Source organism: Ascaphus truei, chromosome 1, assembly GCF_040206685.1.
Source record: "Ascaphus truei isolate aAscTru1 chromosome 1, aAscTru1.hap1, whole genome shotgun sequence".
Lineage (NCBI taxonomy): Eukaryota > Metazoa > Chordata > Amphibia > Anura > Ascaphidae > Ascaphus > Ascaphus truei.
Window position 1 is genome coordinate 251110377 of NC_134483.1, and position 144179 is coordinate 251254555.

General features: G+C 43.6%; 1 long non-coding RNA gene across 2 annotated transcripts; it reads right to left on the reverse strand.

Moving 5' to 3' along the window:
* Window positions 1–5099: 5099 nt before the first annotated feature.
* On the reverse strand, window positions 5100–109423 carry LOC142470655 (uncharacterized). Of its 2 annotated transcripts, none has more exons than XR_012789301.1 (4): window positions 109238–109423; window positions 104713–104790; window positions 79236–79287; window positions 5100–5170 (listed from the first exon to the last, which is right to left on the reverse strand). It is a non-coding gene; the product is annotated as an uncharacterized LOC142470655 (long non-coding RNA). The 2 variants fall into 2 exon arrangements; XR_012789302.1 differs by lacking the exon at window positions 5100–5170 and adding an exon at window positions 29108–29218.
* Window positions 109424–144179: the final 34756 nt, after the last annotated feature.

The following is a 144179-nucleotide window of genomic DNA, read 5'->3' on the forward strand; positions in this document are numbered from 1 at the left end:
AAGTGATTTGAAAAATATGATCACATGCCTTTCATTGGGAAGTATTCATACACCTATACAATTTATAGTATGATCACAACACAATATATAGTATGATCAAAACAAATCCATGTACATCTCCATGAAGATATATGAAGATATATTTAGACTCTGTCCCAATCATTTAAGTTATGTTAATAGCTAGAATCAGTTTCTTGGATCTTTTCAGTAAACTCAATTTAGAAATATCATAAGTTTTATTTCTTATTTAGTATCCACTTCTTGTCTTATAACAAAACCACTTATGCCTGATGTATAATATTGTTCATATTAATCTTTATTAGTCAGGTTAAGGTGTCTAAAATATGACATATACATGTACTATACTCCACATTTCATTGAAATGTTTTGAATAATAAACATATATGATGGCTATCTTCATCCAGTAGGGCATGCAATTTGCTGTTGCTCAATTAAGGCACAAGACACATTTGTTGCTTTTTTTAAATGTTTTTATTGTTTGATTTTATCATTTAATATATATATGTTTTTTGATATATATTATTTTTAATAATAAATTGTCTTGTTATATGTTTTTTCTTTAAAAGTGTTTTTTCTTTAAAAGTGATTTTTCACTAAAAGTGTATTATACATTCTTTGTTATTTAAAGTATTTATGGTTGATTTTGTATGCATTCATATAAACCATATTTTGCCTATATGTATTTCTCAATCCCAGTACAGCTTACTGCCTTATATCCCCAGCCTACTATTATCAGTCCTCACCTTATCACATCATTAATACCCTGATATATGGCGTGGAAATGATTTAATTATTTAATTACGATATGGGGAAGCCTCAGCACATGCGCGAGTCATGGAGGAGGGGGCGTCACCCTGCATTAGTCAGAGGCGCGTTTGTGCTTGTAGACCCGCCCGGAGGGGCGTGTGTCTCCTGTCCTACACGGCTGACAATAGCAGTGGGATCCCTGGCACTCTGGCGACGCGCGCATGCGCGGGGATTAGTCTGATCATAGAGTTTACCATAGAGTGTCTGGCGCCGCGCGCATGCGCGAGGACTATGATTTTCATTGGTTAAACATATATTATGACGTCACGATTTGGCGCGAAACCAGGCAGCCAGCTGTATTTAAATTGTTGCTTTTAAAACACACAGCACTTCTTGATAAAGTTCCTTTGAACGAAACGCGTTGAAGGTTTGCTGCTGTCCCACACCATGATTGTTAAATAAAGGACTTATTTTTCTGCAGGACCTGCTCCTTCATTACTGCTGTGCGCTGCACACTCTGGCTTTGGATACATATTCTACTACTACAGCTGCACGCTCTGGAAGGGAGACTGGGGAAGGAATAAGAATACTACAGTGAGTACCATACCTGGGGCTACCTAATGAGGAAAGGGTGGGCTGTCTTTTGGCAACCCACTCCAACCTTCAGGGTACCTTATGCCCTCTTAAAGGCACAGTACAAATCACTCAATAGTTGATTACCCAGCAATACTCCCTCCCTTTAAATACAGTCCCAGCACTTTTTGAGCACCATTTCAAACATACAGGGACACCTTGCTAAACCTGGAGGGTTGTCAGGAGGATCTACTGGCTCCTCTGCTCCTGCTGTGAAGACAAGCGCACGTTCTTCCGTTTATCTACGAATATCTGATGCGTCCTCTGCTGAGCCTGTGACCTACTCTGCAAAGTCAAGCTTACTGCTCACAGATTCTCTGGCATTTGGGTTGATGCATCCTGACATTCAACTGTTCCGAGAGAGAATTGAATTCCTCTGTCGGCTTTCTTATGGACTTTTTCAGTTTGTACCTGTGGAGTACTCTCTGCCCGCTGACAAACCACCAGAGGTGGATCACCTTGAGTCCACTTTTCATCAAGGCCTCCGGGAAGAGCCTGGAGGATCGTCCGGAGAACGCTCTTGAGAGGGGGGAGTAATGTCAGGATCGCCTAGACCTCCTGCCTAGCCATAGCTTCCTTGTCCACTGGGTGTGCTGCTGCCTTCTGTTGGCTCTGGGTTCCTCTGTCTGTCTGTCTTCTTGTTGTTCCTGTCTCTGCCCTTATAGCTGCTTCCTGTCTGTTGGTTTTGTCTTTGCTTGAAGTCAGATTCCTAATGTACATGCTTCTGATATACTGATCTGTTTTCTGTACCTGTACCATAGAAGTCTGTTCACGGTAAAAGCCCTTGCTGGTATCTGGCTTGTCCCTGTTTATTCCTGTTCTCAGTCCCTGCCCCCAGACCTTTCCTTGCTCCCCTGTCCTGTTCCAGTCTCCTCGTTGCTGACCTCTGCTTGTTACCTGACTTCGCTACCTGCCGCCTGCCTCGGACCTATGCTTGTTACCTGACGCCACTACCTGCCGCCAGCCTCGGACCGCTGCTTGTTTCCTGACTGCGCTACCTGCCGCCTGCCTCGGACCCTTGCTTGTGACCCCTACTACGCTTCTTGCTGTTCCGGCCACCTAGATCCTACCCACCACAGGAGTCTCCCGTGACAGTGTTTTTTTTCACAGGACATGCACAACTCCAGTCCTTGAGGGCCGCAAACAGGCACGGTTTTCAACGTTGCCCTGAAAACCTGCCCTGTTTTCTGCCCTCTAGGACTGAACTGGTGCAGATCTGACTGACAGTGTTGCGCACCATCCCACTGTACTGTACTGTATACAGTTCTGGGTTTCTTTAATAAAGGATATGTTACTTAAAATGTCACTTTAACTCCCTTTGCCCCATGCACACAAATGTTTTGTTTTGTTGATGGTTAGAATTGCTGTGCACTTTAAATGTTTCAACATTGTACAGTATTTGTAAATAAATGGTTTTGTACTGACTCCACCAATAAAAGACCATGTTGAATTGCCTCACATTGTTTCCATTTGCTCCTTTGCCAGTGTAACAAATGTAGAGGCTTGCTGCACTGTTTTTTTACTGCCTGGTCGCGCAATTGGCGTAGGAACTGCGGCAATTGGCGTGGGAACTTCTGTTCTAGGGAACCTAGAAATAAAATTCATTTTGCCCCTAGATGTTAGGAACCCCCTCACTTGACCCCAACAGGGTCCGAGCAGTAATGGCAGCGAGAAAGGGTCACGCCGGCGAGGAGGGTCCTACCATTGAGCGCAATGGCGGAGAAAGCTTTGAACCGGCTAAGTCAGAATGAGCAGAAACCTGGAACCCACAACTCCGGTTCTGTTCGACCTAGAGGGCTCAGATTCGGTGACCATGTAGTCCTAGTTGCGGCAGGATTGCATGGCAAATTGCGACCCTATCGTGGCAACAGAACGGAGTCAGGGCGATGTTATAGTTCAGGTTTCTGCCATTGACTTGCATGGCAGAAAAAAAGCCACTTTGGTAATGTGCTTTTAAACTGTCTTTTTGTATCTCCGGTTTCGGGGGTCGTGCAAGGCTGATATTTTGCCACTATGGCAAGGGTCCTCCGGCATGAGGACCAGGTACATTTCAACCCGCTCAGACTCACAGAACGGATTATGTTACATTATACTTATATACAGGATTTATATATTTTTATTTTAAAGATATTAAAGAATGTACTGTATTGCATTAAAAACATGTGACTGTAAACCATAGTGACTGACAAATATTTTCACACCCTGATGAAATACTGTATCAGTGTACTCTCAATTCTCACAGTGCTTTGCACATCAGATTTACATTTCAAATTCGACAGGGTTTTTTCCAAAGCATTACCGTTCAAACAACAGGCCTCTAAGGTTTGGGGGAGGGGGATGGTGTGATTAGATGCAGGCGTGCTGAGTGTATGTAGCTCGGCTATGGGCGGATTAAGAACACAATGGCAATATGCAGAAGATCAACAACCCAGTGGAGAGAGGGGGATGGTAGGCTAGGGTGACTCAGCCGATTGACGCTTGACTAAGGAGGGATTAAAAACTCTGGAGGTGTGTGTCTGAAATAGTTAACAGCAGTGTCATTTCAAAAGGCAGTTCATCATAATAATTTGATGAATAAACCCCCAAAGACAACCCCCAAATACAGTACATAGAAAGCAAGTCACTTTAACTCCCTTTGCCCCATGCACCAAAAATGTTTTGTGGCAGAAGAATTTAATAAAGGCTGCAGTATGTATTATTGTGTGTTGATGGTTAGAATTGCTGTGCACTTTAAATGTTTCAACATTGTACAGTATTTGTAAATAAATGGTTTTGTACTGACGCCACCAATAAAAGAACATGTTGAATTACCTCACATTGTTTCCATTTGCTCCTTTGCCAGTGTAACAAATGTAGAGGCTTGCTGCACTGTTTTTTTACTGCCTGGTCGTGCAATTGGTGTAGGAACTACAGCAATTGGCGTGGGAACTAGGTCAATTGGCGTGGGAACTTCTGTTCTAGGGTGCCTAGAAATAAAATTCATTTTGCCCCTAGATGTTAGGAACCCCCTCACTTGACCCCAACAGGGTCCGAGCAGTAATGGCGGCGAGAAAGGGTCATGCCGGCGAGGAGGGTCCTACCATTGAGCGCAATGGCGGAGAAAGCTTTGAACCGGCTAAGTAAGAATGAGCAGAAACCTGGAACCCAGAACTCCGGTTCTGTTTGACCTAGAGGGCTCAGATTCAGTGACCATGTAGTCCTAGTTGCGCAAGGATTGCATGGCAAATTGCGACCCTCTCGTGGCAACAGAACGGAGTCAGGGTGATGTTAAAATTCAGGTTTCTGCCATTGACTTGCAAGGCAGAAATAAAGCCACTTTGGTAATGTGCTTTTAAACAGTCTTTTGGTACCTCCGGTTCCGGCGGTCGTGCAAGGCTGATATTTTGCAACTATGGCAACGGTCCTCCCGCACGAGGACCAGGTAAATTTCAACCCGCTCAGACCCACAGAACGGGTTATTTTACATTATATTCGCGCAATTGGCATGGGAACTACTTAGGGCCGCGGTCAAGTTCACAGGCAATTGGCGTGGGAACTTCTGTTCTAGGGCACCTAGGAATAAAATTATTTTTGCTCATAGATGTTAGGCACTGTATACCACTGTACAGTATACTGTAGAAGACAAATAATGAAAAGATACTGAACATGTAGAATAGATGCATAGTTTTATTTATTCAGGGTTTATTACACAGTATACTGTACGGCCGGAAAACATCAGCATACAGTACAATATTATCCATCGAAATCCCCCCATTAGCCGTTTTCTTTTCTGAGAAAAAACAAAAAGAAAAGTTTTAATGTACAGTACAGTAATAGTCAGCCCCCTAAAGAAGTACCCAGCCAGCCCCACCAAAATAATACGGCAACAAGACAGTACTCACCATTGAATTTCCCATTCAGCTTGCCCTGGCGCCGTTCCACTGCCAGTCCAGCTTTCTTCATCATCCACGTCGATATTTGGCAGCGGGACTAGTCCACCTGTAGTCAGCAGGTGAGGCTGGAAATCGCTTAGGTACATGCAAGCTTCATCAAAACTGCACGCCAAATCCAGCTCAGCCGCAGGTTCAGGCTCAGGGTTGTCACTGACAGTGGGACCGTCATTCGAAGCCGGTGCTGGTGCTGGTGCTGGTGCTGGTGCATTGCTTGGCAGCGACTGTCGCTTCTTAGTTGGTTTTAACACGACCCTTTGCCTTTTGCCGCCTCCAGGATCATAGATACGGGAAAAATCCGATGACACACACCAATACCCTCCAACGAATTGGGGCTCCATACGGTGAAAACAGGGGTCACTACATAACCTTTTCCTTACTGCACGCTTCCACGTATGAGAAGTTGGCGAAAATTTGTAAAAGTCATAGTTTTCGATAAAATACTGATAAATTTGAGCAACTGTTGCCATCTTATCCTCTGTTGCATTAATCGCGGCCCATTTTTGGAAAGCAGGCTGCACTTGAACACTCATGGTGGGTCTCTGCAGAATAGTGTAACACAAACTGAAACTGGTCTTTGTCTTTCTTTAATATGAAAAGCCTAAATTGCTACATTTTTGCAACCTTTTCCTTCATTCTCAAGGCCAAGGCCAAGTTACAATAGCACACTGTGGTGCGGTATCTTTTTTAAACGAAACACCTGCAAGCCGACACATTACTGATTCGGCGCATTACAATTCATGAATTTCTGCTATCTGGCGGACACGCGAAGCATTGCAGCCTATTAAAATCCGAACCATTATCAATAAACACATCAACCGCGCGTCAGCCGGGCATGACCCTGGCTGGGAGCCCGGCATGCTCCGGGTGAACAGCGTGGCATTCCAGGAACATGCCAGGGACAAGCCGGTGATTACTTCGAATAAAAGCTGCCGGAGCAGTAATAGAATCAGAGCAGGATGTAATTTCTCTTCAGAAGGACTTGGAGAGACTGGAAACGTGGCAGAAAATGGCAGATGAGGTTTAATACAGATAAATGTAAGGTTATGCATTGGGATGCAAGAATTAAAAGGCGACTTACAAATTAAAAGGAGATATAATGGGGGAATCCTTGATGGAGAAGGATTTAGGAGTGCTTGTAGACAGCAGGCTTAGCAATAGTGCCCAAAGTCATGCAGTAGCTGCCAAGGCAAACAAGATCTTATCTTGCATCAAACGGGCAATGGATGGAAGGGAAGTAAACATAATTATGCCCCTTTACAAAGCATTAGTAAGACCACACTTTGAATATGGAGTACAATTTTGGGCACCAATCCTAAGAAAAGACATTATGGAACTAGAGAGAGTGCAGAGAAGAGCCACCAAATTAATAAAGGGGATGGACAATCTAACTTATGAGGAGAGGCTATCTAAATTAGATTTATTTACATTAGAAAAGAGGCGTCTAAGAGGGGATATGATAACTATATACAAATATATTCGTGGACAATACAAGGAGCTTTCAAAATAACTATTCATCCCACAGGCAGTACAAAGAACTCTGGGCCATCCCTTAAGGTTGGAGGAAAGGAGATTTCCCCAGCAACAAAGGAAAGGGTTCTTTACAGTAAGGGCAGTTAAAATGTGGAATTCATTACCCATGAGACAGTGATGGCAGATACAATAGATTTGTTCAAAAAAAGGTTGGACATCTTTTGATGGGAAAGGTATACAGAGATATACCAAATAAGTATACATGGGAAGGATGTTGATCCAGGGATTAATCTGATTGCCAATTCTTGGAGTCAGGAAGGAATTTATTTTTCCCCTTATGAGATCATTGGATGATATGACACTGGGTTTTTTATTTGCCTTCCTCTGGATCAATAAGTAAGTATAGATATAGGATAAAGTATCTGTTGTCTAAATTTAGCATAGGTTGAACTTGATGGACCTATGTCTTTTTTGAACCTTATCTACTATGTTACTATGTATCAGCCAGCCATGCCGATGTTCATCCTGATGTCCCCTGCTCACCTCCGCAGCACCCAGCCACGATGAAGTTCTTCCCGAAGTCCTCTGCTCGCCTCCTCCAGCACCAACCGAAGCCAAATTCGATATCCCAGACTTTTCACTGCCATCAACCAGCCACGCTGATGTTCGTCCAGAAGTCCCCTGCTCACCTCTGCCAGCACCCAACCATGCTGATGTTCATCCCGATGTGCCCTGCTCACCTCCACCATCACCCAGACACACCGATGTCCATCTGGATGACATCAGCACTACTTACACAAGATCCAGCTCTGTCGTTCGCATGCTGGATGTTTTTAGTGGTATCGAAATGACTTACCACTCCATAGAGCAATAGGGGCAGAATGGAGGCCAAGATGGATCATCTTTTGGAGCGCATGGAGAATATGGATAGTTACATGAGTGTTCGTCTGGATAAGATTGAGAGGAACATTGCGGGGCTCAATTCTTTGCTTGGAGTCCCTGCCCCTGTATGTCTGATGCAGGAGCAGGAAGGTGACCTGGTGGCACCTTATTCTCCCATGGAGGAACCGCATACCCCCCCCTTGTGCACCCTCTCAATCCCTCAATTTGAACTTCACGCTTATAGGATACACACATACTCTTCTGTTGGAGCGATGACAACCCCGGTAAGGCCACAACAGGAGGAAAGCATCCTCCCAGACCATTTACCCCCGTCCGATGCCAGAAGAACATCCTCTCAAGCACCCAGGATTGTACTGGTCCCAGACATGATGCTGAGGGACCTGCACCGAGCATCCATGAGAAATACAAGATCAGATGTGGTGGTCTACCTTAGAAACATTCTCAGTTCATCTTTAAAGACCACATCAGTTTTGAGCTGTTCAACGAGTGGACCAAAAATGTAAATTATGAAGGCAATAAACACAAGATTGGTCTTCCTGCAAATTTAAGGAGATCAATTATGGAGGAAGTGAAGCGCTATTTTAATTTTAACAGTCAACTTGTGAAAACTGTCAGAGACAGCATCAATGCCGTTTTGAGGCATACAAGGGCTCTTCCCTGGAAGTCCTCCAACCTGTTTGATGACTACTAGTTATACATTTTTTTTAAATATTGATGAACCGCCAATGTTTTTAATCTAATAAAAAGACAGTTGATTGTTAAAAATGATTTAATTGTTTAATGCTTAGTTTCTATTTTGCATGTCTGGAGCTGGGCAAAGAGAACGCGTAGGAAAAAACCCTCCTTGTCTGTGCTGATGTCATGGTATAATATTTTTTTTTCTATTTCTGTTTTGCATGTGCATGTCTGGAGCTGGGCAAAGAGAATGCGGAGGAAACCCCTCCTTGGTGCAGGAAACTCTCCTGGCAAAACTGCCTGGTAAGACACAGTGCTCCAATCCATGCATGCCAAGTCCTTTCCCCCCAAATCTAATGTAAACCTCTAGTCCTAATGTAAAGTACTGTACCCGAAGCCATGCATGTTTATCTCCTCCCCCCCAAAAGCAGAAGATACAGTTCTGAATAATTATGGTCTGTACTGGTGTCATGGTCCATTTAGCTCCTTTTAGCCTTTTAGCTGAGGATACAGAGAAACAATTTTCCCATAAGAATGTAACATTGTTGTGGCAATACTAACTTGAAAGTCTGACACTTCGTATACTGTAGCAGCACTAATACACACTGGTTGAACAAGTCCTGTATGAGTAGCCAATTACAATTAATCAGTGACTCTTGGTGTTCAGTAGATCACGCTTAAAACTTGAGAGAAGATGTAGGCATTTTTTAACCATAATGTATGGTGCGATAGACAATATTCAATATTATCATTCTTTACAGACCCAGATGTCCAAAAAGCACCAGCCATTGCGAAAAAGGAAAAGACAAGATTGTACATTTTGAAGAAGAGGCAATGTTGTATTGTTCTATTATTATTTTTCCCTTTATTATCCTGTCCAAATATAAATGTACATTCTTTAAATATACTGTACTTTTTGTGTGTTCATGTTTTTACTGTCTAGACACTTACAGTAGTACTATAACTAAAGTTCTAAAGGCATTTAAATATATAAAACATTTATAGATACTATATACTGTACAGAATACAGTATGTAAAAATACAGTATAAACCTGGAAAATTAAAGTGTTTGCTACTATTTAGATACACTAACAGCAGTAGTACTGTACTACTGTCTAACAGATACAGTATCTAGCAACTCCGTGAGGAAATGCACTGTATCTTACTGTACAGTAATTTAATACGGAACATCAGGACACACATGCGCAGAAATGTGATGACACGCATATAGTATGTGTTTCAACAAGTTTCCAATTTGCCATGCACGCATACGGATAAATGTGATGACACACATATGCGTTTCAACAAGGTTCCAATTTGAGAAACTCTCATTCGCGGAATACATATTTTACATTCAGAAGAAGAGGCGACGTTGTATTGTTCTATTATTATTTTTCCCTTTGTTAGCCTGTCCAAATAAAAATGTTCATTCTTTAAATATACTTTTTTGTGTGTTCATGTTTTTACTGTCTAGACACTTACAGTAGTACTATACCTAAAGTTCTAAAGGCATTTAAATATATAACAATGTTATTGATACTGTATACTGTACAGAATACTGTATGTACAAAATACAGTATAAAGCTAGAAATTAAAGTGTTTGCTACTATTTAGATACACTAACAGCACAGTCAAAGTACTGTACAGATGCATCCACCAGTATTAGATCACTTGCCTGGGTAAACACTAAGGTATCTCACAGTAAATGCCTCAATATGCCTCAACATTTCTGTGAGATTCCTAATGGCTGTGACGATGAAAGTGTCCCCAGGCCACCAATTTGTCACGATCGTGCTCGCCACAAACTGGGACCGGGCCACGGGGCTGAGGTGGGGATATGAAAACACCGACCTTAGGCCTCGAAGCCAGTTCAGAGTTGCGCAGTCCATAGTCAAACATAGCCAGGTCAGGATTGGAGAAAGCAGGGTTAAAGTCATCCAGGCAGGGGTCAAGGCAAGCGGCACAGGAGCGGTGGTCGAGGATACGAGCCGAGGTCGTCATTATCAGGCAATCTTGGGTGAAGCTACTTCAGTGTAGAAGGCATGAACCTTGAGTGGAAGAAGCTTGGAGGAAGCAGGAACCAGAAGCCACTGTGCTGGGAATCCAATGCTTCAGCACGGAAAGGCAGAAAAAGTTCATAGAAGCCGCTTCCGCGTGACAGGGTTTCTGGAAGGAGGGAACAGGAACAGAGACGAGTGAAGGCTACAGGAACCAGGGATGCAGACACGCCACAGGAAACACTGGGGCAACCAGCATAGCCGCTTCAGCACCGCGAAGGCAAAGACTCCCAGGAACAAGGAAAGCAGCACCGGGGCTACTATGCAAGAAGGCCTTGGGAAGCCAATCTGACCAAACAGTGAGTCTGTGACAAGCACAGTTACTTGCAACTGGTATTGCAAAGTCTATGTCCAGCAACTTCCTGAGGGCAGGGCAGTATCTAGACAGCACATGAGGCCAATCAGGCCAGAGCTGCACAGGAGGCAGCAAGAGGCAGGTGATTGCAGAAGCAGGGAAAATTTTGTCTAGAACCTGCAAATCTTCGGAAGGATGGGTTCCAGCCAAACCCAGGAGCAGATTCCTCACACAATTAAAGCATTATGCCCACCTGGGGGGGGGGGGGCTGAGTCATAAAAGGTGACTGTGGAGTGTCAGTTCTGCGAGCCACAGCTGACTGCAGTCCTAAAATGTATTTTAACATTTCTAAAATGTGCCCGTGGGGAAATGTGAGTGTCAGCTCTTCAACCCAATTGTGTTATATAACTGTTGGTATAATAAGATGTATGTGGTTTTACTGTTCCAGGAGTGCTAACCAGCGGGAATGTGCCAGGCGTGAGAGTCAGGGATGATTTTACAGTAAACTGTTGTCAGGGTGTGTTTGGGTAGAAAGGGTGGGGGCATGTTGCGTGTTACCCTGAAACATGAACTCAGCAATTCCCCCAGATTCCTGAGGACATGCAGAACACAGACCTCCGACTAAAATCCTCCCTGGAACGCAGGTTGCAGCTCACTGTCAAATCTCCCTGCTTTCGCACAAACCAGGGCAGTAAAACCAGGCAGGGAACTGGGTTACCTTCCAGGTCCCAGGATATGCCTGAACCCCAGGACCAAGTGAGGGGTTCCATAACTCTCTCACCAGGGATAAGGTGGAGAGAGTTGTAGGGTTTAAATTTTGAGTTAAAACATAGAGTGTCAGCTCCGCAGCCAACTGCTGGCTGCAGTCCTGTGAATGTGTATAAACTGTCTATATGCACCCTCCAGGACAAATCACCATATTAAGGGTTAATGAATACCTCCCAGCCTACATGGGGCATAAGGGTTAATTTATTGGTGGGTAAGGAAAATGTTTACGTCAGATAACAGGGTTCCCCTGAGTAATAGGGGGTAAATGTATTATAAAAATTGATTAATTAAAGCTAACCTCATTTATCTGTGTTAACATTATAGACAGAAGGGGAATCTCCTTCATTCCTGCCAGAAAGGAGGTGACACTAAGGGGTGTAATTGGGTGTAACTGGGCTTTGAAATGCCTAGCAGGACACCTCGGAGGAAGCACTGCATAATTTAGACTTGTCAGCCCCCATGCTGAGGTGGTTCCGCTGTGTCTGGGACTGACCTTCTAAGGTGTTAAGTGAGGAGGGGGAGAGGGGAACAGGTGTCTTGACAGATGTCTAGTTATGCGAGTGTCAAGTGGGGGAAGATGACATTTGTTGCAGAGGCTCAGTCACTGTTCTGAAGCCAGAGAGCCAGGAGTTATCCACCTGGCAAAAGTGTGTGAGTAATCAGGGAGGAATTTCCCACGCCACAGATTGGCTACACATGTTAACAGATGGGATAGGGAAAGTTTTTAAAAATGCCTGCAGCCCAGTCCTAGTCAGTTCATCTAAGATTCACCTAAGATCAACCAAGAAACGTCCAAGGTTTAGCATCAGCGGTCCCGGAGTGTGAGGGGTTAACTACAGCGTAATGAAGGTTTGCACCCCTCTTCCAGAATTCGTTTGAGCTAAGGATTCCCGAACTAATCCTGTAAGGACATTACGAAATATTTCCCTTCGGCGAAGATATAGGGGTGAAAATTTGCGCCCCTAGCCAAGGAATGCCGCACGACTCAAATCGTGCACCCACTTGCATGCATGCAGGGGTGCCCAGAGCCTTTGTTTAGTTCCGTGGACATTTGATTTCGTTTCTCCATTCCAGTAAGTGCTTTATTGACTAATTGTGTGTTTGTCTTAAAAGGAAATAAATTACAATTAATTTTGCTCATCTTGTGTGCTCAATCCAGAATCCCGGTATGAATGTGTTAGTAAAACCTGGTCTACCGTGACAATGGCCCATCTAATTAACACAGCAGGGGTCCCTGCAGTCCCATTCAGTTTGAATGGGACTGCAGGGACCCACCTGCTGTGTTAATTCGATAGGCCATTAGGAATCTCACAGAAATGTTGAGGCATGTTGAGGCATTTACTGTGAGATTGCCCCAGATTTTCCAAGGCAAGTGATCTAATAATGGTGGCTGCATATTTACTACTGTCTAGCTGATACAGTATCTAGTGACTCTGTGAGGAAATGCACTGTATCTTACTGTACAATAACTTAATTAGGAACATCAGGACACGCACGTGCAGAAATGTGATGACACGCATATGCATGCATTGATCTTGGCTGATTAAAGTTTTGTTATTCAATGTTATGTTATGTCAGCTGATTCCATTGCCCTACACAGGCGGCACACTTTATTTGAGTACGGCTCATTCCGCAAGCCGGGATATGTCCTGGCTTGCGAGCCGCACTCCCTCAGCGTGCCGCGCATCACGGATGCGCGGTCACGCGTCATCGGGTGCCTGTGCCGCCTGTACGCGTGCCCAGGGCTCCCCGAGGGAGCCCTGGTGTCGCGCGGATGTGAGGACGGCGGTGGGACGTTCCGGGGGACCCTGCGGACCCGGTGAGGAGAGGGGGAAGCCCACGATCGGCGGGCCTCTCCTCCGAGGCTTCGGCGCGCGCCCGGCACCCTCCGGCACGCGCCAGGTTACTGCTGCGGCCGAGAATGGGCAAATGCTCGAATAAACTCGGCCGCAGCAGTATGCGAGTGGAACCTCACTGATGCGACTCAGTTTTGGGACGCGCAATGATGACGTCACTATAGGCCGGTTTTGGCACGAAATTGTATGCCTGTATCTGTTTCCCCACACGTTGAGAAAGTCCTGTTGGACAAAATGCGTTGGTGCGTTTTCCTACTCCATTGCTCAGCTGATTCAATAAATTACACTGTTTTATTTCATTGCGAGTTGCCCGAATTCATTTTTTGCACTTTGGATGCGGATGGTTGTGCTCCTCCTTCTCCTACATGTTCTGAACTCCATTCCTAAGGACTGCACGTTGGAGAGTCTATCCTATCTGGAAATAACACAGTCAGGTAAAGGGCATTAGCCCTTCTGCTATTACCTTTCTAGTGCTGGATTGTTTCTTTGTCATACCCCATGGGTTGGTGATGTTTCCCTACGGACTGTTCTATGTGATAGCTGTGTGGGCACGACTAGGTCCCCACTTCTCCCTGGGGTGACAATCTCTGTAATTATACAGTTGTTCTGGACATTGGATTCACTCTAAATAGATTTATACACTTGTGAGCTTATTTTTGTGACGCACCAATTACCACATAACCTATGACCAGGTAAGCAAAAGGATACAACGCGTGAAATGTTTGATTAACGTCCACTGCATCTGTAAGTTTCTGCAACAGTCTGAGCAACAAAACACATGCAGAAGTGACAAGAATTAAAGGGCTACACACCCAAACAGGAAAACGTAACTGCACTGGAGAAAGCCACAACACCACAGTTTGACTGGGAGAACTGCGAGAGATGGTGACCCACACAAGGGACTGATGCTGTGAGTCTACCCCACCACTTGTGGAAAAAAAATTCCATGGGATTTTATAATGCCCGCCTAGCTGAAGTCAAATACAGGCTCTGAAAGAATGGGGAAGAAAATGTGTTCCTGGTGTAAAGAGCCCAGCCACATTGAGCAGTGTCCCTTCAGGCCTTATTTGGATGATGAGGATGATCCCTACATATCCCCAGAAAAAGGGCAACAGCCAGAGGAATATTTTTTTTCAACAAGCCAAGGAACTGCAGCTGCAAGCAATGCACTGTGGTCACAAGGAAGGTACATAAGTTTTACTTAGCATGTGCACACCCAGTATCACTGAGAGAATGTGTGCACAGTACTGTTTATGTTTCAAACATTCCAAAGTAAAGAAGAAGAAAAAGTCTACAGAGACCCCTGTGAGAGCTACAAACTCTGCAAGCAAAGTCTGCCCACCTGTAGGACTACCAGATTGGGTTCTAGCGAATATAGTAAATACAGCTGCAATAGCGCCTCCCGAGGTCAGGAAACCAAAACCAAAATGGAAGACAAGATGCAGCGTTCCTGTAATGAACCCTACCCCATGGAAGAGTGACCATTCCGGTCTTATGAGGATAAGGTGAATATATCTCTTATGGGGAACCTGAAACAAGATGCATCCACAACACACTCCTAGGATGGTGGAGGTGCCTAAACTCGGTAAGCACCGAACAAACAGGTCTCTACGACCCCGTAAATTCCTGCCAGCAAACGCAATTGCAAGCAAAGCATAGTGAATGCTTTAAAACTGATGAAGTTTCAAACCTAGAAGGAGACCACAGTATCCCTGATGGAACAACAGAGTCGTCCAAAAGGCAGAAAAAGAAAATGTTCAATTACCATGGAAGGATCAGACATGTCCGCACATCCCATGGGTTAAAGGGGGGCCGAGATGTCCTGCAGCCTAGAGGAAATGGATAATTCGTCCCATGGATGACCGAATATTCAGAGGACCCAAGGCAGAATTCAGGTACTGCAAAGAAGTGTCTGTCTAGTGCTGATAGTGATAAACCCTCAAACTATACCAGGGAAGCGGAGCCGGAACCAATGAGTGACGATCCCTTGACCAGCCCTGAAGATGCCCTGAAAAATACCAGGCAGGACTCTGATACCCTCTGTAAACAATTTAAACTGAGATAGAAGCTAATGCCAAGCTACAAAGTGATCTGTTATCTATCGCCTTTGACTGTGGAACAGTGATCAACACGGAGCGTCACTTACGTAGTGACTTAGAGGACTGGATGACAGAGCTGAAGACAGCAAAGACACTATTATTTCCACCATGGTCAAGAAACAGACCCGCTCGGACGAAGATATTGCTGACTTGCAGCAGAAACAGAAGGAGGTTAAAAAAAAGGCACTCTGTCTCAGTGTAGAGCTTGGACTATCTCAGATGACTGTCTATATTTATGTGTATTATCTATGGTTCAAGTAAAATTGACTCAAAGTCTCAAGTGGACATAAAATATATTTTGTTATGTGCTATCATGCCAGCATTGAGTTCATAACATACCTGGTGCCTCGTTACAGCTGTTTCCGCTTTCGAGCAATTATTGTGTATCACATTATGCTTAACATTTGACTATGCAACACATAGGGACCTGTTCAAATATACCTTCATTACTTTCTGCGCAATTAATAAAGAGACACAAGCAAGAAACAGGGAGTTAACTTATCATGATTTATTGCAATACATTATGTGTAGCTATCTGCTATCACGGCAAGGCAGTGAAATCTAGTATTATGGATAATTGTTCCCACAGTATATACTCAATCATAGGATTCTAAGCAACCTTCAATCCATTTACATTATGCCAACTGCAAACAGCTAAATACCCATTTTGAGCTCTATCATAATAAGGATCAGAGTCTTAATCAAGACACAGCTTAGACTGAGTCAACCAATAAGGATTCTCCTAGCAGCTCCCTCTGATTGTGAGGTAGGGTACTTAAGGAAGGAGAGGAACAGAATACATTACCACTCCTACCCTGATGAAGCGTAATTCTATACGCGAAACGGACCTTCGGTTTTAGATGACGGCATCACACTGAAGTCGGTGGTGGCGACCCGCTGTGTTAGGAGCTGCTGCAAACCGAGTGCCTGGATACATGCCCGGATAACTGGTTGTATAGCGCTGGTGTCTATACACCTTTTCCTTTTTACCTTATGCAATTACTCTATAATAAGGCTTGCAAGGCTACACAGGCTTATTACATGCTACATATTTATGACCCATTTACCTGTGTCCCTCTGAGATATCTGACGGGAAACATCAGTGGAGTAGAGCCTAGGGAATAGGCTATTTTCAGTGTTTAAGTGTTGTGTGTATACACCGGCCAAGCTGTTTTTATGCTGTTCTTTTCCCTACAATGTAGCCTAACACGCTATCTATGTCTATACATATTGTTGCAAAGGGCTCATTGTGAGCGGACATCTGGGCATAAGGCTTGTGTATTAGGGTCAAAATTGCATTATATGTAATATGTTACACTCTATCTGCATTTGGTTACTGTGTAAAAAGCTATACATACAGTACTGCTGACTGTGTGAACTAGGGAAACCAGTGTCTCTACAGTTTAGCCAGGAGGAGCTTACTTTGAGGAACCTGGTATAGGTTTTTGGATATATTCTACTTCCTATCTACGTTTAGGGACTAACTCTCCCTTTAGTACAAGGTACCCACTGTGGGCTTAGGAGGAGCCTTACACCTTCTTTAACACTGTGTCGCCACCACCTATTTTTAAACACACTTGTGTATATATACCCTACCCCGATTACATCCCTATTATGCTTTAATAAACTTTTTTTGTTTTGCGTCGTTTGGCATCTTTCAGGTCACATGCCTGGGATTAGATTTTGTCCTACCTATTGTTGCCCCCATAGAAAGCAATTGTGGGTTTCTTTTTTAGCCAGGACCTTTGCCCTGACCATATTTGTGTACTCTCGTATACCTCATTCCCTATTTACCATGGGAGTTTATGTTTCCTTAGATATTATTGGAGAACGATAGGCATTTTTTGTGTTTATATTGAGGTCCCATTTTTACTACAGATCACAATATGGTCCCCCCCCCCTCTGTCTCCCCTGCACTATACTGCAGGGTCATTTTTTCCATAAGTGTTTTAGTAGTTGAAGGACAGACGAAGGAAGAAACTGCAAGATTTAGTAACAGTGTTTATAATGGGAGATGGAGAGGAAGGAGTAAAATGTAACCCCTAGAATATGTGTTGGCGAGACCGGTGGAATATAGTACTATATTGAGTGTAGTAGTAAAGGGAATGATGAGGCCTTCCTTAGGAGGTTGTACATAGAGCTCCATCTTAGAAATGTTGAGTTAAATTTGGGGCGGCAAAAGGTCCTCCAGTCAGAGATTGCTGATAAGCAATCTGTGAATTGTGACTGGATTTCAGATGCAAGGTCTGGCAGATACAAATTTTGTGTGTCATAAAGATGATGGCAAAGGCCAAAGGAGTTAAAAATAAAGCCACCCAGAAAGATTATATAGAAAGAAAAGTAGGGGACTTAAAACAGATCCTTCAGGTACAGCAACATAGAGATCCATGGAGGAAATAATTTTTTTTGCGAAGGAGACACTCAAGGAGCAGTGAGAGTGTAGGAGGAAAATCAGGAGATTGCAGTTCAAGGGATGCCAAGCGAGTGAAGAATGCATACGGTTGGAAAAGAGGGTAGTAGACATTATCAAAAGCAGAAGACATTTTGGCATTTTCCAAGATAGTCTTCTGTTTTACGTAGATATTTATTTCTCAATACTAAGTATAAAGGGGATTATTTAACAAAGTAACCTGGCTGCAGAACTGGGACAAAAACTGCACTTAAAAGCAGTGGAATTTTTCCTTTCATAAATATGATTTCATGGAGTGGTTTTGCACCAGTTTTGATAAAGCGTCTACATCCTTCCTCTTATTAGATCAGATAACAAGAGAGTCACTAAATTGTAAACAAAACTATGCTGTCTCACACGAATAGCTTTGAAATTAACAGTTGTTTAGAAAACACCCCCTGTATAGTTAATCTTCATAGACTTACTATTTACTATCTTACATGAAGTGAGATGATGTTTTATCTAAAGCACATAGCCAATAATAAAAATTTGCCTTGGGCTTTATCTAGTCTGTTCTTATTCCCGTGAAGCAGCCCAGGGGTTATCTGTTTGCCAACATCTATTATAGAAATACAGCAAATATCTAACTCTTATTCAATGATTCAATAGCACATTGATTCATAATGACAGTTCACAATGTCCGCTTTTGCCTAATTGTGTTTATGTTGATATTAATTAATGAGAAATATTTCAGAGGGAAAGGAAATGTGAGACTGGAATTGATTGACTCTGTGCCCGATATACTGTAGCTTGGCTCTACATGAAATTATATTATACACAATATTTGTTGTGTACAATTTCTGTTCTGTTTAATATTTTTGTGAATTTTAACTTGGAAAAATATAATGACAATTGTACAATGAAAAATCATAACAGTGGAAATATTTATTTGTACTATTTAACTAATTAATATACTTGAACTAACTACAAAAAGAATATGGTAATAGGGTACAACAACAAAATCTAATATATTATTTAATACCTCATTGAAAATTAACTAATTGCTGTTACTATTCTTGAACTCAGAAGTAACTGAAAACAATTTACAGAATCTAGCTTCTGTGAACTGTTTTTAAATGGGATTTTTATTGCTTACATTTGCACCAAATTTAAGTACTTACCGTACTTAACTACAATTGTTTTATATTTTCTGCAGATTGTAAGAGGTTACACAGATCAAACTGAGATTTTTGTCGTAGAGAAAAAGCAATATACCCTGGAGCCTATTCACTAAACGTCGATAAAATGAGTGCATTGTCAATCGAATTTGCATTGTTTTATTGCGCTATCCTATTGGTTCTAGTAAACCATCTGATGCCAGGCATTATGGGTTCTGTGACATCATCAAAAAGGGACAAGAAGCTGAGCCTTTCTGATTGGCTGGCTTCACTCTCTTTTGATGACGTCACCTCAACAAAAAAAAAGTCACATGGTTATCCCAGCCAATCAGAGATCAGAGGTGTGGGAAGCCTTCCCTCCCAAATGTGACGTCACAGGCCTATACAAGCCTGTGTAGTCTTATTTGATGCCACGGAGCTGATAAAGCAACACCTCCATATTGTTTTAACAGAAGAAGAACAGATGAAGCCAAAGAGGAAGATAAAGAAAAAACACGAGTGGATTACAAGTACAGATGAAGATAAAGAAGACCCCAAAATGGATTACAAAATAAAGATGAAGAAAAGGAAAGAAAGAAAACGTAAAGATTTTTTTTACCTGTGGACCGTGTCTGATGAAGATCATTGTGTTGTGGACCTGGAGTTGCTGCTGCAGGTGTTGCTGTTGAAGTTGGATTTTGTGGGTAAAGACATCAAAAAGTAATAAAAAGATGGATTTTTTATAATATTGTGTTTTTTTAAGATTACTCATTGCATGGCATAGTGGCAGTTCATGCACACAGGGCATGGGTGTGCCACCTTGCCATTCAATTAGTGTTTTGGCCTTTAATTTTCTGAAATTGCAATGTGGTTTTTATTTTATGCATGTTTTTATTTTTTGCAGGTGCACCATTGCATGGCATAGTGGCAGCTCATGCCCACAGGGCACAGGTGTGCCACCATGCCAGTCAATTTTTTGGTGGCATTTTTAAAATTAAAATTGAATGTGTTTTTTATTAGTGGCTTGTTTTGAAGATAGGCAGGATGCATGTGTCCTGGCATAGTGGCAGCTCATGCCCACTGGGCATTCCTTTGGAATGGATTACAAATACAGAAGACAAGAAAGAAGAAAGAAGAAAAAGGTTACCTGAAGTTGAGGAGTATTGCATCTCAGAACGAGAGCTTCCAGATACATTGGAAATCAGAGGGTGAAGACATCTAAAAGGTAAGAAAAAACATTCACTGTATATAATTTTAAACTTATTTTTTTTTTTTTGCTGGCCCATTGACTGCCAATGTCTTTATCTATGCCCCTTTAGGGCTACAGGTAAATACAATGACAAGCAATGCATTTTTGGCAAATGCTTGTTCTTATTTCTTTTATATGTATTTTTGTTTATTGCTTTGTATCATTCTTGTGTTTTTTTTGTGAATGTTTTTTTTCCACAAATCTTTTTATTAGGTTCATTTTTAGCATACAGGCGTTCAGCTTATACTTTTTCTGATACAATCAGAATATGTCACCCATATTTTTATATACAATGTTTACATTATTTTTCAAACAAGTCATATCTATTTTAACTTTGTATTCTAACTTAAATTCCTTTTCATCATATACTGCTGCGGCAGCTTTTATTCTTAGAAATCACTGGCTTTTACCTGGCATGTTCCTGGAATGCCACGCTGTTCACCTGGAGCATGCCGGGCTCCTTTTGCCTTCCCAGCCAGGCGCATTGCCGGCTGACGCGCGGTTGATGTGTTTATTGATAATGGTTCGGATTTTAATAGGCTGCAATGCTTCGCGTGTCCGCCAGATGGCAGAAATTCATGAATTGTAATGCGCCGAATCAGTAATGTGTCGGCTTGCAGGTGTTTCGTTTAAAAAAGATACTGTACCACAGTGTGCCATTGTAACTTGGCCTTGGCCTTGAGACTGAAGGAAGAGTTGCCAAAATGTATCAATTTAGGCTTTTCATATTAAAGAAAGACAAAGACCAGTTTCAGTTTGTGTTACACTATTCTCCAGAGACCCACCCGCCATGAGTGTTCAAGTGCAGCCTGCTTTCCAAAAACCTGACAGAAGTTACGCGTATTTGATATGGGCCGCGATTAATGCAACAGAGGATAAGATGGCAACAGTTGCTCAAATTTATCAGTATTTTATCGAAAAATATGACTTTTACAAATTTTCGCCAACTCCTCATACGTGGAAGCGTGCAGTAAGGAAAAGGTTATGTAGTGACCCCTGTTTTCACCGTATTGAGCCCCAATTTGTTGGAGGGTATTGGTGTGTATCACCGGGTTTTTCCAGTATCTATGATCATGGAGGTGGCAAAAGGCAAAGGGTCGTGTTAAAACCAACTAAGAAGCGACAGTCGCTGCCAAGCAATGCGCCAGCACCAGCACCGGCTTCCAATGACGGTCCCACTGTCAGTGACAACCCTGAGGCTGAGCTGGATTTGGCGTGCCGTTTTGATGAAGCTTGCATGTACCTAAGCGATTTCCAGCCTCACCTGCTGACTACAGATGAACTAGTCCCGCTGCCAACTATCGACGTGGATGATGAAGAAAGCTGGACTGGCAGTGGACCGGTGCTGGCGCAAGCTGAATGGGAAATTCAATGGTGAGTACTGTCTTGTTGCCGTATTATTTTGGTGGGGCTGGCTGGGTACTTCTTTAGGGGGCTGACCATTACTGTATTGTACTGTACATTAAAACTTTTCTTTTTATTTTTTCTCAGAAAAGAAAACGGCTAATGGGGGGATTTCGATGGATAATATTGTACTGTATGCTGATGTTTTCCGGCCGTACAGTATACTGTGTAATAAACCCTGAATAAATTAAACTATGCATTTATTCTACATATTCAGTATCGTTTCATTATGTGTCTTCCACAGTATACTGTACAGTGGTATACAGTGCCAAACATCTATGGGGAAAAAGAATTTTATTCCTAGGTGCCCTAGAACAGAAGTTCCCACGCCAATTGCCCGTGAACTTCACCGCGGCCCTAAGTAATTCCCACGCCAATTGCGCGAATATAATGTAAAATAACCCGTTCTGTGGGTCTGAGCGGGTTGAAATTTACCTTGTCCCCATGCGGGAGGACCCTTGCCATAGTGGCAAAATATCAGCCTTGCACGACCCCCGGAACCGGAGGTACCAAAAGACAGTTTAAAAGCACATTACCAAAGTGGCTTTTTTTCTGCCATGCAAGTCAAAGGCAGAAACCTGAACTTTAACATCACCCTGACTCCGTTCTGTTGCCACGAGAGGGTCACAATTTGCCATGCAATCCTGTCGCAACTAGGACTACATGGTGACCGAATTTGAGCCCTCTAGCACAAACCGAACCGGAGTTCTGGGTTCCAGGTTTCTGCTCATTCTGACTTAGCCAGTTCAAAGCTTTCTCCGCTATTGCGCTCAATGGTAGGACCCTCCTCACCGGCGTGACCCTTTCTCGCCGCCATTACTGCTCGGACCCTGTTGGGGTCAAGTGAGGAGGTTCCTAACATCTAGGGGCAAAATGAATTTTATTTCTAGGTGCCCTAAAACAGAAGTTCCCACGCCAATTGTAGATCCTACGCCAATTGCGCGACCAGCCAGTTAAAAAACAGTGCAGCAAGCCTCTACAGTACATTTGTTACACTGGCAAAGGAGCAAATGGAAACAATGTGAGGCAATTCAACATGGTCTTTTATTGGTGGAGTCAGTACAAAAACATTTATTTACAATATTGAAACATTTAAAGTGCACAGCAATTCTAACCATCAACACACAATAATACATTCTGCAGCCTTTATTAAATTCTTCTGCCACAAAACATTTTTGGTGCATGGGGCAAAGGGAGTTAAAGTGACATTTTAAGTAACATCTCCTTTATTAAAGAAACCCAGTACTGTATACAGTACAGTACAGTGGGATGGTGCGCAACACTGTCAGTCAGACCTGCACCAGTTCAGTCCTAGAGGGCAGCAAACAGGGCAGGTTTTCAGGGCAACATTGAAAACCGTGCCTGTTTGCGGCCCTCAGGGACTGGAGTTGTGCATGTCCTGTGAAAAAAAACACACAACAACATCTCCTTTGTTTAAGTACAGCAGGTACTGTAGGGCAAAACATGGAGAGTACAATACAGTTCAGCACAACAGTATGGTCTCACTGACAGTCCTCCACATTGTCCATCCATGGCCGATTCCTTGCATGGCGCAAAACGCCATTAATGCAGTCTCTAACGCCTTTCATTACAGGATCTGTAACTGTATAAAAACGTCGCAATTCTTCCACAATGTTTTTCCTTAAATTGGCAGGAAGGGCCTTTATTACGCGATTCCCATCGTAGTTCACTTTGAACACCCACTCGCAGTACAACGTGTAGGGAACATGGTGCTTAAAAATGATCAAGGCATACTTGTGGGGTGCACCAGCACTCATCACCCTGTACTTCTCCCTAAACGCCGCTGTCAGATCGTGCAGGGTGATGTCGGGCACTGTTTCGATGCGAGCGGGTGTAGGTCTTTTGGGAGCGGTTGTGCTTGTGGCGACGGGCGATGGTAGGAGGTCTGGGAGGAAGCTTTCCTCCGGTCGTGGTCGCCGTGTTGTCTCCTGGCGTGGTCTTGACGGGGTTGTCATGTCCTTCTCAATGGCATACATGTACACTACATCTTGTGGTGGAGGGGGGGCGCTTGGTGATGGAAGGGGGTCGAAGGTCCCATTCATCACATCCATGTCACCCTCCTGCTCCGGCATCGGGGAAACAGGGGCATTAGCACCGAGCAAATAATGTATGCCCGCAATGTCAGCCTCTATCTTCTCCATCCGTTGATCCATCCGTTGCTCCATTTGTAGCATCCATAGCTCCACATTTAACATGGTCTCCAGAAGCAGATTTATATTTGCCAGCACAATAGAATTCCCGGGGAGATCCACACTTATCCCATTCAGCATCCGGTCCAACGAGCTGCTCCTTGTGCATGGCGTCTGGACATCTAGGGGGGATGGGTGCAACAGAGGATGAGATGGGGGTTCCATGGAGAGAAGCGGCATCGATGGAGAGTGGAGGAGGTGACCTGTGGATACCCGGTAGAGGAGAAGCGGTAGCGTCGAAGAGGGATGGAGAAGGTGACCTTTGGATTTCCGGACGAGAAGCAGAGTCGTCTAAGCGCAAAGAAGACAGTGACCCGTGGATTTCAGAGGCGGCAGCGTCATCAGATGGAACCGGAGAAGATGGGGGTGGAGAAGACGGGATGAAGATTTCCGGGACAGCTAAAGCAGAGTCATCGAAGCATATGGGAAGTGGTCTGCGGGTCCGATGGGTTGGCTGCCATTCGTTTTGCGTAGAGAGCATATTACCGTATATCTTCTTCACATAATGAGGCTTACGTCTAAGAAAACCCTTAACCTTTGGGGTCAGCAGAAGGTTTTCTTTATTGGCCTTAGCCTGTCGCTTTGCCCTTGGCGTGGAAACGGCAACCGCCTTTCGCTTTTTCAGCATGACAGGCACGGCAGAGGTGAGAGGGTTCTTGCGTCAATAGAACCGGGGATGCTCCATGGAAGCAGGTGGCACAATGCAGTACAGTATCTGGACAAGGGCAAGTTCAGATAAAGATCCTGGAGTGGTGGCCAATGCAAAGTGTGTGACCTTTTATGCATGGCGGCCAGGTACAGGTGTTGAAAGTGGGCGTGTGAGTCATTACCGTATAAATACACCATTAATTTTGTGGATTGACTGCACATAGAATACACATCGACTAAACATCGAATATACATTCTTGTGTTTGTATTTCTTTCCACTCGCAGCAATGCCTGTTAAAAAGATTTCAAAGGATCTCAGCATGCGAATTAAGGAGATGTACAGTACAGGAGCGAACACCGAATTGCTGCTATCCAACGCTGGTTAGCTACTTCTGACCTCGTTGTGCCAGCAACCACCGTGAGCTATCATGCACAAGGAAAAAACAGAGACCGGAAAAAGGCACCAAGGGTAAAAAACGCGTAAGTATATTTATAAAACTTAACAAAAAAAAAATATAGAAAACTGTACTGTACATCTACAGCACTGTTCTGTATTTACTGTAATACTGTTGTTATTTCTGTTGATTTATATTACAACATATTGTACAGTAGTTTGTCTATTTATATTTATAGTACAGCAGTATACATTTTTTGTATATTTCAATTAATCTTACAACGGTATATACTGAATAGGATGTACTGTATATTTATATTACAACAGTATATTTATTTTGTATATTTATATTTATAGTACAACAGTATATATATTTTGTCTATTTATATTTATAGTACAGCAGTATACATTTTTTGTATATTTCAATTATTCTTACAACGGTATATACTGAATAGGATGTACTGTATATTTATATTTATATTACAACAGTATATTTATTTTGTATATTTATATTTATAGTACAACAGTATATATATTTTGTCTATTTATATTTAATGTACTATATATTACAACATTACATTTACTGTATATACATTTTATATTGCTGCATATTAATAAAACAATATATTTTCTTTACATTGTAGGGAGACAACTCTTCTGGTGGACAAAATAAGTGAGGAGAATGATGAGAGGAGTGCATTAAGGGTCAAATACACTCTGCAGGAAAAGCACAATCTGACTGTATCCGAGAGCAGCATAAAGAAGATGAGACGCAGCATTGGATGGAAATATGGACGTGTGAGTTTAGTACTGGACAGTACAGGAGGTAAAAGTGTTGTTTCGCAAACTGTACTGCACTGTGCCGCAAATTTTTTTCATTTCTTGTCATTACAGAGCGTACCCCATGATAAGGGACGCAAAAAAAAATCAAAAGAGTGCTCTAGGCCCAGGAATGGATCGGCAGCGGGGAGACTTTCCAGGATTGCATCTTCACTGATGAGTCTACTGTGTCGCTGGAGAGATTTGCAAGATTTGCGTTCCACAAAAAAGGCCGCTTATCTTTGAAGCCACGGCCAAAACACCCTGTGAAGCTGCATGTGTGGGGTGCCATCTCTAGGCATGGACCGGGATGCATTGTCATCTTTGAAGGTAAAATGTATCAAATATAATGTCGCCTAATGCACTGTACTTGACTAGTGTTGCCTTACCGTACTGTATGCACTGTACTGTACTATTGTGCAGTTTTTTGAGCACTTTTCTGTTCTTGCTATAGGAATCATGAATAAAGCTTTCTTCCAAGACAACATTGTGCCCGAGATAGTGCAATACATCACACGCGACTTCCCCCATGGTCACTGCTTCTACCAGGACAACGATCCCAAGCACACTGCGTCAACGGCGCATATCCTTGAGCGCGGCATCAACTGGGTGAAGACGCCAGCGGAGTAAGTGCAGTAGACCGTGTCCCATTTTTGTTCCCCACTGTTTTTAGCTCTTAAACCAATTGTCCTTTCTTTCCAATGACAGGTCGCCAGACTTCAATCCGATCGAAATGGTCTGGCATCAGCTGAAGGACCATATCCGGAAAGTGGTGAAACCCTCCAAAAAGGACTAGTTGTTGAAAGGCATACTGAGTTTTTGGAACGATGTACTCACCGTGGAATGCTGCAATAAATATATAGACCATATTGCCACTGTGTTGCCCATTGTCATCGTGCGTAATGGGCAAGCATCAGGAAAGTAGTACTGTGCTGTAGTATTGTAAGTACAGTATGTTACAGGTAAGTATGGCAAAGAATTTTTCTTTCCAGATAGTAAGAGTACTAGTACTGTATACAGTAGTTTTTTCTTTACAGAGAGAGCAGCATCAGCCATCAGGTTACAGTACATATAATTTAACAGTAGTCAGAGTATACAGTACAGTAGTACGAGTACAGTATACAGTACACTAGTTTGACAGTACTACAGTAACTGCCTACTACAGTAACTGCCCCATTTTTTTCTTTCCAGACAAAGCTGCACCAGCCACCTACAGTAGTTCTGCCATAATACAGTACAGTAACTGCACAAATGTTTGGTTTTCTTGTCGTTCCAGGAAAAATGGTGGCCTAGGGGGATGGGGGCGTTGTGTCCAGTCAAATCTGCTTGTACAGTCAAATGTACAGTATATAAACAGCAGCAATGATGTACACAAAACCTCTCCTCTCTCAATGAACTACTGTACTGCAGACAGAATGAGGAAAAGATAAAGACTAAAGAAAAATTAATTTTACTATACAGTATATACAGTACAGTATATTATACAGTACATTACAGTACTGTACTGTATATACTGTAGTATTAAATAATATTCTTATAAATGTGCATTACTCATGTTTCCCCATGTTTTACAAAGGTTTTCCAAATGGTTATCGAATTTCAAGCTGCCAAAATAACTTAATAAAGACTGCATTACTGTATGTATTATTCCTGATTATTTTTATATTTGTATTTTTTGGTTCCTGATAAAATAAAATAAATATTTATTCACTTTCCTGCGAATCAGAATCATTGACAGCCACCCCTACAGTGCACCAATGAATTATTTTATTTATTTATTTATAAAATATTTTACCAGGATTTATATATTTTTATTTTAAAGATATTAAAGAATGTACTGTATTGTATTAAAAACATGTGACTGTAAACCATAGTGACTGACAAATATTTTCACACACTGATGAAATACTGTCTCAGTGTACCCTCAATTCTCACAGTGCTGTGCACATCAGATTTACATTTCAAATTCGAGAGGGGATTTTTCAAAGCATTACCGTTCAAACAACAGGCCTCTAAGGGTTGGGGGAGGGGGATGGTGTGATTTGAAGCAAGCATGCTGAGTGTTTGTAGCTCGGCTATGGGCGGATTAAGAACACAATGGCAATATGCAGCAGATCAACGACCCAGTGGAGAGAGGGGGATGGTACTGTAGGCTAGGGTGACTCAGCCGATTGATGCTTGGCTAGGGAGGGATTAAAAACTCTGGAGATGTGTGGCTGAAATAGTTAACAGCACTGTAATTTCAAAAGGCTTTCCAGATAGTTTATTTCCATCATAATAATTTGATGAATAGACCCCCAAAGACAACCCCCAAAAACAGCACATAAAAAGCAAGTCACTTTAACTCCCTTTGCCCCATGCACCAAAAATGTTTTGTGGCAGAAGAATTTAATAAAGGCTGTAGAATGTATTATTGTGTGTTGATGTTTTGAATTGCTGTGCACTTTAAATGTTTCAACATTGTACAGTACTGTACTGTATGTGTAAATAAAAGTTTTTGTACTGACTCCACCAATAAAAGAATAAGTTGAATTGCCTCAAATTGTTTCCATTTGCTCCTTTGACAGTGTAACAAATGTAGAGGCTTGCTGCACTGTTTTTTACTGGCTGGTCGCGCAATTGGCGGAGGAACTACGGCAATTGGCGTGGGAACTAGGTCAATTGGCGTGGGAACTTCTGTTTTAGGGCACCTAGAAATAAAATTTATTTGGCCCCTAGATGTTAGGAAACCCCTCACTTGACCCCAACAGGGTCCGGGCAGTAATGGCGACGAGAAAGGGTCACGCCGGCGAGGAGGGTCCTACCATTGAGCACAATGGCGGAGAAAGCTTTGAACCGGCTAAGTAAGAATGAGCAGAAACCTGGAACCCAGAACTCCGGTTTGGTTCGAGCTAGAGGGCTCAAATTCGGTCTCCATGTAGTCCTAGTTGCGGCAGGATTGCATGGCAAATTGCGACCCTCTCGTGGCAACAGAACGGAGTCAGGGTGATGTTAAAGTTCTGGTTTCTGCCATTGACTTGCATGGCAGAAAAAAAGCCACTTTGGTAATGTGCTTTTAAACTGTCTTTTGGTACGTCCGGTTCCGGGGGTCGTGCAAGGCTGATATTTTGCCACTATGGCAAGGGTCCTCCCGCATGAGGACCAGGTAAATTTCAACCTGCTCAGACCCACAGAACGGGTTATTTTACATTATATTCGCGCAATTGGCGTGGGAACTACTTAGGGCCTCGGTCAAGTTCACGGGCAATTGGCGTGGGAACTTCTGTCCTAGGGCACCTAGGAATAAAATTCCTTTTGCCCATAGATGTTAGGCACTGTATACCACTATACAGTATACTGTGGACGACACAAAATGAAACGATACTGAACATGTAGAATAAATGCATAGTTTTATTTATTTGGGTTTATTACACAGTATATTGTACGGCCGGAAAACATCAGCATACAGTACAATATTATCCATCGAAATCCCCCCATTAGCCGTTTTCTGTTCTGAGGAAAAACAAAAATAAAAGTTTTAATGTACAGTAATGGTCAGCCACCTAAAGAAGTACCCAGCCAGCCCCACCAAAATAATACGGCAACAAGACAGTACTCACTATAGAATTAAAATTCATTTTCCCCCAGATATTAGGAACCCCCTCACTTCACCCCAACAGGGTCCGAGCATGTACAGTACTGTACTTTAAAATAAATTAAATATGCAATTTTACTATTACTGCGCGCGCACGCACAGACTGTGTACTGTAGGTTGAACCGCGAAGGTACTACATTAGACTTCAGAGACAACAGCTCGCAAATGCCCCCATGCGTTTTTACACGGCATTGCAGTATTGCAGCCAGCGGGAATAAAATTCTTAAATCACAGCCGCGAAAATAACGCTATACACCCCGGGAGAAAACGACACAAAACCGCACATCACCGGGATCTTCTGAAATTCGCGGAGCTAGCCAAGTAAGAATAAAGTTGGTCGCCAGTGTAGGCGATCAGTTTTGACTTTTCCAGTTACTTTCACAACATGTCACCCATAGTTTATACTCAATGTTTACAATCTTTTCCAAACACAAGTCCTATCTATTATAACTTTTAACTCTAACACAACTTATCGTGTTGGTGTTTTCACTCTTTTTCTTCTTTCCATCCCCTGTCTAGTCCGTTTATACTATATCGTCCTTTGTCTTCATGTCTCTGTCCTGAACCAGTCCCACCTCTGATGGAAGTCCCCATTGTTATGTTCCTGTCTATGCATGTCTCCAGTCTGTCTATTGTCATTAGTTTGTATAGTGTGTCTTGTAGTTGTTCCATTGAGGGCTGTTGTGTTTGTATCCAGTTTGTCATTATGGTCTTTCTTGCGGCCAGTAATATAACTACAGTGGGTCTGGTCATTGATCTGCTAATTTGTTTGCCCTCTGTCCAATTCTCTATGTTCGCGAATATCATAGATATTGGGTTCTTCACCCGTGAGATCTTTAGTTTTGTTTTTATGTATTCTAGTACTTGGCCCCAGTATCTGGATATATGTATGCATGTCCAGAGGCAATGTTTAAGATCTGCTTTAGGTGTCTTGCATTTGGGGCAGAACGTGGTATCCTCTGTCCTTGTCTCTATCTGTCTTACGAATGCTATATAGGCCCTGTGTGTTATTTTGTATTGCATTTCCCTCCATGTCTCTGATGGTATAATCTTATGTACCCTTCGGATGCCTTGTATTAATTGATCCATGCTTTGTATTTCTGGAAAGTCTTTTTGCCATGCCCTCAGTGTGTTGGCATGTGTGATCCCCATGTCCTGATCCCTTATAATATTGTATAGTTCTGACAGTTTGCTTTTTTCCTGCTTTTTTGAGTTAAAGTATTCATCTATTCTGTTATTTTTTAGTACTGTTGTTTTGTGATTTGTCAGTTTTTTGCAATAGCTGATTAGTTGTGTGTATGAAAAGACGTGCATTAAATTTTGGGGAATGTCCCATTTTTGTGCAAGCTCTTGGAATATCATGTATTCCTGTTTGTCTGTGTTGATCACGTGTTCTAGACACTTGATGCCTTTTATTTCCCATATTCGAAATGAGGGTTGGGTATATCCTTGTATAAATTTGGTGTTGTCTTGGATTGGTATATATCTTGAGATTGTGTAGGAGAGTTTAAACTTTTTCCTAACCGTTTTCCACGTTGTTATGGTGTCTTTGATTAGAATATTCTTTCTTTGGGTTACTGGGATGTCCCATTTTGTTTGTATTAGTTATTTCAGGGAGGTTTCTGGTGAGAATAATTTTTCTAGTTCTAGGGAGGAGTAATGGTTAGTGTCTCTTATCCAATCCCCTACATGTCTCATTATGCTTGCTAAATTATAGTTCCTGATATTCGGTAGATTGATGCCTCCCATTTTTTTCAGTAATTGTAATTTTTTTAAAGCTATTCTGCTTCTCTTATTTCCCTACAAGAATTTTGTCATTGCTTTGTATATATCATTTATACAGAATCTACATGCTTTAGGAGCATGGCAAGAGTCTGCATGTGATATAGAAGTCTGGCGAAAGATATCATTTTGATCGCACTTGCCCTCCCAAAGAGTGATAGGGGCAATGTCATCCAGTTTTTCAGTTCTTGCACTATTTTTTTTATTATTGGTTTGAAGTTGTAATCATAAAGTCTGGAAATTTCTGCCTCCAGCATTATCCCCAGGTATCTAATGTTTTTTTTTGTTACTTTTATTGGAAAGTTATATGGTGCCTTTATGTCTGGGGGTTCTTTAATGTACATCTGTCTTAGATATATTTATTTTAAAGCCGGCACATGACCTGAATGTCTATTTGTTGTAGTACCTTTTTGAGTGATTCATCGGGGTTAGTCATAAACATTAGTATATCGTCTGCAAACATTGATAATTTCAGTTCTGATTTATTTATCCTGATTCCCTTGAATTCCTCCATTTGCCTCAGGTATATTGCTAGAGGTTCTATTGCTAGATTGAAAAGCAGGGGCAACAACGGACATCCTTGTCTTGTCCCTCTATATAATTGGAATGGATCTGATAAATGTCCTGCTGCTTTTATTCTAGCCTTTGGGGTGTTGTACATTGCCTTAATCATGTTGCTAAAATTTCCCCTTAATCCAAATTTATCTAGCACGAAGAACACATGGTTCCACATTATATTGTCAAACGCCTTTTCAGCATCAATGGTCACTAGGGCTGTGTTTCCTATTTTGTGCAATCGGACCCATTCTATTGCCGCTAGGACCTTTCTGATATTTTTGACTACGGATCTTCCCTTGACAAATCCCGATTGATCAGGAAGTATCAAGGACGGGAGAATATTTGCTAACCTATCTGCCATGATTTTGGTAAATATCTTGGCATCCTGGTTAATCAGAGAGATTGGCCTGTATGATTCTGGTCGCAAGGGATCTTTTCCCTGTTGGTGTATTATCATAATATGGGCCATTTCGCTTGTTTGCATAAACATAGCTTCTTTGAGTGCCTTGTGATATATTTGTTGTAGCGGTTCTATCAGATCCTCTTTCAGAATTTTATAGTATTCCCCTGACATCCCATCCGGGCCCTGGGGCCTTGCAATTTTTAAGGTTTTGGATTGTGTCCTTTATCTCTTTTTGTGTAATTGGAAAGTTTAGTCTGTCGATATCTTCCTGACTAATTTTAGGTATTTTAATGTTTTTAAAGAAAGTTTCCCTTGCTTTTAGGTTTACCTCACCTTCTCTATATAGTGTGCTGTAGTATTCTTTGAAAACCCTATTTATTATTTTTGCCTCTGCAGTTATTTCTTTCCCGTCATATATTCTAGTAATGGGTTTAGTTGACCTAAAGTTTCTCATAAGATTTCCCAGGAGCCTTCCCGTCTTGTTCCCATGTCTAAAAAATGTGGCTTCTTTTATTGATATTTTCCCCAGTTCTTTTTTCTCTAGCCACAGCTCACATACTGCTGCGGCAGAGTTTATTCGAGCATTTGCCCGTTCTCTGCCGCAGCAGTAGCCTGGCGCGCGCCCGAGAGTGACGGGCGCGCGCCGAAGCAGCGGAAGAGCGCCCTCCGATCGGGGCGCTCTCCCTACCGCTGCCGGGTCCGCCGGGTCCCCCGGAACCCCCTGCCGCTGTCCCGCGATCGCGGGACACCAGGGCTCCCTCGGGGAGCCCCTGGACGCGCGTGCAGGGGGCGCACGCTCCCGATGACGCGTGACCGCGCGTCTATGACGTTCGGCACGCCGAGGGGCGGCCACTAGCAAGCCGGGAGATTTCCCGGCTTGCGGTACCGACCACACTCGGATAAAGTGTGTCGGTACTGTATGGATTTTTTTTGGTTATATCTCTCTTTATTTTTAGATGTAGGGTCTGTTTTGAATTCTCTAAATTCCTTAGTAAGTTCTTTACTCGCTTGGCAGAACTCCTGTGTTGCCTGTTTCTTCCTTCTGGAGACATATGCCATGATGTCTCCCCTAATTACTGCTTTTGATGTTTCCCAAAAAAAGTATGGGGTTCGTCTTGTGTTCCTGATTTGTATTTTCAAATATCTCCCAAGCTACCTTTAGATATTTTACAAAATCTTCGCTGTCACTCATGTATTATCTGTTTTCTGTATTTCTTTTATCTTTCTTTTATATTTCTTTTTGCTTGTCCCTCAGATGTTCTGACCTTATTTATTCATAGTTTTGCTCGTATGTTGAGTTGGCTTTGTGACCCTTTTGCTTGTCCCTGTGAATTTCTTGTATGTATTATCAGCGTTATGTAGTTTGGGCTTGCCCCCCTTCCCTCTATTATCTTGATCTCATTATGTGTTCGTGTATATATGTACCTCTCGTCGGTAGCATGGTTTCTCGTCTCTGTCCCCCTTGGGGATCGGTCTTTTTCTTGCTGTTGTGGTGTCAGTTTCTGTCCGGTGTCTGTGAATTGTTTTTTTAATTCATTTTTATTTTTGGTCTTTTGTTTTTTATTTCTTGTGTTTTTTTGTGTTTGCTTGTTTTAATTCTGGTGTTTTTTTTGATTGCTTGTTTTAATTCTGGTGTTTTTTGGCGTTTGCTTTTTAATTTCTGTTTTTTTAGTGTTTGGTTTATTTAATTGTTGTGTTTCTTTTGGTGATGGTTTTGATTTAATTTACTTTTTGTTGGAGGTTGTTTATATTTTGGTTGTCCATTTATTGCTATAATGGCAAACCATGCCCATATTATATGGGCATGCTTTACCACTGTTCCAGTCAATGGGTTGCGGGGTGGAGGGTGGGGGTAGTTGCCCCCTCAAGGTTGGTTAGGCCTCATGGATGGTAAGGTGATTAAGGGGTTAGTGGTCATTAGATTGAATTTTTTATTGTTATGTTGCTGCCAATGGAGGACAAGGATTGTGATGAGGAAGAGGACAGCCTTCATCCTGGCCGGGTTAAGTGTAAGTTTTATTTACTTTATGCTGGCCGGGTTATATTTTAGTTTAAATGGGCAAATGCACTATTATCCATATCTGGATAATAGTAATTTTGCCCATTACTGTACTGTATGTGTTAGGGAGGGGGGAGGGGGGTACATGGGGTGGGTGGGTTGTGTATCGGTAGGTAGTAGGTATTTTAATGTTTATAGGAGGTAGAGGGATTGGGTGGTACTTAGCCCAGGTGGGTGGTTAGGTCTACCGGGTTTGTTGCGGGGAGGTTAATACCTTAGTTACCATAGCATTAACCCCTTTGTCACTATGGTAATGACAGGGTTAACTCATCCTGCAACCTTCCCCGTAGGCATAACCACTCACCCTGGGCCAAGTACCCCTTTCACTCACCCCCTCTTCCCCCAATAAACGAGCTTGTGTGTGTCGAGTGTCTTAACCCCTTCATTGCCTTAGACACTAAGGTATTGAAGCTGCTTTAATTTTATTTTTATTAATATATAGATGAGCAGGGGGTCTCCTGAGCTGAACCACATTTATTTTAGCCTTGGGGACCACCTGTTTCCTGTGATGAAGGCCACAGAATGGGGTGCCGGTATCCCCACAATGTTTCAATTCTCCTGCGTCACATAACGTGATGCACACGGGATAGCGGCACACCATACGGGTCTTATCTCGGAAAGCAGGGGGTCCCGAGGCTGAAATCAATGTGGTTTAGCTCATGAGACCCCCTGCTCACGTACGCTATTAGTAAAAATAAAATTAAAGCAACTTCATAACTTGCCACTACGGTTATAATAAAAAAAAAAAAACATTAGTGTGCTGGAGCATGGGGTTACATAGTTACATAGTTACATAGTTACATAGTTACATAGTAGATGAGGTTGAAAAAAGACGTAGGTCCATCAAGTTCAACCTATGCTAAATTTAGACAACAGATACTTTATCCTATATCTATACTTACTTATTGATCCAGAGGAAGGCAAACAAAAAAAAACCATTAAGGGGAAAAATTAATTCCTTCCTGACTCCAAGAATTGGCAATCGGATTAATCCCTGGATCAACATCCTTCCCATGTATACTTATTTGGTATACCTTTCCCATCTAAAAAGATGTCAACCTTTTTTTGAACAAATCTATTGTATCTGCCATCACAGTCTCCAAGGGTAATGAATTCCACATTTTAACTGCCCTTACTGTAAAGAACGTAGTGAAAACGGATTGGAAAAAAGAACCGCTAGCGTCCAAAAAAGCACCATCAGCTCACCGAATGGAGGGCTAAAAAAGTTTATTAAGACTACATAAAAATGAAAACAAGGACAAACAAAAAACTAGTACATACAACCCTATGCGTTTCAGGCTCCTTAGAGCCCTTTCTCAAGGGGGATAATGGGGACTGTGAGTTAATCTCATATATATAGCCCCTCCTGTACAATTAACACGCAGCTGGAGTTGATCAACATTACATTAATTAACAAACTTTAACACCTTGTTTACCTGATGATAGAAATACATGATCTTTGTAAAGTGTCAAGAGACAAATGCAAAACATTATCCAACAGTTTGAGATAATCATAAAACGAGTAAATTCAGGGATAAAAAAATGAAATGCATACACTGGCGACACACTTTATTCGAGCTTGGCTAGTCCCACGAATTCGGGTATACCCGGGTGTATTGAGGTTTGTGACTGTTTTCTGCCCGAGTGCATTGGGTTATTTTCCAAGCAGGGATTGAAGCATTTTATTCCCGCTGGCTGCAATACTGCACAGTATATATATATATATACTGCATTAAAATTCATGAATTTATGCCATCTGGTAGACACGCGAAGCATTGCAGCCTATTAAATCCTAATCATTATCATTTAACAGATCAGCCGCCCATCAGCCAGGCATGAACCCAGGCTGGGAAGGCAAATGCAACGGGGTTTGTCAGAGGTGAGGAGTGGCGCATTCCAGGTATCTGCCAGGTACATACCGGGTATTTGCTCGAATAAAGTGTGTCGGTGCAGTATATCTTAGATTCACCATACATTAAATTCCAATATAATAGTGGTATAGTTTATAAAGGGACATGGTATAATCGATGAAAAAAGGCAAGATCGGATAAGTAAATAACAGGGGATAATCATATCAAACACATGATATCAATATAAAATAACTATTTTGTCCATTGTTATCTCATTATCATGAGTGACATCATTAAAATGAAAAAACAGGATGACCCAATGATGTTACTAACAAGAACAGATGTTAGAAGATAAAACCACATATTAACATGATTAAACAGTTTGGGATCTATATATTTTCGTTTCTAAGTAATAAATATTTTAAAGAAAATATTTGAGATCCCATTCTGTGTTCAACCCTTTTGGAATTAGTGTATCAAGTGTAAAAATCCAGTGGGCCTCCCTGCGGTAAAGTGTAGTAATTCTATCTCTGCCTCTATAATGTACAGGAACTTGTTCAATTGAGTTAACCAACCGTTTCCTTGCTAGAGGATATAATCAAACCATTTTACAAGAAGCATATCAAAATGCCCTTCAACAGAATAGAGAGGGGATGATATTCAGATCAGTAGAACAAGCTAGCAAGAGATACTCTGGTAGTAACATCTCTAAAGAGACAATTAATACAAACACTGATACCCCATATTTCATTACGAAATTTAGTAGGCAAGCAGAAGCGATTCGAAACATTGTAAATCAACATTGGTCCATATTAACCATTGACCCCTTACTTAGAAGCATTACTTCTACTAGACCTAGATTTGTCTTTCAGAGATCACAAACAATAGGAAACATAGTAGCTCCAAGTGTAATCAAGAAAAATATATCAATTACAAAAAAATAATTTCCCCCAAGATTAATGGGATGTTTTGCATGTGGGCGCTACAAAATTTGCAAATATGTCACCAAATCTGCAGTTTTTACAAACATTGACAATACTAGATCTTATAACATTTCTATGTTCATAAATTGCAGAACAGAGTATGTAATCTAGATGCTGACCTGTGGTTGTCACAAGAAATATATAGGTCTAACGACACGCATGTTCAAACTTAGAATTCTGGAACATACAGTATGCGACTAATCCTTAAAAAAGATCAGATACACCCTGTATCAAAACATTTTAGTGTATGCCAGGATGGGTCTCTCACTAACTTTAGATGCATAGCCATTGAACAAGTTCCTGTACATTATAGAGGCGGAGATAGAATTACTACACTTTACCGTAGGGAGGCCAACTGGATTTTTACACTTGATACACTAATTCCAAAAGGGTTGAACACAGAATGGGATCTCAAATATTTTCTTTAAAATATTTATTACTTAGAAACGAAAATATATAGATCCCAAACTGTTTAATCATGATAATATGTGGTTTTATCTTCTAACATCTGTTCTTGTTAGTAACATCATTGGGTCATTCTGTTTTTTCATTTTAATGATGTCATTCATGATAATGAGATAACAATGGACAAAATAGTTATTTTATATTGATATCATGTGTTTGATATGATTATCCACTGTTATTTACTTATCCCATCTTGCCTTTTTTCATCGATTATACCATGTCTCTCTATAATCTTTACTACTATTATATTGGAATTTAATGTATGGTGAATCTAAGATATATGCATTTCCTTTTTTATCCCTGAATTTACTCGTTTTATGATTATCTCAAACTGTTGGATAATGTTTTGCATTTGTCTCTTGACACTTTACAAAGATCATATATTCCTATCATCAGGTAAACAAGGTGTTAAAGTTTGTTAATTAATGTAATGTTGATCAACTCCAGCTGCGTGTTAATTGTACAGGAGGGGCTATACATATGAGATTAACTCACAGTCCCCATTATCCCCCTTGAGAAAGGGCTCTAAGGAGCTTGAAACGCGTAGGGTTGTATGTACTAGTTTTTTGTTTGTCCTTGTTTTCATTTTTATGTAGTCTTAATAAACTTTTTTAGCCCTCCATTCGGTGAGCTGATGGTGCTTTTTTGGATGCTAGCGATTCTTTTTTCCAATCCGTTTTCACTACGTTGTTGCTGCTCGATTCGTCTCTGATTGAGGATCAGAGGGTACGTGGGTGTCGGCGCTTACTGCATTCTCCCCCATGAAACCACACGTCTACAAGGGAGAGGAACGTTTACCGGACGGACCGTAAGTACTCTGACGCACTTCCGGCACTCGGGAACTCCGCGCCGTTGATGCGAGAAGGTGCAGCTGACCGCTAAGACGACTACGTCCACACTGCCAGCAGGACAGCGGATTACAGAAGTAGGAGCGCTACAGGAGGGATCCATAGAGGTACCTACATTGTCTCTCTATTTTCCAAGGATCTCAGGTAGCGGTTTCCATTGGAGCTCCTTCATTTTCTGCAAGCTGTCCTCAGAGACTTTTCCACCCACTGTTATTTAACACCCACGTATTGACTTCCCCTCGTTGCTTACTTCAGTTGTCCACTTTATTATTGTATTATTTTTTTGGGACTCCCTGTTATAGAGCTTTGAGTAGCTCCACCATTGACCCTTACTGTAAAGAACCTTTTCCTTTGTTGCTGGTGAAATTTCCTTTCCTCCAACCTTAAGGGATGACCACGAGTCCTTTGTACTGCCCGTGGGATGAATAGTTCTTTTGAAAGCTCCTTGTATTGTCCCTGAATATATTTGTATATAGTTATCCTATCCCCTCTTTGATGCCGCTTTTCTAATGTAAATAAATCTAATTTAGCTAGCCTCTCCTCATAAGTTAGAATGTCCATCCCCTTTATTAATTTGGTGGCTCTCCTCTGCACTCTCTCTAGTTCCATAATGTCTTTTCTTAGGATTGGTGCCCAAAATTGTACTCCATATTCAAGGAGTGGTCTTACTAATGCTTTGTAAAGGGGCATCATTATGTTTACTTCCCTTTCATCCATTGCCCGTTTGATACAAGATAAGATCTTGTTTGCCTTGGCAGCTACTGCATGACATTGGGCACTATTGCTAAGCCTGCTGTTTACATGCACTCCTAAATCCTTCTCCATCAAGGATTCCCCCAATATATCTCCATTTAATTTGTAAGTCGCCTTTTTATTCTTGCATCCCAAATGCATAACCTTACATTTTTTCTGTATTAAACTTCATCTGCCATTTACCTGCCCACTTTTCCAGTCTCTCCAAGTCCTTCTGAAGAGAAATTACATCCTGCTCTGATTCTATTACCTTACACAATTTAGGGCATCATGCAGTAAGCAGCGAAAAAATGCATTAGGCAGTTTTGCAATTAGCCATGTTCTTGCGTGTTAAACTCGCTATATGCTGTAAGGGGCGAATCCCTGGCGAATGAATGCGCCACCCCCATTTGATAAAGTGGCTAGTAACCGGTGGCGAGACGGCTGCCTGGCGAGAAGCTGCCGAGAAGCCGTCCCCTGCCGAGATGTGTTTGCAGCAGTGAGAGATCCGCTGCTCTCTCGGCGCAAACATCGGCCCATAAAAAATTCTTTTTGAAACCATTTTTATTCATAGTGTACATGTGCAGGGGGTCTCCGGAGCTGAACCGCATTGGTTTCAGGTCCGGTGACCCACTGCTTCCTGAGATACAGGCCCCTTTATGAGGTGCCGGTATCCCTCTGCATTTTAAGGTCCCGATCACGTGACCACGGAATGTAAACAAAGCAGAGGGATACCGGCACACCCTAAAGGGGCCTGTATCTCGGGAAGCAGGGGGTCCCCTGACCTAAAACCAAAGCGGTTCAGCTTCGGAGACCCTCTGCACATCTACACTATGACACACATATCAATAAAGACTCGTTCCTTACCTTTGCGGCTATCTGCTATGGTAGCGAAGCAGCATGAATATTTTTTTAATAATATTGTACAGTGAGAAGGGGGTCCCCTGAGCTGAACCGCATAGCTTTGTGGACCAGGGATCCAGCAGGGGGTCTCTGAGCCACAAATCAATGTGGTTCAGCTCAGGGGACCCCCTGCTCCCGCACAATATTATTAAAATACATTAATGCTGCTTCATTACCATAGCGGATAGCCGCTAAGGCAATGAAGGGGTTAACGCATAATAGTATGTTTATTGGGGACACTTGCCCCAATAAACATAGCAATACACAACATACAATACAGTAATGGGCAACATTACTATTATCCACAAATGGATAATAGTGCAGTTGTCCATTTAAAATACATACAGAAAAATAAATACATTAAATACATACAGCAGCGGCAGCTCTTATTCGAGCAAATGCCGCTGGCTGAATGAGGCTGGGAAGCGGGTAGCCGCGGCGCGTGGCGGCGCACTGTGACGTCACGGTCACAAGCGCGCCCGGCTTCCCCATCTTCCCCGGCTTCCCCAGGCTTCCCCGACACCCCTGGAGTTCAAATCTAGGTAAGCGGGGGTGCGGGGAAGCAGAGGGGCAGAGTAGAAGCCGGGTTCGGGGTGTCTTTGGGGGGGTAATTGCGCGCGATGTGGAGGGGGGGTGCGTGGGGGAAACGCGGCGGCGCGCGTTTCTGACTGGCGGCAGCTGGGGTAGATCCCGGCATGCCGCCGGCATTTACTCGAATAAAAGATGTCGCTACTGTATAGCACTCACCCATGTCCGGCTGCCACGATGAAGGCCATCCTCATCTTCATCCTGCTAATGCCCCATCCGCTTCTGCAAAACAGACACAAGAATAAAAACATCCAATGTAATGTCCCCTAACCCCTTAATCACCATAGCGGTTATTAACCGCTACAGTCATTAAAGGGTTAACCCACCATCACCCACATACCCTCCCCCACTACCTCCCCACCCCCTGAGGCCTAACCACCCTCACCCACTACCCACAAGGGAGTCCTACCACATACCCTTGGGGCCAATACCCCCTCCCCCCACCCCAACACATACAGTACAATAAAGTGCCAAATAACTATAATCCAGATAGGGATAATACATTATTTGGCCATTATTGGCCACATAGTACTAGAACCAATCAGAGTAGGGATAGACATCCCACGCTCTGATTGGCTACCGTACCATGTGAGGGCGGCCATGCTTCTTTGAATGACGTCATCTTAAATGCAATTGAAGCAAAGCCATTCTGATTGGCTGTGCTTTCATTGCCTTTAAGTGACGTCATCATTTTTTTTTGTATCGGCTTGGCAGACTACTCTCTTTGGCCCCCGACCCCGGCTCCCTCTTGACAACGTGGCCTCACGTCCCCCGCCCTCAGCTTGGACTTCGCCCTTCCGGATCTCTCCTATCCCTGACCTTGGCTAACGGAAAATACTACTTCTATTCTTTTACCGGTACCGGCAAGTATTGCTTCAGCTATTTCCACCTGGCAAGGCAACACCCTAACACCACACTCCGGACATGCTCCTGCTGCTGCGGGTGCATGCACATATACGTCCCCACCTCAGTATAAGGGACGGGTCTAGTCTGCAGGCAGCACCGGCTTAACACTCTGTCACATATCCCTCCCGCCAGCGAAACATTGTCCTGTGAGCGGCCCGTGCACTATTCCCGTGCACCAGCCTCTTTGTCAGAGACATCTGACATCCATCTTTTCTTTTTCCTTGCCTTCCAATTGAAGACTTTTTTCTTCGTGGCAAGTACTAGGCCTTCTGAGCCTGCAGACTGGTACTTCACTACCTCTTTGTCTTGTGCCAGTTTGAGTTTAAGGTTTAAGCTCTGCTTTTGTTGTGTCCCTCCTTGCAAAGGTTCCTGAGCATCCTGCTGTCTAATATCTCTCCCTGCCAGGACTCTACACCACTGTGTGAACTCTATCTGCATATTCTGAAGGTGAATCTTTGTCATCTTCCTCTTGTGCTCATAGTCTCCCTTACCTTGTAGAAGAGCCTTGACCTCGGTCAGCTCATTGCGTTCACTCGCCAGTGATTGTTTGACCTTCTCTTGTGAAGACAGGAACTCTGTTTTAGCGTGATGGATTTTTGAACTTTCTCCATCAGCGTACCTTCAGTGTTGAGTTCATCACCATTTATCTTCAGTTGTTCAACTTAGGCGGGATTCTAAATAACCTGAAGTGCACCCCATGACGCCTCTGTTTTACAGGTCAGCAGACTCATAGGCTTGGGCCTTTCTGTCTTGACCCCTTAACTTTCTCCGTTGGGAGTCACTAGACAATCTGTGAGGTCTTTCTCATCTTACGATCACGGACACACTTCCGTTCCATTCGCGACTGTCTCTTCACAGTGGCTACCCTCATCGCAAGGAATCCACCTTGGGTCCCATGGGCCCTGCAGTATGACTGGATTCTTACTGTGCTACTCCATCGCAACTTAGTCTTCCCATTCCGTGCCTTGGGGAAAGTAGATTGTAGTACTGCACCAGTATTGCAGTCACGCTTCCTGGAGCGACTAACTTGCTTTATCTCAGCCGCCATCTTTTCCATGGACTGCTTCTGTGACCCAAGTGTCTGTCTTAGGGTTGTAATCTCTTTCTTCAACTTCAGCTGAGAAACCTCCTGCTGGGCAGCATTAGAGTCCAACATAGCGTCCCGCTCAGTCTTCAGAGCCTCGAGCTCCTATCCTAGGTCACACTTTTGTTTCTCTGCCAACTTGCGGCCAGCACGCTCAGACTCAGGTCCTTCCTCAGGTCTTAAAGCTGTCCTTCTGCCTTTCTTCTTTCACACAGTGCAGCTGCTAATTCAGCTTCTTTAGAGTTGAGTCGCAATTCCACATCTCCTAGCAAACTCAGGGCAAGCTTAAATCTGTTTCGGTTTCTTTATTCTGGACCTGCAGCTGCTGGTGCTCCTCCCGAACCTTGTCCAACTCCAGCTGTAGCCGGGCCCCCTCATTGGCCGTGTGGTCTAGCCACTTGTGGATATTGGCCATCTTGGTTTCATGGTGCAATATCAGGCAGGCCACCTGACGGACAGACACCTCCTCCCTCTCAGTGCGCTGTATCTCACACTCAGCCATCTGCGCCTGCAACTCTTCAATCTGATCCTGCCAGTTCCCTCTCAGGGCCTTCACATCTTCCCGGTTCTTGCTCTGGGTTTGCATCAATGTCTCCTTCATCTTTTGGAGCTCTTCAGTTTTTTTCGCTAGGATCGCTGCTGTTTCTGTTTTCCAGGCTTCTTTATCCTTGGCATACTGGCATTTTTCCACTGACTCATGGGGATGGAGCTGCCTCTCTTCTTCTCCAGCTCCAGTGTCTGGACCTTCTTATGCTCCCTCTCATACAGAGTCACCTGGCTTTTAAGCTCCACCTCAAGCGATGGTCTTGTGGCGCTCAATGTGACCTTCAACTGTTACAGGGCGAGTGTAAGAGACGTGTTCAGAGGTACATATAATGGAGACTGATTGGGGTGAAATTATATCTTGGCTTTATTGAGCCTGTTCCTTAATGCAGGCAAAATATACAAAAACACAAAATAACAAACGCCTATCTCTGTGTAAGAGCTAACTTATTTCCTCAGTCCCTTTCTCCAAGGCTGGAGGGATAATCCCATTACCAATACACCAAAGTCTCCAGAGATACCTTAAAGCAGGTGGCCCTTTATGTCAGTCTCTGGTAGGTTCCTGGGTCCAGGAATATAAGTCTCTGGGTGTCTTGATCTCAGCAGAGCCTTTCTGCTCAATACCTCTGTGTGCAGGCTTCCCTGCTTTCCTCTTGTCAGCACCCTTGTGTACTGAGGACAAATCTCCTTCCTGTTTCTGGGAACAGGCTTTTTCACAGAGCTGTGATTAGGCAGGTGGAGTGGTTGATTGCAGGTGTGCAATTAACCAGCACACTGCTGGATTAGAGGCAAGCCAGTTAACAGGGATAAGACCCTGTTACAGCGAGGCATTCTTTTCCCAGCATTCTCTCTGCATTCTGCAGTGCAGCCTGTACTTCTAAATTTTCCTGGGACAATTGTTCCATCACTTTTTCTGCTTGGTGAAGCTTCTTCTTTCCTTCACTAGACTTGTCAGGCAAATCTGAATTTTCTTCTTTCAGACTTACATTCTCTCTCTAAACAGTCTCTACTGTAAATAACTCAGGGCATTCTCATAGGTTTCCTTCAATGTACACAGCTCTACAGTATGCTACGAGCGTGAACTTCTTTCTGAGAGACATTCAGCTCTCTACAGCAATTCCAAATCTCTTGCAGAGCCTCTCCATATTTCTGCTTCAGGTTAGCAATTAGTCCATCAGACTTGTCCTGCTTTTCATCCATGGTAGCAATTGAGGTATTAGCCTTTTACAGACTTGTTGTCACCTCCTCCAACTCATTCTGTAAGAGGCTCTCTGTTTTCTTCAAACCCTCATGCTCACATACTGTAGTGTTGACGAGTATTCTAAAACAAATCTGGGGCAATCACCAACAAGACCCAGGCACATGCTGCAACATTTCAGTGACATTTCTGCAGACAGACTAATGGCCCATCGGATTAACAGCGGGGGTCCCTGGCAGTCCCATTCAAAACTGAAATGTTGCAGGATGTACACAGCATGTAGGAAACAAAAAAACAGCGCAATAGTGAAATACATCAAAATATAATTAATTTGTGAAGAAGGTAAGTATTAGGCGTACATCAGATAAAAAGAACAAATGCATTGAGTGCAAGCAGCACAACAGGTTACCACTCGGTAGCAGGCATCGCGAAGCACTGGAAATCACAGCTAAGGAGATTCGTGGGGTCCTCCTCATGCCCTCGGTGCAGGGTGTTACAGGAACCCGATCAATCCGGTGGATTAGCCTCGTTGGGGGAAGATTCCTCCCGATAGTAACAGCATGTGTGGTCTCACCAGAGAACCGCGTCACAACCAGATGACGTCACAGCGACGTGAGTCAGAGTCCCATCCGTACACGTGGTACGTGAAATCAGACCGATGCGGAACAAAGTCCTAGTCGCACCAGAACAGTGGGGACACTGCTTAAAGTCACAGTCACAATGACTCAATAAGCCACCAAGCAGGAAAACAGGGGCTAATATCGGACAATATAGAAGTAAATTATCCTATGCCTTTCGTAGCTAACGCTACTTCATCAGGGATAATTTAGCAATGACTGTCGTCTGCATTAAGTATACCTCCCACCCTCCGTATTGGACGGTTGCTGCTAGGTGACAGCCAATCGGGCTGATTGGGAGGTGACCCATGCAGGCTGACAGCCCACTGCTATTAATCAACAATAAACATAATTTTTTATTAGCACATTCACATAACATTCATTTTGTTGTTCTCCTTTCCCCCCCATTTTTTCATTCACATAACAGAATCAAAACTAAATGTAAGCCTAAAGAAAAAAGAAAATAATATTAGTAACATTATCTTTAACAAAAAAATCGCAACATTAAAATTAAATAAAATAATTAAATATAAAATAAATAATGTATAAAATTAAACACAGAGAGAGATTCACCTAATCAATAAAGGGCCCAGACATCTATGTCCTCATTTAACCCCTTGGGGGACATTGTATCTAGTTTAAAGATCCAGAACGTTTCTTGAGTGGAGAGTTTTTTAATTCTATCGCCCCTCCTCCTATCGCATGGTATATGCTGAATACCTCTAAACCTCAGACAGGAGGGATCTTTGTTGTGATGCAATAGAAAGTGTCGTGAGACACTATGTTTCTCATATCCACTTCTGATGTTTCTGATGTGTTCCTGAATGCGAATTTTGAGGCAGCGCTTAGTCCTGCCCACGTACTGTAAACCACACGTACATTCAAGTATATACACTACAAACATAGATGTACACAGTATGAAATCCTCCACAGTAAATATTTCATTAGTACTCTTAGAAATTATTTGCTTCCTATCTGGGTGCATGAACTTACAAATGGAACATTTACCACAGATATGATTGCCACTGGGTTTATCACTTAACCAATTGGTAGAGACTCCATTAGCAGTACTCCTGCCAATATCACTAGGGACTAATACATTTTTAAGATTTTTAGCCCTTCTGTAAATAAATTTTGGTGATTTCACAAGGTGAGAGCCTAAAATAGCATCATTACACAGAATACCCCAGTGTTTATTAATAATACCCTCAATATTTTTCTGTGCTGAGTTAAAATTTGTAATGAAAGGCACATTTCTCTCGCCACTAATATTGATATCTTTCCTTTTTTTAGGTAAAAACATAGAGTCACGATTCATATTCCTAACCTTTGAAAGTTCTTTTTTTAGGTTATTTGCCAAGTACCCTCTCTCAATAAACTTTTTCATGAGTTTGTCTGTTTGTTGATCAAAGGCTTCGATATCGCTGCAATTCCTCCTCAATCTTGTAGATTGTCCCCCTGGAATATTACGTATCCAGGAGGCTTTATGGTTGCTAGTAGCCATTAGGAGGTTATTCATGTCTACCTCCTTGAAATATGTTTCAGTATTAACATCACCAGCCTCGGATATAGTAAGTTTAAGATCCAAAAACTCAACTGATGACATATCTGTGACGTAGGTAAATTTGAGATTATAATCATTTATCGTGATAACAGACTTTAAGAGCGCATCATCTAGTAATACCTTTAGTTGACCCAAAAAATCTTTAGTTGGATCTTTTTGTAACTTGGCATAAAAGGAGGTGTCCTGAATAGTATATGTGCCTCATTCTCATAATCTAGCCGGTTCTGCAAAACAACTCCTCCTCCCTTATCCGCTTGTCTAATTATAAGGTTATCGTTGTCTTTTAAAAATTTTAGAGCAACATTTTCTTTTATAGTAAGATTCTGTTTTATTCCTCCTAACTTAAAGTCACTGACAAAATAGAAAAATCAATGTTAACCATATTAAAGAAAGTATCTATATGATGGCCTTTAGAATTAGCCGGGCAAAATTTAGATTGTGGTTTGAATGGTGTATGTTTAATAAAGGGAACAATCTCTGTGTTCGCACTCAGAACAGATGGAATAACATCAGAAACATCAGAAGTGGAATCTTTCTCACATTTCAACAAATGCCTTTTTAAAGTCAGATTTCGCGTGAATTTATGTAGATCTTTAAACAATTGAAAAGAGTTGGGACCACAGGATCTAGAAAAGGTTAAACCTCTTCCCAATATATTAATTTGATCATTGGTTAAGATAAGTGATGAAAGGTTAAAAATTCCCTTTTATATTGGGGAGATCCTTCTTGACCCAGCTCTTTTCTTTTGAATTCTGGCTCCCCTTCTTGTCCCTCGTCTGATAGTGCTCTTTATTTCTTTGAGCCTTGAGGGGTATCTTGGGTTGCACTCAATCCCTTGTCTTTCATTTCTCGTGGGGGGGCTAGCCTGGTCTTGATTAATTCTAAAAAAGAAGGGGAGGAGGAGGAGGGAGGTGGGCATTTAGGGGAGCGTGGAGGTTTAGGGGAACGTGGACGTGGATTATTTGTAGTAATCTCATTATTCCTATTAGGATATGATCTATACTTATCTTCATATCTGAAGTTTGGTATATAATTCCTAACCTTATTACATAGTTACATAGTTACATAGTAGATGAGGTTTAAAAAAGACGTACGTCCATCAAGTTCAACCTATGGTAAATTTAGACAACAGATACTTTATCCTATATCTATACATACTTATTGATCCAGAGGAAGGCAAACAAAAAACCCCATTAAGGGGAAAAATGAATTTCTTCCTGACTCCAAGAATTGGCAATCCGATTAATCCCTGGATCAACATCCTTCCCATGTATATTTATTTGGTATATCCCTGTATAACTTTCCCATCTAAAAAGATGTCAAACCTTTTTTTGAACAAATCTATTGTATCTGCCATCACAGTCTCCATGGGTAATGAATTCCACATTTTAACTGCCCTTACTGTAAAGAACCATTTCCTTTGTTGCTGGTGAAATTTCCTTTCCTCCAACCTTAAGGGATGGCCCGAGTTCTTTGTACTGCCCATGGGATGAATAGTTCTTTTGAAAGCTCCTTGTATTGTCCCTTAATATATTTGTATATAGTTATCATATCCCCTCTTAGACGCCGCTTTTCTAATGTGAATAAATCTAATTTAGCTAGCCTCTACTCATAAGTTAGAATGTCCATCCCCTTTATTAAATTGGTGGCTCTCCTCTGCACTCTCTCTAGTTCCATAATGTCTTTTCTTAGGATTGGTGCCCAAAATTGTACTCCATATTCAAGGAGTGGTCTTACTAATGCTTTGTAAAGGGGCATAATTATGTTTACTTCCCTTCCATCCATTGCCCGTTTGATGCAAGATAAGATCTTGTTTGCCTTTGCAGCTACTGCATGACATTGGGCACTATTGCTAAGCCTGCTGTTTACATGCACTCCTAAATCCTTCTCCATCAAGGATTCCCCCAATATATCTCCATTTATTTTGTGTCGCCTTTTTATTCTTGCATCCCAAATGCATAACCTTACATTTATCTTTATTAAACCTCATCTGCCATTTACCTGCCCACGTTTCCAGTCTCTCCAAGTCCTTCTGAAGAGAAATTACATCCTGCTCTGATTTTATTACCTTACACAATTTAGTATCATCAGCAAAGATGAAGACTTTACTCTCCATCCCAACCTCAAGGTAATTAATAAACAAGTTAAAAAGCAGGGGTCCCAGTACCGATCCCTGTGGTACTCCACTCATGACAATAGCCCAACCTGAAAAAGTTCCATTTATGACAACCCTCTGTTGTCTGTCCTTTAACCAATTTTCAATCCAGGTGCATATACTATTACTGAGTCCAATTTTCTTTATTTTGTACACCAACCTCTTGTGTGAAACCGTATCAAAAGCCTTTTTTTTAAATCTAAGTAGACCACATCAACTGCATTACCCTGGTCTAAATTCCTACTTACCTCCTCAAAGAAAAAAATAAGGTTAGTTTGGCAAGATCTATCCTTCATAAATCCATGCTGACTATTACTAATAATTTTGTTTTCCATTAGGTATTCCTGAGTATTATCCCATATTAAACCTTCAAGTAGTTTCCCTACTATTGAAGTCAGGCTTACAAGTCTGTAATTTCCCGGTTGTGATCTACAGTGGCAGCCAGCTTTATTCTAAAGCTGCTGCCTCCGCGGGAATTTTTAACCCGCGGACAACGCGCGGCTCTTTTCAGCCGTTTTCGGCCGGTTTTCCCGCGCCTAGGGCGCTTTCAATGATAAGCGCCATTAGCGCTTATCTGTTGAAGCGGCCGCCCGAGCGGGAAACTCCGTTGAAATCGGAGAACAGCCCCGCATTTAACCCGGCAAGCTTTAGAATAAAGCTGGCCGGGACAGTAGCTCCCGTTTTAAATATAGGCCCCACATCTGCTTTACGCCAATCTTGTGGTACGGAGCCTGTGGAAATGGAGTCCTTGAATATTAAATATAATGGTTTTGCTATTACTGAGCTTAACTCCTTGAGAACTCTTGGATGTATGCCATCGGGGCCAGGTGCCTTATTTACTTTAATTTTTTCAAGTTGCTTATGAGCTTCTTCCTCAGTTAACCAATTGTTCATTAATATGGAGGTTGTGGCTTCCTCCTGCGGCACTACTATTGAACTTGATTCTTCCCTGGTAAATAGAGAGGCAAAGAATTTGTTTAATACCTCAGCTGAAAGGGTCCTATATTTTCTTTTCTCATTTTTTTTGTTATTAAGGTACTTAAATAACATTTTAGGGTTGACCTTACTTTCTATTGCAATCCTTTTTTCATTATCCATTTTTGCTAATTTGATTGCCCTTTTGCAATTTTTGTTACATTCCTTATAATTCTGATACGATGTCTCTGTCCCTTCTGACTTAAATAATCTAAACGCCTTCCTCTTCTTGTCCATTTTCTCCCTTACCTGTTTATTTAGCCACATTGGTTTTGACTTATTTCTTTTATACTTATTACCCAAGGGTATACACTGATAAGTGTGCTTTTCTAACAATGTTTTAAAGACTGCCCATTTATCTTCTACATTTTTCCCTGCAAAAACATCATCCCAGTGTATTACTACTAGATTAGACCTCAGTTTATTAAAATCTGCCTTTCTAAAGTTTACGGTCTTTGTTGAACCCAAGTAATCTGTTTTTTGATAATTTATTTCAAATGAGACCATGTTATGATCACTGTTACCCAAATGTTTCAGGACTTGAATATTTGTTATTACTTCTACATTGTTTCATATGACCAAATCCAGAACTGCCCCTCTCCTGGTTGGTTCCTCAATCATTTGGGTCATATAATTGTCTTTAAGCACCCCCAAAAACCTGTTTCCTTTTGTTGTAACGCTAATCTCATTGCCCCAGTCTATGTCTGGATAATTAAAATCCCCCATTATGCAAACATGACCCAGTTTTGATGCCTTCTCCATTTGCAAAAGTATTTTAGCTTCCTCAATCTCACAGATATTTGGTGGTTTATAGCATATTCCCACAAACATTTTCTTTATACTTTTACCTCCATTGCTAATTTCTATCCACAAAGTCTCTACATTTTCATCATTCCCTTCATAGACATCATCCCTTATAATAGGTTTTAGATCCAGTTTAACATATAAACATACTCCACCTCCCCTTCTATTTGTTTGATCCTTCCGAAAAAGAGAATAACCCTCTAAATTAACTGTTCAGTCATGAGTTTCATCCCACCATGTTTCAGTAATGCCTATGATATCATACTGCTCCCTTGCAGCTATTAATTCAAGCTCCCCCATTTTATCTGTCAGGCTTCTTGCATTAGCAAGTATGCATTTAAGTTTTTTTTAAGCCTGTACTATTATCTTATCTGCTCCTTCCTTTCTGCTCCCATTTGGTTTAGTCTTTAGAAGTTTTCTAGTATTATCTGTATTTACTATGGATGTCTCACTGCTTGTCAAACTTGCACTTGCCCTCATTCTACCTCCATACCACCTTGTATCCTCCTCTATTCCATTTAGTTCATTATCTGTTTCATTCCCCTCCCCCTCCATCCTAGTTTAAAACCTCCTCCAACCTATTTAACATTCTCCCCTCTAGCACAGAATATCCCTCTTCATTGAGGGTCAAACCGTCCCTAGAATATAGATGGCACCTCTCAGAAAGGAGTCCCAGTGCTCTAAAAACCCAAACCCATTCTTCCTGCACCACTTTCTTAGCCATGCATTAACCTCCCTGATCTCTGACTGTCTCCCTGCGGTAGTGCATGGCACTGGTAGTATTTCAGAAAATACTACCTTGGAGGTCCTTGCCTTAAGCTTTTGGCCTAGATCCCTGTAATCATTTTTTAGGACTGTTGCAGGGTACATGCAACTACTGCTGCGGCACAGTTTATTCGAGCATTTGCCCGTTCTGTGCCGCAGGAGTAGCCTGGCGCGCGCCCGAGTGTGACGGGCGCACGCCGAAGCAGCGGAAGAGCGCCCTCCGATCGGGGCGCTCTCCCTACCGCTGCCGGGTCCGCCGGGTCCCCCGGAACCCCCTGCCGCTGTCCCGCGATCGCGGGACACCAGGGCTCCCTCGGGGAGCCCCTGGACACGCGTGCAGCGGGCGCACGCTCCCGATGACGCGTGACCGCGCGTCTATGACGCGCGGCACGCTGAGGGGCGGCCACTAGCAAGCCGGGAGATTTCCCGGCTTGCGGTACCGACCACACTTCAATAAAGTGTGTCGGTAGTGTACACACACGGGTTTCTTGACAAGGCTTATTTATTTAGCCTTAAAAGATATACAGCAAACAAAACAAAAATAGCTTTTTTTCAGCAAACAAAAGAAAATGGCTTTTTCTTCAGCAGATCAAACAAAACAGTTTCTCTTTAGCAGACAGTGTAAAAATAAGGCAGCTACCCTTTTCTATGCAGGAGACAGACAGTTCATAATTCATCTTACTTTGCTAACAGACCTTGTATCAGTAATCTCTTCAGTAGCTTACTCCTCTCTCCTCAACAGCCAGCATCATGTGTCTATAGCCTGGGGTTTTAACACACCTTGATTAGGCAGCTGGGATCCAACTAATTGTCCTGAGGTTCCCAGCTGAAGTTAACCTAGTCACTGCTGCACTGCAGACTAGACATAGGTCTGCCAGGCATCTAGCTGGTGGCTTTTATTTACCCTGTCACAAGGACCCTCCATCTTTCTCTAAATTTGTCATTGGTGCTAACGTGTACCAAGACCGCCGGGTCAATCCCAGCCCCCCCAACAATCTGTCTACCCGATCCACAATGTGCCGAACCCGAGCACCCGGGAGAGAACAAACTGTTCGGCTCATCCGGTCCTGGCAACAGATTGCCCTATCTACCTTCCTAATAATGGAGTCCTCTACCACCATTTATAATTAGGGTAACGATATTGACCCCCATATTGATTAACAGAGCGGTCTCTTTCTACATAATAATTCCCCAAACCATTATTCTCATCTCTCCGACTTTCATAAGATCTCTCCCTAGGGTAAGGTTTTCTGTCAGACTGCTGTCTATTTCTTGAACGTGAATGAATGAAACATCTCCGGGGGACCATGTACTCTCACCAGGTTAGGGGTAATGATGTTCTCTGTAGAACCTGGCCCACATCAAACCAAAGTTAAGCGATCCACTGCTTCAGTCACTGAAGAATGCAATTCACATGTGCTTCTACTATCAGATGCTGAAATTCTAAGTCTAGCAGTCTCCCTTGTTGGAGTACCTGGATGGCTGTGTATTCAGCAAAAACTATAAAGAAACTAGCATGTGCTGTAGCCAAGGGGTTAAATCATACCTCCAAGGCCCTAGAAGAACTGATGATAGATTTACAAGGTACACGCAAAGCAATTTTAGAAAATCGTGCGGCAATTTATTATCTTTTGCTTAAACATGAGCATGGATGTCGAGATTTTCAGGGAATGTGCTGTTTTAATCTATCTGATCATTCAAAATCTGTGCAGAATCATATTTCCAACATCAAAAGTCTTGTTGCAGACATTGCTGAGAGAGTCGATCAGTTTGATTGGACTTTTGGGTTAGGCGCATGGATTGGAGAGTTGGGAAGGAAGATTATTATTCGACTGATATATATTGCTTGCATGTTTGTAGTATTAGTTGTTATTATTTCATGCTGCAAATTAATGTGTTCATCTTTATGTAAAATGATTATGCCTTCTGTTAAGTCAGTTAATCACACGTATGCTTCACTGAACATTAATGCCCCTATTCCCGGTTCCCCAACTGTAACATATAACTCTAGAACTACAACCACCAGCGTCCCGATACCTTTAGTGGATTCTGATAATATTCAAATCCAGAACGAGACCCCTGTATCCTAGGGATTGTCATTTTGATGACAAAAGGAGGGACTGATAATGTGTGTATCAAGGGGGGGACTCAATTTTGACTGCTATATAACCATTTTATACTAATACTAAGAAGTCAGGGACTAATACTGCCATTATGCCATTATGCTTTTTAGTCAGATGTTAAACTGACCTTTTACCTACTTAATGGTGGCTGAACTACTGGACTATGTATGTTCAGACATATTTCACCATGTAGAAACAGGAAGTTTAGTCAGCTGTGCTTAGCTTGAATTCATGAAATGTCTTAACAATGAAATGTCTTAACAATGAAATGTCTTAACAACAAGAATTATGACGCTCCCTAGACTGCCCCAAGATCGGGCAACTTGACTAGTTCCCAAATCGTAACTTTCCATCTGTCACTTTCTAGATAAACATAAATGGAAGTAAGTTTCTCACGTATACGTGTTTTTTCTACGCTCGCTCGCCTATATAACCTGACTGTAAACCATTAATAAATAGGAGAGGTTTTTGACAATGCTCACTGGTGTCTGACTCAATTAATTCTCCTCCGAGCTGCTCGTTCTTTTCCTGTCTTTTCCTGTCCAGCACTTCAAGAGTGGATGAAAAGGACTCCGGAGGTGATCGATCCAAAGTACGAGAGAAGATTCCTATGTAGCAGAAGAGAATATATTGACAGTGAAGATTCGGTATAACCCTTCCTGTTTGGTATCTAGGGATGGCCTACTGTTCTCCCTCTTTCTTCAGTTTTGGCCCAATAATATATGAAAGAGGTCGAACAATAAAAACCCTAGAGAAGGACATACTACAAACAATCAAAACCCTTGAGCCTTTGGTTATTGATAATGATTGCTCAGAATTAGAGTTTGAGCTTAAAAATAAATTAGAAAATGAGGCAGATGAGCTTTTAAAAAAGAAACATAACAAATTTTTAAGAGACAAATTAGATTATAAAAACAATATTGTCTCTTAAAAATTTGTTATGTTTCTTTTTTAAAAGCTCATCTGCCTCATTTTCTAATTTATTTTTAAGCTCAAACTCTAATTCTGAGCAATCATTATCAATAACCAAAGGCTCAAGGGTTTTGATTGTTTGTAGTATGTCCTTCTCTAGGGTTTTTATTGTTCGACCTCTTTCATATATTATTGGGCCAAAACTGAAATAAGAGGGAGAATAGTAGGCCATTTCTATATAGAGAAAAAAAGATTAGTATTAAAAAGGCGCCAACAGGAAAGGATATAATCACCAACAGGAGGAGACCGATGAGGATTCCAGGTGGTAGAGATGTGCTTAAAAAGAAAGTAAAAAAACACAAAACATAGTGTAATACTGTATAAACAAACAACATATAATATAATTAATTATATATCAGCTGAGATCAAGGGTGAATTGAAAATGACAACATTTAATAAAATGATTAAAACACTGGACATACAAAACATATATAATTGAAAAATACAATTGGTATAACAATTAATAGGACAATTAATATGGGACCATATATCAGCTGCTCTTGGTGGAGTGCCCACTCACCGGACGAAGGATATATGCAAGCGGTGGATATATCTGAGAGTATCCCCTCTCTCTTTCCAGCTACCACTGCTAACGCATCAGGATCAGAGCCAGGGTGATGGTTGCCGGACGCCAGACTGCGTGTGGCTCTCCTTGTCCTCGTTTTACCTCGCAGCTTCTGGCAGGTTGAAACACAATGATTAGTGCAGATCCCACCGCTGCTGCGCCAAGTAAGAGGCCATTCCTATATACCAAACTGAAAGGGTTAAACCGAATCTTCACGTTCAAGAAATAGACAGCAGTCTGACAGAAAACCTTACCCTAGGGAGAGATCTTATGAAAGTCTGAGAGATGAGAATAATGGTTCAGGGAATTATTACGTAGAAAGAGACCACTCTGTTAATCAATAGGGGGGTCAATATCGTAACCCTAATTATAAGGGTAGGAATTATATACCAAACTTCAGATATGAAGATAAGTATAGATCATATCCTAATAGGAATAATGAGATTACTACAAATAATCCACGTCGACGTTCCCCTAAACCTCCACGCTCCCCTAAACGCCCACCTCCCTTCTCCTCTTCCCCTTCTTTTTTAGAATTAATCAAGACCAGACTAGCCCCCCCACGAGAAATGAAAGACAAGGGATTGAGTGCAACCCAAAATAACCCTCAAGGCTCAAAAAAAAGAGCACTATCAGACGAGGGACAAGAGGGGGAGCCAGAATTTAAAAAAAAAAGAGCTGGGTCAAGAAGGATCTCCCCAATAAAAAAGGGAATTTTTAACCTTTCGTCGGTTATCTTAACCAATGATCAAATTAATGTATTGGGAAGAGGTTTAACCTTTTCTAGATCCTGTGGTCCCAACTCTTTTCAATTGTTTAAAGATCTACATAAATTCATGCGAAATCTGACTTTAAAAATGCATTTTTTGAAGTGTGAGAAAGATTCCACTTCTGATGTTTCTGATGTTATTCCATCTGTTCTGAGTGCGAACACAGAGATTGTTCCCGTTATTAAACATACACCATTCAAACCACAATCTAAATTTTGCCCGGCTAATTCTAAAGGCCATCATATAGATACTTTCTTTAATATGATTAACATTGATTTTTCTATTTTGTCACGTGACTTTAAGTTAGGAGGAATAAAACAGAATCTTACTTTAAAAGAAAATGTTGCTCTAAAAAAGTTAAAAGACAACGATAACCTTATAATTAGACAAGCGGATAAGGGAAGAGGAGTTGTTTTGCAGAACCGGCTAGACCAAGGGTCGTGAAACCGCGGCTTGCGAGCCACTTGCGGCTCTTTGGACACGTCCGTGCGGCTCTTCCCTCAGTATTTGAAACTGAGAGACAGGCGTGATGTGGGAGCAAAATGGCAGCGATTCCCCAGCGGTCCCGGCGTGCGCATGCGCAGATCCCCAATTGTGGGACGGAGGGAGTGTACAAGCTCTTCTTGCGGCGGCCCCTCTCCCCCCACTCCCAAAGCGGGACAGAGGGGGAAGTACCAGCTCTTCTTGTGGCGGCCCCTCTCCCCCTGCTCCCAACGTGGGACTGAGGGGGAAGTACCAGCTCTTTTTGCGGCGGCCCCTCCCCCCCGCTCCCAACGTGGGACGGAGGGTGAAGTACCAGCTCTTCTTGCGGCCTGCTTCCCGCGCTCCCCCCACGCTATTTATTTGTGACATTAGCCTACAATTGTTAATGTCGGGTGAAAAAGCAGGGTGTGAAACACAATTAAACCCAAAAAGTTTCAGAATCAACCAAACACTGTGAATGAGGAATAAATCACTGAAACTACAAAGCCACAATCTGAATCCAAATATATATACAGTAAGTGAAACAAACACTGTCTTATCATAGATAACACTGTATATCAAATGTAATGATATCAGTGTATATGAACACCCCCCCCCGGCCTGGGGGGGTGAATAAAATGATGATTGGGGGCCGGGGGGGTGAATAAAATGATGATTGGGGGCCGGGGGGGGTGAATAAAATGATGATTGGGGGTGGGGGGGGGAGGGGGTGAATAAAATGATGATTGGGGGCGGGGGGGAGGGGGTGAATAAAATGATGATTGGGGGGCCGGGGGGTGAATAAAATGATGATTGGGGGCTGGGGGGTGAATAAAATGATGATCGTGGGCCAGGGCGGGGGATTTATTGCTCAGTCTTTCTTCACAACTTGATGATCTGTTTTAAGGAGGACATTTTTAAGGAATTCCTCTAACTGGCTGGTACTATAATACTTTGACTAATTACAATACATCAGTGTTTATGTCATTTTTTTTGGCAATTAAGTGTGACAGTGTTTTGTAATGGAAATAAAATGTTCTTTACCTTTAAGACTCAATGGAAAATCCACTGTTTCAAGAATACTTCAACAGCATAGCACTGAGTTCTCTAATGCATTTATTTATGCTGTTTGTGTTCCTCACACTATATATTATTATTAACTCTGTTTGTGTTCCTCACACTATATATTATTATTAACTCTGTGGAATGGGAATTGCATTCTCCTTTATCATATAGGGGCCGGGGGGAGAGGAGGGTGGGTGAATGAATAAAATGATTATCGGGGGAGGGAGAGAGGGAGGTCCAATGGAGATAAGAGCGGGAGCGGAGCCCACATACCCCGCCCACACCCCCCTGCAGAGACTGATTACTGCATCCCGCATTAAGCAGGTAAGGACGGCATTTGTGGCCTGGGGGGGTGCATAAAATGATGATTGTGGGCCGGGGGGGTGAATAAAATGATGATTGGGGGCCGTAGGGGGTGAATAAAATGATGATTGGGGGCCGGGGGGGTGAATAAAATGATGATTGCGGGACGGGGGGTGAATAAAATAATGATTGGGGGCCGGGGGGGGTGAAAACAATGATGATTGGGGGCCGTAGGGGGTGAATAAAATGATGATTGGGGGCCGGGGGGGTGAATAAAATGATGATTGGGGGCCGGGGGGGGGGGGTGTGAATAAAATGATGATGTGGGCCAGGGGGGGGGGGGGATTTATTGCTCAGTCTTTCTTCACAACTTGATGATCTGTTTTAAGGAGGACATTTTTAAGGAATTCCTCTAACTGGCTGGTACTATAATACTTTGACTAATTATAATACATCAGTGTTTATGTCATTTTTTTATGGCAATTAAGTGCGACAGTGTTTTGTAATGGAAATAAAATGTTCTTTACCTTTAAGACTCAATAGAAAATCCACTGTTTCAAGAATACTTCAACAGCATAGCACTGAGTTCTCTAATGCATTTATTTATGCTGTTTGTGTTCCTCACACTATATATTATTATTAACTCTGTGGAATGGGAATTATTTATTTATTATTTATTATTTATTTATAAAATATTTTACCAGGAAGTAATACATTGAGAGTTACCTCTCGTTTTCAAGTATGTCCTGGGCACAGAGTAAAACAAATAATACATGGTTACAAATACAGTTACATAAATGAACAAGGTATACATTTATATACAAGACATTGCATGCACAGTTAAAGAAAATATATATTATGAGCGTATGAAACAGTTACAGACCAGATTAAAGTGTGAGACAGCCTTAGATTTGAAAGAACTTAAGCTGGTGGTGGATATGAGAGTCTCTGGTAGGTTGTTCCAGTTTTGGGGTGCACGGAAGGAGAAGGAGGAACGTCCGGATACTTTGTTGAGTCTTGGGACCATGAATAGTCTTTTGGAGTCTGATCTCAGGTGATAGGTACTGCATGTGGTAGGGGTGAGGAGCTTGTTCAGGTAGCTGGGTAGCTTGCCCAGAAAGTATTTGAGGGTGAGACAGGAAAGGTGAACTTTGCGCCTAGACTCTAGTGATGACCAATCTAGTTCTTTGAGCATTTCGCAGTGATGTGTGTTGTAGTTGCATTGGAGAACAAAACGACAAATTGAATTGTAGAGGGTGTCAAGTTTGCTAAGGTGGGTTTGAGGAGCCGAGCCATATACTATGTCTCCATAGTCAATAATTGGCATTAGCATCTGCTGTGCAATACGCTTTATGACCAGGAGACTTAGGGAGGATTTGTTCCTGTAAAGTACCCCTAGTTTGGCATAGGTCTTGGTTGTCAGGGTATCAATGTGCATCCCGAATGTTAAGTGGGAGTCAAACCATAAGCCCAGGTATTTAAAACTAGTGACAGGTGTTAGGGTGGTTTTAGCGTTGGTTCTAATCAGGAGCTCAGTCACTGGAAGCTTTACAAATTTAGTCTTGGTCCCAAATACCATTGTTACAGTCTTGTCAGTGTTTAAAAACAGTTTGTTTTGGGAAATCCAGTTTTCGAGTCTCAAAAAGTCAGACTGAAGTATGTGTTGAAGGTCAGAGAGGCTATGGCTGTGTGCATACAGGATTGTGTCATCTGCATACATGTGTATTGAGGCTTCCTTACAAGCTGTGGGAAGATCATTAATGAACACTGAGAAGAGTAGGGGCCCCAGAACAGAGCCTTGCGGGACACCACAAGTGATATCCAGGGGGTTGGAGTTAGAGCCTGAGATGACACATGTTGGGATCTTCCTGATAGGTAGGACTGAAACCAGTTTAATGCATGCTTCCCTATTCCAGAGCTCTGGAGTTTGTTAAGCAGGATAGCATGATCAACTGTGTCAAAAGCCTTTGCAAAATCTAGGAATACTGCACCAGTGAGTTGACCCCGTTCCATTCCACACTGGATTTCATTGCAAACTTTTAGCAGGGTAGTTACGGTGGAGTGTTTGGGACGAAACCCAGACTGGAATTGGCTAGGGAAATTTGTCTTGGTGTAGAAATCGCTTAATTGGGAGTGGACACATTTTTCCATAACTTTGGATAGAATTGGGAGAAGTGAGATTGGCCTGTAGTTTGAGACAGTGTTTTTGTCCCCACTTTTGAAGATTGGGACAACTCTGGCAGTTTTCCAGGTCTTAGGGATATGGCCTGCAGACAGGATAGAGTTGACTATGGACGCAATTGGTTTGGCAATGGCTGGGGCACCAAGTCGTAGGAACCTAGATTGTAGTAAGTCGGGTCCACATTGGCTGCTTAGTTTTAGTTTGAGGAGCGCTTGTGTAATCTCCTCTTCAGATACTGGGCTAAATTGAAAATTGTGGGCAGTGTTGGGAGGTGGTGGGACTATAGGGGTACTCCCAGGATGAGATTCAGGTTTGGGGTTTGTGCTGCGTTTCGCTAATAAGTTAGTGGCACACCCCACAAAGTAATCATTGAATGCATTTGCAATGTCAGTGGGGTTTGTCAGAGTAATATCCCCCTTAGTGATATTACTTGGTTGTTGATGGTTAGGAAGCTGGAATATATTGTTGATAACCTTCCAGAAATTAGCTGGGTTTGATGTATTCTGGAGGAGATTGTCAGAGTAATATTGTGCTTTTGCATGCCTTGTTTGCCTTGTGCACATGTTCCGCAGGCATCTGTAGTGATTGAGATCCTTGGTAGTGCCAGTTACTTTGTAGCTTTTCCACAAGGCATCCCTGAACTGGTAGAGTGCTATAAGGTCAGGTGTAACCCATGGAAGGTGGGCCCCCCCTACCCTTATTTTGCGTAGTGGAGCATGGGTATCACAGAGTTTTAAGAACTCGGATTGGAAATAGTCGAGCGCAGAGTCAGGGTCGGGGATTAAATCGATTCTGTGCCATGGGCAGTTGGTAAGGTCATCCAGAAACTGTTGTGGGTTAAAGTTTTTAAATGTTCTAGTGAGGAGAACTTTGGGGCTTGAATGGGGCGGTTTAATTTTCCTTACACAGTACACTATTGCATGGTCACTGAAAATGTCAGGAAGGATGCCAGAGGATTGGATTCTGCTGGGGTTTGAGGAGAGAATCCAGTCTAGCAAGGAATGGTTATGCGACTTCAGGTTTATTCGTGTCGGTTGGGAAATGAGTTGCGATAGGTTAAGTGACTTGAGTTGTATCTGGATTTTGTGGTTTTTAGGGTCAAGCCAATTGAAGTTGAAATCCCCAAGAACTAGCAGCTCACTCTTCTCATTCAGAGAGGAAATGGAGGCAAGAAATTGGGTGATATCAGTCAAGGATTGTAGAGGGGCTTTAGGGGGGCGGTAGATGCCAGCAAGCAAGATGGGCTTAGAAAAGGGGAGGCAGATTTTGCCAACTAGAGTTTCAAAAGAGGGTGGACTTGGTGGGCAATGTAGCAGTGTAAATTGTAAGGTGTCTGCAATATAAAATAACACCCCTCCTCCTCTCTTTGACCTATCTCTCCTAAAAATGGAGTATCCCTGAATGGCGATATTTGCATCAGGGGTTTTAGAGGATAGCCATGTTTCTGTAAGAACGATGGCTTTGGGTTTATGCATAAGGCACCATGCCCTTAGTTCATCCAGTTTGGGCAGCAAGCTCCGGATGTTTATATGGGTGACAGATAGCCCTTTTTGGAATTTAAAGGTGGAATTCTCAGGGGCATGGGGCAGAGCTGAAATGGGAGGACCTGGGTTAGTTTCAATATCACCTGCTAGAGAGAGTAATAGTATGAGAAGAAATTTGGGTAGTTGTTTACAAGTTGTAAATTTGTGGTGTTTTCCATTAGAGTGAGCAGTGGTTGGTGTGCTGGTTTTTAGAGTTCTCCACCAACATTCCATAGATAATGAAAGGCTTTTGAGTAGTCCAGGGTGTATGGTGATGTTGGGTGTGGGCCAGGATGGAGGAGTTTGTAGTGGATAGAGGGAGTAACATCTCCATGAGGCCAGGAGAAAGAAAAAAGTTAGAAGACATAGCAGGTTCATGATGCCAGAGGTAGGCAGTGTTGCATGGAGCTGTTATGAGCAGAGTGAGTGTGTGCAGACTAAACAGCAGGGGTGAACCTGTACCTTGTCATGTGTTTTGCTGCATTGCAATGCTAGGGTCAAGTCAGGGTTTCAGTGTTTTGTGCAGTCAGTTTTGGGAGAGGCTGCAGTGAAAGAAGTTGTAAAGGGGTGGGGGGTTAAACTATGCAGGCTAACAAGCATGGGATCATAGTGTGATCTGAATAGCTTACCATTTGTTGTCTTGAGTTAAAGAGTTTGCAGAAAAAAGCAGTCCCCAGTCACCTCTAGTCAAACTGTAGTCTAACTGTATCACTTAAAAACCTCACCTTAAATGCCTCACTGCCTAATGCAGTTCCTGCCCAATGCAGCTGAGCTGTTAGTATTATACACAAAAAACAGTCACATGACCCTCCCCCTCCCCAATCAGTCACCTTGTTCCATTTGGTCAATTAACAGCACAGAGTTAAGAGGAAAAAAAAAAAAAATTCCTTTTTACATTCAAACATACTAACTTATATATCAATTCAACAAGGCCAGATTCAGTCTTATACAGAGAGTTTCAACATCAGGAACATACTTATATATCAATTCAACAAGGCCAGATTCAGTCTTATACAGAGAGTTTCAACATCAGGAACATACTTATATATCAATTCAACAAGGCCAGATTCAGTCTTATACAGAGAGTTTCAACATCAGGAACATACCTGTGAAGAGAATGCAATTAGATCCATGTCATATCAGCTGAGGTTATTGGTTATTGGTCTTGCATGAAGAAAGTGAGTATATTAACTATATATATATATATATATATATATATATATATATATATATATATATATATATATATATATATATATTAACTGTAGTCTAACTGTATCACTTAAAAACCTCACCTTAAATGCCTCACTGCCTAATGCATTCTGCTATTTCATATAGGGGCCCGGGGGAGAGGGGGGGGGGGGGTGAATGAATAAAATGATGATTGGGGGAGGGAGGGAGGGAGAGAGAGGGAGGTCCAATGGAGAAAAGAGCGGGAGCGCAGCCCATATACCCCACCCACACACCCAGAGACTGATTACTGCATCCTGCATTAAGCAGGTAAGGACGGCATTTGTGGCCTGGGGGGGGGGGGGGTGAATATAATGATGATTGGGGGCCAGGGGGTGAATAAAATGATTGGGAGCCGGGGGGGGTGAATAAAATGATGATTGGGGGCCAGAGGGGTGAATAAAATGATGATCGGGGGCCGTAGGGGGTGAATAAAATGATGATTGGGGGCCGGGGGGGGTGAATAAAATGATGATTGGGGGCCGGGGGTGAATAAAATGATGGGGGGATAGCCTGATGTGGTGGGGGGGTTGAGTAATGATGGGGGCAGCCTGATGTGATGGGGGTGGAATAATGATGGGGGCAGCCTGATGTGATGGGGGGGATAATGATGGGGGGAAGCGTGATGGGGGGGCGTTGAATAATGATGGGGGCAGCCTGATGTGATGGGGGGGGGATAATGATGGGGGGCAGCCTGATGTGATAGGGGGGGATTTGGGGGGTGTATTTTATGTGTTGGCGAGATGTATTTTTTATATGTACATTCATTTTGAATCCGCACCTCAACCAAGTTGTATTACAAGTTACAGAGGCGACCAACTTTATTCTAACTCGGCTAGTTCCGCAAATTTGGGTATATCCCGGTGATGTTCGGTTTTGTACCGTTTTCGGCCGGAGTGTATTGCGTTATTTTCCCGGCTGTGATTTAAGCATTTTATTCCCGCTGGCTGCAATACTGCAATGCCGTGTAAAAACACATGGGGTCGTTTGCGAGCTGTTGTCTTTAAAGCCGTCCCCTATAACCCTTAACATACAGTACTGTACATTTTTATTCATAGTGTACATGTGCAGGGGGTCTCCGGAGCTGAACCGCATTGGTTTCAGGTCGGGGGACCCCCTGCTCCCCGAGATACAGCCCCCTTTATGAGGTGCCGGTATCCCTCTGCGTTTAAAGGTCCCGATCACGTGACCGCGACCTGTAAACCAAGCAGAGGGATACCAGCACCCCCTAAAGGGGCCTGTATCTCGGGGAGCAGGGGGTCCCCGGACCTAAAACCACAGCGGTTCTGCTCCGGAGACCCTCTGCACATGTACAGTATAAATAAAACACATATATAAATAAACACTCGTTCCTTACCTTTGCGGCTATGTGCTACGGTAACGAAGCAGCATTTCTGTATTTTAATAATATTGTACAGTGAGCAGGGGGTTCCCTGAGCCAGAAATTAATGCTCTTGGGACCCCCTGCTCCTGCACAATATTATTAAAAATACAGAAATGCTGCTTGATTACCATAGTGTGTGTGTGTGTGTGTGTGTGTGTGTGTGTGTGTGTGTGTGTGTGTGTGTGTGTGTGTGTGTGTGTGTGTGTGTGTGTGTGTGTGTGTGTGTGTGTGTGTGTGTGTGTAGCAGCAGTGTGTGTGTGTGTGTGTGTGTGTGTGTGTAGCAGCAGTGTGTGTGTGTGTGTGTGTGTGTGTGTGTGTGTGTGTGTGTGTGTGTAGCAGAAGTGTGTGTGTGTGTGGCAGCAGTTTCTGTGTGTGTGTGTGTGTAGCAGCAGTTTGTGTGTGTGTGTGTGTGTGTGTGTGTGTGTACAGTGATCAGGGGGTTCCCTGAGCCAGAAATCAAAGCTCAGGGGACTCCCTGCTCCTGCACAATATTATTAAAAATACAGAAATGCTGCTTCATTACCATAGCACATAGCCGCTAAGGTAAAGAACGATTCTTTATTGATGTGTGTGTTTTATTTATACTGTACATGTGCAGAGGGTCTCCGGAGCAGAACCGCACACGCGCACACACACACACACACACACACACACACACACACACACACACACACACACACACACACACACACACACACACACACACACACATACACTGCTGCTACACACACACACACACAAACTGCTGCTACACACACACACACAAACTGCTGCTACACACACACACAAACTGCTGCTACACACACACAAACAAACTGCTGCTACACACACACACACACACACACACACACACACACACACACACACACACACACACACACACACACACACACACACACACACACACACTGCTGCTACACACACACACACACCTCTATACACAACACACTTACTTCTTTGCAGTCTCTCCCCCCCCCCAATTCAACTGAATCTGCTCAGAAAATCTCAGTCAGCTCAGGAGGGGGAGGAGTCAAACCGTGGCTGATACTTTTTGACCAATCCCCTGCCATGTCTCAGAGCTGTTACTTAATTCAAACCAATCCCCTGCCCTGTCTCAGCTGTTCTGAAAGCTGATTGGCTGGAAATAAACAGATTGAAAACTGCATTTTGCAAGCTGCTTAAATTCAGGGCATTACTGTGGATAATGCCCGGAATTTTAACCAATCAGAGAGCAGGGTTTTCAATAATGCCCTGAATTTTACTGCTTTAGCCTATAATTAAAAATATTACATTTATAATCATGTATTTATTATATTTAATATTTAAATAAAATTTTTTTAGACGCCCTCCAACATGGCTACAAAAAAGAAACAAAGAAAAACAGAAGATGAACACCGTGAATTTCAAATGGAATGGACTGAGTCTTTCGCGTTTATCTCAAACTTAGATGGCCTTCCGACCTGTCTTATTTGCCAAGAAAAACTGGCGCATAACAAGAAGTCAAATTTGGAGACACTTCACGACAAAACACGGCTCATTCGCGAGCACATATACTGTCGGTGACACGAGAAAGAAAGCAGTTGAAGAACTTCGGAAAAAATATGAAAAATCCAGTTCTGTATTTAGTTCATGGATGAAATCTTCCAATAATGTTAATCTTGCAAGCTTTATCGTGAGCCAGGAAATCTCAAAGAGAAGAAAACCATTCACAGATGGCGAGTACATAAAAAGTTGTTTTATAAATGCATCTGAAGTACTTTTTCAGAATTTTTAAAACAAAGAAGAGATTCTAAAACATATTAAAGCGTTACCGTTATCTGCAAATACAGTAAAAGATAGAACTGTTAAAATGTCTTTAAATGTGACCAACCAGTCGAAGACGTAAAATTGGCTTCATATTTATCAATTGCGGTAGATGAGTCTTGCGACATAAAGCACACAGCCCAAGTTTCCCTTTTTGTGTGCTATGTAACATCTGGGGGTCCTAAAGAAGAACTTCTGGGATTATTGCCACTTAAGGGCCAAACACGTGGAGAGGACATAGCAAAAGCTGTCACTGAATGCATGGAAAAAAATCACATCCCACTAAATAAATTTCAGAATATTTTTAATTATTTATATTATGTTCTGTTTTTAGTTAGGATGTATTTTATCTCAAAAGTTGTTGTTTTATAAATAATGCTCATATTTCCCGTCACATTGACTATTACCGATCCCAGATGATTGGTCTAGCACTTATTGGCTGACCAATGGGATATGTTTGAGAGGTATTTAAAGACCTCTGGGTAATGGCAATATCATTCCCTGAAGAAGTAGTTAGTACTACGAAACACGTTGGATGATTCATCGTCTATATGCTTATTGCCACTTGCATTGGCCTTATCTATTGGCTTTGCTCTTGTTATTACTACCGTTGTGTGTAATTTCGGGCCATTTAGAGACTCTAGTACACTCCTGCTGATCGTATCACTGCTGCGGATACTGTGACGTCATCACGCAGCGTCCCGTAACGGAGCGGCAGCGTGGCACACTGAGGTTGTTCCTGTAGGCATCGGGCTTACCTCCGTGTGCAGTGATTTCAACTGTGGGGCTTCACGAGCTGCTCCAGTACATTCAGAACTATGGGTGGATCCTCTGAGTGTCACTACTTAGTGCGGAGCCCAGCTGTCTTAAGGGAAACCCCCTTTGGAGATGCCGACCGTCTGATGAGGAGTTCCAGTGAGAGTTCTGCTCCGTAGCTACTGCTTACAGTTCCCGCTGAGAGAAGCAAGCATCTGACTTCCATACCAGCATTGTGGCAAACGCGCTTACCCATCGTCAATTTAAAGAGTTTCTGAGTGAAATGGATAACGAATATCAAGACCTTCTCCTACATAAAGTGCGATGGCTTTCAAGAGGTGATGTTTTAAAGCGTTTTGCTTCTTGTTTAAACGAAATTAAAATATTCCTCGACAAAAAGGATGTTCAATATCCAGAATTAACAGACGACCAGTGGTTGCAAAATTTTTATTTCATGGTGGACATCACATCTCAACTAAATCAGCTCAATCGTAAATTACAAGGAAAAGGAAACACTACGTTTTGGATGCTAGAAAAGTTAATTCGTTCGAAAGGAAATTGGTTCTTTTTGCTGAAGATTTAGAAAGGGGAACCTTAATTCATTTTCAAGAATTGTCAAAATATCGCCGAGAAAATAATGCACTCATTAACGTTGATTATTTCAGGACAGCTATTATAAATATGAGGGAATATTTTCTGCGAAGATTTCAGGAATTTTAAAATAGTAAAGTGACCCTAGCTTTTGTTACAAATCCTCTCGCTGCCAATGTCAATGAATTACATTTTTCTCCATTTGATATTGACAAGGGCACTTCTGAAATGCAATTGACTTAACGAGCAAAGAGTTATGGAGCCCCAAATTTGTACGTCTTGATACGGAACTTGAAAATCTAGAGAAAAAAAATGCAATCTAATTTCACAACACAAGTGGGCTGCTCTAAAAGATCTACAGAAGACAGACACAATGATTTTTAATACTTGGAATAGCCTTCCGAACTCATATGATCAGTTGAAAAAATTTACGTTTGCTGTCCTTACCATCTTCGGATCTACATATGTATGTGAACAATCATTTTCAAGCATGAATCATATAAAGAGTATATTAAGAAGCCAAATAATCGAAGAGAACTTGGAGTCGTGCTTAAAATTAATAACTACAAGTTACATACCAAACATACATAAACTTTACAAGGAAATGCAAGGACATTGTTCGCATTAGTTTTAAGGAATGCTTGTGCATTGTGTGTAATTTTTTTCCAGTTAAATTGTAAATGTTTATAATGTTAACAATGTGAAGATATGTGAAACCTCGCTCAAAAGCCTCTAGAAAGGGTAGCGTGCCGCCTGGGAATGGACAGAATGAATCTGGATATGTGTACTACAGGGAGTACACAGAAGGTCCCAAATAATAGCGCACTGCAGACCAAGATAATGTAATAACAAGGTCAAAATTTGCAACAAAGTGTATACAGTTAAAATAATTTTATTTGTAAACATAATAATGGTTAAAATACAAATATATATCCTGGTTCAAAAGAACAGGGTATATATAATTGCCCCTAAATGAAATTATGTCAATTCCTAATGATAGAAGTACAAATATATCTTAAGGTATTACCTTCCAGATTAATATTGAGTGCACATATGATGAAGTAATACTGCTATAGGGAGAAAGTTCCCTGTAGTTAGATTGCTAGTTTTCCCTGCTACAAGTACTAGTATTTCCCTGCTACAAGCAATCTAACTACAGGGATCTTTCTCCCTATAGCAGTATTACTTCATCATATGTGCACTCAATATGGCTTGCTGAATATTAATCTGGAAGGTAATACCAGAAGATGTATTGGTACTTCTATCATTAGGAATTGACATAATCTCATTTAGGGGCAATTATATATACCCTGTTCTTTTGAACCAGGATATATATTTGTATTTGAACCATTATTATGTTTACAAATAAAATTCTTTTAACTGTATACACTTTGTTGCAAATTTTGACTTTGTTATAACATTATCTTGGTCTGCAGTGCGCCAATATTTGGGACCTTCTGTGTACTCCCTCTAATGTTAACACTGTCAAGAAATATATTTCTTGAATATTTACTTTAGTTGTATTCAGGAAACCTTCTCCACTTAATAAATAAATACTTTTAACGTGTTATCAATTCACTGTCTTCTTAAATCAACCGTACTTGTAAATATATATATGTGGCTCTTTGAAAAATTCTAAATCGTTGTTCTACTCATATTTGGCTCTTTTGGACGAGTTTGATGACCCCTGGGCTAGACTATGAGAATGAGGCACATAGACTACTTCAGGACACCTCCTTCTATGCCAAGTTACAAAAAGATCCAACTAAAGATTTTTAGGGTCAACTAAAGGTGATGCGCTCTTAAAGTCTGTTATCACGATAAATGAATTTAATTTTCTTTATTCAGATTCCCCTACTATTCCAGTCTTTTACCACTTACCAAAAATGCATAAATCTGTCACCAACCCCCCCCCCCCCCCGGTAGACCAATTATGTCAGGAATCCAATCACTTACCGCCAATTCATCACAATTGATTGATTTTTTTCTCCAACCTTATGTAGTAACTATTCCTTCGTACCTAAAATATTCCACTGCTGCTTTTACACTATTTAGAAACTTTAAATGGAAGAACACCTACAGATGGCTTACCTGCGATATTCAAGCATTATACACACATATCCCTCACAAGAAAGGTATTGAGATTGTTTCACGTGTACTTTCAAAAGATCCATCTTTGCATCACCTTAATGGGGTGTTTATTACTGAATCCATTCAGTTTATACTTGAACACAACTATTTCATGTTCCTCTCCGACTTCTACATTCAGGTTTGTGGAACAGCAATGGGTATACGTTTTGTCCCTAGTTTCGCAAACCTGTATGTGCGAGATTGGGAGGATCATGTAATTTGGGCCAATAACCCTTTTTCAAAGAACATCATTATATGGCGTTGCTATATTGATGACATACTCTGTGTTTGGGATGGAGATCTTGAATCTACCGAGTTATTTCTAACATATATTAATCAGAATGATTATAATCTCAAATTTACCTACGTCACAGATGAGTTTTTGGATCTTAAACTTACTATATCCGAGGCTGGTGATGTTAATACTGAAACATATTTCAAGGAGGTAGGCATGAATAACCTCCTAATGGCTACTAGCAACCATAAAGCCTCCTGGATACGTAATATTCCAGGGGGAAAATTTACAAGATTGAGGAGGAATTGCAGCGATATCAAAGTCTTTGATCAACAAGCAGACAAACTCATGAAAAAGTTTATTGAGAGAGGGTACTTGGCAAATAACCTAAAAAAAGAACTTTCAAAGGTTAGGACTATGAATCGTGACTCTATGTTTCTACCTAAAAAAAGGAAAGATATCAATATTAGTGGCGAGATAAATGTGCCTTTCATTACAAATTTTAACTCAGCACAGAAAAATATTGAGGGTATTATTAATAAACATTGGGGTATTCTGTGTAATGATGCTATTTTAGGCTCTCACCTTGTGAAATCACCAAAATGTATTTACAGAAGGGCTAAAAATCTTAAAAATGTATTAGTCCCTAGTGATATTTGCAGGAGTACTGCTAATGGAGTCTCTACCAATTGGTTAAGTGATAAACCCAGTGGCAATCATATCTGTGGTAAATGTTCCATTTGTAAGTTCATGCGCCCAGATAGGAAGCAAATAATTTCTAAGAGTACTAATGAAATATTTACTGTGGAGGATTTCATACTGTGTACATCTATGTTTGTAGTGTATATACTTGAATTTACGTGTGGTTTACAGTACGTGGGCAGGACTAAGCGCTGCCTCAATATTCGCATTCAGGAACACATTAGAAACATCAGAAGTGGATATGAGAAACATAGTGTCTCACGACACTTTCTATTGCATCACAACAAAGATCCCTCCTGTCTGAGGTTTAGAGGTATTCAGCATATACCATGCGATAGGAGGAGGAGCGATAGAGTTAAAAAAACTCTCCACTCAAGAAACGTTCTGGATCTTTAAACTAGATACAATGTCCCCCAAGGGGTTAAATGAGGACATAGATGTCTGGGCCCTTTATTGATTAGGTGAATCTCTCTCTGTGTTTAATTTTATACATTATTTATTTTATATATAATTATTTTATTTAATTTTAATGTTGCGATTTTTTTGTTAAAGATAATGTTACTAATATTATTTTCTTTTTTCTTTAGGCTTACATTTAGTTTTGATTCTGTTATGTGAATGTGCTAATAAAAAATTGTGTTTATTGTTGATTAATAGCAGTGGGCTGTCAGCCTGCATGGGTCATCTCCCATATCAGCCCGATTGGCTGTCAAGTAGCAGCAACTGTCCAATACGGAGGGTGGGAGGTATACTTAATGCAGACGACAGTCATTGCTAAATTATCCCTGATGAAGTAGCGTTAGCTACGAAACGCGTAGGATAATTTATTTCTATATTGTCCGATATTAGCCCCTGTTTTCCTGCTTGGTGGCTTATTGAGTCATTGTGACTGTGACTTTAAGCAGTATCCCCACTGTTCTGGTGCGACTGGGACTTTGTTCCGCATCGGACTGATTTCACGTACCACGTGTACGGAAGGGACTCTGACTCACGTCGCTGTGACGTCATCTGGTTGTGACGCGGTTCTCTGGTTAGACCACACATGCTGATACCATCGGGAGGAATCTTCCCCCAACAAGGCTGATCCACCGGATTGATCGGGTTCCTGTAACACCCTGCACCGACGGCATGAGGAGGACCCCACGAATCTCCTTAGCTGTGATTTCCAGTGCTTCACGATACCTGCTACCGAGTGGTAACCTGTTGTGCTGTTTGCACTTTTAATCTAATGTACGCCTAATACTTACCTTCTTCACAAATTAATTATATTTTGATGTATTTCACTATGCGGTTTGCGCTGTTTTTTTGTTTCCTTTTTGTTTAGTGCTGTTGGAGTGTTGAGCCACCCTGACCCATTAACAGCTGCAGCCGCCACTGATAACACAGATATTGTATGTTATTATTCACACCCTATGATTGAGGGTGGTATTGATATATAACACTATTTCACAATTAGTGGGTTTATGTTAAATGGTTCATTAGCTGCGCACTCTATTTCTTTTCCTTCTGTACCCAGCATGTACTGTACCTGGATCTTGTTGGTTATAGCCTCAGATTTTCTAAGGCAAGTTTAAGAATACTCGTCGGCGCACCTGAATAAACAACAAATAAAGCGCAACAAATAAGTGATATAAAATAATTATTTCAGAATGCTACCTGAACACCAGTGGTCTCCCAAACCACCAAAAAACACCAATCCAAACCAACAAGTGTTCCTGGCGCAGATTGAAATGTACAATACAAAGTGCCAATCCTCCCAGTGATTAACTAAACACTGATACCACACAGTACTGCTCTCACATAGACATAGAATCTTCTGGTGTAGGGACTCCTTCCAGACCTCATATGCAGAAGGAAACACAAATGCAAGGACAATAGTGCATTAACACTTTACTTGAATCAAATACAACACAGAGCGGGGAGGGAAACACTCACACTCTCCCTGCTGGTGAGAGAGGTGGACCGCATTGGTATGCGACGAAACAGGTACACAGTAGGGTGGTTCTTTCGGTTAAGGACTGTTTCCAAGGAGCCTGCATTACTATGGAGCCAAGAGGGTGGAACATTGCAGTTTGAATCATCTTTTCTATGGGACCTTTGATGAGGTGCTCGATGTGACGTGCACCCGTAAGCAGAACCACGTCACATACCTGTCCGTGAGGTCCAAGTCCTGGATCGTGATTTTGGCACAATATCCATCTATGGCCTTGCCACAGTCTCTCAAGGTGCTTGTCTTAGGATCCATTGTAAGTTGCCTGATTGCCCTGTTCTGACTAAAACTATTTTTTATTGATTTACGCTATGGAGCCCGCAATTTTCCTCTTGTTTTTTAGATTCACGTTTTTATCGCACACATTGTTTTTTTTTTTTTTTTTATTCCTCCATCTCCTATTTTCCCTACCCCCATTCCCCCTTTTTTAAATTTGTCTATAGTGTATGTTTTTTGGTTTGTTTGTTTTTTTTGTCTGCTTTGTTTTTGTTGTTTGTCCTTATCCACATTTTTGTAATATATGGTAACCATTGTACCTATAGAGCAATCTATAGTTTGTGTATTTTGAGTATTGGTCTCTGCCCTTTCGATCTGAGTTTACAATCAGTTTATTTTAGTGGCTCATTTTTTTTTTTTGTAACTTAAATTGTTATTATTTTGAATAGGGGGTACAGGAAAAAAGGTGAGGGGGTACAGAAACAAAACAGGGGGGGACGGGGTCCGTTAACATGTATTATTACATAGCTGAATTGACAACTTATCTTCGCTTCACCATGCACTGTGTTTGATATTACCCTAAACCGGCCATTGATTGGGCAATCAAAGGAGGATTGACCTTATGTCCACTCCCTGGTCCATATTAGATTATGTAGTTTAATGAGCGAGATCAGAGAGGATTCTATTTCGATCCATTTTCCTTTGAAACTTTCCGAGTGCCAGAGGACCAGTAGTGCGAAAGCAGGCATGGTAATGCTAGTCCCCCTTATTTATTGGGGATCGTTAAGATCTGTTTCCTGATTCTAGTATTTGTTTCTTCCATATGAATTAGGATATGAGGGATTGGAGGGCTAAGAGCTCTTTTTCTACCACTGGGATCGGTAGGTATAGCAGGTGTGGGAGGAGATTCATTTTTATACATTGGATTCTTCCTATCCAGGATATGTTATAGTTGGACCATGCCCCCATTTCAGAACGGAAGGCCCTCAACAGTCTAGGGTAGTTTTCTTTATATTTTATTGTATTCATTTGTAATATTAACTCCTAGGTACTTGATGGCCACCTTCTGCCACTTAAAATCAAAATTTAACTCTAAAAGTTTAACTGTGTGGTGTGGGAAGTTAATATTGAGGGCTTCGGATTTAGTGTTGTTTATCATAAAGCCCGAAACTGAGTTGAAATTTGGGAGGACGGAGAAGAGGTTAGGGAGTGACGTCAGTGGGTTAGTTATCGTGAGGAAAACATCAGCGAAAAGCGCTATCTTATAGTTCTGGTTCTTCACCTGGATCCCTGTGATATTCGGATTTGTGCATACATTTGCTGCAAGCGAATCCATACACAGAGCGAATAGCAATGGTCATAAGGGGCAGCCCTGTCTAGTACCGTTCCTGATGGAGAAGAGTTCAGATGGGAACCCCTGGCACATCACCCTTGCCCACGGGGTTGTGTATAGAGCCATGACTGCATGAAGGAAAGGGCATTTGAATCAGAAGGCAATCAAGGTCTTCTTCAGATATGTCCAATCTATGCGATCGAACGCTTTTTCAGTGTCGAGGCTCAGGACCATTGATGGGATTTTGTTTTTTGAGGTGAGGGCTATCAAGTCTATGATTCTTCTGGTATTATCTGGAGCCTGTCTACCCAGGATAAAGCCAGAGATGGGTATAATTTATTCAATCTATTTGCTAGTATCTTAGAGAATATTTTTAGATCAGAGTTGATTAAGGAAATGGGTCTGTAATTGGCACAGTTGGCCGGGTCCATTCCTTCTTTATGGATTAAGGCAATGGACGCTTGCTGCATTGTACTTAGTAATTGGGAGTCTGAAAAGAAAGAATTGAATAGAGATAGCATATGTGCGGCTAGTATGTGGGAGAATTTCTTATAATATAAATTAGAAAAGCCGTCTGAGCCTGGGGCTTTTGAGGGTTTCAGGTTTTTGATAACCAGTTGTATTTCCTCTATATCTATTTTTTTACTCAGGTTGGAGTTATCTGATTCAGAGATTTGGAGGAGGTTTGCTTCCCGGAGGAAGTTCTCCGATTGTTTTGAAGTTTTAAGGTTGTGTGTAGTTTTGTTCCCGTCATATAATTTGGAATAATAAGATTTAAATTCGTTGCTTATTACTGCTGTATTGGAGGTGGTTATGCCCGAGTCCTGCTTAATAGCGTGGATTGATTGGCTCGCTTGTTTTTTCCTCAGTTTGGCTGCCTGCATGGCTCCTGATTTATTAGCCTTCTCATAGAACCTACTTTTGGTCCAATTGAGAGAATTTTATGCTTAGGAGGTAAGCAATAGGTTTAGCTTGATCCTCGCCCCCTTTAGGAGCTTTAGGATTGAGCTCTTTTGTCATCTCTGTGATGAGCTCTGGTGAGATCTGCTATCTGGCTCTTGGATTCTATAATTTTGGCCTTCCTTTCTCTTTTCCTTCCCTTGGCGAGACTTAGAAGTCTGCCCCTCATAGTGGCCTTGTTTGCTTCCCATAAAATGAAGGTGGATGACACACTGCCTACATTGGTTTTGAAATAGGAGGTCAGGTCCTCTTCCATTAGTTCTCTAATTTCTGGGACTTTAATTAATGATTCGATCAGTCTCCACTGAGAGTTTAGGGTCCGGGGTTTTAAGAGTGAGTAGCTGACTTCCAACGGGGCAGGGTCCGACCATGTGATCTCATGGATTTTGGGTTGTGTGGCCTTTGGTAGTATTCTAGTTGGGGCGAAGATGTAGTCAAGGTGGGAATATGTGCTGTGTGTTGAGGAAAAAAAATGTATATTCCTTCGCTGAGGGGTTTAATTCCCTCCAGATATCGCATAGTTGCATGCTTTTAAGACCTTTGAGAAGAGCTCTTGTGTCTGCTCTTCTTCGTTTTTTTTGAGGGCCAGTTTTATCCATCTCAGGATTAAGCGGTATGTTGAAGTCTCCTCCCAGAAACACCTGTCCCCTCGCCACCTTTCCCAGCGTTTTGAACATTTTGTTTAAAAATGTTGTGCTAGCTTCATTAGGTGCGTATATGTTTGCAAGCGTGACTTCCTGGCCGTGGATGGTTCCAACCACGATCAGCAGTCTGTCTTCCTTGTCTGTTTTGACTATCGTGGATTTAAAGGGGATACTATTTTTTATCAGGATAGAGACACCTCTTTTTTTATGTCTGGCCACCTGCGTGGTATATCTGTCTATACTCTGTCAAAGTATGTGGGGGTCCAACCCTGCTTGAAGTGTGTCTCCTGGATTAGTACTGTCCCGGCTGAGCTCATTCTAAAGCTTGCCGGGAGCTGGCCGGGAGCGTAGCGGGCTAGCCGTGGGTCTGCTCTCCGTTTAAAAACGGAGTTTCCCGCACGGCGGCCGCTTCTATAGATAAGCGCTAATGGCGCTTACTATTGAAAGCGCCCGAGGCGCGGGAAAACCGGCCGGTTTCAGCCGAAGACAGACCGCGCGCCGCCCGCGCTATTTTTAAACTGCAGGGACACTGCGGGGAAGCCGCATGAGACTCAGCTCGGCCGCCACTGTATAACGTCTGCTTTTAGTCTCTTATAATCTGATATGGCCATACGGCACTTACAAGGGTTGTTAAAGCCCTTAATATTGTGGGATAGGATATTCAGTGTCATTGGAATGGGTAAAGGGTTGCTTCGTCTATTTCCTGCTGACTGGTCTCGCATTGACTAGTTGCTATATAAAACATTTTTATATATACCCCACTGCATTGAATCTCAACCACCCTAGAGTACATCTGCGTTGCCCCAAAGGCGGACAGTCGGATGGGGCTCCCCAAGAGCTGCTCTATTTCAATCTGAAACTCACAAGCCCTTTATCCCCTGTACCCAATTTTCCAACTCTATCTGTCCATGAAATGTCTGTGAATTGACGGTATAACCCCTGTTCTTTTCATGTAACCATGTATTTGTATAACTCTGTGCCCTGGAAATACTTGAAAACGAGAGGAAACTCTCAATGTACTGTATTACTTCCTGGTAAAACATTTTTATAAATAAATACACAGATTGATTTTCTGATATATCTGGCACACTGCCAATTTTTCTCCTTCTAGCCTTTTTTGGTATCCTTACTTTCCCCTTGCCACCTCCACCCTTACTCTACCTCTATAATAGGTAGCATATAGATATTTAGATCTTTATGAATATTGGGGCTATTGGGGATAGACACCTTTGTGGTTATGTATTTTTATGTGAAGCACAATTATTATGTGAGGTTCTACTACCTATTTAGGACCCGCATACTGGTCATGTCATGATGTGGCTTCAGGCTTACAGTATAATATTTTGGCCAAAGAGTTTAACTAAATTACTTGAGAATACAAACATTGAAGTATTTAATTATGTATTTTGTCACATTGGATGTAGCATTTGGGTATTTTTGTCTTTTGTTGTCTACTACTGTACACTGTCCACAATTTTCAATTTGGCCCAGTATCCAAAGGGGAGATTACCCAAGCTCTCCTCAAATTAAAACTAAGCAGCCAATGTAGACCTGACTTACTACAATCTAGGTTCCTAAGACTTGGTGCCCCAGCAATTGCCAAACCAATTGCTTCCATAGTCAACTCTATCCTGTCTGCAGGCCTCTCTATGGAGACATAGCAAACGTGACACCCTCTACCATTCAATTTGTCGTTTCGTTCTCCAATGCAACTACAACACACATCACTGCAAAATGCTCAAAGAACTAGATTGGTCGTCACTCGAGTCTAGGCGCAATGTTCACCTTTCCTGTCTTACCTTCAAATACTTTCTGGTCAAGCTACCCATCTATCTGAACAAGCTACTTGTGACGGTTCAAGGGATTCCTTCCTCTCCATGTGTCCCTGGCACCGCACTTCCTCCTGCCTCTGATCTCCCTTCCTTGCCTCCTCATTCTGTTCTCCCTTCCTCCTCCCGCACCCGTCCCTCTGCCGCATCCCCTGACGCTTTCCCAGCTTCTGCGCGCGTTCCCCGCAGGGCGCGCGCATGTTCTCAAACACCCGGTCCCCTCCGAAGTACTCGCTGCTCGCGGCCTCCCTCTGTCTCCCCTCCGGTCCCGTTACCTCCTGCAGTCACTCCTCCGGTTCTCTCTCTCCCCTCGGCGGGTGCCCCCGCAGCACAGCGCTACGCGCGCCTCCTGACACAACCTGTGCGCGCGCACCCCCTTACAGAGGGCGTGTGCACACGCTCCTCTTGTAAACTTCCCCAGACCTCTGGCTCTGCCCCCCATGCTGTACAAGCTATCTCCCTCTCTGATCTACCTGTCTCCTCCCTCTCTCCTCCTCACCTATCTCTGCTGCCTCTCACTTCACCCTCTACTCCTCCTCTCTCTCCCATTGGTGTTCCCTCCTTTATAACCCCTGTCTGTCCTCTAGCTCATTGCTCTGCATAGCTTCTTGTAACCTCTGTGTGTGCATTCCTATGCTTGGCTCTCCTGGGTCTTTCAGCGTTTGTTCCTGCTCCTGCTAACCCCTGGATCTCCCTAGCTTGAACTCTGCTTTGTACTGGATTACCCTGCTCTCTCCTGCCCTTGAACCCTGCTTACGGATATGACTTTGCTGCCTTCTGTTATCCCTGGACTCTGGCTTACGGACATCACTATCCTGCTCTCTATTGCCCTAGACTCTGGCACACGGACATCCCTACCCGAACTCTGAATCTCAAGGCGTTGCAAGTATACCTTAACCTTCTTTCTACAGGCCCGGCAACGCACTACCACACTCCGGGCACGCCCTCACTGCTCTGGGTGCGTGTTATAACCCTTCCCACCTCAGTACTGGGGACTGGCCAGGTCTGTGGGCATACAGGCGTTACACTACTCACCCCTACCACATGCAGCACTTATCACCTGAGATTAGACTCCAAAAGACTGTTCATGGTCCCAAGGCTCAACAAAGTATCTGGCCGCCCCTCCTTCTCTTACCGTGCACCCCAAAACTGGAACAATCTACCGGAGACTCTCACATCTATCACCAGTTTAAGTTCTTTCAAAACTAATGCTGTCTCACATTTTAATCTGGTCTATAATATACATCTTCTCTATCTGTGCATGCAATGTATTGTATATAATGTATACCCTGTTCATTTATGCAACTGTATTTGTGACCATGTATTATTTGTCATATTAACTATGTCCAGGACATACTTGAAAACGAGAGGTAACTCTCAATGTATTACTTCCTGGTAAAACATGTTATAAATAAATAAATAATTGTATGTATTTTTCTATTCTAATAGCAGTAAAATACCATTTGTTGATTTAATTGCAATGTCTTCTATTTTTTTCATTTTTGAGTGCGGAGAGCATATGTTTTTTGTATTATTCTTTAGTATTTGGGGATTGATAGGGATCATCCTTGCTGCCTACACCAATATTGATAATATCATATTACAAATCATTGATTGGTGGTGCTGGCTGCCATTTATATCTTCAATGAAAAGCACAGGTTAACCTTATTGCCATGCTTTATTTTTGATAAAGAGAAAGAAAACTTAAGGATGCTAGAAGAGGTCTATCTAGCACAATGGAAAAATATTATGCACACAATTTGTAAAAGAATATGCACTGAATGTGCACATTTGTATTGCCAGAGGAGATAGGTTACAATTTTGCAATTTCAATTTTAAATGCTTGCTTTAATTTAAACACTTGCTCGCTACAATTCAGAAATGGTACTAGACTTTTACCAAACAATTCAAGGCACATTTCCAACTCTATGCATTTAATTGTTATTCTGGACTACTGAATTGTAATCACCCTAGAAAAAAAATTCTGTTTATTTTAGCTTTGTCTGTGTGCTATTGCCTATGAAGGCATTGTAATTTAATGTCATCTGGGGAGAAGAGGTAATGCATTCACAAGCTTCTTTCAAGTATTGCTCATACTTTAATGAATTTCTTATCTCTCTGGTATTCTCAAGGATCGAGCTCTGTGTAATCAAAGGATATTGTTGACTTATTTTTTATATTCCCTCCAATGACTTCTGTTTTTTTACAGAACAGAATGCATTGAAGTGCACTATAACTTTTCTTTAGTTACTTTAATATCTTTATCCCCTATGTTCCTCTGCCAGATGGTGTTTGCTTATAAAGATGAAAAATAAATATACTCACACATTTTTCTTATTATAAGTAGCATATGTAGTCATTGCTCCAAGGACGTATTCTGTTCAGCAAGTAATAAATAAATAAAAATAAATATTAATTAGGTCTGACAATGAAAGCACTAATTTATCTAATTATAGTTCTGAGTTTATATAAATGAGTGTTCAGTATTATTGGAGATTATGATAGATATGGCACATATGCTGTGCTCGGAAGAAATACACTTGATCGCTGTTTAGATTACTGTTATTTCTGTATTGCCAGGCAAATGCCACAGTAGAGAGAGATAGTTACTGTAGCCACTTTAATTAATTAATTGAAATAAGCATTACATCGCTCTAATACTTCATAACAGAGTATTGTATGAGGAAGGATGATATAATGTAATAATTAGAATATATGAGTGTTCCCTGTAACATATGGGGGGCATGGGACATGGCTTCTTCAGAGATAGCATAGGTCTTTTTAAGATAAATATCCCCTTCTCCATGAAATCACTGCTGCACTGGATACCATGTGGTGACCTGCAGAAATGAAAGAATCATTGAATATTCTACAGAGAGTTTTGCAAAAGTCAGGGGCACCCAAAAAATTATTAGGACCTTCCTTTTTTCGGCAATCCTTTGTTAGCAGTACTTCTCAGAAATGTATGCCTTGGGGCCAACCAGTCCTTTTCAGATAAAAAGGAAAATTGCTATAATCACCCTTGCTAACACAGAGGGGACTAAGGAGGCCAGAAGTTTTGGTTTGGAGGGTTTTATGCTAGTGTGATGTTGGACAGAAAGGGTAAGGTGTGAATATAATCTATTATCTACATTAGAAATTTCAGGCCAGTCAGCAACAGATCAGCATTGAACTTAGTATGAAAAACTTACCATTTAAATAAAGTACTACACTACCGACACGCTTTATTACTCTGCGGCCAGATCCGCAAGCCGGGAGATTTCCCGGCTTGCTAGTGGCCGCCCCTCGGCGTGCCGCACATCATAGACGCGCGGTCACGCGTCTTCGGGAGCGTGCGACCCCTGCACGCGCGTCCAGGGGCTCCCCGAGGGAGCCCTGGTGTCCCGCGATCGCGGGACAGCGGCAGGGGGTTCCGGGGGACCCGGCGGACCCGGCAGCGGTAGGGAGAGCGCCCCGATCGGAGGGCGCTCTTCCGCTGCTTCGGCGCGCGCCCGTCACTCTCGGGCGCGCGCCAGGCTACTGCTGCGGCCAAGAACGGGCAAATGCTCGAATAAACTTGGCCGCAGCAGTAGCTGAGAGACCCGGCGTTGCCCGGGATGTAAATGCGTAATAGGTAGTATTATTTATAAATCGGGAAAGGGGAGGAGGGGGAGGGAAAGGGGAGGGGGGGGGGGAAAGGGGAGGGGGGGGGAAAGGGGAGTGGGGGGGGAAAGGGGAGTGGGGGGGGGGGAAAGGGAGTGGGGGGGGGGGGAAAGGGAGTGGGGGGGGGGAAAGGGGAGTGGGGGGGAAAGGGGAGTGGGGGGGGGAAGGGGAGTGGAAAGGGGAGTGGGGGGGGAAAGGGGAGTGGGGGGGGGGGAAAGGGGAGTGGGGGGGGGAAGGGGAGTGGGGGGGGGGAAAGGGGAGTGGGAGGGGAAAGGGGAGTGGGGGGGGAAAAGGGGAGTGGGGGGGGAAGGGGAGTGGGGGGGGAAAGGGGAGTGGGGGGGGAAAGGGGAGTGGGGGGGGGTGTAAGGAATCCGCTCCGCAGTTTACTGGTTGCCTTACCTTGCAGACTTGTGCAGTCCTGGAGCACCTCTCCTGATGTTTGATGCAGCCTGGATTCACTCACCAAAGCAATACACACTCCCTCTGCTATCTATTGCAGCTGTGCAGCCTATCACTGCAACCTAGACTTGCATTCACTCATTGGAGCAGTACCTTCACACCCCCCTCCGGGGATTGGCCCGCTGGCCTTTAAGTACTGTCTTCCCATAATGCTCCCTGCCGAGCATAGTCCTAACTGGATGTCTACTGTTTTGCCACAAGCCCTCGCTTGTTCTCCTATGCTGATACCAGGTTCCGCCCTGCGTCCTTCAGCTTCCTTCAAGCCGCTTGTTCTCCTATGCTGATACCAGGTTCCGCCCTGCGTCCTTCAGCTCCCTTCAAGCCGCTTGTTCTCCTATGCTGATACGGAGGTTCCGCCCTGCGTCCTTCAGCTTTCTTCAAGCTCCCGCTTGTTCTCCTGCGCTGAAGCAAAGGTATCCCCTATGTCTTCAGCTTCCTGCTTTCCTGCACTGAGGCAAAGGTATCCCCCGCGCCCTTCAGTCTCCTGATTCCTGCACTGTAGCGGAGGTTTCCCTGTGGATCTTCAGCTTCCTGGTTCCTGGGGCCTACTCTTTCCCTAATCTAGAGAGGCCGTGTCCTGGTTCCTGCGCTGTTACAGAGGATTCCCCAGCCGCTCAGGACTCTTGCGCTGTAGCACTGGTGCACCCGTGCAGCAAAGCGGTGTGCTATTCTGGTCTGCCTACCATCTCCTGTGACCAGTACCATGGGCCATGGTCGTCGCTCGCGCAGAGGCCAACCCCGCGCTCCTAAGCTGAAGCGGGGCTCTCCTGACTACCTGTTGCCGAACTCTTGCCTGAACAATGTTTATCCTGATATCTCCTGTCCTGACCCTGGCTTGTACAACGACGACGCTGTCTTCTCCTTTCCTGATCCTGCTACGTTTGACAACGAACTGCGCAATCCGGATCAGCCTGCGCGGTCTCAGGTCGGTGCTTTTACAACCCCACCTCAGCCTCGCGGTCCGACCCTGGTTTGTGGCGAGCAGAACCCTGACAGTATGCTCGGCCCCACAAACTCGGACCGCCCTGTGGTGAGGGTTGGTAAGTTTCTGTCTGAAAGCCTGTCCCAGCCTGTAAACCAGTCCCAGTGTGAATACCAGTTTCTATGTGAGATAATACCCCTGATTGAAGATCTGATTGTGTTTGTAGGTTTAACCCCTTTGCAAAACAAATGCCGTAATGATCTCATGATGAAGGTTTACCGCCTCCGGGACTTAAAACAATCGCTGGCCGCTTGTATTTGCTTTCCTGGTTACCCTTTAACTTGGGAAAATGTGTACCCTTTAGAATTGGACGACGCCCAAAAGGAACTCTCTTCCCTGGCCTTGTCTTTAGACATTTATATAGCAAAAGAGGACCCTCTCCTCATGTTGGCTGATGCCCAAAAAACACTCCATATCCTTTCCATGACATTGGACATTTGCATAAAGGAACAGGATCCTCCCTCGCCAGCTTCGCTGCCACTTGGCTGTATCCCTGGTCTACCACGGATCCTTGCCCTGAGTGTATGGCCGGGTTCCCTGACACCAATGATATGTTTTCGTTAACCCCTGCCGATCAGTCCTGTGAGGTCCCCCTGGAGAATACATATGTTGCTCTACCCAGCACTAATGTTCTTGTATCAGAGAATAAGTTCATTAGTTCTCTTATTTCTAGCTCAGAAGTCCTTTCTCTAGGTCTTGAGGGTTTTCCAGCTTTAACCCCTGCGAAGCAGTCCTGTGAGGTTCCCCTGGAGAATACATATGTTTCACTAGCCAACACTAAGGTTCTACTATCAGAGAATAAGTCCCTTTGTTCCCCTATTTCTAACTCCGAATCTGTCACTCCAGCTCTTGAGGGTTTTCCAGCTTTAAACTCTGCTAGGCAGTCCTGTGCGCTTTCCCCGTCAGAGAAAGAATCCCTAAGTTCTGTTCCCAGGGTTATTTCTGTATTAACCTCTGTGGGGCAGCTCTCTGAGTTTCCTTTGGTAAATCCCTGTTCTCTGTCACCCATGGTCACGCCCCTAGCTTCAGAGGAGAGATTCCTGGTCTCTCCTAATACAGAGAGAAGATTACCTATGTTTTACTCTCAGGCATTGTCTGCATTAACCCCTGTAAATTCTTGCTGCCTCCAAGTTAATGCCTTCGTTTTAGCCTCAGAGAATGAGTCCACAAGTCAGACAGCAGAGGTTGCATTGAGGGATTCCCATAACCGTACGGAGTCCCTAGATATTCTTTGCTATAAATCCCCTGCTTCAGCTCAAGTTTCCGCAGTTTCGTCTCCGGAGACTTCGGCTAAAGTTCTGGTTCCTGATAAATGTATTCAGGAGTCAGGTTTTTCCCTAAGCTTGCTCGCAGAGTTCCTTCTCCCGTGTGTTTCGCTGAACCAGCCTGTCGCCCACATAGCGGTGATCCCTGCTTCAGCGCATAGTTCCCACATTATGGAGTCTGCAGTAATTTCTGGTTTCCCAGACATTCCTTACCAAATACCTACTTCAGAGACCAGTACAGTTATGATTCACCCCCGTGTACTGTCTGAGTTCTCCTCCTCTTTAAGCTTATGGTTAAAAGCATACAGAAGTCTGTATGTCCCTCCTGGGGTTCATATTATGTTCCCAGGAATGTTTGCTGACGCACGGTTTTCTCCCAAAAGTGACGCTTTTTCATATAGATTAGTAAAAAGCTTGCACACTGTTTCCCTTTTTGCTGAATTGTGTCTTACTAGTTTTGAGACTCTGAGAGGTAATGATTCTCCTTCTGATTCTGAAGCTCTTCCTACAAGGAGTATCCTGATTGGGGGTCCCCCTGATTTCTCTGTCCAGGCTAATTCTCCAGGGATCAGCATATCTGGGGTCACTCCCTTTGTATTATCTGAGACCATCATGCATATTTTACAAATCCTGGGGTTTAAATCTGAGCTGTTTAGCTGTCCTGCCTTTGCTGAAACCCAGTCCCTCAGTACTGTGTCTAAATATGTCCCAGCAAACATGGGGTTACTCTGGGAAGAAATTAAAGCTCCTCTCTTAAAGGGTATTTTTTCTCACATGTCCAGCAAATCTAGAACCTCAGTAATTGTTTCTAAGTCACTTATCAATACATCTGATTTTTTCTCTAATCAAACCCAGACACCCTCACTATCGGGTAGGAGTCCTGTGATCAGAGATTTTGCACTAGAAAACACACCTATTCATGTTTTTGTCAGGTTAGGTACCCCTGTGGTTAGGGTCCTTGCAGTTTCGGAAAAGACCCCTTGTACTCCTAAGGTACCTGTCATTAAGAGTTTTCATAGTTCATACTTGCTGCTTGTTGGCTCTCAGGTCCCTGTCACTGAGGTACAGACTTCAGCTTCTGATGTTAGCTTCCCTCCCACCACTACCCGGGCTCTGCTTTTTTCTCAAGATACTGATATGAAAATCCCAAGGTCTATTCCTGATTCACTGACAATACTATCTTCCAATGAAGATTTCCCAGTATTGGGGAGCTCTACTGTTGTTTGCTTCTCTGCTCCTGCCAAACCATGGTTTTGTCCCTCGGAATTTTCGGTTGCCCCTGTTATTTCCTCTCAGTTGGAAATACTCTGTACATATCCCAAGATTTCGGTTCCTATGCCTGGGTTACTGCTTGCCTTGTCACCTTCCATACCAATACCAGGAGATGCTTCCAACCAGCCTATACCCTTACTAACCATTACCTGGGAGCCTTCTAGAGGAAACATTCCTTGCAAATTCCAACATGCAGTGGTCAGCCAAGACTTTTTCTGTTACAAAGTTCCTCCTGGTGTATTCGATCAACTATCAGGGCCGCTGATCCTAGAGTCCGGTTCATTTATTAAAGACTGGGCTTCCTGTAGGGGTTCTCCTGCCGTTTCTGCTCTGGAACCCTCTGGTTCTTCACAGCCCTGGATTTCCAAGTCATTTTGCGAGGCGAGCCATGTACCAAAGATGTTTCTTCCATCAATCTCCTATCCTAGAACTGTACTCACCAAAGAACTGCTCGTTTACGGATGCCCTTTCCACCTAAAGAATTTTAGGAACAACTCAATGTCCCCAAGACCCATGGATGGTCCTGTCTGGCCGCAGTTCTCACCGGGGGGTGGGGGTACACTAAGGACTAACCACGAGTCTCTGGACCACGACTCTAACCCCAATCCTAGACGGTTCAGCAACAATTTCCGGTCCCCCAAATCTATGTGTGCTCATGTTCGCCCGGAGGTCTCGCGTGAAGGGGGGGGTACTGTAAGGAATCCGCTCCGCAGTTTACTGGTTGCCTTACCTTGCAGACTTGTGCAGTCCTGGAGCACCTCTCCTGATGTTTGATGCAGCCTGGATTCACTCACCAAAGCAATACACACTCCCTCTGCTATCTATTGCAGCTGTGCAGCCTATCACTGCAACCTAGACTTGCATTCACTCATTGGAGCAGTACCTTCACACCCCCCTCCGGGGATTGGCCCGCTGGCCTTTAAGTACTGTCTTCCCATAATGCTCCCTGCCGAGCATAGTCCTAACTGGATGTCTACTGTTTTGCCACAAGCCCTCGCTTGTTCTCCTATGCTGATACCAGGTTCCGCCCTGCGTCCTTCAGCTTCCTTCAAGCCGCTTGTTCTCCTATGCTGATACCAGGTTCCGCCCTGCGTCCTTCAGCTCCCTTCAAGCCGCTTGTTCTCCTATGCTGATATGGAGGTTCCGCCCTGCGTCCTTCAGCTTTCTTCAAGCTCCCGCTTGTTCTCCTGCGCTGAAGCAAAGGTATCCCCTATGTCTTCAGCTTCCTGCTTTCCTGCACTGAGGCAAAGGTATCCCCCGCGCCCTTCAGTCTCCTGATTCCTGCACTGTAGCGGAGGTTTCCCTGTGGATCTTCAGCTTCCTGGTTCCTGGGGCCTACTCTTTCCCTAATCTAGAGAGGCCGTGTCCTGGTTCCTGCGCTGTTACAGAGGATTCCCCAGCCGCTCAGGACTCTTGCGCTGTAGCACTGGTGCACCCGTGCAGCAAAGCGGTGTGCTATTCTGGTCTGCCTACCATCTCCTGTGACCAGTACCATGGGCCATGGTCGTCGCTCGCGCAGAGGCCAACCCCGCGCTCCTAAGCTGAAGCGGGGCTCTCCTGACTACCTGTTGCCAAACTCTTGCCTGAACAATGTTTATCCTGATATCTCCTGTCCTGACCCTGGCTTGTACAACGACGACGCTGTCTTCTCCTTTCCTGATCCTGCTACGTTTGACAACGAACTGCGCAATCCGGATCAGCCTGCGTGGTCTCAAGTCGGTGCTTTTACAACCCCACCTCAGCCTCGCGGTCCGACCCTGGTTTGTGGCGATCAGAACCCTGACAGGGGGAAGGGGAGTGGGAAGGGGAGTGGGGGGGGGGAAAGGTGAGTGGGGGGGGGGAAAGGGGAGTGGGGGGGGAAGGGTAGGAGGGCCGCGCTTCCCGTCCGGAGCCGGTGCAGGGCGGCGCACGTGATGGGGGGTGGGTGGTGAGGGGCTCTGGAGCAGCATCGTGCGGTGAATGTTCGGGTGAGTGTGGGGGGGGGTGAGGGGCTCCGGAGGAGCATCGTGCTGTGGATGTATGGGTGAGGGGGGTGGGGTGGTTTTGGGTGTGCTCCGGGGATGTTCGGGTGAGGGGGGGGGGGTGATGGAGCATCGTGCGTTGTATGTTCAGCAGCGTGCGTTTGCTGTTCGTGTGAGGGGGGGGGTGATGGAGCATCGTGCGTTGTATGTTTGGGTGAGGGGGGTTGGTGATGGGCTGCAGTAGCGGGAGAGCTGTGGCGTGCGTTCGTAGTGTGCATGAGGTTGGGGGGGTGGTGGTGGAGGGGGGTGTTTGTAAGAGGCAGTGTTGCGCTGCTTGTTCGTGCGGTGTGTGGAGGTGAATGCTGTGGTAGCAGGCGGTGAGGGTTTTGTGGGTTGAGAGGTCGCCCCAGAGCAGTGAGGATTGTCAGTGAGGGGTGGGACAGTGGGGTGAGGGGTGGGACAGTGTGGCAGTGGTGTTGGCCGAAGGCCAATGAGAGTCAGTGAGGGGTGGGACAGTGTGGTGAGGGGTGGGACAGTGTTGAGGTGGAGTGACAGGCCAAAGGTGCAATGCGATTGGCCCTAGGGACACAGGGCATGAAGACAAACATACAGAAATTTCAGAAATATATAGTAGATGTCATAGTAGTATTAATTAGTAAGCACTTTTCGGCTGTTTTCTATTTGAAAGCAAATTAAATTATTGCAAAGTTCACTCCAGATCTGTGTTCTTCGGCTGCGCACCGCCAGCAAACCCTTTATTCCTGTCTTCTACACCGGTTGGAGCATGCCAGCGATTCCATGTATACCGAGAACGGAGTGAGTAATCTCTGCTTGGTTTCTCTGAGAAGGACCCTGGTTCCCACTCATCAGGAGCTGATCTGTTGCTGGCAGGGTCTTTACAACTCAAGCCAGACTTCTCATTTAAGCAATCTTTGTTTTCGATCCTTCTTGTGCTTTAGATTGGCTCTAGATCTTCTATTTCAGGTGTGGGCAACCTATTTTTCAATGTAGCCACAGGTGTGGCGAATTAGAAGTGAAAATAGCCACACAATGTACAAATTGAGGTATTATGTTGCACATGCAAACATTTTAAACACACACTGTTTGAACAAGTTTATAAATTCTCAAGGCCGTTCTATAGTGTGTGCGCCCGTGCGAACGCGCGTGCACGTGCACGTGATGCATGCTTCTTGAGTGTATGCTGTGAGCAAGTGAGGTACTGTGTGTATGTGTGTGTGTGTGTGTGTGTGTGTGTGTGTGTGTGTGTGTGTGTGTGTGTGTGTGTGTGTGTGTGTGTGTGTGTGTGTGTGTGTGTGTGTGTGTGTGTATGTGTTATAAATACGTTTGAAATAAATAAAGAAATGCTTTAATAAATTATTTATTAACATTGTACGTACACAAACACACACACACACACACACACATTTCAGTGGTGGTAGTGGCGTAAAATCTTTATTTTCCGCATCTTTCCCCCTGTCGGCCGGTTCCACGCTCCCTGCCCTAACCTCAGCCAACTATAACTGACACACGCGCGCACGGCACAGCAAGCGCACGCCCTCAGACCGCAACCCCACTCATCCTCTCACCCCCCTTTACGCCCCCACTACCCTCCTCATCATCATCTCCTCACCCCCTCATCATCACCATCTCATTTAACCCGCCTCATCACCATCTCATTTAACTCCCCCTCATCATCATCCCCAGCACCTCTGATCAGCACCTTGATCTCCCCCATCATCAAGCACCCCCTCTCCCCCCAGTGGTGGGATTAAATTTTTTTAGTAAAAGATTATCTCATACCAGGGGGGGGAGGGGGAAGGGAGACGGGGGAGATGTTTTATGTTTATGTATTATATTTATGTTTTTTTTTAAAATGTTTTTATTCAGTTGAACAGGACTGCATGTGGGGGGGGGGTAAGGGGGGTAAAGACCAGAGCCCCTCTCACATCACTCCCAGCCCTCCCCCCCCACATCTCACCCAGCCCCCAGCCCTCCTCACATCTCACCCAGCCCCCCTCCCATCTCTCACAGCCCCCCTCCCATCTCACACAGCCCCCCTCCCATCTCTCACAGCCCCCCTCCCATCTCTCACAGCCCCCCTCCCATCTCTCACAGCCCCCCTCCCATCTCTCACAGCCCCCCTCCCATCTCTCACAGCCCCCCTCCCATCTCTCACAGCCCCCCTCCCATCTCTCACAGCCCCCCTCCCATCTCTCACAGCCCCCTCACATCTCTCACAGCCCCCTCACATCTCACCCAGCCCCCAGCCCTCCTCACATCTCACCCAGCCCTCCTCACATCTCACCCAGCCCCCTCACATCTCTCACAGCCCCCCTCACATCTCTCACAGCCCCTTCACATTTCACCCAGCCCCTCACATCTCTTCCATCTCCCCTCAAATCTCTCCCTGACCCCCTCATATCTCTCCCAGTCCTCCCATACATGCCTACCTTGTCTGGTAGTAGAATCTCTTGAGTCAGAGCAGGAGCAGCACGGAGAGAGGAGCCGTGAAGTAGCAGCAGACAGGAAGTTCCGGGTCAGGCTGCTAGATGGTGCACCTCCCCTGCTGTCCTGCTTTGACTCTCACAAGTAATTATGTTACTGGCTAATACTTTCAGCCCGGTGCCACATACCATCTCCGCGCAGCTTACCATCTTCCACCACTACATATCATCTCCCCCTGCCGCCTGTTAGGAAAGTTAGAAAATCCCCCCCCCCATCAGGGAGTCCCGGCAGCCCTGTTCGCCACAGTTTCACTGCCAATTCGCCACAAGTGGCGAATGGCGACAGAGTTGCCCACCCTGGTTCAAATTGATAACAGCTTTTGTGTAATCCTTTTTCGTCAAAACATTCGCAAACTTTGTATGAGCTAACAAAAAAGCCGAGAGCCTTGCGCAGTAAAGGCTGAAAAAAAAAAAAAAAGCCAGGATTTTTAAATCGCCATTTTTGGCAGTGTTGCTATCACGGTATGCAAAAAGGCCCAAATACCAGTGATAACAACATTTGTAGAAATGGGGAGTACCCACTGGCGATAGGATCTGCCCTCCAAAAAAGGCCTTACCTGGCGAGTTCTATCTCCTATCAGAGAGAGAGAGCCATCTCTCCCTGTGCAAATCTCGGCAGGAATTTTTTATTTTTTAATTACAATTTTAATAAAAGTGTAGATGAGCAGGGAGTCTCAGGAGCAGAACTGCATTGATTTCAGGTCCGGGGACCCCCTGCTTTCCAAGATAAAGGCCCCATTATGGGGTGCCAGTATCTCAAATACTTTGTATTCCCACAGTCACATGACATTTAAATGCATAGGAGATACTGGCACCCCATAACGGGTTCTGTATGTCTGGAAGCAGGGGATCCCCGGACCTCAAAAATCAATGCAGTTCTGCTCCAGAGACCCCGTGCTCATCTACACTAGTATTAAAACAAAAATGTAAACAATTTAAAAATTTGTTACAATAGCAACTATCTGCTAATGTAATGAACTTGCTTTAATATAATCTTTATTAATAGTGTGTGGGAGCAGGGGGTCTCCTGAGCTGAACCACTTTGATTTCAGCCTTGGGGACCCCCTTCTTCACGAGTTACAGGCCCCGGTATTTAAATGACCTGGTTATTTCATGTGGACGCTTTAAAAATGGCGGCGGTACCGGCACCCGATGCTCCATACTAGGGCCTGCAACTCGGGAATCAGAGGGTTCCTGAGCTCAAATCAAAGCAGTTCAGCTCAGGGACCTCCTGCTTCCCGAGTAACAGGCCCTGGTATGGTTCATCGGGTCAGCATCCGCCGCTGCCGCCATTTTTAAAGGGTCCGCGTGACGTAACTGGGTGATAAAAATACCCTGAGGCTGAAATCAAAGCGGTTCAGCTCACGAGACCACTTGCTCCCACAAACTATTAATAAAAATTACATTAAAGCAGCTTTATTACCTTAGCGGATATCCGCTAAGGCAATGAAGGGTTTAAAGACCAATGTCATGTTTATTTTGGGTAGCGGGGGTGGATGAAGGTGGTATTTGACCCTTGATGGGTGTTTAGGCCTTCTGGGGGTGGGGGGGGTTGCGGGTGGACTTAACCCCTTCATTACCTTAGCGGTTAATACTGCTAAGGTAATGAAGGGGTTAACCCCCCCAGCTACCCACCTGGTAGGCCTAAACACCCATCCTTGGTGCTAATACCCCCTTCACCCACCCCCACAACCCACAATAAACACAAATACACACAACAGCCCTACTACCCACCTCCTAGGCCCCCAATAAACCATTACAATATCTAATAAACACCAATATACAAACACACCAACCCCCTGTGCATCAACATAAAACCAGGATTTATTTTTTTACACACACAATTAATTCCCCAGGCCGGCGGGGTCCCCGGGTGGTCCTGACGGCTGTCCACAGGCCCCAGAGAGCACCCCAGGGGGTACCCACGGGTGTCTGGGGACCTTTGGGTGGTCCCCGCTAGGCTCAATGGGCATCCCGGTGGTCCCTGTTGTGTCCGTGGGCCCCAATGGGGTCAATGGGCTGTCCCCATGGGCATCTGGGGGTCCCTGGGTCATCTCCATGGGTGTCTTGGGGCCCTCTGGTGGTCCCCAGCAGTCCCCGGGGCCCCATAGGGGTCCCCACGGGGGTTTTGGGGACCTTGTGGTCCATGCGGATCTTCGGGGGCCCCATATGGGTCCCTGGTTCCTCCCCGCATGTGCCATGTGTCTTCAGGTTGTCCGGGGGTGCTCGGGTGGTCCCCGTGGGTGTCCGGGGGTCCTTGGGTTGTCCCTGTTGGCCTGCGTTACCAATTCTGTATTAAAAAAATAACAGGGCCTACATTTAAAATAATACAGCTCCCTCCCACAAAAACATTCAGTACAGATGTGGGCAAAATAACTATTATCCAGATATGGATAATAGATTATTTGCCCATTATTTAAATGGAAAAAATAGGCAAAGCGCTCCAATGCCAGGAATTAAAGAATATTGTAAGCCAAGACCACTTCATCCAAGGTATAAGGAATGAGTAATAGTATTAATGATAGTACATAATAACCACTTGTATGGGTACTATCCTCCTGAAGACAGGTGGTAGATGGTACAAGCCCACCCACAATCAGTCTCAATGGCAGGTTCCCCTGAATAATAAGCAATACTCACAAATCCTAGGAGTGGTAGGTAGGCTGTGCAGCTTCCAATATTGTAGTAATCAGGGATAAATGGTGAAACAAAGCGCACAAGCAAAAACGGAGCAGGAAGGACCCAGAATCAAAAATAGAATAAAAGGGCACTTTAATGTGACAAAAGACCCATCCAACGCGTTTCGAACGTCACAGCGTTCTTTTTCAAGGATAAAACATAGTGTAATACCATCCATTAAATACTCTCTTACCTGCAGGCAGATTCGCGCCAAAAAACGGGCACACGATGACGTCATGACGCAATGCGCGTCATCGCGCATGCACAGAACGACCCGGCGCCATCTGAGGGCAAAGCTATCCATGCAGGCAGTGTGAAGTATTGTTAATAAGGGCAATGCATACGGCAACACAGTAAATTCTAATGGTGTAGTAAGCTGGCAAATTCGTACCACAAACGGACGCACAATGACGTCATGACGCAATGCGCGTCATCGCGCATGCGCAGAGCGACACGGCGCCATCTGAGGGCAAAATTGTCCCTGCAGGCAGTGTGAAGCATTGTTAGTAAGGGCAATACATACGGCGACCACAGTAGGACAAAAAAGGAAATATCAAAAGACAATAACAATAAGCAAACCACAGAACCTTAATCAAAAACGATCAGGAGAGAAATAATATTTAAAAATGCATATGACCACAAAGTATATTAAAATATATAATACAAAAAGATTATAGTATTTAAAAACAAGAAGCAAATAATTGAAATAAAGAATGAAAACAATACTGATTTAGCTTGAAGTAACAGGGGAATAAATATGAAAATACATATAAAATGAAATAGAATAACCAATATATATATATATATATATATACTGTATATAAATAAAATGAGCACAAAGAAGTGTACTACAAACAAAGAAAGGGTCAAAAAATATATAATCAAAATATGATGAAAAAATATATAATATGATAAAAAAAATATCAATGAAAATGAAAAAATGAAAAAACAGAGAATGTATTGAATTGAAAAGATAAATATATAAAGTAACCAAATATTAAAAATTATTCAACAAAATTTGTAATAACTGAAATAAATGTAACAATAATATATCTTTTCTAGAAAATGGGCCAATTGCCAATCAATATTTAAACCCATAGGGAAGCACGTTTGGAGAATGAATATCCAATATGCTTCCCTACGATCCAATAAATTGATGCGGTCACCTCCTCTAGGTCTATTATTAATTAATTCAATGCCCAGGAAGGAGAAATTCCTGATACCCCCCTGACCACAATCGGAGAAGTGCTTGAAAACAGGATGATTAGTGTCTTTTTCGTTCTTTATTTCAATTATTTGCTTCTTGTTTTTAAATACTATAATCTTTTTGTATTATATATTTTAATATACTTTGTGGTCATATGCATTTTTAAATATCATTTCTCTCCTGATCGTTTTTGATTAAGGAATAAGAGGTTCTGTGGTTTGCTTATTGTTATTGTCTTTTGATATTTCCTTTTTTGTCCAACTGTGGTCGCCGTATGTATTGCCCTTACTAACAATGCTTCACACTGCCTGCAGGGACAATTTTGCCCTCAGACGGCACCGTGTCGCTCTGCGCATGCGCGATGACGCGCATTGCGTCATGACGTCATTGTGCGTCCGTTCGTGGTACGAATTTGCCTGCTTACTACACCATTAGAATTTACTGTGTTGCCGTATGTATTGCCCTTATTAACAATACTTCACACTGCCTGCATGGATAGCTTTGCCCTCAGACGGGCGCCGGGTCGTTCTGCGCATGCGCGATGACGCGCATTGCATCATGACGTCATCGTGCGCCCGTTTTGTGGCGCGAATCTGCCTGCAGGTAAGACGGTATTTAATGGATGGTATTACACTATGTTTTATCCTTGAAAAAGAACACTGTGACATTCGAAACGCGTTGGATGGGTCTTTTGTCACATTAAAGTGCCCTTTTATTCTATTTTTGATTCTTGGTCCTTCCTGCTCCGTTTTTGCTTGTGCGATTTGTTTCACCATTTATCCCTGCCCATTATTAAAAGCAATATTAGCCATGCAGCATAAATAAAGTAACTAAAAAAACAGTTCACTTACCCCATGCAATGTAAAGGGCATCCTCGTCAGGTTAATGCATGGTCCATGTACTCCAATGTCAGCAAGAATACATAATAAATACAACATCTAATGGCCCCTAACCCCTTAATCACCTTAGCGGTTAATAACCGCTATAGTAATTAAGGTGTTAAGGCCTAACCACCCACCTGGACCCACTATACCCACCCTTCACCCTTTCATTCGTACATTGGGTACATCATGCTCATATAATATGGGCATGACTTCCCACTTTAGCAAGAAATGGTGAAGAAATAAAAAAGAAAGGACCAAATAAAACACATAACATTGACAAATAAAACACATAACATTGACAAATAAAACACATTACATAGCGAACTAAATATATAACAAATGGCAATAAAACAATCGATTGGCACAATGGGTACATCATGTCAATACAGATGCAGCGGCCGTTATTCGAACATTTCACGGAGCCATTTCCATGTGCTCTGCTGTACTCCATGCGGCATTAACGCGTCATCCACACCGCCAAACACACCAGGCACCCTTGTGTTGACAGTGGTTGATTTGAATTTATGGTTTCGGATTTCTTTGGGTGCAATTCTTCACGTATCCGCCAGGTGGCAGAATGAATGAATTGTAATGTGTACCGTACTTTGCTACTGTGTCAATTTGCAGGTGTTTAAAAACCAGATAAAAACCAAGTCTACAGTACAATACCACAGTGGTTCATTGTGAATCGACCTTGGTCCTTGAAGACGCTGAAGACATTATCAAATGTAGGTGTTTCATAATAAAAACCTCTAAATCACAATGCTGTGGGCTTTTTTCTACATTCTTATCCCTGCACAATTGCTGACTGGACACCATGTGTGCACCGTACACATAAAAAACCTGACTGCAGTTATGCATTTTTAATGTGTTCTGCAATTAATGCTGCAACAGAAAAGAAGGTGACTGTATCAGAAATATATGAATATTTAATTTCGAACTATGATTTTTACAAATTTTCACCTGACGTTCGTGGATGGAAGCGTTCGATAAGGCAAACCTTAACTAACGATTATTGTTTTTATCGCATTGCCCCTACTCCCAGAGACAGAGGAGGGTATTGGTGTGTGATCCCACATTTTTACTGTTTGTTTGATCATAGCAACTTCAAATTGAGAAAGGTTGGGTTTAATCCATATAAGATTCGTCTATTCCAATCCAGTAATGTGCCAGCGCCAGCAACAGTGCCAGCACCGGCTTACAATAACGGTCCGACCATCAGTGAAAACCTGGTGAACGGCAATCCTTGCTACCTGTCACCGCCGGAATACCTGCAAGATTTACAGCCTGAGCATGATTCCGTACCAGATTACTCGTACCAGCATGCTTACAACCAACATGACTACCCGCTTCATCAGCAGTCAACTACAGGTGTAGCAGGCCAACTGTCATCTGTCAACTATAATGCAGAATACAGGAGTGACAGTGGCTTATCTCCACAAGTTTGGCAAAGTTTATATTGAAGATAAATATAATGTACTACAGTATACTGTATTATCCAATACAGTACAGTATTACGTTTAAAGCTGCAGTTCAAGCTGCCGTAATTAAAAAAAAAATACTCTTTTTAAAAAAACAATATGTGCATCAATACAATATGCACAGACAAGGGATTAGTTACAGTAAGCTGCAGATCGGTCCGTTCTCCTGTAATCAATCGCTTTTCTCAGAGTTATTTAATTCAATTCTTGAACAGCATTATTGAAAATGTAGTCCTGTAATAGGATTGCCTGAGCAATCTAGAGCTACTACAGTAGATACAATTGGTGGACAGCTAGGAAACTGACGTGGTGTTTAAAGATGAACAGGGCATATTTGTGGGCTAGACCAGCACTTCCGATCTTGTTTTTCTCCTGGACGTGCTGGGGCAGTTCTCTCAAGATGATGCCCGGGAGCGTTACAATCCTGGGTGCTGGAGAGAGTGTGCTTCTGGCAGTGGGCGAGGGTTGGTGGTCTGGGAGGATGCTTTTCTCCTGTCATAGCCTTATCAGGGTTGTCATCTCTTTATGTGGCCTTACTGGGGTTGTCATCTCCACCAGAAGGGAATGCATGTATTCTGCAGGCGGAGGGGGTGAGCGTGAAGGGTCCCATTGTGTGCTTGGTGTTGGAAGCGTGAAGGTCAAATCCCGGGATTGAGAGGGTGCACGGGGGGGGGGGGGTGCGGTTCCTCCATGGTAGAATAAGGTGCCTCCAGGCCACCCTCCTGCTCCTTCATCGGACATATAGGGGCAGGACTATAAGCAAAGCAATGTTCCTCTCAATCTTATCCATATGAACACACGTCACACATACAACTATTCATATTGAACATGGTCTCCAAAAGAAGATCAATCTTTTGCTCTGTTGAGTTGTCAGGGATTTCGACACAACTTAAACCATTCAGCATGCAGGCGAACGAGCTGGATCTGATGCGAGGAGTGCTTTGACATCTGCGAAGATGGGTGCTTGAGCAGATGAGCTGGAGGTTCCTAGCAGAGCATCATAGTGAATGGGTGCTGAAGCATATGAGCTGGGGTTTCTGTGACGGCTCAGGGGATTCCTTCCCCTCCATGTGTAACTGACACTCCTGCCTGCCTCTTCTGTTCCTTCCCTGCCTTCCCCTGCTTTTCTCCCTTCCTCCGCCCGCAGCTGTCCCTCTGCGGCAACCTCTGACGTCATCCCGGCATCGGCGCGCGCTACCCGCAAGACACGCGCACCCTCTCGGTCTTCCGTTCCCCGTTTCGGTGCCCCCTGCTTCCGGCCCCCCTCGGCTCCCGCTCTAGTCCCCTTACCTCCTGCGGTCTCCCCTTCTGTCTGTCCCTCATCCTCGGTGGGTGCTCCCGTGGCGCGGCGCTCCGCGTGCCTCGTGACGCAGCCTGTGCGCACGCACTCTAACCTTACAGAGGGCGCACGCACACGCTCCTCTTGTAAGCTCTCTCAGACTCCTGGCTCCTCCTCTCATGCTCTGCAGGCTATCTCCCTCACTGGCTCACCTGTCTCCGCCTCTTCTCCTCCTCACCTATCCCTGCTGTCTCCCACTTCACCTTCTGCTCCTCCTCTAGCTCCCATTGGTGTTCCCTCCTTTATAACCCCTGTCTGTCCTTTCTCTCATTGCTCTGCATAGTTCTTTGTACCTCTGTGTGTGCAGTCCTTTGCTTGGCTCTCCTGTGTTTTCCAGCTTCTGTTCCTGCTCCTGCATACCCCTAGCTTGATCTCTGCTTGCTATTGCCCTTGAACCCTGCTTACGGACACGACTTTGCTGACTTCTGTGATCCCTGGACTCTGGCTTACGAACATTACAATCATGATCTCTATATCCCTGGACTATGGCACACGGACATCACTACTCTTACTCTGAACCCCAAAGGCGTTGCAAGTATTACTAACCATCTCTCTACAGGCCTGGCAATGCCATACCACACCCCGGGCACACCCTCACTGCTGTGGGTGTGTGGTAAAACCCTTCCAACCTCAGTACTGGGGACTGGCCAGGTCTGCGGGCATACAGGCGTAACATCATGCAGAGCCTAACAAATGCAGACTCCCCTGAGGTGGGCCAAGGTGTTTCTTTGGAACATTTACAATTTCTGAGCAACCAGCTGACCACTATTTGCCAGCAACTGGCTAACCTCCCTGTCCAGGAAACTTCAGTGGCTCCGTCACCCCCTGCTGCTACGACCTATGGTAGTGCTGGACAACGTATTCCACCAACCAACCGGTATGATGGGGACCCCCTTGCTTGCCGCGGATTCCTAAACCAATGCGAGGTGCAATTCGAAATGTCTCCCTTTCAGTTTCCTACTGGCCGTTCTAAGGTAGCATACATCTACGCTTTGCTCACCGGCGATGCCCTCGCTTGGGCCTCTCCACTCTGGGAACATAAGAGTGAATTAACCCAGGATTACCCCAAATTTAAGCGTGAATTCCAGCAAGTATTTGATACTCCCACAAGGCGCGAGACGGCCGCATTCTCTCTTCCATATTTCACAGGCTCGAAGATCTGCTGCCAAGTACGCAATAGAATTCCGTACCCTCGCCACGGAGACGAAATGGAATGATGAGGTACTCGCCGCCGCATACTGGCATGGTCTCTCTGACACCTTGAAGGATGATCTTGCTACTCATGCCCGGCCTTCTTCCCTGGAGGAGTTGATTATTCTCAGTGTACGTATGGACCAGCGCACCCAGGAACAACGGCACGAGAGACACTGTTCTCGTTTTCTTTCTTCCCCTGTTGTATCACACTGGTCACCCTCTTTGCCTCTCCTGGCGTTGAACGCCCCGGAGCCGATGCAAATCGGTAGCCAACAACTTCGGGTCGCGGAGAGAATGCGACGCCGTCAGAAGGGACTCTGTTTCTACTGTGGTTCTTCGGAACATCGCCTCCAGAACTGTACCCTGAAGCCAGGAAACGGGAACACCCAGTAAAAGGTAGAGGGGAGTCTACTGGGTACTGTCTCTCCTTGCCCATCTCTCCCTGAGGATCTCCCGAAGAAGTTTTTTCTTCCTGCTACTTTGGAGGGCCCTGACCTCCTATTGGAAGTAAAGGCTTTCATTGACTCTGTATCTTGCGGTAACTTCCTGGACCAAACCTTTGCCTCCAAGAACCAAATTCCTATGGTCAAGAGAAAAGCACCTATTGGTCTCGAGGCCATTGACGGTCGCCCGCTCCAGCCAGCATTTATCATCTGGGAGTCCATTCCTCTCACACTGACCTTGGTCGACGGTCATAAAGAGGTAATAGTGTTTGATATCTTCCATTCTCCTACCGTTCAACTTATTTTAGGATTGCCTTGGCTTCAACTCCACAATCCACGCATTGATTGGACCGGCACTATGCCTATCCAGTGGCCTTCCTCCGCTGAGTCTGCTTCCACAGCTTCTCCTGTTGCAGTGCTTTCCGGCCTGGATTCCATCCCTTCCAATCTCTCGATTCTTCCGACCGTGTACCATGAGTTCCTGGACGTGTTCAACAAGGTACAGGCTGAGGTTCTACCTCCTCATCGTCCATACGATTGTCCTATCGATTTAATTCCAGGGACCATTCTCCCGAAGTCGAAGTCTTACCCATTGTCTGTTCCTGAAACCGAGGCCATGACGTCTTACATCCAAGAAAACTTGGAGAAAGGATTCATCCGCAATTCGACCTCCCCAGCTGGGGCAGGCTTCTTCTTCGTGAAGAAGAATGATGGATCGTTGAATGATGGATCGTTAAGACCTTGCATCGACTTTCGCGGACTCAACAAAATCACGGTAAAGAATCGGTACCCCCTTCCCTTAATCTCTGAACTTTTCAATCATCTCCAGGGAGCCTCTATCTTCTTAAAACCAGAGACATAACATAAAACACAGACAAAGCTCAGTGCACATCCAGAAAAACTTATATACGGTACAGTGCCTAAATATACATGTATAAATAACTAATAAATAAAATGGTCTTTTAGTTTAACATTTTGGCCAAATTGTTTTAAGCCCTTGTGCCAAACTTCACGGCAGACCACGTTTCAAGGGTCCCTACACTAATATAAATTCTTAATAACCTGTGCATTGCCAGGAAGAATGATTTATAATAAATCTGTCAATATAAGTTGCAAAAGTTCTAAGTCTGATTGAAGCTTTTATTAACCTGTACATTACCAGGAAAAGCACTCTGTAATAGATTTGTCACAATCACACTGCATGCAGGCAAGTTCCCCTGATAGTTGGAGATGCCATGGAGTAAGCTTTTAACCATTTAAATGTGGGAGGGAGTGAGCTTCAATTGGATAGGAGGTTGCCACCCTCCAAAACAGCCAAGACTAGCTGCACAAGAATTATAAAACATACAGAACACCTACAAGCTCAAATTGAACCCCCAAAATACCCACAACATATATATATAAGCATATAAGTTTCACAGAGGAGTGCTACTGAGCATGGCAATATATATTTAAAACCAGAGACATAACATAAAACACAGACAAAGCTCAGTGCACATCCAGAAAAACTTATATACGGTACAGTGCCTAAATATACATGTATAAATAACTAATAAATAAAATGGTCTTTTAGTTTAACATTTTGGCCAAATTGTTGTAAGCCCTTGAGCCAAACTTCACGGCAGACCACGTTTCAAGAGTCCCTACACTAATATAAATTCTTAATATGTTGTGGGTATTTTGGGGGTTCAATTTGAGCTTGTAGGTGTTCTGTATGTTTTATAATTCTTGTGCAGCTAGTCTTGGCTGTTTTGGAGGGTGGCAACCTCCTTCCTGCCAAGTGCATAATCTCTGCGAATAATTTTAATGTGTTGGATGAAATCAACAAAGCTCAGGTTCACATTCCCAGCAGGTTCAGGGTACCAGAGGGACGCTTATACGCAGCTCCACGGTTTCGCCACAAGATTTTACTTTGGGGACATTCTTCTAGATCTGCCGGTCATCCAGGCTTCAAGAGGACTGCGGACCTTATTAAACGGACATTTTGGTGGCCTAAAATGAACAAAGACATTTTTTATTTCACTAGTGCTTGTCCGGTATGTGCCCAGAGTGAGACGGCCCATCACAAACCTTCTGGCCTTCTCATGCCTCTCCCCATCCCGGAGCAACCCTGGAAACACATCTCTATGGATTTCATTGTCAAACTTCCCAATTCCAAAGGAATGAATACCATTCTTGTTGTAGTAGACAGATTTTCTAAACACTCAGACTTTATTCCCCTCAAGGGTATTCCTAATTCTGCTACTTTGGCCGATATTTTTTCCAAGGAAATTTTCAGATTACATGGCGTTCCCATTTCAATTGTCTCTGACAGAGGGTCTCAATTCATCTCTAAGTTCTGGCGGGCGTTTTCCCACACTCGGAATTTCTCTTCTTTTTTTCTTCCGGATACCATCCTCAGACCAATGGTCAGACTGAAAGGATGAATCAAACCTTAGAGCAATATCTCAGATGTTTCGTCTCTGAGTCACAAGACAACTGGGTGGACCTGTTACCATGGGCCGAATTTGCGATCAACTCTCTTAAGAATGAGTCTACACAAGAGTCTCCTTTCTTCAACAATTTCGGTTTTCACCCTAGCAGTCTTCCCCTCTCCTCCCCCCTTTATGGCGTTCCCACAGCAGACCCCCATGTTACGACCCTGCTGAATTCTTAGAAAAGGATCCTTAAGTTCCTACAATCTGCCGTCTCTAGACAAAAAACTAAAGCAGATCATCTTCGCCAACCAGGTCCTTCATTTAAGCCTGGTGACAGAGTGTGGCTGTCCTTGAAGAACATTAGGCTTAAAACTCCATCTCCAAAACTGTCCCCAAGATTTCTGGGTCCTTTCAAGATAACAGAAAAGATTAATCCAGTCGCCTACCGTCTAGTACTACCTCCTACCATGAGAATCCCTTCCGCATTTCATGTGTCCCTACTCAAGCCTTTTGTCCAGAGCTCGCACTTCCCGGATCCTTCCCGAAAACCCAACCCAGTGTCTAACCTAGGACAACAGGAGTACGAGATTCACTCACTAATCGACTCTCGTTGGTCAAGAAACAAGCTCCAGTTGCTCGTCCACTGGAAGGGGTATGGCCCGGAGGAGCGTTCATGGGTTCCAGCATGTCACATCCATGCTCCCAAACTTCTCCAGCAGTTCCATATAAAATTTCCCCAGAAACCATGGCTGGATCGCTCGGAGATCGATCCTCAAGGGGGGCATACTGTGACGGTTCAGGGGATTCCTTCCCCTCCATGTGTCCCTGATGCTCCGCTCCTGCCTGCCTCTTCTGTTCCTTCCCTGCCTTCCCCTGCTATTCTCCCTTCCTTCGCCCGCAGCGTTCCCTCTGCGGCAGCCTCTGACGTCATCCCGGCATCGGCGCGCGCTCCCCGCAAGACACGCGCACCCTCTCGGTCTTCCATTCCCCGTTTCGGTGCCCCCTGCTAACGGGCCGCCCTCGGCTCCCGCTCCAGTCCCCTTACCTCCTGCCATCTCTTCTTCTGTCTGTCCCTCATTCTCGGCGGGTGCTCCCGCGGCGTGGCGCTCCGTGCACCGCGTGACACAGCCTGTGCGCGCACACTCTAACCTTACAGAGGGCGCGCGCACACGCTCCTCTTGTAGGCTCTCTCAGACTCCTGGCTCCTCCTCTCATGCTCTGCAGGCTATCTCCCTCATTGGCTCACCTGTCTCCTCCTCTTCTCCTCACCTATCCCTGCTGTCTCCCACTTCACCCTCTGCTCCTCCTCTAGCTCCCATTGGTGTTCCCTCCTTTATAACCCCTCTCTGTCCTTTCTCTCATTGCTCTGCATAGTTCTTTGTACCTCTGTGTGTGCAGTCCTTTGCTTGGCTCTCCTGTGTTTTCCAGCTTCTGTTCCTGCTCCTGCATACCCCTAGCTTGATCTCTGCTTGCTATTGCCCTTGAACCCTGCTTACGGACACGACTTTGCTGACTTCTGTGATCCCTGGACTCTGGCTTACGAACATTACAATCCTGATCTCTATATCCCTGGACTCTGGCACACAGACATCACTCCTCTTACTCTGAACCCCAAAGGTGTTGCAAGTATTACTAACCATCTCTCTACAGGCCCGGCAACGCCATACCACACTCCGGGCACGCCCTCACTGCTGTAGGTGCGTGCTAAAACCCTTCCCATCTCAGTACTGGGGACTGGCAAGGTCTGCGGGCATACAGGCATTACAGTTTCCCAGCAGAGCATCGGTGGACAAACGGTCTTCCTCGGTGGGTGCCAGGTCAATTCTTGTGGGCGTCCAAAGTGTTTGATCTGAGTATATGGCAGCCATTTTCTTCTTCACATAATAAGGACCAGGGTTGCTAGCTTTCGGAACATTCTCTTTATTCTCCTTTGGCTTTCGCATTGGCATTGTCTTGGTAACAGGTTCCGCCTTTCGCTTTCGGCACGGCAGAAGAAAGCAGTTTCCTGCGTCCGTAGATCCATGGAAGCAGATGGAAGAATGCACAATGCAGTGTCTGGACAAGAACAAGTTCATATAGAGATCAGTGTGTGGGAGGCTATGCAATTTGTGTCACCTTTTATACACTGTGTCCCGATTTGAATTTTTTGGCGGGCATGGACTCGAGCTGCAGGTGTTACAAGTGGGCGAACTGTATACTTTCAAAACCTGTTGAGCGAGGTCAATTACATTACATTATAAATGCACCATCACTTTTGATGATTCAATGTACGTTGAATATACATTGAATACACATTCCTCTGTGCTTGATTTATTTTCTAAAGCAGTGATGCAGAGGAAAAATATTTCAAAGGATTTCAGCATGAGAATACGGGATATGTACAAGAAAGGACACAGAATTTTATAGATCCAACGCTGGTTAGTTACTTCGGGCCTCGGTTTAGTAAAAAGCACAGTCAGCTATCATGCCCATGGTAAGGCAAAAAGTGTAAAGCGGAGTCCCACAGTCACAACAGAGTAAGTATTTTTGTTTTCTTTACTGTACAGCAGTGGTTACCAACTCCAGTCCTCAAGGACCCGTAACAGTCCAGGTTTTAAGGATACCCCGGATTGAGCACAGGTGGTTCAGTAACAATTATTGGGCCACCTGTGCTAATGAGAGGATTGCCTTAAAACCTGCACTGTTAGTGGCCCTTGAGGACTGGAGGTGGGAACCACTGCTGTACAGTATGTAATTACACTATTACTGCTAAAATGCATTTGTGTGTTTTACTGTACTCGTTTCCTTGCAATTATTTTTGAGAAAAAACCTTGTCCTACACTACCGACCCACTTTATTGCAGTGCGGCCGGTTCCGCAAGCCGGGAGATTTCCCGGCTTGCTAGTGGCCGCCCCTCGGCGTGCCGCGCGTCACCGACGCGCGGGCACGCGTCATCGGGAGCCTGCGCCCCCTGCACGCGCGTCCAGGGCTCCCCGAGGGAGCCCTGGTGTCCCGCGATGTGGGGGACGGCGGCAGGGGGTTCCGGGTGACCCGGCGGACCTGGCAGCGGGAGGATGGATCGATCGATCGGAGGGCGCTCCTCTGCTGCTTCGGCGTGCGCCCGGCACCCTCCGGCGCACGCCAGGCTACTGCTGCGGCCGAGAACGGGCAAATGCTCGAATAAACTCGGCCGCAGCAGTATATTACTCTAAAAACGTCTTCCATATCAAAATGCATGTGTGTTTTACAGTACTTGTTTCCTTGCAATTCTTTTACAGAAAATGTTGGGCCTACTGTAACAAATTGTTCTGTTTTCCTTTACACTGTAGGACGACAAAGCTTCTGGTGGACCAAATCAGTGAAGATAATGATGAGCGTTGCGGAGCAAGTGTCAAGACTGCTCTAGAGAAAACTCACAATATAACAGCATCTGAGACCAGCATCAGGCAGATGAGACGCCAATTGGGATGGAAATATGGACGTGTAAAGTAGGTGTCTTACTGTAACAAAGTACAGTATTGTATATTGCATATAGTACTAAATAAACTACAGTATACAGTAGTAATGCCCCTTGTGAATGCTTTATGGTACATTATGCAGTAGTACATTAGTAGTAGTGGTTATTATAGACCCTGTGAGAGTTTTTTGGGGAAAGGATGTGACATCATCCAAAAGAGTGTCACATGGTCTACAACAACCTATCAGATTGGGGATATAGTTCCCACAATCTGATTGTCTGAAGTACCATGTGACGGCAGCCATGTTGCTTTTGATTTTGTCATGTTAAAAGGAATTGAAGCACAGCCATTCTGATTGGCTGGCTTAATTTCCTTTACATGACCAAAAAAAAGGCATATGGTCTTCACAGGCCATTCAGAGTCGTGTGAACCATTTGCAAAAAATGTGATGACATAGATCTATAAAAGACTATGCAGTGTAATTTTACGGCAAGAAGCCGAGGAGGGAGGACCTCCTCCACCAATAGGAGGAGAAGGGCATTCCTCCAGAAGACGAAGACCCCGAAAGTGACAAAATGGATTATAATTTACACACAAAAATAAAGAAAGTAGAAAAGGACTTTGGATTTTTTTTACCTGTGGGCCGTTGCTGTTCCGGATCGTGGATTGGTTCGAGAGCATGCGGTGACCACGGAAATCGGAGGGTGGAGACATCTGTAGGTAAGGAAAAATATTGAATGTATGATATGTTTATTTTACAGGTTTTTTTAATTTAATTTTTATTGTGATTGAATTTTTTTTGATGCCCATTCCTTGCCACTAATTATGTATGTCTCTTTATGGATATACATACATACATACATACATACATACATACATACATACATGGACAAGCAATGGTTGTTTTGACAATGCTTGCTTTTATGTATTGGCAATTTGTTTTTTTATTTATTATGCTCTTTATATTGTGTTTGTATTTAGTATGCTGACATTTTGCTGGTGTTTTAAATTGTTTATTTCTGGCTTTTGATTATTTTGTGACTATTGTTATAGAATGAAGCAGTTTATTTCGATATTTATTTTATTTATTCATGGTTTTGTTGTTTAAATTGTTTATTCTGGGCTTCTTTTTTGATTTGATTAATTGATTTGTGTTAATTTTGTTGTATTTATTTCTTAATTTGTTTTTATTTTGTGATTGTTTGGAATGCACAGGCGATTGTTTGTGATTGTTTTTTTAAAGTTGACCATTGACTGCCATAGTGTTAAATCATGCACATATTATATGGGCATGATGTACCCACTGTGCCATTCAATTGTTTTATTGCCATTTGTTATGTATTTATTTGGCAATGTTATGTGTTTTATTTGGTCCTGTTTTTTTTTTTCCTTCACCATTTCTTACTATAGTGGTAAATTATGCCCATGATGTACCCATGATGAGCATGATGTACCCACTGTACCAATCAAGGGTGGGTGGGAAGGGTGGGAAGGATGGGCATAGTGGGTCTGGGGTGGGTGGTTAGGCCTCCCGGGTGGGTAGCGGGCAGGGTGGGTTAACCCCTTAATTACTTTAGTGGTTATTAACCACAATGGTGATTAAGGAGTTAGGAGACATTACAATGTATTTATTACTGCTCTCTGTCAACAGAGGACATGGCCCTGCAGTAAGCGGATGAGGACATCATTCATATTGCCAGGGGTAAGTAGAACTGTTTTTATTTACTTTATTTATGGTGCATGGCTAATGTTGTGTTTAATAATGGCAAATAATCTATTATTCATATATGGATAATAGTTATTATGCCCATTACTGGACTTTATGTGTTTGGGGGGCGAGCTGTATTGATTTAAATGTAGGACATGTTTTTTTTTAAATACAGGATTGGTACAGCAAGCCAGTGGGTACCCACGGGAACCAACCAATGACCCCAGGATGCCCATGGGGACCTCCAGAGGACCCTGTATGCCTATGGGCACCGCCCAAGGACCCACAGACACCTGCTGGAATGAACCGTGGACCCCTATGGGGCACCCAGGGACCTGTGAGGACCACCTGAGGGCCACCAGACCCCCATGGGAACCACCAGCGGGCCCCTAGACACCCATAGGGATGACTCGGGGACCCCCAGACACCCGTGGGGACCACCTGTGGAGACCCTGCTCCGAGGAGCTTACAATCTAATTGGTATGTAGGAGGAACATAAAGAGACAGTAGGAGGGCATTTTGATAAGTGCTTCTGCAGGAGGACAAGCTTTATGTATCATGTGTCTAGTAGTATCCACAGGTGGATAGATAGGGTGCTAATCGGGTATTGAGAGGAAGGGCATTCCAGAGGTCTGGGGCAGTCAGTGAGAAAGTTTTAACATGGGAGAGGGCTTTAGATACAAAGGGGTAGGGAGAATACATCCTTGAGCAGAACGCAAGAGTTGGGATGTTGTATAGCGAGAAATTAGGGTTGAGATGTAAGGAGGGGCAGAAGAGTGTAAAGCTTTAAAAATGAGGAGGAGAATTGCATGTGTGATACAGGATTTGATAGCAAAGCCAGGAGATCGATTTCAGCAGGGGAGACGCTAAGACAGATTTAGGAAAGAGTAGAGTTATTCTGGCAACAGCGTATAGGATAGATTGTAGGGGAGACAAGTGAGAGGCAGAAAAGCCGGACAGCAGGAGGTTACAGTAATCAAGACGGGAGAGAATGAGGGCCTGAGTCAGAGTTTTAGCAGTCGAGCAACAGAGGAAAGGGTGTATCTTTGTAATATTGCAGAGGAAAAAGCGACAGGTTTCAGAGACGTTTTGAACATGAGAGGAGAATGTGAGAGAGGAGTCGAGTGTCCCCCTAGGGAGTGTGCTTCGGCTACTGGGTGAATAATGGTACTTCCAACAGTAATGTGGAAAGAGATAGTAAGTCCAGGTTTGGGAGGAAATCTGTTTTTATCAAGTTAAGTTTAAGTCGACGGAGGGCCATCCAGGATGATATCGCAGAGAGACATTCAGAAACTGTTGTCTGTACAATAGGTGTGAGGTCAGGGGTTGAAAAGTAAATGTGTGTGTCGTCAGCATAGAGGTGATATTTAAAGAGAAGAGGTCCCAGGACAGAACCCCATGGCATCCCCACAGAGAGATCTATGGAGGAGGTGTTAGCAGAAGAGAGAAGAGAGGTGAAGATGTATAGCACAGCCGCAGTTTCCAACTCCCAGTGAGACCGGAAAAAATGATAAGGTAAGCACTCAAATGAACAACAGGTCAGGTTTTATTGCAGGGTGGTGCAGCAAAGGGACAACAGAGCAACACGAACGCACCTACGCGTTTCGTGCACTAGGCACTTAATCAAGTTAGCAGAAGAGACACTGAAAGTACAATGGGAGAGGTAAGAGGAGATCCAGGATATAGCTTTGTTACGAATACCAAGAGTATGGAGAATGTGGAAGAGAAGAGGGTGGTCCACGGTGTCAAATGCTGCAGAGAGGTCGAGTAATGGAGTAGTGTAATGACCTCTGTCTTTGGCAGCATGTAGGTCATTAGTTATTTTAGTGAGGGCTGTTTCAGTCTTGTGAGCAGTGAGGAAGCCAGATTGTAGAGGGTCTAGGGAGAATGGGTGTTGAGAAAGTGGAGCAAGCGAGAGAATACAAGACGTTCAAAGAGTTTAGAGGTAAAAGGCAGGAGGGAGACAGGTCGATAGTTAGAAAGACAGGTAGGGTCAAGCTTGCTGTTTTTGATGAATGGTATAACAGTTGCATGCTTGGAGGAGGGAAAGGTACCCGAGTAGAGGGAGGTGTTTATATGTGTGTGTGAGCGAGGGGTAGATGGAGAAGGAGAGAAGCGAGAGAGAGAAAATGAGATGAGGTGATGGTCAGAAAGAGGAAAGGAGGAAATGGAGATTTTTTTTGGTAGTAGTCATCCTTGTGGGTGCTGGCTGCAGTCCACTGTTGAAGGCCAAAAGAAGAGGTTAGAGAGAGAAAGTTTGATGCCCAAGGGAGAGAGGGGTTGGATAGGACTGATTTTAGATCTTCCATTTTTTCTAGTACAAGGTTATGTTTGAATACATAAATTATTCACCGCAGATAGTTTTGTCCATTTGTATTACGTATACTGTAGCAAGCGTTGTGATATTTTCTCATTGTGATCCTTTTGCAGGCTGTATCTCTGTATCCCTTCTGTTTCGTGATTCATTGCGGGTTATGAGGTGCTTACCTCCATTTTAATATAAGAAGGTAGTGTGATTGTATATGTTTGTGGGGGGGAAGGGTTGGGGTGTGTATGTTGTTTTTGCGTGTGCGTGTAATGGAAGAAGAAACATTAAAATAAATGTTGTGTGAAGGTTGTTGCTTCTGTCTGCATTTATAATGAAAAATCTGACTTTTTTAAATTATGTCTTGATTTAACAGTACTTAACAGTAACAGTAAAAACAATACTAATAGATGCAAATGAGTAAATCATTTGTCGTAACAATTAAAAACCAAGATGAAAATACCGTAAATAGTTTAACAATCTTGGAACTATGAATACAAAATACATGTGACTCTCATTATGCAAACATTCTAAAAAAGCATTGAGCCATAAATTATAATGATCTGTTTAGCTGCAGGCAAAATAGAACGATCTATCTGAAATAGCTACATTAGATAATGAATGCAACATTTCTCATAAAGATGGGATCTCAGCTTGTCTCCATTTACAAAAAAAACAAAAAAACTTGCATGCTGAGGATTAAAATACATCGGATATCATATTAAGTCATATGAGTAAATTGTAAATTCATACTTTATTTTAAAATTACACTGTAGAAAGGAATATATTATGGGGATAACTAAATAATTCATTAGCATTTATAAACTTGTTAATTTAGGGCAGGATCATAATATACAGTTTAAATAACCTTGGTGATCATTGCAATGCCAGCAATCAGCGGTTACATTAATAGATTTTACTACTTTTGGTGTCTGTAAGAGACGTGTTCAGAGGTACGCAATGGAGACTGTTTTAAGGTGAAATTAAAATAAGGCTTTATTGCCTGTTTCCCTTCAGTAGCACAGCAAACATATGAAAACAACAAACGCCTATCGCTGTGTAAGGGCTAACTTACTTCCCAGTCCCTACCTGCAGGGCTGGAGAGATAATCCCATTACCACCCTATTCCCCAAAGTCTCAAGAGATGCCTTAAAGCAGGTGGCCCTTCATGTCAGTCTCTGGTAGGTTCCTGGGTGTCTTGATCTCAGCACCCCTCGGTGTTCAAGAAAGTGTCTGTGTGCAGGCTTCTCTGCTTTCCTGTATCAGCTCCAAATGTCAGCTCAGGAATCTCTGTCTGTCCTTCCTTGGTTCAGCCCCAGTGTCAGACTAAGGATTCTTTAATTCCTGTCTCATAACAGACTATTTCACAGAGCTGTGGGGTTGATTGCACCAGCAATTAACCAGCACACTGCTGGATTAGGGGCAAGCCTGTTTAACAGGAATAAAACTCTGTTATAGTGTTCAATACAAACAAAGCAGGATTTTAGTTTGTAGTAATGAACTTTTTTTGTTTAATATCTTTTGTTTTTTGATAGCTATAACTTATCCTTAGAAATTATTACATTTAGAATATTTTTATTGTTTGATTTGAAATATAACAGAATGGGCAGGTTTTTTCCCCCCAAATGAAGGACTTCAGAAATGGCATGCTTTACAGTAGATAGGACGCATCTCAAAAGACCTTAGTGGAGCCTTGGGAATAACCTGTTATAGTCTAACTGGATGCTGAATGGAAATGTTTTTAAGCACCACTGGAAATCTAAAGCTGCAAAGAAATCCCAGGTCAGGGAAAGCCGAGAGAAAACATAGTGAGCCTAAAAATAGATACCAAACCAGTACGCAGCAAGAAATTCTTTCTACCTGTGGCCAGGTCTCCCTTTGGGCTTCCTCCTAGTTCCCCGGTTGTCCCCATACCTCATGCTGCGCCTGCGACTGGCAGAGGAGGCTGGGGGGAGACGTGTTGGATCTGCAGGCGGGTAGTGGTTGCGAGTCACCCGAGGTCTCTGGCGGCTCCTGTTGCAGTGCTCCACCATGTTGTATGTGCTTGTGCATGCACAGTATGTTTCGCACATGAGCGTTCCAATAGAATAGAGTGGCGGCCATTACACAAATAGGCTCCGTGGGGACAACAATTCCCAGGGCAGCTATACCACATGGCCCAGTACATCCAGTAGAGCTGCAGATTTGCCCTCTCCACACAGTTGATACATTTGGCACGCTTCGAGCCACGCCAGTCAGAGCTGGGGCAAGAAGGTTAGGGTGTGTGTGCAGGGTGTCTGTGGCCCCTGCACTAGGGCAAATACCCCCTTAGGCCCCAGCAAGGCCACAACTACCCCTTTTAGCTTGTGTCTGTTTCAGGGACTGGCCCAGTAGATAGGGACACTGCCCCTGTAGTGCAAAGCATGAGGGACACAGCCAGGACACAGCCGCGACCTGTCATTGGGTGGTCTGGGACCAGATCACCACATAGAGAGAGGCTATTACGATGGGACCTTCCAGCTGGATACCAGGGGACGGCTTCAAAGAGAACAGCTCGCAAACGCCCCCATGTGTATTTACACGGCATTGCAGTATTGCAGCCAGCCGGAATAAAATGCTTAAATCCCTGCCGGGAAAATAACGCAATGCACTCTGGCAGAAAACGATCACAAACCTGAATACACCCGGGTATACCCGAATTCACGGGACTAGCCGAGCGAGAATAAAGTGTGTCGGTACTGTACCTCTACCATCGTACTTTCAGTGTCTCTTTTACCAACGCCTCATCCTCGATCGATCTCTATGTGGGGGTACCCCAGGGCTCTGTCCTGGGACCTCTTCTCTTTTCTCTGTACACACTTTCTCTAGTTGACCTAATCACATCTCGAGTTTAAATATCACCGCTATGCTGAAAACACACAAATTTACTTTTCAACCCCTGACCTTACACCTACTGTACAGACAAAAGTTTCTGAATGTCTCTGGTCTATATCCTCCTGGATGGCCCTCCGCCAACTTAAACTTAACATGGCAAAAACAGAGCTCCTTATACTTCCTCCCAAACCTGGCCCTACTTCCTCCTTCCATATTACTGTTGGAAGTACCATCATCCACCCAGTAGCCCAAACACGCTGCCTTGGGGTCACACTTGACTCCTCTCTCACATTCTCCCCTCAAATTCAAAATGATCGAAAACCTGTCGCTTTTTCCTCCTCAATATTATAAAGATATGCCCTTTCATCTGTTACTCGACTGCTAAAACTTTGACTCAGGCCCTCATTCTCTCCTGTCTCGATTACTGTAACCTCCTGCTTTCCTACCTTCCTGCCTCCCCTACAATCTATCCTAAACAATGCTGCCATAATCACTCTACTCTTTCCTAAATCTGTCTCCGCGTCTACCCTGCGGAAATCACTCTCCTGACTTCCTAACAAATCACGCATCTCACACCCAATTCTCCTCCTCACTTTTAAAGCTTTATACTCTTCTGCTCATCCTTACATCTCAGCCCTAATTTCTCGCTATGCACCATCCCGACTCTTGCGTTCTACTGAAGGATGTCTTCTCTCTACCCCCATTGTATCTAAAGCCCTCTCCTGCCTTAAACCTTTCTCACTGACTGCCCCACACCTCTGGAAAGCCCTTCCCCCTCAATACCCAACTAGCACCCTCTCTATCCACCTTTAAGAACCACCTTAAGGCACTCTTGCTTAAAGAAGCATATGAATAGCACTGTTGCTAATACTATACATGATACATAAAGCTTGGCCCCCAGCAGGGGTACTTACCAGGATGCCCTCCTACTGTCTCTGTACGTTCTCCCTACCAATTAGATTGTAAGCTCTTCGGAGCAGGGACTCCTCTTCCACAATGTTACTTGTATGTCTGATGCACTTATTCCCATGATTTGCTATTTGTAATTATTTGTTATTTATATGATTGTCAAGTGTATTGCTACTGTGAAATTCTCTGTACATTAATGGCGCTATATAAATAAAGACATACATACATACTGTGACAAACGGCTTACTCCGGGGCTCCGCGTCTGTCCGGGACTGTTAGAACACGGTCTTTTAGGGTAGGTTAAATGACGCGGCATAACGTGCTGTTCCTTTAAACAGGCTATGCCTGGTTTATTCAGTCCCAGGCACTGAGACTGCCACAGTGCATACAGTAGAAACACAAGCAAAACAAAAGCCTGCTCACCTGAGCAATAACTTAACTAAGGTTTCCCTGACTCAGGGTTGGAGTGGCTTTTCTATTTTCAACAACAAAAATAAGGAACTTTGCAGTTTTAGAAACAAGGAGCAAAATGATTTAACCTGTTTGGGGAGAGGCTTTTCCCCTCTCTGCTTCCAGCAGCCTTCCTGCCTCCAGGCTCTTGGGGAGAGGGAAGAGGAACCAGGAAATCAGTCTTAAATACCTGATTTCCAATTAGCAGGACAGGTGACAGAAATCAGGCAGCCGACAAACTCTGGTCTGAATCCCTCATCCCTCAGTTCCAGCACTTGCCAAACTGTGGGATGGAATGCATGTATTATGAGGCTGCACTTTCCAGCCTAAACAGGATAGAAACTGTTCAGTATCCTGGGAGCCCTAAATATAGAATTTATTACCATCCCCTGGTTTCTGTCACAATACATACATACAATGCCAATCAATTGGTTTATTTGCATTTGTTTGGTTTAAATAAAATGTGGTTTTAATTTGAGGCTTGTTTTTGAGATTTGCAGGCAGCCTGCATACAGTATTGACACAGGGCATGGGTGTACCACTATGCCAATCAATTGGTTTATTGGCATTTTGTTTGGTTTAAATTAAATGTGTTTTTAATTTGTGGTTGTGGAGTTTTGCAGGCAGCCTGCATACAGTATTCACTGGCATAGTTGAAGCTCATAGGGCCTGGGTGTGGTACTGTGCCAATCAATGGGTGGGGCTAGGTGCCCTGGGGAGGGTGGTTAGGTCTCCCCGGTAGGTAGCAGGAGGTGGGTTAACCCCTTAATTACCCTAGTGGTTACTAACCGCTAAGGTAATTAAGGGGTTAGTGGTCAGGTGTTATTTATTTTGGTGGTGCCCACTGAAGAAGAGGATGAGGATTGCCTTCATCCTGGAGAGGGTAAGTAGAACTTTAATTTACTATTGTATGTGCTGGCTGTTTAGTGTTTTGGTTATGTTTTTAATGGGCAAATGAGCTATTATCCAGATATGGATAATAGGGATTTTGCCCATCACTGTACTGTATGGGGCTTCAATGTATTTGGGGAGGGGGGGGGGGGGGTTTCAATGTATTTTATTGATGTCTTGTATTCTAATGTTTATTGGGGATAGAGGGATTAAGTGAAGGGGGTAATAGTCCCAGGGTGGGTGGTTAGGCTGCTAAGGTAATGAAGGGGCTAACCCCTCCCACTTCCCATTTGAGAGGCCTTACCACCCACCCTGGGGTTATTGACCTCTTCACTCACCCCCTCTACACCCAATAAACCTGGTAGTCTGTCTTAACCCCTTCATTACCTTAGCGGTTAGCTGCTAAGGTAATGAAGCTGCTTTTATTTTAATATGACAGTATTATAGCAGAGGGTCTCCGAGCTTAACCGCATTGATCTCATGTCCAGGGACCCCTGTTTCCTGAGGTACAGGCCCCATTATTGGGTGCTGGTATCCTTCTGGTTTAGTTAAATCCCCCAATCACATGGGCTGTGACGTGGGAGAATTTAAACATGGCCACTGGGATACCGGCATCCAATTATGGGGCCTGTAACTCGGGAAGTAGGGGGTCCCCGGACCTTAAATCAATATGGTTCAGCTCTGGAGACCCCCTGCTACGTTACTAAATATTAAAATTAACTAAAGCCCTGCGATCAACTGAGGCGCACAGGTAGAGTGACTGATTCAGTCTCTTACTGCACGTCTCCTTACAGACAGGTAGACCCAGGTATGATTCACACAGCACAAACCCCTGCTGTGTTTATCCGATGGGCCATTAGTCTGCTGTGGTAAATCTAGCGAGGATCTCAGTGATATCTTGAAAATTTTGGCGAGAAATAGTCTAATGTTGGTGACTGCATCTGTACTTTGTCAAAGCAGTACGAAACGTGTCAGAGTTGACTGCTGGGATGCTGTGATTTTGTAGTTTTAAGTTAAAAAAAATTCTTACGGCTTGTAGTCCAGCTTCATTACCGTCTTTTCCTCAGTGATCCGCTTTTTTTCCCCTTCTTTAGCCAACGCTGCGGCCTGCAACTGCCACCATTGGACAAATGCTTTCTCTTGGTTCCAGAGCAGGTTAATATGGCTTCAACTGTGATTATCTAACACAGACACTAGTTAGCCTAATCGACTTGTGGAGAGACATATTGATATAAGAATCATGTCATTACCAAAGTGGTCTGTTTGCGAGATGTACAGTTACAACCTTGGTAGTCAAGCCAAACTGTTGTTCCTTTGTTTATCTTTCCTTTGCATTTGTATGTTATGAGATAAAAAAATACATATTTGAATTGAGTGCAGTACCTCATGTTTTTCGTTGCATTACTTTAACATTGCTAGAGGTATGTTTTTCCACTAGTCTGGCCTTTAATACCACATAGTCCCCAGAAGGCTCTTTTCATACAGTACATGAACTGTTCTGAGATATGAAATGATTTGATTCTCATAGTTATAGCATTCAAACACAATAGATGGAAAGACAAAATACCTACTGTTAACATACCTCATGCATAAATCACTTTTGTCCTAAAAATATTTTAATGCATCTAACCTCCTCCCCCACCCCATTGAACTAAAACAAACATTCACACATCTATACTAACAAGCAAAGAAACAATAGACTTTACTGAACATAATCAGAAACCATGGCAATGTGTCACTTTAGCAATAATTAGGTTTGTGAGCTAAATGGAACTACTGTATACCTTCAAATGTTTTACATGGCAAGAAGAGGAGTATGTGTGAAATACTGTATAAGCCAAGCATACTTTATACTCTTTGACAAAGGGCCTAGCCCGAAACGCGTCAGAGTGGGTGGTTGCTCCACTGTTGGTGTCTCCCCTAGTCGCTTAATAAAGTAGTTTTTAACCTATGGTGTGCTGGTTCCTGTACTTTAGCCCTGCGCAGTGCTCCACTTTCCTCCCCAGAGGCTGTTCTTCTCCTAAGCCAAGCATATGTCTGAGCTTCTGATAGAATCAAGTGATTTATTGCCTCATGGGCATTGATACAGATGAACTTGATCACTAAAGCGCTTCTCTGAATTGATACTGCAGAGCATTCATTCAGTGTAAAGGGAATAATAACAATTAAAGAGACATATTTATGATTAAAAAAGCAAAACTCCAAACATCTGCCATTTAATAAGCCAATGGTTAATAAAGACATTTATTGAGCACTTCTACAGTATGTAGAAAGTTCTCTTTTTAGAAGCATTCAGGTAACAACACCATAAAGTACAAACTAAATGTCATTGGCTAATATCCATTATTCCAGCTCTGTGAATACTTTACTGTTTTTTTTTTTTTTCAATTACCAGCTCACCTGATGTATGACTTTCTGAAATGCCAGATTTTGTACTGAAACAAACCCTCCAAGGTTAAATCATCCACATAATAAGCCATGCGCATTTATGTAAAATGCTTTATGTAGCAAAAGTGCTTCATTGCAACTCATTTGATCAGAATGAATATATTTCTGTAATGTACTCTATATTTCAGCATCTCCTTTCCTCCAACCTAAAGGAATGCCCTTGAGTCATTTGTACTGCCCTTGGGATGAATAGTTCTTTTGAAAGCTCCTTGTATTGTCCCCGAATATATTTCTATATAGTTATCCTATCCCCTCTTAGACGTCTCTTTTCGAATGTAAATAAATCTATTTAGCTAGTCTCTCCTCATAAGTTAGAGTGTCCATCCCCTTTATTAATTTGGTGGCTCTTCTCTGCACTCTCTCTAGTTCCATATTGTCTTTTCTTAGGATTGGTGCCCAAAATTGTACTCCAAATTCAAGGTGTGGTCTTACTATTGCTTTGTAAAGGGGCATAATTATGTTTACTTCCCTTCCATCCATTGCCCGTTTGATGCAAGATAAGATCTTGTTTGCCTTTGCATCTACTGAATGACTGTGAAAACTGTACAAAATACCGCACTCCTCCCTGTAGAAGTTTGCTGCAGGTAAAAAGATAGGCCTTAACATATAGAAAAACAGAACAATTCCTGCACATTGAATGGTAGGTGAATGTGTAAGGCTGACAGAGAGATATATATGTGTAAGTTTTATTATATTCACACATGGGAATTTGTGCACCCAGTTTACCTCCATAGTAAAGGTAAGTATGACACTGGCTTTAGCCAGATTTTAATTGCACTACCCACATAAGCTCATGCTTTATTTAACCCCTTCAGGGCTTTTACATTTTTTTCACCAGTCCATGGGACAATTATTACATGTGTATATATAGTGTAGGTACCTGCATTAAACGGGTTGCCTTGACGGGGCATGCAGGCTTACAAATGCTTTGGCCAAAGTGTTTAAACAAAATACCCTTTTTCATGAGAATACTATTTTATATATATATAAAAATTAAAAATTAGGTGGGTTTTTTGTATGCATTTGGGGGGGAAGTTGTATATATTTGGGGGGTGGGGATTTTTTTGTATGTATTCGGGGGTGGGAAGTTTTTTGGTATATATATTGTGGGGGGGAAGACGGAATGAGTGAGCGTGGGGTAATTGATGGAGGGAGAGGAGAGAGGGGGTGAGTGAGGAAAACAGGGAGTAAGAGTGAGAAGCAGGGGAGAGAAATACATGCGAGGCGGGAAGGTGAGACGGAAAGGAGAAAAATACATGGGATGGGGGCTTGTGAGGTGTGAAATGGGCGGTGAGTGTCTGAGTGTGTGTGAGAGAGACATAGAGAGAAGAGAGAGAGTGTGAGAGAGAGAGAGTGAGAGAGAGAGTGTGAGAAAGAGAGTGTGAGAGAGAGAGAGTGAGAGAGAGAGTGTGAGAAAGAGAGTGTGAGAGAGAGTGAGAGTGTGAGAGAGAGAGTGTGAGAGAGAGAGAGTGTGAGAGAGTGTGCGAGAGAGAGAGTCTGCGAGAGAGATAGTGTGCGAGAAAGAAAGTGCGCGCGCGAGAGAGAGTGCGCGCGCGAGAGAGAGTGCATGCGCGAGAGAGAGTGCGCGCGTGAGAGAGAGTCTGTGTGAGAGACATACCAACTTTGCACTCCAATTGTTAAATATGTATATACAACTATGTTTTTACTTTGTGCACCGGGGAAAAATCCTGATCACCTTGGGGAGCCTTCAAAAAATCCTGATCGCCTGAGGGAGCCTTGAACCGAAAAAGTTTGGGAACCACTGGTATAGTATATATAGCGCCCTCCTCATATCTTTATGAAAGGAAGAGGCAGTATCTTGTTAATACCCTACAGTCCCAAACTGCTGAAAAATTGTGAAAGGTTAACCCTTTGTTGGGTCCAAACAGGGGTTAACAAGCAGTATTGTATTTATAGCCCTCTTTGTATCCTTTTGAAAGGAGGAGGCAGTGACTTGTTAGTACCATGCAGTCCCAACCTGCTGAATAGTTGTGAAAGGTTAACCCTTTGTTGGGTCCAAACAGGGGTTAACAAGCAGAGAGACATGAACTCAGTATGTGCTGTTTAACCTGTACATAGTGTGGCTAGATGGAAAGAGGGACTCAAATGAAGGAGTTGAAAAGTAAACCCTCATTGAGTCCTTGTGGGGAAGATGTTCCCAAATTGTAAATCCATCTAGCTTCTCTGCACAGAAGTAGTTGGTCCCAGTCACCTCCTCTGATACCCAGAATAGGGTGATCAATGCCCAAAAACTTGAGAACACTGTTGTCGCCGTTATGATGTTCTTGTACATGGCGTGCAACAGGTTTGTCAAGTTGATTTCTAATGTCTCTGAGGTGTTATAGTATTCTTTGTTTGAATTGCCTTTTTGTTTTGCCGATATATTTCTTCCTGAAAACTAGTGCAATTGTATAGTGGTAAAGTGAACACAGGCGCAAACAAATAAAAAGTGGACACTGTTAATAAGTGACTAATTGAAAACTTAAATAAGTGAGAAAGTGATAGTAATAAGTAAATACAGTTTCACCCCCTGCTCTGGAACCCACTGGAAGGGGTAGTCTTCACTCTTCCCCCATAGTAACAGAAAAACACACAAAATCCAAGGGGAGCATGGGGGAGAAACAAAAAAACATTTAAGTGCAGCAGAATGGCAACTTCTCTGCTGTATGCTCCGCTCTGGATGAGGCTCCCACTCTACGCGTTTCGTCACGTGTTACCGTCGACTTCGTCAGGAGTGTGGAGTCTCATGACACAGTGCATACTTATATATCTTGGTGAACTGATTAATCATCAGGTGTATACTATATAAGGGGTTCTATGGGTGTAAAACCTGCAGGGCTTGCCAGTTTAAATCCTCAAATATTGCAAATTTCTGTTCTAATGTTACTAATGAAAGCTTTAATATAAAAACCAGTCTCACCTGCAGATCAGATCACGTCATATATTTATTAGAGTGCCCATGTAAATTACAATACGTGGGCAAGACTGCAAGACCCATTAGAACTAGGATCTTAGAACATCTTAGCAGCATTAAACGACAAATAAAGACCCATAGTGTTTCTGATCATTTCTCGTTAGTACATCAAGGAGATTCAACAGGTTTGATGTACACAGCCATAGAACAAGTGAAACAACACTGGAGACGGGGAGACAGAGAGACTGAACTTTTGAGGAGAGAATCCTTTTGGATTCCCCGTTTAGGAAATCTCAGCCCAGGGGGACTTAATATGGAGTTGGACATCTTGCCATTTCTGAAATAAATGTTTGTCTCTAGCATTGATTTTGTCTCCCCTTTTGGAGCGTGTTCACAGTCATTCATCCAACTCCTTCAGTTCTATCCAAATAGCCTATTTCTGTGATTTTCTAGGTTTTAGTTTTAGTTCTCTGTGTAATACTTCAAGATCATATTTATATATTTCACCACTATAGGTTTTAGGATTGTAGGATTTTATAATTAATTTGTTAAATTTTACATTATGCTACTGCCTTACATATATTTTCTGATCATGTCTCAATTTGTCAATTTGTTAAAATTTGTATTGTGATATTGCCTCCCATTCCTTGCGATTTTGCCTCATTATGTGAGTTGATTTATGTGAGTTGAGTGAGTATTTATCAGCAATATTTGAGTACACTTATAGAAATGATGTTAATCATCAATTACCAGTTTGAGTAGAATTATGAACTGCGGTTTTGTCCGTTTTGATCCTTTTATTGCACTACCATTTATACTGATAAACTTACAATAGTATTCCCTTAATAGATCTAGCTTTCATTTTTTGTATTTAACCCCATGTTAGCTGATGAGTGATTTTTTGTATTTAACCCCATGTTAGCTGATGAGTGATTTTAACCCTATGGTTGTTTATGAGTGAATACAATGGTATCATCCACCCCAGTAGCACTTTAAGAAATAGTATACACCTGATGATTAATCAGTTCACCAAGATATATAAGTATGCACTGTGTCATGAGACTCCACACTGCTGACGAAGTCGACGGTAACACGTGACGAAACGCGTAGAGTGGGAGCCTCATCCAGAGCGGAGCATACAGCAGAGAAGTTGCAGGAAGATCGAGCCCTTACCGAGCGGTGAAACCGGAAGTGACATCAGACGCCAGTGGGAACAGTGTAACAGCTGACCGGAGGCTGAGGCGGAGGAGTGGGGAACGCTGCGAGACGGTGAGCCTGGCTGGCTAAAGTCTTCCTACACTAATGCAGTGTGACATGCCTGTTTTTAATTGTTAGAATGTGAGTACATTATTTTATTGTTATAAAATCTTTATACCTTGAGTGATCTGTGCTATGCCAGTTTCTTTCTCTCAATATTGGGGCACTTCATCCTGAGGACCTGATCCACTCTGATGAAACCTGATCCACTCTGATGAAAACTGCACCACCCATCTGCCATTGACTGTTTGAGTCAACCCTGCCTATTTGACTCTTACATCTTGTAAGTAGTCAATTCATTAAAGCCAAGTCATTTGGAGGCTTTTATTTCCACGTTGCCATTCTGCTGCACTTAAATGTTTTTTGAAGTGAAACTTCCTTAGTGGCACCTCATTCGAACTGGGGCAAAAATGAATTGTGGAGACAGAAATGAAACGGATGTGACGTCAGTGCTGGCAGTTGAGGCCGGGCTGTGTTCTGGCTCAGCCCGACCCCAACACTGACATCACACCCGCTCCACAAATCAGATGCGGCGGCGATAGCCGCCGGCGCCGCTCCTAATGGCCCCCGCTCCCCCCACATGGCTGATGACATATGCGGCGGCGATAGCCGCCGGCGCCGCTCCTAACGGCCGCCATTCCCCCCGCACATCCGCTGCCAAGCCGCGCATGCTCAGTAATCATGGGGACTGGAGGAAAGCCACGCATGCGCAGAAGCGGTTGGCAGCGGCGCCATTCCCCGCCCGCTGCCACGGCTGTTGACATGTGTCTCCGTCTGCTGCCCAGGACAGCAGAGACCGCCCGACCGGGACAGCCCCCCACCCACCCTTTCCTTACCCGAATGGGACCTCCCTCCCAGCCCACACATTGGCCCGCCTAACTTCCACTACCGCTGCCATGCCGCGCATGCGCAGAAGCGGCTGGCAGCGGCGCCATTCAGCCCTCCAGTGACGCGGGCGTTTGCGGGCCCCCCAAGAAGCGGTGGTACAAAAACCCGGGCGCAACCCGCGCGGATCCCCCCCCGGACCCCCCACACACTGATGGACCCCCCCGGACCCCCCACACACTGACGGACCCCCCCACACACTGACTGACCCCCCACACACTGACTGACCCCCCCCCGGACCCCCCCACACACTGACAGACCCCCCCAGACCCCCACACACACTGACTGACCCCCCCAGACACCCACACACACTGACTGACCCCCCCAGACACCCCCACACACACTGACTGACCCCCCCAGACCCCCACACACACTGACTGACCCCCCCAGACCCCCACACACACTGACTGACCCCCCCAGACCCCCACACACACTGACTGACCCCTCCAGACCCCCAAACACACTGACTGACCACCCCAGACCCCCACACACACTGACTGACCCCCCAGAGACCCACACACACTGACTGAACCCCCCAGACCCCCACACACACTGACTGACCCCCCCAGACCCCCACACACACTGACTGACCCCCCCAGACCCCCACACACACTGACTGACCCCCCCAGACCCCCACACACACTGACTGACCACCCCAGACCCCCACACACGCTGACTGTACCCCCCAGACCCCCACACACACTGACTGAATCCCCCAGACCCCCACACACACTGACTGAACCCCCCAGACCCCCACACACACTGACAGACCCCCACACACACTGCCTGACCCCCCCAGACCCCCACACACACTGCCTGACCCCCCAGACCCCCACATACACTGCCTGACCCCTCCAGACCCCCACACACACTGACCCCCCAGAGCCCCACACACACTTACTGACCCCCCCAGACCCTCACACACTGACCCCCCCAGGCCCCCACACACACTCACAGTCACACGCACACTCAGTCACACACACTCAGTCACACTCACACGCACACTCACAGTCACACGTACACTCAGTCACACTCAGTCACACGCACACTCAGTCACACGCACACTCAGGCACACGCACACTCAGTCACACGCACACTCAGTCACACGCACACTCTCAGTCACACGCACACTCTCAGTCACACGCGCACTCTCAATCACACGCGCACTCTCAGTCACTCTCGCACTCTCAGTCACACGCGCACTCTCAGTCACATGCGCACACTCAGTAACATGCGCACACTCAGTCACACGCACACTCTCAGTCACACGCGCACTCTCAGTCACACGCGCACTCTCAGTCACACTCGCACTCTCAGTCACATGCGCACTCTCAGTCACACGCGCACTCTCAGTCACACGCGCACTCTCAGTCACACTCGCACTCTCAGTCACACGCACACTCTCAGTCACACGCACACTCTCAGTCACACGCACACTCTCAGTCACACGCACACTCTCAGTCACACGCACACTCTCAGTCACACGCACACTCTCAGTCACAAGCACACTCTCAGTCACACGCACACTATCAGTCACACGCACACTCTCACGCACACTCTCAGTCACACGCACACTCTCAGTCACACGCACACTCTCAGTCACACACACTCTCAGTCACACGCACACTGTCACACGCGGAATTCACACTGCCTGACCCCCCCAGACCCCCACACACACTGACCCCCCCAGAGCCCCACACACTGACCCCCCCAGACCCCCACACACTGACCCCCCCAGACCCCCACACACAATCACACGCACACTCAGTCACACACACTCAGTCACACTCACACGCACACTCACAGTCACACGCACACTCAGTCACACTCACAGTCAGACGCACACGCAGTCACACGCATAGTCACACGCACAGTCAAACGCACAGTCAAACGCACACGCTCAGTCACACGCACACGCTCAGTCACACGCACACGCTCAGTCACACGCACACGCTCAGTCACACGCACACTCTCAGTCACACGCACACTCTCAGTCACACGCACACTCTCAGTCACACGCACACTCTCAGTCACACGCACACTCTCAGTCACATGCACACTCTCAGTCACACGCACACTCTCAGTCACACGCACACTCTCAGTCACACGCACACTCTCAGTCACACGCACACTCTCAGTCACACGCACACTCTCAGTCACACGCACACTCTCAGTCACACGCACACTCTCAGTCACACGCACACTGTCACACGCGGAATTCACACTTAGTGCAAATAGCTAATACAGGGGATGTGTGCCGAGCACGCGCATTCTAAGTCAAATTTATTTGCGTTTTGTCATTGAGATTGTATTTTGATTTTTAATTAAAACATCACCAACACCAACACAAATACAATTTCTGTGACAAAAGTCAAAGAAGTTTCACTTACTATGCACGTGCACAGCACACACAGCTTTTTTTTGTTTCTCCCCATGCTCCCCTTGGATTTTGTGTGTTTTGTTTTTAATATATTTCTTCCTGTAGGAGCATTCTATTTGGTAGATAACGCCGACGGTCTTGCAGTTGATAAAAGATCTAATTGTGAATGTTTTAGTATCATCCCAGTTCTTGAAATTTTTAGTGATTTTAATATGGTTACATGCTCGACATTGTGAGCATTTATATGTGCCTGCTGGCCTAACTGGTAGCCATGTAGACCTGCTGGGTTCATCGTAATGGCTATGTGTCAAGATGACCCTTAAATTCTCTGGGCGTCTACTGGTGATGCTGGGAAATGGCTTAAGAACTTGTTTAAGGTCGGGGTCTGCAGTTAGGATGTGCCAGTGTTTTCTAAAAATTGATGTTAGATCCTGCCATTGGGAGTTATAAGTACCAATAACTCGTATTAGTTTACTTGGGTTGTTAGGGGGTTTATCTTGTATGAGCTGATGTCTATTTGTAGATTTGGCCCATCTATAGGCTCTTCTCACTATAGTGTTTGAGTAACCCCTTTGAAGAAAACGTTCTTTCATTTTACTGGCTTCAATTTCAAAGGCCTCCATAGTCGAACAGTTTCTGCGTAACCGCAGAAACTCTCCTACTGGTATCCCTCGGATAAGATTTTTAGGGTGGTGGCTACTAGCCAGGAGAAGGCTATTGGTTGCTGTTTCTTTGCGGTGAATAGTGGTATGTAACTCATTGTTTGGACCTCTTTGGATCTTGAGATCCAGAAAATTAATTTCATTCCGATCATATTCAAGAGTTAGTCTTAGGTTGATCTGATTTCTGTTTAAGATTCCAATGAACTGTTGGAGGGTTTTTTCATCTCCGTGCCATAGTAGCATAGTAGTTCTAGGCCTTGTTGAATAGCCATATCGGTCTCCCGCCTTATAAAGAATTTGTGTAAATTCAGCTTTCTGCTGAACAAATGTAGATCTTTTATCCACTCAAAGTAATCAAGATCTTTAGAAGGCGTGAACGAGAGGCCTTTAGAAAGTACACGTATATGCTTGTCACTAAGTTGATAGTTGGATAAATTAATGACTTGTAGACTTTCAGATTCTTCTGGAGTTGCTTTGGAATACATGACCTCTGTTTCTTCTAACGTCTGCCCCTGCGTGGTTTCCTCCCATATCCCCAGACCTCTCTTTCTCTTAGGGTTCCCACCTTTCCCCCTCCGCGTCCTCCTCTTGGTGGTTGGGGGGCACGGGGTTGTTCTAAAAAAGTAGTATTGCCCTCTTGTGTTTTAATGTTAGGAGGTCTAGAGTTGTCTTCCTCCCCCTCTGATGTTTCCCACTCTGTAGATGAAGGTGGGTTGTCTGTATGTGGTGTTTTTCGCGTTCTCTTAGTGGGTTGAAAATGATATTTATATACTCTGTCGTCCTTATAATCTTTTTGGTCACGTAGAAATTTGTTACGTTTCCTGTCTTGGAGTTCTTTTTTAAATTTGTCTCTATGTTGTTTTGCAGTTTTAATTCCAAGTCTAAGAAGTCTGCATGATTGTTCCAGGTGCCTATATCTTCAAGTTGTGTCTTTATCTCTTTATTAACTGTGTCTAATTTTTTCGGTCTGAAATTCTAGTAATAATTTCATAAGATCCAATGAACATAAATGTAGGATATTATCCCATTTCTTTTGAAACTCAATATCTGTGATATGATGTGCCGGAGCTAGTGGAGATCTGAGACCTGTAGGAATGTAGGAAAGGTGGGAACCCTAAGAGACAGAGAGGTCTGGGGATTTGGGAGGAAACCACGCAGGGGCAGACGTTAGAAGAAACAGAGGTCATGTATTCCAAAGCAACTCCAGAAGAATCTGAAAGTCTACAAGTCATTAATTTATCCAACTATCAACTTAGTGACTAGCATATACGTGTACTTTCTAAAGGCCTCTCGTTCACACCTTCTAAAGATCTTGATTACTTTGAGTGGATAAAAGATCTACATTTGTTCAGCAGAAAGCTGAATTTACACAGATTCTTTATAAGGCGGGAGACCGATATGGCTATCCAACAAGGCCTAGAACAAGTTGATGTAACCAACCTGGCCAATCTAAGACTCCTGAGAGAATTGCAAAAAGAATCTGATAGACCTTTAGGAGTAGGCCCCTTCAGTAACCTCACAAAAAGATCCAAATTTTGGCCCCCGGACACTAGTTCACACATAAATGTTTTTGTGAATATGGTTTCAAAAGATATTGAGACACTAGTTAAGAGTAATAGGACAGATAACCTCGATGCTGACGAGAGAAAAGCACTCCTGGAATTATCAGAAGAAAAGTCGATAGTCATCAAACCTTCTGACAAAGGGGGCAACATAGTCGTACTTAACAGCCTAGACTATGTCAAACAGAACAATAAAATCCTAAACGATAAAAATTGCTACAAAAATCTAGAAAGTAATCCAACTCGTGAATTCAATATAGAACTAAAAGGGATCCTCGACTGGGGCATAGAAAACAAAGTTCTTACCCCAGAAGGGAGAGACTATCTGTTCGTCCCCACACCAAGGTTAGCTACCTTTTACTCATTACCCAAAATTCACAAAAACAAGAACCCTCCACCAGGTAGACCCATAGTATCGGGTATGGGCAACCTCACTGAGAAAGTCAGTCAGTATGTGGACCAAATTCTCAGACCCTACGTTAACAGCCTACCATCTTACCTCAAAGATAGTAGAGATGTTTTGCGTAAATTAGAGGGGGTTACGATTGATGATCATACTTTGCTGGTATCCTTGGATGTGGAAAGCCTTTATTCAAACATTTAGCATGATACAGGCATACAAGCAACACAATATTATCTGAACATGAGATGTGCCCACTTTCAGAAACATAACGAACTAGTTACTAAACTACTTTGGTTTGTTCTCACGAGAAATTTCTTATTTTTAACAACAAACTGTACCACCAAACCCAGGGTACAGCGATGGGGACTACGTGTGCCCCATCATATGCGAACCTGTACCTGGGATGGTGGGAGGCAGATATGGTGTTCTCAGAACAGTATGAACAATACACAGCTAACATAATCATGGGGCTAAGGTACATCGATGATGTGCTGCTACTATGGCATGGAGATGAAAAAACCCTCCAACAGTGCATTGGAATCTTAAACAGAAATCAGATCAACCTAACACTAACTCTTGAATATGATCGGAATTAAATTAATTTTCTGGATCTCAAGATCCAAAGAGGTCCAAACAACGAGTTACATACCACTATTCACCGCAAAGAAACAGCAACCAATAGCCTTCTCCTGGCTAGTAACCACCACCCTAAAAATCTTATCCGAGGGATACCAGTAGGACAGTTTCTGCGGTTACGCAGAAACTGTTCGACTATGGAGGCCTTTGAAATTGAAGCCAGTAAAATGAAATAATGTTTTCTTCAAAGGGGTTACTCAAACGCTATAGTGAGAAGAGCCTATAGACGGGCCAAATCTACAAATAGACATCAGCTCTTACAGGATAAACCCCCTAACAACCCAAGTAAACTAATACGAGTTATTGGTACTTATAACTCCCAATGGCAGGATCTAACATCAATTTTTAGAAAACACTGGCACATCCTAACTGCAGACCCCGACCTTAAACAAGTTCTTAAGCCATTTCCCAGCATCACCAGTAGACGCCCAGAGAATTTAAGGGACATCTTGACACATAGCCATTACGATGAACCCAGCAGGTCTACATGGCTACCAGTTAGGCCAGCAGGCACATATAAAAGCTCACAATGTCGAGCATGTAACCATTTTAAAATCACTAAAAAATTCAAGAACTGGGATGATACTAAAACATTCATAATTAGATCTTTTATTAACTGCAAGACCGTCGGCGTTATCTACCAAATAGAATGCTCCTGCAGGAAGAAATATATTGGCAAAACAAAAAGGCAATTCAAACAAAGAATACTAGAACACCTCGGAGACATTAGAAATCAACTTGACAAACCTGTTGCACGCCATGTACAAGAACATCATAACGGCGACAACAGTGTTCTCAAGTTTTTGGGCATTGATCACCCTATTCTGGGTATCAGAGGAGGTGACTGGGACCAACTACTTCTGCGCAGAGAAGCTAGATGGATTTACAATTTGGAAACATCTTCCCCACAAGGACTCAATGAGGGTTTACTTTTCAACTCCTTCATTTGAGTCCCTCTTTCCATCTAGCCACACTATGTACAGGTTAAACAGCACATACTGAGTTCATGTCTCTCTGCTTGTTAACCCCTGTTTGGACCCAACAAAGAGTTAACATTTCACAACTATTCAGCAGGTTGGGACTGCAGGGTACTAACAAGTCACTGCCTCCTCCTTTCAAAAGGATATAAGGAGGGCTATAAATACAATACTGCTTGTTAACCCTTGTTTGGACCCAACAAAGGGTTAACCTTTCACAATTTTCAGCAGTTTGGGACTCTAGGGTATTAAAAAGATATTGCCTGTTCCTTTCATAAAGATATAAGGAGGGCGCTATATATACTATACAATACTGAGTCCATGGGGTCTATGCACTAAGCAGTGAAAAAATGTATTAGCCAGTTTTGCAATTAACCATGTTTTTGGCGTGTTAAACTCGCTGTATGCTGAAAGGGGCGAATCCCTGGCGAATGAATACGCCACCACCATTTGATATAATGGCGAGTAACCGGTGGCGAGACGGCTGCCTGGCGAAAAGCTGCCGAGAAGCCGTCCAATGCCGAGTTGTGTTTGCAGCAGAGAGAGATCCGTTGCTCTCTCGGCGCAAACATCGGCATATTAAAAATTATTTTATATACAATTTTATTCATAGTGTACATGTGCAGGGGGTCTCCGGAACTGAACCGCATTGGTTTCAGGTCCGGGGACCCCCTGATTCCCAAGATACAGACTCCTTTATGAGGTGCCGGTATCCCTCTATATTTAAAGGTCCCGATCACGTGACCGCGGAATGTAAACAAAGCAGAGGGATACCGGCACCCCATAAAGGGGCCTGTATCTCGGGAAGCAGGGGGTCCCCGGACCTAAAACCAAAGCGGTTCAGCTCCGGAGACCCTCTACACATCTACAGTATGAATAAAACACACATATCAATAAACACTCATTCCTTACCTTTGCGGCTATGTGCTACGGTAACGAAGCAGCATGAATATATTTTTAATAATACTGTACAGTGAGCAGTGGGTCCCTGAGATGAACCGCATTGCTTTGTGGACCAGGGACCCCCTGCTTCCCGAGTTACAGGCCCTGGTATGTGTGATCGGGTGGGCAGTGTCGCCGCCATGTTTATAGCTTCCCATACGCTACGTGCCCGCAATAAAGATGGCGTCGACACTGTAACCGATGCCCCAAACCGGGGCCTGTAACTCGGGAAGCAGGGGGTATCAGAGCCAGAAATCAATGCGGTTCAGCTCAGGGGACCCCCTGCTCCCGCACAATATTATTAAAATACATTAATGCTGCTTCATTACCATAGCGGATAGCCGCTAAGGCAATGAAATGGTTAACACATAATAGCATGTTTATTGGGGACAATTGCCCAAAAAAAACATTGCAATACACAACATACAATACAGTAATGGGCAACATTACTATTATCCCCAAATGGATAATAGTGAATGTGCCCATTTAAAATACATAAAGAACAATAAATACATTAAATACATATAGCACTCACCCATGTCCGGCAGCCACGATGAAGGCCATCCTCATCTTCATCCTGCTAATGCCCCATCCGCTTCTGCAAAACAGACACAAGAATAAAAACATCCAATGTAATGTCCCCTAACCCCTTAATCACCATAGCGGTTATTAACCGCTACAGTCATTAAGGGGTTAACCCACCATCACCCACATACCCTCCCCCACTACCTCCCCACCCCCTGAGGCCTAACCACCCTCACCCACTACCCACAAGGGAGTCCTACCACATACCCTTGGGGCCAATACCCCCTCCCCCCACCCCAACACATACAGTACAATAAAGTGCCAAATAACTATAATCCAGATAGGGATAATACATTATTTGGCCATTATTGGCCACATAGTACTAGAACCAATCAGAGTAGGGATAGACATCCCACGCTCTGATTGGCTACCGTACCATGTGAGGGCAGCCATGCTTCTTTGAATGACGTCATCTTAAATGCAATTGAAGCAAAGCCATTCTGATTGGCTGTGCTTTCATTGCCTTTAAGTGACGTCATCATTTTTTTTTGTATCGGCTTGGCAGACTACTCTCTTTGGCCCCCGACCCCGGCTCCCTCTTGACAACGTGGCCTCACGTCCCCCGCCCTCAGCTTGGACTTCGCCCTTCCGGATCTCTCCTATCCCTGACCTTGGCTAACGGAAAATACTACTTCTATTCTTTTACCGGTACCGGCAAGTATTGCTTCAGCTATTTCCACCTGGCAAGGCAACACCCTAACACCACACTCCGGACATGCTCCTGCTGCTGCGGGTGCATGCACATATATGTCCCCACCTCAGTATAAGGGACGGGTCTAGTCTGCAGGCAGCACCGGCGTAACACTCTGTCACATATCCCTCCCGCCAGCGAAACATTGTCCTGTGAGCGGCCCGTGCACTATTCCCGTGCACCAGCCTCTGTGTCAGAGACATCTGACATCCATTTTTTCTTTTTCCTTGCCTTCCAATTGAAGACTTTTTTCTTCGTGGCAAGTACTAGGCCTTCTGAGCCTGCAGACTGGTACTTCACTACCTCTTTGTCTTGTGCCAGTTTGAGTTTAAGGTTTACAAAATAGAAAAAAGAATAAAAACATCCAATGTAATGTCCCCTAACCCCTTAATCACCGTAGCGGTTAGTAACCGCTACAGTCATTAAGGGGTTAACCCACCATCACCCACATACCCTACCCCACTACTCCCCACCCCATGAGGCCTAACCACCCTCACCCACTAACCACAAGGGAGGCCTACCCACATACCCTTGGGGCCAATACCCCCTCCCCCCACCCCAACACATACAGTAAGTACAATAATGTGCCAAATAACTATTGTCCAGATAGGGATAATACATTATTTGGCCATTATTAAACACATTAACTAGCATAGTAAAATAACCTCTGACCTCATCAATAAGAAGGCCCCGTCGCCAGCATCATCCTTGTGGTCCGTTGCCAAAATAATAGATAGCCAATACATTGCAATGACATTCACATATCAATGAACCCCTTAATCACCTTATCGGATACTAACCGCAAAGGTAATTAAGGGGTTAAGCCATCATGGGCACATACCCACCCTTCACGCATTCCTTTGTACAGTGGCTTCATCATGAAAATTTTTTTTACAATAAAATAAAAAATCATATATATATATATATATCTATAAAAACACAGAAAAAACAGGCGCACTCATAGCGTAAAAAGGATAACAATATATTTATGGAGTCAAGGATTTAAAAATGCACACTCACAAACATAGCTTAATAAAAAGCATTTTTGAGTCAAACTCAGCCAGCCAGACGCAGGAACCCGGTAGCAGATTACTTTGGTATAGTGTCCGGTGTAGGTACACTGCAGCAGTCACTATGAACACCTCCGGAGCCCGGGGAACACGAGGGACGCCGCCTTCCTCTCAATCCTGCGTCACACAGTGAGTACTCAGCTCCAGATACCGCGAGAACTCAGTGATGTCAGTGGATTCGACCGGAAAAAGTTCCCATGTATGCAACGAGTGGACAGCTGAGAGTAATACTTCCAAAAATGCAATAAATTGCTGTAGCAAGCCAGTGAGTGGAAATATAATAAAACTGTGCAGTACGCCTCCACACAACACTCTCTACGCGTTTCGTCTCAAAGAGACTTCATCAGGAGTTAAAAGCATAGATAGGGGACATAGTTTTATAGTAAGATGAACCAATCAGGGCAAAGAAGACTACTAATTGCTAATTAGGTACACAGGGTCAATGTAAGGATAATATTAACCCCTATATGTTCCAGAACACATATGGGCAAAGTGGACCAACAATACTAGAGAAAGTGACCAAATAAACAGATACATGTGATAACATACAATTGAACAAATTAAATTAAAATACATTTAAATACTACAACAAAATATAATATAACATCATACAACATAATATTGCATCATCGGCAAAATCATATAATAGTATAATAAACAGATGTTAGTAGAGAGATAACATTGATCCTAGTGATTTAAATAAATGGGTCTCTACTAGATAATGCATATACAGAGATAATGATACAGAGATTCAGAGAGGCCAAAGTACAAAAGACAACAGAGTGATGAGGGAGGGGGGGGGGGAGTGCAGGGGAGAGGGAGTGGGGGTGGGGGGGGGGGGAGACGAATTGGAGGGGGGTGAATAGGGGAGGAAAAGAAGTGAGGGAATGGACAAAATGGAAGAATGGACGGAGAAGGATTTTGGATCAATGGTGGTCACGCAAGCAAAGTTGATACAGCTATATACACAGTAAGATCTTATAATAGATATACCACATCTCCACCATTGTCAAAAAGGGAACAATCAACTATACCAGTGCGATAGTATGAATGTCACCACGGAGGGAACGAATTATATCGCTCAACCCAGACCTCCGTGAAAACATTACTCCCCATCACAGGCATGATGATGTCATTAAACTACTGTACTAATATCTATTGTGTCATTGAGACCCCCTGGACACAACGTACCAAGTACATATATCCAGTAGGTCTCCCTGACACATAATTTCTTGAACCTGTCACCCTCCGAAAGGGAAGGTGGAATGGCCTCGATACCAACTCCATCCCAACTCTGATTGGCTCTAGTACACCATGTGACAGAGGTTTGGGGGAGAATGGATATGACGTCAGTGAAAGCCTGTCACATGGTACTAGAGCCTATCAGAGTAGGGATAGACTTCCCACGCTCTGATTGGCTAGCGTACCATGTGAGGCCGGCCATGTTTCTTTTCATGATGTCATCTTAAAGGCAATTCAAGCAAAGCCATTCTGATTGGCTGTGCTTTCATTGCCTTTAAGTGATGTCATCATTTTGTTTTGTATCGGCCAAAACACATGGTTTTTACGGCCCAATCAGGGCCGTGGAAACCATGACGAAAATGTGACGTCATAGGCCTTTAAAAGCCTATGTCGTCTCATTTTGAAGCCACACGCCGAGGAGGATGGACCTCCCGAAGAAGAAGAAGAACAGGGCGTGGCAGCAGACGAGAAGACGACCCCGGAAGAGAGCCGCAGCTGTAAAAAAGAAGAATACAGATGAAGATGGATTACAAGTAGAAAACCCTGGATTGTTTTTTTTTATTATTTTAATGCTTATTATTTTATGGGTTCCTGTTCGTGGATTGGTTCGTGAGTAAGCTGTTCAACGGGAGTCGGTGAGTGGGTCAAGAATGGTAAGTGAACTAAAGAAATGTATTTTATGTTACTTTTTTTTGTTGCTTTTTACATGTGTTTTTTTATTGTACATCATTTCTTGCCACTGTATGTATTTATGTATGTATGTCTAGAGAGATATATACATACAGGGTAAGAAATGATAGTGTTTGAAAAGTTTGATTTGCACTATGTTAAATGATTTTGGCTATGCTGCTATGCATAGATGTGTGTTCAATGTATTTTATAATTAGATAGAGGTAATTTTTGGGCTTCTATGCTATACTTTAGGTCATGGTGAGGTTTGCTTTTGTATATTTTAATTTTTGGTGTCCTATTTTGTATGATGGTAACTTGTTATCTTTAACGGTTGCTATAGTTAATTGTATAATTGGTATGGGTGGTATTTTAATTGTTTTGGTATGTAATTAATGTATGTAAATTGATTGATGGTGAATTTCTTGGATTACATAGTATACTTCTTTTGATGTAATGGTATTTTCTTTGGAATATTGTATTGTTAACATTGATTTGCTGCGTCGACATGTTGCTTACATTTTATGCTGCATGTATACAATGTAAATGCCATGTTTTAAGTGGCATTTGAGGCTTTGGATTGGAATTTGATGCTTTAGATTGGATGATTACATTTGATTTGTTTAGGAAATAGCATTGTATTTCATTCAGGATGTTAGGGATAATTGGTATTTATATTGGAGCATGTTTTTATTAACCCTGAGACATTTATTTGTATATTGGCTCTATATATATATATATATATATATATATATATATATATATATATATATATATATATATATATATATATATATATATATATATATATATATATAGCAACTGTAAATATTACTGTATGTTCATTTGCATGTCTTAGACAGGTCTGCAACCCTGTCCTTCCCCATTATCGCCCAGCATACAGCGCTTCCACTGCAGCAAGGGATTCTGGGAAATGACATGCAAATGAGCACTCAGTGCCACCTTTTGTCTCAAGCTCGTATTACACAAGCAAATCCTCAAGCCAATGCATGCTGTTTTAAACACAGCTTTTAGACAGAGGCTGGGATTAGATGCAAAGCCATTGAACCCACTCACAGACATGTTTCAACCTTGATGGGTATCATCAGTGTGAGGTTGGTCTTAATGGCTATGCGGGTTTGAGACTAGACTAGGTAATCACCACTATTATTAAGGTTATGGTGGGTAAAAAAAAGTGACAAAAACCCTCCACAGTAAAGCATAAAGCATAATGATATACTGTATATATTATTTTTTATTTTCTTGTAATTTTTATTTTCATGATGAAGCCACTGTACAAATGAATGCGTGAAGGGTGGGTATGTGGCCATGATGGCTTAACCCCTTAATTACCTTTGCGGTTAGTATCCGATAAGGTGATTAAGGGGTTCATTGCTATGTGAATGTCATTGCAATGTATTGGCTATGTTTTATTTTGGCAACGGACCACAAGGATGGCAACGGGGCCTTCTTATTGATGAGGTCAGTAGAATTTTTATTATTTTACTATGCTAGTTAATGTGTTTAATAAAGGCCAAATAATGTATTATCCCTATCTGGACAATAGTTATTTGGCACATTATTGTACTGTATGTGTTGGGGTGGGTGGAGGGGGTATTGGCCCCAAGGGTATGTGGGAAGGCCTCCCGGCTGGGTAGTGGGTGAGGGTGGTTAGGCCTCACGGGGTGGGGGGGTAGTGGGGTAGGGTATGTGGGTGATGGTGGGTTAACCCCTTAATGACTGTAGCGGTTATTAACCGATATGGTGATTAAGGGGTTAGGGGACATTACATTGGATGTTTTTATTCTTGTTTCTGTTTTGCAGAAGCGGATGGGGCATTAGCAGGATGAAGATGAGGATGTCCTTCATTTTGGCAGCAGGACAAGGGTGAGTGCTAAATGTATTTAATGTATTTATTGTTCTTTATGTTTTTTAAATGGGCACATTCACTATTATCCATTTGTGGATAATAGTAATTGTGCCCATTAATATACTGTATGTTAGGGGGGTATAGGTGTTGTTGGTGTAATATATATATATATATATATATATATATATATATTTATATTTATATATATATATTTATTTAGTTAGTGTGGGGCTGTTTTGTGTGTTTTATTTTTATTGTGGGTAGCGGGGGTGGGTGAAGGGGGTATTAGCCCAAATGGTGGTTTGTTTAAGGCTTGCGGGTGGGTAGCAGGAGGGTTTAACCCCTTCATGACCATAGCGATATTAACCGCTACGGTCGTGAAGGGGTTAAGCGCACCCGCAACCCCCCCGCAAGCCCTAAACAAACAACAAGGGCCAAATACCCCCTTCACCCACTCCCACTACCCACAATAAAGCTGGCACGGCGGCTTAACCCCTTCATTGCCTTAGCAGTTAGCCGCTAAGGTAATGAAGTGGCTTTTAAAAGTATTTTTCCTGCCTCGGATGCATGCCGGGGGGCTCCGGTGCTGGTAATAATGGTATCAGCTCAGGAGACCCCCGGCATCAATCCCAGACAGGAAAAAGTGCCGATCCGCCGCTCATCAGCAGCCTCTCACCATGAACTTGCCAACTTTTTTTGCCGTGGCTGATTCGGCATATACACTGGCGACCAACTTTATTCTTACTTGGCTAGCTCCGCGAATTTCAGAGGACCCCGGTGATGTGCGGATTTGTATCATTTTCTCCCGGGGTATATAGCGTTATATTCGCGGCTGTGATTTAAGCATTTTATTCCGGCTGGCTGCAATACTGCAATGCTGTGTAAAAACGCATGGGGGCGTTTGCGAGCTGTTGTCTTTGAAGCCGAGAAATTCATGAATTGTAATGCAGTATATACTGTATATATACAGTATATACTGTATAACAACAACCCCTATAACCCCTAACATACACATACAGTACTGTATATGCACATCAATGATACTATAGGCCGTCCCCTGGCGAGATGTGTTTGCAGCAGAGAGAGAACCGCTGCTCTCTCTGCGCAAACATCGGCACATTAAAAATTATTTAAAATACATTTTTATTGATAGTGTAGATGTGCAGGGGTCTCCGGAGCTGAGCCGCGTTGGTTTCAGGTTGGAGGAACCCCTGCTCCCCGAGATACAGCCCCCTTTATGAGGTGCCGGTATCCCTCTGCGTTTGAGGGCCCGATCACGTGACCGCGGCCTGTAAACCAAGCAGAGAGATACCGGCACCCCCTAAAGGGGCCTGTATCTTGGGGAGCAGGGGGTCCCCGGACCTGAAACCAACGCTGTTCAGCTCCGGAGACCCTCTGCACATGTACAGTATAAATAAAAAACATATATAAATAAACACTCGTTCCTTACCTTAGCGGCTATGTGCTACGGTAATGAAGCAGCATTTCTGTATTTTAATAATATTGTACAGTGAGCAGGGGGTTCCCTGAGCCAGAAATTAATGCTCAGGGTACCCCCTGCTCCTGCACAATATTATTAAAAATACAGAAATGCTGCTTCATTACCATAGCGGATAGCCGCTAAGGCAATGAAGGGGTTAACTCACCGTGCCCGCTTTATTGTGGGTAGCGGGGGTGGGTGAAGGGGGTATTTGGCCCTTGGTGTGAGTTTAGGACTTGCGGGGGGGGGTTGCGGGTGCACTTAACCCCTTCACGACCGTAGCAGTTAATACCGCTACAGTCATGAAGGGGTTAAGCCCTCCCGCTACCCCCCCGCAAGCCCTAAACAACCATCGTTGGGTCTAATACCCCCTTCACCCACCCCCACTACCCACAATAAAAAAAAACTCACACACAGCAGCCGCCAAAAAATAAATAAATAAATCTAAATAAATAAATAAATAAATGACTATAAATAAATACATTTGAAATACATTATTATTGATAGTGTAGATGTGCAGGGGGTGTCCGGAGCTGAACCACGTTGGTTTCAGGTCGGGGGACACCCTGCTCCCCGAGATACAGCCCCCTTTATGAGGTGCCAGTATCCCTCTGCGTTTAAAGGGCCCGATCACGTTACCGCGGCCTGTAACCCAAGCAGAGGGATACCGGCACCCCCTAAAGGGGCCTGTATCTCGGGGAGCAGGGGGTCCCCAGACCTAAAACCAAAGCGGTTCAGCTCCGGAGACCCCCTGCACATCTACAGTACACTATCAATAAAAACTTATTTTAAATGTATTTATTTATAGTCATTTATTTATTTATTTATTTAGATTTATTTATTAATTGTGCTGCTGCTGCTGTGTGTGAATTTTTTTTATTGTGGGTAGCGGGGGTGGGTGAAGGGGGTATTAGCCCCAACGGTGGTTGTTTAGAGCTTGCGGGGGGGTAGCGGGTGCACTTAACCTCTTCACGACCGTAGCAGTATTAACTGCTACGGCCGTGAAGGGGTTAAGTGTACCCGCAACCCCCCCGCAAGTCCTAAACTCACACCAAGGGCCAAACACCCCCTTCACCCACCCCCGCTACCCACAATAAAAAAAAATTCACGCACAGCAGCCCCACAATTAATAAATAAATCTAAATAAATAAATAAATACATGAAGATAAATAAATATATATGTATATATATACACAGTATATATATATATAAATATATATATATATATATATATATATATATATATATATATATATATATATATGAAGCAAAGCAGAAGAAAAAAGCTGCGCCTCTGAACCAAATTGATGTTAACAAAAAAAATTTTTTTTATTATTTATATTAAATATTTATATAAAAAAAAAGGGGGGGGGGTGTATATTGGTTTGAAGTGAAAATTAGATTATAAAATATAAATGAACTCCTAATATTAGAACATAATTAACTAACAAATACTCATATAACACCTGGAATGAAAAAAGGACTATACACTAAACTTAAACAAATATGTTAATAAAAAATATATATATAAATGTATACAATAAAAATAAATAATAATATAAAAAACAAATAACTAAAGAAAAAGGATAAACCAGTCCTCAATTAAAAGTCCAATGTGAAGTGGATACTTGTGCAGGGGAACTTCGGCTGCTCTCAAAAATGGACAAACCACGTCCACAGGAAATCTAAAAGAAAAAGAGAGGAGACAGCGCACGTCCCATAGCGTAAAAAAGTAATTTAATGAGGGGAAGGGGGGTAAGGGGGGTGGTTAAAATGCACTCACAAGGGTACAAGTCAAAAAAGCATTGTGTGATTATAATCACCACCATCCGGTTCTCGCTTTGTGTCCTTAATGCAGTCCGGTCTCGGAACAGGATGGGTCCGCGTCCCAGCTAATAGAGAGGCCAACGGGTATAAAACGTCCTTAGAGAGTTCAGGAAAGTGTGGCTCTGTATTCCTCAAGCCTCCGTAGCACCGGCGCAGGTCTCGGTCTGTTCTCTGCGCTGTATAATGACGTAATGTCGTAGCGTCTGACGTAATGACGCTCCCTTACGCGTTTCGTCACTCGGCGAGGGTGACTTTCTCAAAGGGCGATACTGAGAAGGGATACGTCCGCTATTTATATACACGAACCAATGCTGCTTAATCAACAGAACGCCCCTCATCAGCTGTTGATGCTTAAAACTCAATATAATTGTTAACAATACACTCTAAAAGTGCCTAATAAAAACTATTGCCTCATTGAATTGAAGGAGATTGATTATACATATGTGTGACTAAGTACTAGACATTGCCAGACCCAAGGGACTCATATATCCTATAACATATCAAATCTAAACTCATACAGGAAAATATCTAAATGATATACCAAACCATGAAATTAGTATATATATAAAAAATAAAATCATAGCATGAACAAAGATATGTGGACCCTAATGGACCCCTAATATATCATTAATGTAGCAATACTATTCCCATATAGGGGATAATACATAACAGGCAAAAAATTAAAATTACATCAGAATTCAAGGAGTATACCGATGAACAATTGAATACTATAAATAGATAAGGAACATTAAAAATTATTTGAACTTGAGATAATAATATTATAAATAACATTATTATAAATTAGAAAATATTAATGGACGAGTAATCCCACAAGGATATATAATCCCACAGGATAAATGAATCAATCAATTAGTTTGATATATTAAAAGGACAATACGTGAAAACAGATTCCTTATGCCACGTCAAATGGTGGTACCTAGAGGGGGGGAGAGATGGATAGCTGAAAATTAATATCTCGATAACAATTAGTAAATTCATGAATGAATAATATTATTTATTAAACTATATTTATATAAATTATAATTAATATCACAAGTGAAAGAAATGTGTCAAGATATATATATATATATATATATATATATATATATATATATATATATAATATGTAATCTGTAACCGATCTATGTGAATGACTACACAATCTTTGTGTTTAGGAGTGTATCCCAAGTGGATTTAACATACATAATCTCAACTATTAAAAACTAATCTACAATTATAATTCTATATTTTTATATAAATAAACGTGAACATGGTACCTCTGTGATGGTAAATGTGAAACTAAATGTATAAATAAATATATATAAAAGTAAGTGCTAAAAGGTGATTGTGTGAATTTAGTGATAAAACTACATTAAAATGAATAAAAGTAAATAGAATGATGTATATTGGGATTAATATGATGAATTATTTGAACCAAAGAACCACCTAGTACTAGATGATAACAAAAACAAAAACAAAAGTGCCGACACGAGGAGAGGCCAACAAAAGGAAAGACCCAGACAAAAGATGGCAGAGGAATGCAGAAGAACTCCTGGAGAGGAAGGGCCGTCCAAGGACTAATTATACTAATGTACTGACGTCCAGGCATTCATTTAATCCACCTGGGCTGAGAGTCCCCAACTGGTGGATCCAAAAGGTTTCCCGCTTGCAGAGAGTCTTGTAGCGGTCGCCTCCTAGAGTACAAGGAGAAATGGTCTCAATTCCCATTACTGTCATGGTTTTTGGATTTTGTTGATGATAAAGTTTAAAATGTCGAGAGACACTATGGGAGTTGAGACCTTTAATCACATTTCTCCTGTGTTCCAGGAAGCGAGTACCAAGAGTTCTGGTGGTGCGTCCAACATATTTCTGGCTGCATCCACACTGTATCAGATATACCACATAGGTACTAAGACAGTCAATATAACTAGTGATGGAATATGTGGTACCTCTGCTTGGAGAATCAATCAGCGTTTCTTTCTGGAGATGCCTGCAGGTGATACACCGATTACGTCCACACTGATGATTACCTAATGGACCCTTAGGAGTAATGGTATTAGACAAGGATGACCTAAGTTTCGTGGGGGCTAGCAGACTCTTCATGCTTCTTGCCTTTCTGTACACTACTTTAGCTCTTTCTGGCAGACAGGATCCTAAATGGGGGTCACACTTGAGGATAGACCAGTGATTGTTCAGAATTTTGTTAATCGATTTATAAGACTGGTTAAAAGTTGTTATAAACCTCAGAGTGGAAACCTCTGTATTCATGGGTTCCACTGGAGTGTCATAACTCAAGCGAACCCCCTTATCTCCTTTCTTCTTTGATTTATTTAATAGAACAGATCTGTCAATGGAGCTAACCTTACTGAGAGCCTCCGAGATCAAGTCAGGATCATATCCTTTAGATATAAACTTATTACTGAGTGTTTCAGATTGACTTTTAAATTCCATGTCCCTTGAGCAGTTCCTCCGTATTCTATGAAACTGTCCCAAGGGAACATTGTCGAGCCACTGCTTGTGATGATTGCTGGACGCATGAACATAGCTGTTTACAGACACAGACTTGAAATGTGTGGAGGTGATAATATTCAAGTCTGCGTCTGTACTAAGAGCCAAATCCAGAAACACAGTGGACACTGCATCAATTTCAAAAGTGAATTTAAGTCCAAACACATTGTTGTTGAAGGAACTCAAGATACCAGATAGAATAGACTCTTCACCATCCCAAATGATAATAATATCATCTATGAAGCGACCATAGTACACAATTTATAATAATGTTATTTATAATATTATTATCTCAAGTTCAAATAATTTTTAATGTTCCTTATCTATTTATAGTATTCAATTGTTCATCGGTATACTCCTTGAATTCTGATGTATTTTTAATTTTTTGCCTGTTATGTATTATCCCCTATATGGGAATAGTATTGCTACATTAATGATATATTAGGGGTCCATTAGGGTCCACATATCTTTGTTCATGCTATGATTTTATTTTTTATATATACTAATTTCATGGTTTGGTATATCATTTAGATATTTTCCTGTATGAGTTTAGATTTGATATGTTATAGGATATATGAGTCCCTTGGGTCTGGCAATGTCTAGTACTTAGTCACACATATGTATAATCAATCTCCTTCAATTCAATGAGGCAATAGTTTTTATTAAGCACTTTTAGAGTGTATTGTTAACAATTATATTGAGTTTTAAGCATCAACAGCTGATGAGGGGCGTTCTGTTGATTAAGCAGCATTGGTTCGTGTATATAAATAGCGGACGTATCCCTTCTCAGTATCGCCCTTTGAGAAAGTCACCCGCCGAGTGACGAAATGCGTAAGGGAGCGTCATTACGTCAGACGCTACGACATTACGTCATTATACAGCGCAGAGAACAGACCGAGACCTGCGCCGGTGCTACGGAGGCTTGAGGAATACAGAGCCACACTTTCCTGAACTCTCTAAGGACGTTTTATACCCGTTGGCCTCTCTATTAGCTGGGACGCGGACCCATCCTGTTCCGAGACCGGACTGCATTAAGGACACAAAGCGAGAACCGGATGGTGTTGATTATAATCACACAATGCTTTTTTGACTTGTACCCTTGTGAGTGCATTTTAACCACCCCCCTTACCCACCTTCCCCTCATTAAATTACCTTTTTACGCTATGGGACGTGCGCTCTCTCCTCTCTTTTTCTTATATATATATATATATATATATATATATATATATATATATATACAGTGCTCGACAAACCCGGTCGCCAACTCGCCAGCTGCGATCGGATATTGGCTCGTGGCCAGTAACTTTTCCCCTGCTCGAAAAAAAAAAAAAATCCCCTGCTCGAAAAAAAAAAATCCCTTTAGCTGATTGGCTGTGAGCGGGATGGAGTTGCCAGGACTTCAAACCGCCCTTCCTTCTCTTCACGGGTAAGTAATGATGGGGGGGGGGGGCGCGTGTGTCTGCTGCTGCGCCTCCTCCTCTATATATCCTTCTGTATAATTGTGCCAGCTCCTGTAATTTACAAGACCTGCACTGATCCGGTCATGGAGGATTTTGAACAGATGCTTGAGGTGGGGGGAATTTAATGCACTTTAAAATATTTATATATACACTGATACATCCTGCCCCCGGTCCCTGGTGCTCTCGCTGTCTGCGCGGGTCGGGAGATACCGCCCCCCCCCTCCGGCGCTCTCCCGCTGTGCGCTCGGGTCGGGAGATACACCCCCCCTCTGGCGCTCTCCCGCTGTGCGCACGGGTCAGGAGATACACCCCCCCCCTCTGCACTCTCCAGCTGTGCGCGCGTGTCGGGAGATACACCCCCCCTCCGGCACTCTCCCGCTGTGCGCGCGGGTCGGGAGATACACCCCCCCTCCGGCACTCTCCCGCTGTGCGCGCGGGTCTGGAGATACCGCCCCCCCCCCCCTATGGCGCTCTCCCGCTGTGCGCGCGGGTCTGGAGATACCGCCCCCCCCCCCACGGCGCTCTCCCGCTGTTCGCGCGGGTCTGGAGATACCGCCCCCCCCCCCCCCCCTCCGGCGCTCTCCCGCTGTCCGCGCGGGTCTGGAGATATCGCCCCCCCCCTCCGGTGCTCTCCCGCTGTGCGCGCGGGGCGGGAGATAGTAGCCGGGTGTTTCTCTCCCCCTCTCTCCCCTCCAGCGCTCCTGAGTTACTGTGAGGTACTGAGAAAGAGTGTGTGTATGTGTATGTGAGAGAGAGATTGAGAGTGTGTGTGTGTGTGTGTGTGTGTGTGTGTGTGTGTGTGTGTGTGTGTGTGTGTGTGTGTGTGTGTGTATGTGTATGTGAGAGAGAGATTGAGAGTGTGTGTGTGTGTGTGTATGTGTATGTGAGAGAAAGATTGAGAGAGAGTGTGTGTGTATGTGTATGGGGGAAAGAGACTGAGACTGAGACTGAGAGTGTGTGTGTGTGTGTGTGTGTGTGTGTGTGTGTGTGTGTGTGTGTGTGTGTGTGTGTGTGTGTGTGTGTGTGTGTGTGTGTGTGTGTGTGTGTGTGTGTGTGTGTATGGGGGAGAGAGAACATGTGTGTGCAGGACACCAGAGGTAACCCCCCAGTCAGTCACCCCACCCCCCACCCTGTCACCCCACCCAGTCACCCCACCCAGTCACCCAGTCAGTAATCCCACCCAGTCACCCAGTCAGTAATCCCACCCAGTCAGTAATCCCACCCCCACACAGTCACCCAGTCACCCAGTCAGTAATCCCACCCAGTCACCCAGTCAGTAATCCCACCCCCACACAGTCACCCAGTCAGTAATCCCACCCCCCACCAGTCACACAGTCAGTAATCCCACCCCCCACCAATCACACAGTCAGTCATCCCACCCCCCACCCAGTCATCCCACCCCCCACCCAGTCACCCAGTCACCCAGTCACCCAGTCAGTAATCTCACCCAGTCAGTAATCCCACCCAGTCACCCAGTCAGTAATCTCACCCAGTCAGTAATCTCACCCAGTCAGTAATCCCACCCAGTCACCCAGTCAGTAATCTCACCCAGTCAGTAATCCCACCCAGTCACCCAGTCAGTAATCTCACCCAGTCACCCAGTCAGTAATTCCACCCCCACCCAGTCACCCAGTTAGTAATTCCACCCCCACCCAGTCACCCAGTCAGTAATTCCACCCAGTCACCCAGTCAGTAATTCCACCCAGTCACCCAGTCAGTAATTCCACCCAGTCACCCAGTCAGTAATTCCACCCAGTCACCCAGTCAGTAATTCCACCCAGTCACCCAGTCAGTAATTCCACCCACACACAGTCACCCAGTCACCCAGTCACCCAGTCAGTAATCCCACCCAGTCACCCAGTCAGTAATTCCACCCAGTTACCCAGTCAGTAATTCCACCCAGTCTTCCAGCCAGTGACCCCCCCTCCCCCCCTCTCTAGGTCTCTGGGTCTCTCTCTGTCTCGCTCTCTCTCTGTCTCGCTCTCTCTCTGTCTCGCTCTCTCTCTCTCTGTCTCGCTCTTTCCCACACTCTGGATCTGGATATCTTATTTACGCTATATATATCTTAACAGCCCTATACTACACCGAAATAACCGATACTGCTTTCTTCCAGATCTGACTCTGGAGCTTCACACGGGAGACATCGGAACCCCCCCCTAACCCAGAAGACAGGTAGGGAACACCTTCCCTCCAACATATAACATTGCGGGAATGAGGTACCTGGACATTGAGGGACTGCGGATCAGGTAAGATCCCAGGCGGGATTGCTGCTCTAGATATTGTGAAGAGGGGGCGTCCAGCCACTGGTTAATGGGTGCAGGAAAATAGTCACACACATACACACACACACACACACACGCACACACACACGTAACATGGACTAATTGTAGTAAAGTATAAATGTAATACAATAAATAAACTTATGTCAAAAAAGAATGTTTTACTAGGAATTTACTTTAAAAAATTTTAAGCGGGTATGGGGGCGGAGCTAGGGGAGGGGGTGGAGCTAGGGGAGGGGC